This window comes from Phaethon aethereus (assembly GCF_964289735.1).
Source record: "Phaethon aethereus genome assembly, chromosome: 8".
Lineage (NCBI taxonomy): Eukaryota > Metazoa > Chordata > Aves > Phaethontiformes > Phaethontidae > Phaethon > Phaethon aethereus.
The window spans coordinates 3,548,689-3,659,099 of NC_138584.1; the positions used below are offsets into that span (position 1 = coordinate 3,548,689).

Here is a 110,411-nt window from a genome sequence, read left to right on the forward strand (position 1 = left end):
AGGTTTTCTTTGGGTTTTGGTGTTTGTTTGTAGGGTTTGTTATATCTTGGGGCATTTTTTGTTGTTGTTCAGCTTTTGTTATTGTGAAGTTCAGCTTGGTCTTGGTAGCTTCCAAGTGGCTTCTGTGGCTCATAACTTCTGTAGCTGTTTCTTGACACTACAAAGTACTTTGCCTTTCCACCCCAGGTTGCCCACTGCTCAGGGAGAACGGGGGTCAGGCTTGCTTTGCTCCTTGAGAAAATGACAGACCAAGTCCACGTTTCTGGGCAAAGGAAGAGGGTGATGACTGGCAATAGGCAGCACGCACTTGCAGAGTTAATTTATGCTTGACCAACCTGATTCTATTCTGAGGAGAGATGATTGAGTCTGTGGATGACGGAAAGCAGTGGATGTCACCTACCTTGACTTCAGCCAGGCTCTCGATGCAGTCTTCTCCAGCTTTCTTGTATCCAAGTTGGGATGTTACGATCTGGATGGGTGGACTACTGGATGTGTGGGAAAACTGGCCAGATCATTGGGTCAAAGTGTAGCAGTTAGTGGTTTGTCCTCCACCCGTCGGTAGAGGTTGGTTACAAGTGGGGTTACTCAGGAATCCCTCCTGTGACCTATCCTGCTTCTGCTTTGGGAAGAAGGTTGACTGGAGACCTCCAAAGGTCCCTTTTGACCTGAATATTTGTGTTAGTCAAACAAGCTGGTGACGACTAGATGTCAAGAGCACACAGAGAGGGCTGCCTATTAAAATTAGCTTTGTGTAGAGGTCTAGTTGTTTTTCAGCTGAAGGGATGGAGATCGACTTTGATTCTGCAGTCAGCTCCCTCGTTGTGAGGAGGATTGCAATGATGGAAGATGCACTGATGGACCATTTGTGTACTAGCAGCCTTGTTCATTCCTGAATTAAATTCATGCAAACTACATACACGCTTCACAGCACTTTTTCACTAAGCTGTAAGAGCAGAGTTGTGCAGCCGTATCTAGAGCCTGAGCAGGAGCAATAACCCTCTCAACAGATTTCCTCCCCTTGGTCACAGCTAAACACAGAAGAGCTTCTGCTTCAGTATCCATGGAAGGGATGAAGAAATTGCTTATGCCCATTGAGAAAAGCTTGGGGAGAGTTTGGATCAGCTCCGCAGAGGAGTTGCTGCTTTGAAGCAAATCGTTTAGAAGGGATGAGTAGTAAGCCCACAGCCATGTCATCTGGGACTTGCCTTAGCACTATTCCTTGATTTTTAGTCTCTACATAATTTTTTTTGCCCAGCTCCATGGTACCCAAATAGTGGCTCTGAGGTTTATTTCTTGAAGTGCTGGGTTATAATGCCTTATAATATAAGGTATTAAAAAACCAAAACAAACATTTCTTCAATTGCTTTACAGCTCTACAGGTACTTGCTGGTCACACTGGATACTTTGTCCACCTGCCTTAGCCAGTTCCCAGAAAAGGCCACCCTCATAAAGTGTTTTATCCCTAAAACATCCTTTCAAATAGGTTTCTTCCTTTTTTCTCCCCCTGCCCTCCTGAATGTAGTGGGGGTCTACAGTGTAATAAGCCAAATTAAAAAGATTGAACAAAGTTTACAACTTGTTGAAAAAATGATGAGAACTTGAGTTTTCTGGATTTTTAGTTGAACAAAAATTTGGAAGCTGAAGTATTAGCATGGGGGCTTTTCCTCATTCCTTTTCGTTACTCCCTCATTTGCTAAGGGTTATGAGATGGAGGGTGCTTTCTCCTGCCTTGCTTTCTTCCCCCTTGTCTTCCCAAATCCTCCCTAAAGATCTGGTAGGTGAAGATCTGGACTGAAGGAGCATGGCTCCTGCAAGTCTGAAAGGAGCAGTACCACCTCTCTTGCCGCACCTTCATCCTTGAACATCCAAGTACAGGAAAACTGGTCCTAGCCTTCTCAACAAAAACCCTGACCTGGAAGTACCAGACTTATTTAAACCCAAGCTGCTCTGAAGCTGGTTTATCAGCTCTGTCACAGGCCACAATTCCCCACTGAGCTCTCCTGCCAGCTGGAGCTTGTTTTGAGTTTCCCAGCAGATTTGTAAGTGTAGATTCCTGAAGTCAACATTACAGCTGGTCACAGGCTCTAACAGGAACCTTCTGGGCAATAAAGAAATTTTTTTTTTTTTTTTTCCCCTGCAGCAGTGATACCTTAGTTGATAAAAACACTTTTATCCATGTTTATCAGTCACAAAATGGATAAACGTGACACGGTGCGGTCTGCTGGGCTTAGGTAAAACAAGTCTATCAGTGCTTCAGTTCTGATTCTTTACAGCTTTCACCTCACTTAGACTTGCCTTAGATGGTTTACCTTCTGACTGCTTAATTTAAGATGTCTGAATGCTGACGTGGAGGTGTCCGATTCCCTCCGTCTGGGATCTCTGCGCTGGCAGCAGGGAGAATTTAAACCTCAACATCTGCCTTGGTTCTTCGGCTGAACGAAGCCTCCCTCACTTCCAGCCCTCGGGGAGATGGTGAAGCTTTATTTAACTGCAGTCTGCTGAAACCTGCCAGTGGAAGACGCTGAGAGGAAGGAAGCACTTGTGCTCGGGGAATGGTGTTTTTCACTACTGAAATAGCTTTTTTGGTTACAAATGCTAAAAATTAAGGAATACGGTTTCACTCACATCTTTCTGGACCGATTGCCAAAGCCAACTGGGAGTCTCCTCCCATCGCAAGCAGCAGTTCTTACTGAACAGAAGATTAATTCCATTTCCATTTGATCGCATTTGTACCCGCCCCTGCGGTACCGCATGGTACAAGGGGATTTCTAACCTACCGCTTTCTTAAGGTACTCGCACGAAAGCCAAAAAAGAGGTCTGGTTCACTGTTGCCTTAAGCAGGGAGAGGTGGTCTGTGTCCCCACGGGTCAGAAGGGGACATCTGCTTTGAGTAGCACCGAGGGGTGAATCTCTGTGTCCTCTCTCCAGGAGAATCGTCCTTGTGGCGTGAAGGATCGCAATGAGCAACTCGCCGCTTCTGCCACATGGCGCGAGGGAGGCGAGGTAGCAAACCTTCGTCCCGTGCCTGCCCGGCTGCCTGCGGTGCACCTGGGAGCTCGGGGATTTTGTTAATTGATAAAGCTGCACCGCGGCGCTAAAACTTGCCTAAATTTAAAATTTAACACTAGCAAGAATCCCTTCATTTCTGCCGGGGGCAGGGGGGAAGCCTGGGGTGATGTTGGAGAGCAGAGGAGGTGGCATCAAAATCCAATCAACTGTTACATCAAAGTTGATTTTTTTTTTTTTTTCTTGCATTACGTAGATGTTGAAGGCTTCACGTTAAACCCGGGGTATTATAACACTTTGCAGATACGTGTTCTTGTATATAACCTTAATAAATCCAGATTCGAGGCCAGTAGAACTTGGAAGAGTCCCCAGAACTTGAACAAAAGCAGGGTTTGAAAACAAATTTATCAGGCATTGGAAAGAAGAGGCTATGGGCTCGTGTGGGTCAGGACCTCGAGCCCTGTTCCTGCCTTGCAAGCTGGGCTCCTTCCCTTGCCCATGCTGAGATTTCCCAGCTGGGAAGAGAAGGCGACTTTTCATTTCTCTGGTATTTATCAAGTCCTTTTTTTTGCTGCCCAAAAATACATTTTTAAAAAAGTAAAAATGAGCAGGCAGCTACTTCAACACCTTAGTGAAAAAATGTAGAAATATTATAAGCTGATTTCACTGCTGTCTCCTTAAAGGGAAAGAAATAGCCTGTGGTATAAATATGCAATTAAAAATAGTAGCAATTAGAGAGTCTCAAGGAATGAAATAGGAGTTTGCTGTGAGGTAGAGATGGTTTCCCTTTTGTCTGTGCTTCTAATTTAAAACCCTCTGACATCAGATCTAATCTTAATAGTTGATGCTCAGCTTCTGGTTTTGTCACGCAAGTTAAATGTCATGGGCCAGGCTCTGGTGTGAACTCAAATCTGCTTCAGACCTTGGCCGCGTATCAGTGGTGCGAGGGTGTCCACGTCTGTAAGCCATGCTTTGGCATGGATTGGCTTCGTTTGGGCGTGATCGAAGGATAAAGGTGCCTCTTGTGCCTATGGGTGCCTGCCCGCATGCAAAGAAGAGATGTCAGCAGACTGGGAAGGTGCTTTCAAGCCCACCTCTTCCAGTTATGGGTATTTCAGTACCGCAGGATGCGATGGAGGGATATGCATCCATCTGCCCAAATCCATCCCTCTCGCAACTCGGCGCAAGCCAGCGGATTGGCGACGGCGCTCTGGGTGCAGCTCAGCATGGAGGGAAGAAACCGAAGGGACGGAAGACGCCCAGGGCAGCGCTCTGGAGAGCAAACCGCGCGCGGGGAGGACCATGTCTTTGACACTAATCTCTGCCCATCTCCAGCCCTGTAATGGGCCGTCGGCCTTGTTGGGAGGCGTGTAGTAGCCTTTTCCCAGCGTCGTAACCTGGAGCTCAGGGAAGTTTACACGGAAGCGTAAAAATGAATACCGTCTTATGTAGCCACAGTGGCTCTTTTTGGAAGTGGAGCCAAGCGCTGGGAAGCACGGATTTTTCTCATTTTATCAGGAAGATTTGTATTGAGTGGAGCTGGTGCGAGGCTGCATCTTGGCCAAGCCTGACCTACGCAGCTGTGTGCCTGCAGAAACCCGTTCTCCAGCCTTGGGGGGGGTCTGGCTGCACCCGTGCTGCTCAGCCACCCAGGCCAGGGCCTAGTGGCCCATCCTGAAACACAAGAGGTCTTGTGCGGGCTGCATCCGTAGGACTACGCTTTCCTTCCCTGCTGCGTTTCATGTCTGTCTTCCTCAGGACAGGGACACTTTGTTCCTGCTGCCTTCTGAGGTTAGTCCGGGGCTCGTGCTCTCGCAGTAACCAGGCGCTGCTTGGAAGAGTGCAAGCGGAGACCTCACCATCACTGAAGATCAAACGGCCCCCGCTGTGGCCCTATTTCATTAGAGCTATTTGCTCTAGTACGGCCCAGGAGCCTCTGGAGCTGCAGCTCCAATTCTGCAGCATCCTTAAGGCTGTTTTGAACTCTAAGGCACTTCAGAGAATGCAAACACTCTTAAAATGAACTCCCCAGTCCAGATGCCCAGCTGCACCCCAGTTGCTCAATGTTGGCAATCGTGGCTAAGCCAGTGCTTGCCCACCGCTACCTCTGTGCTGTGCTTTTCTGGCTGGTGTTTCAGAGCATGCCAAGGCAGAGGTCAGCACAAGGTATATATTTCCATTAATTCTCCCCATGCCATGCTACTTCTGCACCAGGCCACGTCCAAAGGTGCAGGCGTCTGGGATGGGCAGAAGTAACAGCAAATGGAGGTTTCAAGCCCCTGTGTTCCTCAACTAGATCAGCAGACATCCAGTTCCTTTGTGCCCACAGCCGGCTTCAGTCACAAAACCGGGGTGCTTTGAAACCAGTGCATTTTCTCCCTGCTCTCCATTATTTTTGACATATCCTAGTCATATTTCTAGACTATTTTTGACTTATTGTTAGTAAACCCGGAAGGTTAAGGGCTGGCTAGAGAGGCAGCAGCAGCAAGGCTCTGTCTAGAGGAATGCTTTCCATTTGAGGAGCAAAGATGGTTGCAATGCATGAAGGTGCCCAGACTTTTTAAGCACTCTCATAACTGCAGTAAGCCATTATGTAGGTACAAAGCAGGATCCTGTGCCTCCAACACGTCTCTTCCCCTCCACAGCACAGTCTTGAGGATGACTAAAGAATTGCTGTTATCAGACTTGTGTCTAGATGCTATCAGCTTTTTTGCATTAGTTGTCATATGCTCGGGTGCTTTCTAACAATAATAATGTTCACAGTGTGCTTCAGGTACTTGGCTGTGTACGGATGGCCCTGGACATGTGTATAACTTTGCACACAAGTGGTTGGATGAATAGGAACTGGACAGCCTGGATCCCTCTTCACCCAGGAGAACCCTGCGTGAATTTTACTTGCCTCAGAGCAGTGCGAATGAAGTTGAGTTTAAAAGGGATTAGGCGTTGGCGTGCAGTAGGCTTCTCAAACGGCTATTTCAGTGTACCCATCCCCTACGCTGCGGGCAAATGAATGCTGACGCAACCCTCTGAGCAACCCAGGTGTCCGTGCCTGTTATCATCATCCTCTTTTCTTAACTTTCGCTGTAACATCTGCGCTTGTCTCCTGATGAGATGGCAATCTCCCTGGGGAAGGGAGCGCAGTTCACCCAGAAGAGTTTAACTGCTCCAAACACCCTTCTCACTGCTCTCAAAGGGATTTTGACTTCCACAGCTCATGTTGGATGAAGCTGTGGCTCAGGGGAATGGCTCTACCAACAGCTATCATGTGTCTGGGTTGAAGACAGCACCTGCAGCAGTGCCGAGCTCCGGTGCTGCTCCTCACCAGCAATAGGACTGTAGATACTGTCCTGCACCCTCTTGGAAGGAAGAAGGGGGTCAGCGATGCTACGGTGGACGAGAGGATACGGCAGAGCAAGCCAACAGCAAACAGGTCACCACAATGCTCCTGGCTGCCCACACAGCAAAGGTGGGCTGCCAACGCTGTCTGGTCTGCGAGTCTTTTTGAGTATTGACAATGCAACGCGGAAGCTCCTTCTGTACACACAGAGTGGACATGGGAACAGAGCAACCTTACGTCTCCTGTTTTCTCTGGTTGTCCGTATTTTTACTTGTAGGGTGGCCGATCTTTCCAAACAAACGTAGGAGGCAGGCCCCCCAAGCTGCGTCACGCAGGGTAACCCCGAGCACGGGTAATGACCCTGTGGAGAGACGGCTGTCCGTCCTCGGCTCCCGCCGGGACCTGGGAACGAGCTCGTTCCCAGGGCTGCAGCCTGGGTGGGGGTGACGGAAGACACCGAGAACCCTCTGCCCTGAGCAAACCCCGAGGCAGCGCGCTGACTAATCTTGCTGGCACGCCGGGACAGACCCAGTTAAACCGGGATATCTCGCACGTCAGTGGTTCCTCCAGTCATGCTGTACTTGAGCTCTGTCCATTCTCTGATACTCCTGGGGACTTTGCTCACAGCCTTGGAGAAATTATGATCCAGGCTCTTGTTTAAAAGCTTAGAAGAAGTGTATATATCTCCTGATGTCTTGTTCTCTAGAGGGTTGTGTTCAAGTGGCCATACAGTGGGCTAGAAAGCTTGGGAGATTTTTCCTACTGTAGGCCAAAAGGCAATTGAGAAGAACTGACTTTTTATTTAAAGCTGTGACTTGCCTTCTGCGTGGCATCTGACCAGCAAGACAGGCCGAGGCATGAGAAATGCCTAGAAATGGGGGCCCAATCCTTGACACTACCACCTGTCTTTTTGCTAGAGGCCTCCACCGTCTCCACTTTGCAGCCTGTAAAGGGCAGAACTGCCCCAAGCGCTGCCTTTACCCATACTCACATGCTCTCTAACACCCCTCGCTCCAAGGGCACTTACAATTTTTCCTCAAACTCCTTGCAGTTCCCATGCCCCGTGTGCATCTCCTCCAGGCCTTTAGCTGAAGGCACAGCAACATCTCCTGGAACTGGGTGGCTATTGCAAGTTCAGTTGTCAAAGAGCCGTCCTTAAATCCCAATCAATTAATTCCATGCGAGAGACTCCAGATTCGTTCCTGTTGTGCAGGTACCAGGGGTGCCGCAGGGGTAGTGTGTGTCCAGCACCTCTCGCCCCTGTGAGGAGGAGGAAGGGACCAGCTGTCCCTCGGGAAGGTTTATCACACCTAATGAGACAGACCACCATGTTAGGTGATGCATTTAGAAGGAAACCAGGGAGAGAGAACTGGACTGGTGACACCACACCGAAGGAGACAGGAGGAATTTGCCTCACCAGCAAGTGTGTGAGCTGCCAAATGTCTGGATTCAATCAACAAGGAGCTGGTCTCCTGTAAAGGTAAGTGACTGATGACGTGGATCATGGGTATCCTTGAAATTGGAACGAGAAGGCACTAAAAGAGGTTCTCTGCTCACAAATAAGGCAAACTGCTGTCCTTGCTGACTCCCTTTGTGAGAGCAGACGGCACTGGAGAAAGAGGCAAATGCAGAAGGGCAACGACTGCCAACTCCGAAGAAATGAAAGAGACAGCAGCAGTGAGGCTGGGTAGGACTTGTCTCAACCACGTCTTCACTGTTGCCGGTGGCTGCACATCACGGTACACCACCTCGGTTCACACAGGCTCTGGGGGCAGAGCCAAGCTGCTCAGCAGCCCAAGCCCACCTGCAGGTTCCCTCCCTTCTTCTTACAGAAGAAGGCAGAAAATACTGGAAGGGAACTGTTGCTCACAAGGCTTGGGGGAAACTGGAAGTCCTGGTTGTCATATGAGGCCCACATATTAAAGTGGAGGACAGCGGACGAGGGAAGTGGGGCACTATGAGGTGGACTCTGGCTTAGGAGGAAGGATTTTCCCACGGGTGTAGTGCATCTGTCATTCTGCAGTGTCTCCGGTTGTCACGGTAAACCTCTTTCTCGCCTGGCCTGGCTGGTCAGTGCCTGAGACAAGCTGAAGACTTTTCGCTTGCTTCATGGTGTGGCTTCACCCATTGTACGTTTGGTGGTAAATGGTCCGACTAACCCGCTGACAATCCTCACTTTTTCCCCACCCTGACCTTATCAGAGAAGCTGTGCTGGCTGTGACAGCTCTTGTTGAAGACGTGTATACTTTAAGAAAACCTCACCAGAAACTGGAGATTTCCCCCATTGAATTAGACCAGCACTCCTCCTGTTCTAATATCCTTTCAGCTGCAATGACTAGGATGAGGTATCTCCAAAATAAAGGTGTCCAGCAGCAGCATCTGTGGGCAACATGTACAGAAGTTCCCACCAATCCCCAGTTAATTCCTGAAGCAGGAGGTGCCAAATCTTTACACCACCTTTGCCATTTTAGGGTTTTGTTGGACAGCTTGGCCAACCTAGGCGTTAGAGGGGCAGCACGTGGCCTTTTGGGAGACCACAGGCTGAGATGGTTCAGGTGGCTGATCCAATGGGGGTTTTGTGAACCGGTTGCAAAGTTGGTGTTCAGGCTGTGATTGGTCTGATGATGGGATTAATCACGCTGTGAATGAGCAAATCTTTCTTCCTATGTTGTGTCTGAAGGATGGGGAAAATCACCACTGCTTTCTACCTTTCTGGAGTCTCCTTTTTTTTTTTCCTCCTTCAAACGAAGGAAGGCAACGAAACCAAAATGTTGTGTGGAAACTTCTATTTTGCTTTTCTGCTGAAATTCCAAGAAATACATGTCATCATAAAGGCATTGACCCGGCCCACGTTGGGCAGCTCAAAGATCCTTGACCAAGATTTCATAGCTTGAGTTTCTTGCTGCTTCTGTGCCCGCTGTGCGCTGGGCAGGGGAAAGGAAGGGCTACATCTTATTTAAACATAGCTGTGCTTTTTTGGAGAGAGACATCTTTCCCCTTGTTCTAACAATTAACTGACAGGATCACGTTGCAGAAAAATGTAAGAACAGGGAAAGGGAGAGCAGGGATGGATGTGAATGTAGATTTCTTACCTGGTGCCATACAAAGACGCTGCTTGTACTACAGCAAGCCCAGCAGCATTAGCAGCCAAATTGTTTGTTTAATTTTAACTGCTGTCCTTGTTGCATCTTGACTTGGTAATTAGTATTTTAAGTGCTTGTAAAATAGTTTTGGATGTATTCCTTCAGCTTACACACACATCTCTTATCGTGACCGCTATTCCTTCCTCCCGCCCTGTGCCATCACCTAAATAACATCATTTCTGTTTCCAGATGGGTTGAATTCTCTAAAGCGGGAGGGAAACACAATCTTCTTTGCTCATTCATGCACAGAGCACTCTTATTTGCATGAGAAGAGATCAGGCTCTGGAGCAGCACTCCCTAAAGGCTGGGGAGAAGGGAACTCAAGCTCGCAGGCGGGGAATAATGAGGAGCAAACGTAGATAAGCCGGATTTTTTTTGTTCTGCAGCTACCCTGGGTTTTTATACCTCATTTGCAGCATTCAAACTACTCTGTGCAGCTGATATGTGGAAATCGTGGGCTGGGAACACCACTGGCAATCTCGGTTGGATTTCACCGGGCAATTGCCTTGGTGACGTATGCCGCAATCGGTACGATGCAGAGGAGGACGTCCTAAATAACCGGATTCAAAAAAATAGGCATGGATTTCTGAATGAACACAGTGACCGGTGTGTCGTTATGTGGCAGGCTGCTAAATCGGGTACCGTGGTAACGCTGGCAGACATGGACAAAGGTATGGCGGTGGGGGGGGATCTGTTGGATCTGAACGTTGGCCAAGGAATTTGTGGAGATGAACTTCGAACTACACTGACAGGGAACCTTAAAGGATGCTTTTGTTTGCAAGTAGTATCTGGCAGTTGTACAAAGGACCAAAAAAAACCCCCTTATTTCACAGATTTCTTTTTCGTTTTTTGAATGTACCTTTCTGTAAGTAACTACTAAAAGCCATTTTCAGCAGTGGTGGCAGTTTTCAAAGCACACGGTCACCCCAGTTGCTATTTATGAATGATGTTTGGCAGGTTCTGGAAGTGGAAGAACAAAATACATTTTTGTACGTGCACAGTTCTGGATATTTAGCACATGGGGGCACTTCCCAAGCGTTTTGTGAGAACAAAAAGCCCTTTCCTTGATGGTTTACAGATGACTTGCAAAGAATAAGTGAGAGGTCCGAGCGTGGCTGAACTGAGCAGCTGCTGAGCATTCAAATAAACGGTCTCAAACCCTGCTTTTTCCACAAGCTCTGCTTTGGAGGATGCAGAATCGCGACACGTTGCAGGCTAATGCTGTCCATCAAAGCAGTGGCGAGAAGGAAACCGTGTCTCGTTTCCACTCTCCCGACTTGCTCTTTGGAACTTCATTCTTTAAGCGTTATCATTGCTGAAAGCCTTTTAGTGTTTAGGTTCCAGCCGTGATCTCATGGGCTGTGATGAGCTCTTTTGAGCTGAAAGAAGCTCGTGCGAACAATGAAATGAAGATGATCACTTGCGTCTGTATGCCGTGTGCCCTGGGATGTGTCAACCCATATGATGAATAATGCACATACCAGCACCTTTTGATTTTCCCAGCGTTGATTTTCATCTCTTGCGTATCCTCAGTGGGACAAAGCCTGACCTTCCAAATTTTCAAGGCTCTCCAAATGTATTTTCTGTAGCGATAAAGTACCGTGATGAACAGTGCAGGGTTTCTTCCAAAGCCAGGCTGGCCCCAAATCCCTTTGTTGCCAACGTCTGCATTCAAAAGAGCCGAAAACAAAATCGGTGTCCTGTACATCCGCTGTCATCGGAGCTAGTAAGATAATGCCCCCATTAGGCCATTTAAGGCCACAAGAAGAGGTTTTAAATCACACAAACATTACGCTTCAATATAAGCAGTGTGTTTTTGTAAGCTTATTTTACTTTTCCTTGTTTGTTCATGAATTTGGAATCTCTGATGTCCTATTCAGAAGCTGTTTGGGATGTTTCTTTCCTTGCAGGTGGGGTTACTGAGCCCACAGGAATACTTGGCTCAGGTTTTACAACAGGCAAACCGAGTACTGAAATGCTACTTAAAACAAAACAAAATCAAAGTAAAAATGCACCCTTCTTATGGAGGTGTTTCTGCACAGCTGGTGTAGCATATGCGGAGGCCCTCAGTGATGGTACAAAGCTTTTACAGGACTCGTTAGACTTGACCTACCTCTCTGTTGTGTTTTCAACTTGTGGAGAGAAGCTCCTTCCAACTCACGCTAACACCGGCGTGGTGGGGATGGCTTCCCGATCCTGAAATCAGAAGGTTTTGGCCTGCTCCAGGCTCCAGCTTTGCCATAGTGGCCATGGCATCCTGAAGGGAGGGTGAATCAATGGTGACTGCTTTCTCTAACACGTAGTTGTGGATCGGTCTCTAACGTAAAATAAATATCTTTGCTGTCGGATGTAAGACATAATTTAATTTTATCACTGTAGCTTGCTCTGGGAGGCCAGAGTTCCCACTGAAACGTACTCTTGTCTACTGCCTTGACGTAACAAGGGAGTGGAATAATGAAAATCTTGAATTTGCATCCTTACTATAAGAGGCATTTTTTAAAACAACTTGATTCACTCTACATCAGCTCCTAGCTTCACCTGTTAACTTCTTAGGATACAGAAGTTGACTAAATTTGGTCTAACCTGATGCTACTTGGGTGGGAATGGGTGCCACAGCAATCTCTGTCCTGCACAGAACAGGGAAATCTTAGGGGCAGATCTGAAGTGGGCATTGCTCTGCCTTCTGTGGATGGCTTTGGGGATGTGTCTCTTTTTTTGGTCCCCAGGTACAGCAAATAACAAAGAAGTAGGTTGTTAGGAAAACCCTCAGAAGCTTTAGACAAGGTAAGCACCTTTCTACGCTGAAAGGTCAAGTGGTGGTGAAATAACCCCGGGGACAGGCTCATCAGGCCAACTTCAGCTTGCTTGTGGCTAGAATTAACGGAGCTGTGGGTAGATAAAACCTTTGGCGTTGGTTGCATTTTGGACTTTTCTGTAATTTGGTACCAGCGAAAGGAGAATTTCTGACCTGAAAACCTGCTAGGGCTCCTGTCCATTTTCTTGGAGCAGACCCAGTTTGTCCTACTGCCTCCAGGGAGCCTGCGCTTGCACGAACAACAGTTTGCATCTACCGCTTACGCGTGGTCACGGCTGTCACCAGACTCCCTCGGGAAGGGGCGCGCTAGTTGGTGCGCGATTTTTGAGCTGACAGAGGATGGCTGGGCGAGACTGATCTAAAACTGGCTCACGTGGTGTACGCTCATGTCGCCCGTTCTTTCGATCAAAAGACTGATGGTAAAAGTGCATAATAATGAATTAATTAATAGAGACCTAGGGGGACTCAGAAGTCAACTGTTTGGCAGCAGCTTGCCCGTTTTTCTGACAGTTTTCCTGTTAGGCCTTGTTACACAGTCACTTCCAAGTCTGAGGGATGACAAAATGGATTAGCGTATCCAAGCTAGACGACACTGAAAACAAATGTCTTTCATCTGCTAAATATCTCTTTTGGAGCCATTCTCATCCTGGTGACTGCAAGGGCCGGTTGGAGGCCACACGCTTTCTGCTGCTTCCTTCTGCAAAAGGACCAACATCCAGTAATGGCATCCCAGAGCTGAGACAGGTACGTGCCAGTTTGAGCTCTTATCCCGGGATTGTCATCTCTGCTGGGTTTCTGCTCCTGACCTTGCAGCCCACAAGCTGTGCAGTTGGAGATAAGCAGCTTGGAAGTGCTCTCGGGCTCACGCATTCCCAACCACGAAGACAGGAATAACTCATAACACACTACGGTGCGTTAATCGGCAAAGGATGTAACGGCTGTTGGAATCAGAGGGAAGGTGCTCTGTGGGCTTGTAATACTGTTGGATTGTATCCATGCTCCCTCTGAAGCCAACAGGAGCTGGCTTGTTATACTGTTAGACTTTTTCTTATGTTTGTCTCAGATGAACCCTAAAAAAATTGGGTTTAGGTCTCCAGGCTGAGAGCATCGGTTTTGACATGTGAAAACTTAGTCTTGGAAAACAGTCACATTCAGTGGCAGTGCCACTGATTTAGAAGATTTAGAAGATCTGAGCAGATCCACTGTATGTGCTGGTGGTGTCTCCCAGACCTGCCGTTTTTACGGATTTTGGGGTAAAACCTTGCAAGGCACTACAAAGTCAGCCAGCCAGGTTTAGAGAGGAGAATATTGAGGAGCATTGGAAACCATATATTTGCTATGAATATCAAGGAATTCCCGCCTTGTGCGGTTGTGCAAGCCCACCTGACTGACCCACCCTGTTCTGCTGTAACCTTGTCTCCATGCTTTCCTTGAGCCCATCTTTCCTTCTCACCTCTGTGAGGCTTCAAGAGCATGGCATGATCTGCGAGGTCTTTCTTGCCATTGCCCCTTCCACAATGTCAACTGCAATGGTATCAGTGCCCAGCAGCCTCTCCTTCTCGCCAGTACTCTCTTGTTCTTCTAGTCTTTTGCGTTTACATGTGTTCTCAGCTGGGATTACCATTTCTTCTGTTCAAACAGTTTGGGATTAAGGACCTCGGCTGAGCGCCTAAGAGGTGTGTGTCCATAGAAAGAGTGACCCTGCAAGCATTCATCTTTAGTCCCTGCAAAACACAGTTTGGAGAGTTGTGTTTCGTGGCCCATAGCATACAAGCCAAGTAATGGCACGTCTGCCAGTAAGCTTCCCCTTCGGTGGGACACTGTCTTTCCTAGCCCAGCCCTGGTTTTCAGGCCAGTCTTCCCCAAGATTTATGCTCAAGGGGTCACAAAGCACCAGGACCCTCATCCTGTTCCCTCTGTGCAGGTGGTGTTTTTGAAGAGATCCGGATTTAAACCAGGGAGCCTGCAGGCTGCTGGAGAGCACGTTTGCCCAAAGGGCTGTATCGGCACAGCTGGGCGCTGAGAGAGTGAGGGAGGGACCAGCACGAACTACAGTCTGCTGAGGGCTCATCAGGTAGAGGTTTCCCCACCCCAGGCTGGTGTATTGACTAGATTAGTCATGCTGGAACTTGAATTCATTCATTGCCAATCCACTTCTGTTAATAAACACAACCGTAAATGCAGCTGAAGACCCAAACCCACCTACAGAATCCAAAGGTGAGCCAGCAGTTAGAAGGCAAGTTTGTCTAAACTGAGATCAATTATCAGCTGAGGTGCCGTCTCTGCGTTCGCTGGCCATCCCCGGTTGACAAATGGGCCGAATCGGCTCCTTCGCAACACCTGCGCTAATAACCACTGTCACGCTCTCCATCCTCTGCAAAACACCCCAAGCAAACGAAGCTTAGGCCCCCACCCACAGTAAGTCCGGGTGGGTCGGCAAGAGCTCAGCACCCGCAGATCTGTGAAGAGAGGTTGGGAGCATGAGGCCGTAAGTGCGTTCATGTTTAACGCGATCTCTCCGCTGACTGTCGCCGCATCTCGTCTTTCCGCTGCGCCTTGACGTGTACTTGCAGGCTCGCGAGCTACACAGCGAGCCGTTCACTGCAGGGCGCTTGGGGCGTTTTTCCGACACCCGGCTCCGCGCGTGTCCTGCCGGGGTATCCCTGTGCGCCGGCAGCCGTCGGGGTGGAAACGCCACGCTTGTGAAAGGGCTGGATTTCGCTCTGGTGTCAAGGTCTCGCGTCCTCCCCCGCTGCCGGCGCAGCTATGCCAATACCGTGGTGTAAAGGCAAAGTCATCCAGATGACGTCTAACGTGATAGCGCTGCGCGATACCGCTGTCCACAGCGCCGCAGCGGGGAGCAAGCGTGGCAGAAGATGCATTTCAACCCGCTAGAACAACCAAGCTTGTTCTAGCATCGACAGTAACAGTCGTTTTTCCAGACAGAATTGACTTTATAAACGAGTTGTTGGTTAATTTGCTGCTTTCTTAACATCATTGATCCTGTAGCTATGTCCTCAAGCGGCAGTGCCTGAATGTAAACTACCTGGCAGTAAAATTATGGCTCCATGTGGATGCGGAGCACAGCTGCCTTCTCGCCAGGCTTTCCATCCCACCGGGAGTGTCAGGGTTACTCATGTGAAAATAGCTCGCTATTAATATATATATTAAAAAATATAATATAATAATAATATATAAAAAATAATAGTTACTGCGAAAATAGCTCGTCTGCCTGGGTGAGCGTACGAGGGCTGCTCGTCGGCGTCGTACGCAGAAGCGTAAGCGCTCGCCGGTGTGAGCTGGGGAGCAGATTCGGAAAAACCCGTCTTTTCGGAGCCGTACCCACCCACCTCGCAGGGAGCCCCTCGGGGAGCGCCGAGCGACGCGGGTAAGCCCAGGCGTGAGCTCAGGGCCCCGTCTCCCACCAGCAGCGCCGGCTCGGCTCGGCCAGACCCTCGCCCTGCTCCAGCGCGACAGAGCCGAAAGGCGTCTCCGTTTGCCGCTCTTGGTAAAGGCGTCCAGCAAATTTACAGCTAGTTTAGCATTTTGAGGAGGAGGTTAGGAAGAAGATTATTAAACTTGGCCACTCATATCCACTTGAGGAATAAAAAAAGAAACTTAAAAAAAAAAAAAACATTATGTAAGTAGGACAGTCCAACCTTTATTCTTTCCCAGGGGCTTGGTTAAAGAAATGCTTTTCTCTGGTGGAAAAAAGTTGCTTTTGCAGTAAAATCTGCCAGCCAGAAATCACTTCCAGTGGGCAAGCCACTGAGTGGCCATAGCGAAACATCCCCAGATACCCAGGTATACTTTTTTTTTCCTTATTAAAAGCCTGTTTTTGATATAAATAACCCTCTCTCTCATCTATGCCTATGTGTCTTTATGCACGCCCCCACAAAGATATACGAATATAGGGCTATTTCATATATATTTTTATATATATATATGAATATAGGACTATTCCTAAAACTTAAAACTAAATTCCTAAACCTAAAACATGAAAACACCTATGTGTTTTTATGCACACCCCCACAAAGATAGATAGACAGATAGATATATAAACATAGGACTAGTTCATATATATGTATATATAAATATAGGTCTATTCCTAAAACTTAAAGCAGCTTTTCAGGCATGTGATTAGATGCAAATGCTCATCTCACAGGCTGAAATACGAGGTCTGCTCCCACCGGTGTGGACGTGAATACGGAGATGAGCCTGGCTTGGAGCTGGCGCTGGACCTATCAGATGGCAGCCAAGGGACGTATAGATCTTGGCCCTATAGGTTTCCAAGTCGCTCAAGCTAAGTCATGTTTCTTTGGGAGCTGAGAAGTGGGAGAATAAGATTTCTGCTCCAGAGATATGTGCCCAGAGCACCAGGCCTTTAATTACGCAGAGAACCCGAGCCAGCTTCCTCCTGCCTCTTCAGATAAGTGGTTTCACCAAGAGATTACAACCAGCAGGATTTGGCACCTGGTGCCGTTGGCACGAAGGGGCTTTTTTTTTGCCCAGGCAGACCATGGAAATCTGTGCTTATCCGAGGACCCACCCGGGCGGATCCAGTTGCCACGTCAGCAGGTTGGTGCTTACAAAAGACCAGCAACCCTGGGCGGAAATTCAGCGTCTCTCCGAGCCTGGGAGCTGGATCGTAAGGATGCTTATTTGGCCTCTTCATCCCGTGTGGGAAAAGTTGGCTCAAGCCCCATTTCGCTCCAGTCCCTCCGGCCTCGGGAGCCGGAAAGGCAGGGAGCAAGCCCTCCTCCTCCTCAGCTGGGTTTACGGCTGCTTTATGGACGAACAGGTTGGCTTTGCGTGTGACTTCTGCCGCGGCAAATCACGGAAGCCGTCAGAAATTCATCCGGCTCTCTAGTACCGACTTGGCACCCTCAGAATAACTTTCACTGCCTGATAATTAGACAAAAATACAGCCTTGTTTCCCTCCTCTGCAGTCTTGTAGTGGCTGGTTGTACCAGGGCAGCCGGCAGCCAAGGCAAGGGCACCTCACCCAGGGAGAAGCAGGACCGGGTTTCCTCCAGACGCAGGCGGCTCCCGCTCCTGAGCAGTTTCGTACCCAGAGGGCTGAATTTAGCCGAAATCAGACCTATAAAAAGTATCTTTTAAGTCCCTGCGGATACAGTGAATCCCCGCGCTCACCGGAATGGGCAGAACGTGGCTGCGGCGCCTCTGGGAGACGTGAAACCTGGTGGTAGAAACTTGGGCGGAGGCTTTGGAAATTGCCTCCGTGTTGGGTTAATGCTGCTAATTGAAGTGAATGCTAAAGCTAATACAGACTTCAAGGGGAGCGGTTACCCCAAGGGTAAATCTTGAAGATAACTAGGATACTTTCCCTGTATTTCAATGTTTACGTGGAGGAAAGGCTTCATAGCTGCGTATTTACTGTGACTGTACGGGAGGGAGAGTGACATCTGAAGAAACACATGCAGGCTTTCTTCTCCAAACAGAGAATTGGATCGAGACAAAAATGACCTAAATAAACATTGGAAGATCATAGGAAACTATTCCTTAGAGGTAGAGAGGAAGAATATATACATGCAGATAAGGGTTGTGTGCGAAAGTTGAGTATTGTTCTTTGGGGAATATCAGTGCATCAAAGGAGCCTGATATTGGTCCTGGAAAGACATCAGAAGAAACGTTGTCTGGGGAGAAGTGGTGGATGGGGTTGAAAGAAACGTATCTGGGCAGGGGAAGGTACAATGGAGTCTCCAGTGTCAAATTCTGAGGTGGTTTCTGGCTTTTCCATGTTTTGCTCGCCAGGCTGAGGAGAGCATGACTTCTCCCTGCTTGGATGCTTTTGAGTGACGGAGAGACGGAGGAGTAGACTTTGTGCTGGGGCCAGGAAATTTGGCGATAATTTATTGGGTCTGCATGGGCTCAGTTTTCTATTACAAGCATAGACGGAGGTAACCGTGCTTGTATCTGCTCTACCCCTATGTCTGCGGCTCTCGGGCATGACGACAGCCCCCTTTCCACAAAAACCCAGCTTCGGGGAGAAACGAGGGTATCGGTGGGGCTTCTCCGGCCGGCATGACCTGCTAATTCCCCGGGGGAGAGGTGCGAGGCCCTGGGCTGTAAGCGCACCTTGCCGATCGGGATGCGTTCCGCCTTTCTGCGTGTGGTCTGGTTTACGTTTCCGCAGTAATGTTTTAGCTGTTTTGCGGCTGAAACATCAGGTTTTGTGGACACCTTTAAGCGCCAAGATACCAGGTGGTATCGGCAGGCTCTGTGTGATTCGCTTGAGGTGCCGGCTGGGAGAACAGCCCCGAGCCCGTGCACAGGAGTCCCAAACGGAGCCTCCCCGGACCAGGTCTGCCGCATGCAAGCTGCTGGTCGGGATACTGGGGAACACCGGACCCAAGGGCTGTTCATGCCATTACCGGTCTCTATATGTGCCCTGGGCCTGGCAAGGAACAGGAGGCGACTGAAACGTTCATAAACCCGGAGGATAATTTAGGAAGTAAAAGCCACTGACGCAAATAAGTGACGGAGTTTGAGTATACTTAAAGGGTATGTGCCCCACGGAGCACTGATCTCCGAGTGCCATGGAAAAGGGTACCATAACATGTCAGTTTTGGGGCAGAATTTAGGATTTATTGCAAAAAAGACAGACAAATCCAGGGCAGAATTTGCTTGCCGCTCCCCGCCGGCGTTTTTTCCCGCAGGTAAGCCAGACTGCGAGGGGGAAGGTGCAGCTTCTGAAATTATCGCAAACCCGGTGGAAGCTGGCGATCGGCTTACGGCTGAATCACGACAGAAAGAGGACAGCATCCTGAGCAAACTGCCGGTCCTCGTGAGCGCTTCCCCGTGTGAAAGCGGCGTGAGAACTAAACACGGCTTCAGGACAGTGCTGGCTTAAACACAGCGTCTTCGGAGACGCCAGCGTGCCTTCCGCGTGAACCAATTTACGCTGCAACTCACGAAGACCAAACTAGCTTTTAAGAAGAGACCGGTGCGCTTGGATTCGGCTCGGCTGCCTCTCCCCGTCGGCTCGGCTGGATGCTGACGGTGCGTCAGGCGGTGGCTCGTTCGCGTGTGCCGGCCCCGGCAGCCCAAGAGGGCTTGGGGTGATCGCTGAGCTGCATTTGTAGCTTCAGGTTCCTCCGGTTCTCGTGCCCGAGCCTGACGGCACCGTCTGTTCACGTACTTTGGGTGAGTCAGTCAGTCGTACAGGCTGAATTGCCCTGCCCTGGGCCAGCGGTTTGGCTTCAAAAAAATGGAGGCGGCAAACAAAATCTGCCCTGCGTGGGGTTTTCTTTCTCTGTGGCAATAACCACCCCCCTAAATTCTGTTCCCACGCCGATATGCTGCGGGACCCTCTCCAATGGCGGTCTGCGGGCAGGGCTCGCCGGCATACCTCCTCTTCAGAGAGTCAGAAAAAACACCTCCAGCCCAAAGGGTTTGGAGGGTCTGGGTGGTCCAAAGGGTTTGGATGGCCCTTTTTTGTGCAACTGCACCTCCTGCTTGGCTGACCCAAGTCACCGAGCATCTCTCTCAAAATCTCCATCTCTCTTCAATTCCACCACGTGCACCGGCATAGCTAATATTTAGGGATACTTAGGAATACCTCTGACAGTGGGAGAAAGCTGTCCCAGCCTGGAAGACTGCGTTCGGCCCCAAGATGCTCTTTCAGGCAGCTGCTGCCAATTGAACGCCGGGAAAGGGAAAACCCGGATTACCTCAAGCACAAAGTACTAGTGAGAAGATCTCCAGGACCCTCCGCTTCCCTGGCCAGAATCTCTTGGCCAAGGAGATGCTGCGGCAGAGAGAAGCCCTGCGAGGACCGGGTCAGACCCCAGAGGTGTGGTGGCATTTTAAGCACGACTTTGTTCCTTTTTCTCTCTCGGCTTCCTTTGCTGCAGCTGCTTGCGGGAGTCCCACGGGGCCCGGGTCCGCCAGGGCATTCCCCAATACCTCTCACAGCAAAGCTTTGGAAAGATGTGGAAAGAAATGGGAGGTTTAAATACCTTTTGCAGCCTGAAAGCCCAGCTGGGTGTGGTGCGACGCTCTGTGTCACAGGGTTGTATTAGGCCGACACGTCGCACGGTCATAAAAGGGCTCTTGGCGCTCAAGGAAACCCAGTAAAAGCCTGTTGCTGGAGTTACTACCCAGGGAGAAAGCTGCAAAACCGCCTTTGCTGCGAGGTGGGAAGGTGCCTGCAGGGAGGTGGGTGCCTCAGCACTTCCCTGGGGGAAATATTCCCAATCCCTCACACCGATGGTCCCAAGGGCTGTGGTAACCAGTCATCGTCTTTGTAGGGGACACTGCTGCCGGTGGATGGTTTGCCAAGACAAAAAATGATTTGCCAAGACAAAAAAAAAAACGAACATGGTCTGCTAAGACAAAAAAAAAAGAAAAACCATGTCAATTGTTTTTGTACAGCTATTCCCCTGCTGGATTTATTTGCTGCTGTTTCCCCATCGCCTTGTTGTGCTTTTTATATACTGCTCCGTGTTTATGTGCTACCTCCATCCAGCCCCACGTGGGCAGAAGGCGACCGCCGCAACGGAGCGCGACCCGCCTTACTGGAGCCTTACGGTGCCCCGGGCAGCCGGGGCAGGGATGGCAGCGGGGAGGACGCCAAGGAGGAGGAAAACCTTTCCGCGAGCGATTGCAACGGGGAGATGTAGGCAAGGAGGAGGAAAAGCCTTCCAGGTGCTATCGGGGTGACGTGGGGTGGGGGGAGAGGTGGCGGAGGCTTTGCCGGGGGGATGTCGGCTGCAAGCGTGAGATCTCCGAGCAAGGGAGCTGCTCGGAGAGGAAACCCTGGCTCGGTGCGAACAACGGACTACGCAATCTCCCCGCTGCCCGTTAAAACCTCGTTTTCTTCCCTAATGTTTTATACGGTGTGATCAGAAGCACTAGTTGTTGCTGGGTTTTCTTCCCCAAGACCGATATCTTTAGTAAAATATTAACCTTTTGCCAAGTTGGATTTTTTTTTTTTTTTTTTTTCCCTCTTTGCCAGCCCTGGTGCGGGGAAGCCACGCCGCGTGCCAGAGCAACAATTCCTCCGGCTCCACGCGGTAAATGCTGGCTGACGCTGGCGGGCGGGAGTGCGCCGGGATTTCCTGGGGCCAGGATGCTGCAGCCGGAGCTGCTTGCCGGGAAAACTGGGCACGCGCGCAGTTGGGCCGCTCTTCTACAGGGCTGATAACTTTGCCACCCTTGGAGATGCTTAGCATTCCCACCCCCAAAAACGTTACTACAGTTGTGTGTTTGCCAAACACCGCTTTTGGGGGCTAGGTCCCCAAAGGCACAGCAGCAGAGGCGGGTGGGTACGGTGTGACCCCCCAAAGACGCCAGTGGTGGGGCTGGGGCTGACCACATTTGCTGACCATTAGCAAGGAGCCATAACTTGGCTGTGGTGGCTGTAAGAGCAGCGACGTTTCCTTGAGCGAGGTCCACCTCGGGATCGGTAGCACGAGGGGGAATTTGGCTCTGCTCTAGGAAGTTTTAGGCTTGCAAAGTCTGGCACTAGGAGATCTGAGAATTCAGGCTGCCTGTGCATCCTGGGCTTGATCTTGTGGACAAGTGTTAAAACAGGCTTTTATTATAGGTTTCAATACTTTTTTTTTCAGTTCGGTAGATGGGGAGTCACTCAATAGTCTTTCTTATCCTTCTCACGGGCATGTTACTCCGTATGTTACTAATTGAAGACAGTCTGGACATGGCACTGACTACAGAGTCTTGCCTTTGGGGTGTTTCACCAGAATATCAAAATGATGCACAAGCATTAGTGAGCTCTAAGCATGGTAATCCTATATAATTAGATAAGGAAATTAGACAGGGGTGATGCTGCTGCCTTTTCCAGCTAAGAGATCTGAGGAACAGAGATTAAGGGCATGAGCATCTATTGCTTTCCAGTGCTCAGATTCAGATAACAAGAGCTCAACTTTTTAATTTAATTTAATTTAATTGCTCATGCCTAGCAATTCAACTGCACTTCGCTGGTTCAACCTGCTGCGGAAGCAATAGCTAAACCAAAAACTCTCCACACCTTGAAGTAAATCTCATTTTAGGGGGCTGAACTGGGATTTAAAGAGGAGAAGGGCTCTTTAGAATTCACGGCTCGTACATCCCACCACTTTGGGATGCAACATGCTACTTCTCCTGATGACTCAAGAGTCCTTAAGTCCACCTTGAAATAAATTCGTCACAACCATAAAGCCCTACACCTCTTTTTTTTTTTTTTTTTCCCCATCTGAGAGGCAAATCATGTGCATTAAGCAATGTAAAGACAGCTACAAGTCAAGGTCTCCAGGCCAGGCCTCGGCACAGCTCCCTGACACTTGGTGTTTCTGGGACGGAGTTGGGCTCCGGTTGAGTGTTGCCTCTCTCAGCACTTGGTATCTCAGCCCAGCAACCTGGTAAAAACTTTTTTTTTTTCTTCATAGGATTGTTTTTCTGCCATAGATTCAAATCTTGTTGGGTTTTTCAACACCTTGTTGGGTTTTTCAACACCTTTCCAGCTCTGAATTTTTTGTACCCTTCTCAGATGGCGGCCACTCGGGGATTTGCATGCACAGTTTTGCTTGGGTCTGTTACTGCTTCTGGTCCAAAAGATCCCCCATCCATGCCAAATCACTTTATACTGTCCCAGTGGGGTAAATGCTGCTTTTTTTCCCTTTCCTTCCATCAAACTTGCCCGATGTAATGACCGCGCGAGGGCGTGGGACACGCGCGACACGCAAGGTGACACGCGCGCTTTCTGCAGTAAGCCGGAGCAGAAGCCAAACAAAATATCCCAAACCCCAGCCTCCATCCAAATAAACTGTCACTTCAGCCATCTCCGACTGGATTCGACTTCTGAGCCTTAGAGTCCCCTCTGTTGGCGATGTGCACTGCTTTGATGTACATCCCCATACACCTATACGTGTATATATAAACCCTGCTCTTTAATACCTCCTACGGCAGCAAGCTGTTTCTCTTTTCCCAGAGTCTCCAGATGGTGCTGAAGTCTTCAGAGCTTTGGGGCTTTGTTTGTTTGTTTATTTTTAGATAACCTCCCACACTTGGGCCTTAATCAGCGTGTCTCAGCCTTTCCATTTACCAAACAATCTCGCTTTCAGCTCGGTTTTTGTCCTCGCTGCCGGCCCCCTTCCCAAGCAGGTCTGCGATGAATCGTTACAGTTTATTATGAGTGTTGGTGCTGAAGTTCATTTTCTAAATCTCTGTTGTTCTTCTCCTTCCCAAAATAATTTGCAATTTCCTCTGTGTTGCAATCTCAGTTATTTGCTTACCTCCACACTGGACCGAGACCGAGTTTTCCGAGGAGGCTTGGCTATTAAAAAATAAAAGAGAGAACCAGTGCTCTCAGGTGCTGCTGGAAGAGTACTGCATAAACACATCTATTTCTTGTTCTTTTTAGGGTCCTTATTTTTTGTTTGCTTGTGTACTTTCTCCAAAAAATCCCATAACCCCATATTGTTGAACCTTATTTTGGGTATCTAGAAATAAGCTGATCCCACTTCTGCACTTGGGGCAGGCTGGGATGGCTTTGAGTCCCAGCCCTGAGCCCTTGACCCCTTGATGCCTTGATCCCAGCCTTGCAGCTCCTCTGAGTGCAGCTGAGAAAAAAAGTTTTCCTCAAAACTTCCTTTTAGATCAGATGCCCTTTGTGTTTGCGATCTTACTTTTCCTTAGAGTTGTTAAAGAGTGTATTCTGGTTTGGCTGGCTGAAGCTAATATAGTAATTTTTTTCACGCTCACCACTGAAGTTTTTGTGATCTGACTGAAAGCACGACCTCCTTTGGGGTATAGCAATGATAATATAACGAGAAACACCTCTGTTGCATGTCATCCCCCAAATTTTCTCAAAGGTGGTTTCTGCAGAGGCAGCCTAGTAACCAGTTCCTCCTGCCAGCCTTACTTTTCCTTGCACAATTTTTGGCTTGCGAGCTGATCTTCAGTTGATACTGGTCCTACTTTAGTTTTATTCTTACCGATGCTGCTCGTTTTGGGGGGAAGCAAGCCACCTAGAGCCAGGGGCTGATTTGTGCTCCCCCTCTGCAATGCTCGCGGTGCACAGTCCAAACCACCGCACCAGGCTGATGAGAATCGGATGGTGATGGAACATCTGTCCCTCTGGGAGGTCTCGGATGACAACCAGCGCTTCAAGGCTGCTGGTTTGCTGGGGCTGTACCGAGCCTTCCTTGGGGCACCTGAGGACCCTGGCTCTGGGCTGGGTGATGCTGGGTGACTGAAGACACTCAAGCAGCGGCACAGTTTGCCCAGAGAGGTGGTGCCATCCTCGGTGTTTTTCCAGACCCAAGTGGTTCAAGACCTGGTCTGACCCCAGAGCTGCCCAGCTTTAAGCAGGAGGTAGGACAGGGACCTCCTGAGGTCCCCTCCAGCCCGAGTGGTTGTGTTATGCTGCAGATCTATTACCTGGCCGATCTGACAGGTCATGGACAGAAATGAAAGCCCTCACATTGAAAAGATTCAGAGGCAGTTTGACTTTTATGGTTCATGGGATGGTTCCTACCAAAGAGCTGCAACCTTCCCTGCAACCTCCAGCAACGCTCCCCTGCGCAAGCTGCGGCTCCCAGCCGTCCTTAGTGCTGGCTTCCTCCCAAACGAGGTGAAATCCCCTGTGGAATTAGTGAGGTTTTTCCCCAGTTTTTGTTCTTTAATGAGCATCCATGGTGCGAGAGCTGGATGGGTGCTGCAGATGAAGAGGAGCAGTAGCAGAGGAGGACTCCATCCGTCTTGTTCAAAGTTTCAGGTCTTCTCCCCAGGGCTTTTCCTAGGGTGCCCAAGCTGCCCTACGTTAGCATCAGGATTCTTCTCTCACATTCCTAAAAAACTGTGATTTTGCGGAATGGGAAAGAAAACTTTCTTTGATGCTTTTGACAAAATTCATCTCCCTGAAGCCAGCAAGAGAAGCTGCAACGCCTGCGCGGCACAATAGCAAACACCCTTCCTCCAGCCCAGTTCTGTCAGCCCACTAGAACGAAATGATTTAACCAAATAAGAAATGTTGAAAAGGCCGGTCCCTGCAGACTCACAACAAGGGCGAGAAAAATGCTCGCCTAATTATTATCTTCCTTTCCTTAACCGGGCCTTTCCGGGCGGCTCTAGCAATTAAAGACGGTGCTGGGGAACGAGCTAGACGGGAATTAGTCTGTCTCGGGGAAATTACCACCCGGAGGTTGTCAGGGGGGTTTTGTGCTGCTGTGTACATTCCCTTTGCTCAGCTTAAACTCTTTTAACCGAATGCATTATTTCGACAACACATTTTAATGGTTGGTTTTAAAGAAATACATTTTTTAAATGTTTCCAGCTAGCTCTGATCCTAGCCTGCGTTTCTCCCGGCAGTCTTGAAACCGCATTCCTGGACGCAGATACTCTCCTGACCCTCCTTCCCAGCAAACCCCCCTTGCCAGTCACGTCGAGCCCCAACCACGAGGGACAAGACAAGAGGGTGAACCTCTTGCCCGAGTGTTCACATACCCCAGTCGTTTCCCTTCCCGAGACAGCAAACCCGCAGCCCCGACGTAACGTCCGCGCTGTAGGAAGCAGCCTGCCTGCGGGAACTGTCTTCTCTCCCTCCCGCCACAGCGAGAAAAGTCCGTGCGTGCGTACTCCTCCGAGTAACCGTGTACTCCTCCAAGTAACCGCCACCTCCTCCGGTGCAGGAGGGGCCGGCCGCGCGTTGGCTGACCTGACGTTCCTTGTCACAGCGTTACCGACGCCCGCGCTTCCATTTCCACGGGGATTGGGCTTGACCGGATGGTGCAGAACCTCTGAGCACGTGCAGCCGCCCACCTAAGGACCCGCTTTGCGCTCCCTGATCCCGCTAGCAGCCTCTCTTCCAGGAGGGACCCAGCGTTACCCAGCCTGGCCAACGGAACCCGCTGCCCCCGGGGGGGTACCCGAGGCCTAGGGCAGGGGCCTCGTCCGGCGCCGGTACCCCCCGCCTCAGGCGCCTCTCCTGGAAACGTTTCGCTTGAGACGTCCTAGAAGTTGCGTTTCTCTCTGCACATCCATGTCATTTGGCGGCGTTTCGCCGGGCGCGGCGGACGCGTTCAAAGCCTGGTTTCCATCGGTCCTAAGCGGTAAGGCGAAGTTCACAGCACAAGATTTGCACCTGGGTGTGCGGCGCTGCAGGCGGGACAGAGGCATTTCCCCCCGGCTCCCAGTGTCGTTTCCACCGTCTCACGCGATCTTCCGTTCCTCTTTCGGCTTTTTTGCTGCCTTGACACCTGATTGACTTCGTGCTCGTGCTTAGTCTAGCACCATCAATTAAAATAGTGAACGGTACTAGACCCGAGATCAACCCTTGAACAAATTCATGAGTAACCTCCTTCCACCCTGATACTTCCCTTGATATGTACAACTCGTGATTTCTTTCCTGAACAGTTTCTCATCTATCGTACTATCTCATCTCCAAACCCATTTTGCCAGCAATTACGATCGCTCTCTGTTTTGATAATTTTGCTTTAGCAACAGCTTGGTCAGAGTATCAGCAGAGCCCGTCCCTTCCTAGCACAGTGATGATTATAAATGCCTAACTAGTAGCAACCTGGTTCTCGGGAAAACAAGCAACATGTTTTAAATGCTGGAGTTCAAGTGATTCAATACTTTCCTTCTACTTGCAAATTTGTTTTTTTCAGTAAATTAAATTTTCCTGGGAGAACAACTGCCTTCTCTTTTGCTTTACTGTTTTCTGCAGAATGTACCGTATTTTTAAAGCACACCAAGTATTTCTAGTCTCTCTCGGCCACTTCCTTCGTACGATACTATATCATTTATGTCCTCTTATGTTCTTTTATATTAAATATGATCTTTTATGGCTGGTTTCGAGCTGGGTTTTTCCCTCTGGGTATTTATTCTATGCTTGCAAAAGGTGCATGTACGAGTCTGGAAGGTAGCCTGCAAGGTTCTGCGCGGGCGGCTGGGATCACCGTCGTGCTGGGGTGAACTTCCGAACGCAGCGGATATAATTCTATATCGTATAAGGGGGAATTAAATGGGGGGGGGGGGGGGGGGGGGAAGAGCGAGGGCTGGGGCCGGTCTGGAGAAACCTGCCGCGCTGGCTGTTTGGTTAGAGGATACCGCAGTATCTAATGTATGCAGACAGCAGAAGCGAAGCGTGCTGGCCGGCTAAAAGGCTCTTTTGTGGTCTTTTTGCTGTAACGCTTGGCAAGGCTGCCCTTGCTTCACACCCGGCCTCCCTTGCTGAGGCATCCGGGTGGAAAAACCAGCTGTGGAGGATCCAGGCAGCAGGGAGGGATTTAAACTCCCCAAAGTCTGCTTCGTGTGGTTTCTAACAGCTGGAGAGGTGGGCAACAGTCGGTGTGCTGATCCCGTTCGGCCCGAGCCGCACAAAGCTCCTAATAAGCGGGGAGGCTTGGCTGAGCCTCCGGGGAATGCCAGAATCGTCTTCTCCTTCCTGCCGTTATTTACAAGTCCATCAGGATTGAAAAACCTCACCCGTCACCTTAGGGCTGCTGTCGTGAAAGGGTCAGATCGGAGCGGGCTGCGGAAGAGCCGCGCAGCTGGCACGGCGAAGGGGGCACCCGCGTGAGCGTCGCCCGCGCTGACCGTCCGTCCGAGGCCGGGCTGGCAGCGCGCTGGCGGGGAGGACGCGGCGGGCAGGGCGGCCTCGGGTCAGCGGAAGGATTCGGTACCCTCTGCCTGCGGAAATCTGTGGCAGGGACAGGCAAACGCCGTTGGATGCATTTATTTTCCACGATTTTCCATGCGTCCATCTGTGGGAATACACAATGACTATGGCAAAGTCACTTGCAGGTCGTTACGCTGACGAGAATAACCGAGTTATCGTGGCCGGTGTAGCTCAGGGCACGGAGTTTCACCTGGCGTCGTGGAAGGGACATAAACCCCGTCCCCCACCGAGGACCCAAGGACTTTGTGTCTGTGTGTCCCAGCTTCCAGGCAGGAGGGCGAGGGCAGCCCCGCTCCCCGCAGCCCTTTGGCCGGTTGTTTTGGCGGTTCCAAGACCAAACCTGCCAGAACCCGTGAGCCCAAGTCCGGCTTTCAGCCCAGAAACCCGTTTCGTCAGCCTCCCCACCCAGGCTAGCGCTTCCGTAGCATCATTTCAGCGTTCGAGAAGGGAGGATCGCCGCCGCGGGGGCTGCTGCTGCCAGGGTTTTGGGGGTTTTTTCCTCCTTTTGCCCGAGAGCTCCAGGCAGCCGAGCGCAAGGGGAGCTTTGCCAAGCCCTGGCTTTCCCGGCGGACAAAGGCTCCCGCTCCGCGGTCCGTAAGCGCCCTCTGGTGCGAACGCAACCGGCTGGCTCCTGCCAGCCCTGCCCTGCGGGTTCGTCCCCCCAACATCCACGGCGGGCCTTCCTCTGGGTGTTTCAGATGGCCGAAAGAGGGGTGACAGCCACCCCACCACCGCCGCTCACCCCTCCGAGGGAAGCGGCCTCTTCCACAGGTTGGGCACCGGCGCCGCGCACGTGAGACCTTCCTTCGGATCGTACCGCGGTTTTTTGGCGGTAAGTGGGATTGGTCTGGTGGAATTGAGATTAGGATTGTGTGACTGGCTGTGACTGTGGATTAGGACAGAGAAAGGCACAGGCGGCTCTCTGGAGACCATCTAGGCGCCCCAGCAGAAGCCCGGGTGGCAGCAGGAGGGTTGGTAAGAAAGGGGAGCTCCCAGACGGGGCAGATGGCATGAAGAGATAAATTTGAGGGTAATTAAGGAATGGGGTGCTACGTACGAAACACTGGCCAGCAGGGCAGCAAAGGACAGCAAAAAAATTGCTAGCAAGATGACTACAGCAGTGAAAAAGGGAGGAAAAAAGCCACGAAATGAGAAGAGCCGTTCAGGTTTGGCAAACTGGGCTTGATGGCCAGACAAGAAACACGGGCTTGTAGCTAGGTAGGAATGCAAAGAACAATTATTGAGATGACAAACCATCAGGGCAACAAATTATGTCAGTTGGGTGCAGAGAACACAACACACAGCGTGTAGCTAATCAGGAGCTGGAGCGCTCATTAATTTACCCACGCAAATGGGCTGTCAGTCAGGTTTGCTGAAGGTAGTGGCGCAGTCCAGGGTTCCTCGGGCTCACAGTGCTACCAAAGCAGCAATTAAAATGAAAGCAGAATAGGAATAAGGGGAGTAGAGGTGAAAGGCTATTTGGTTTGAAAATGTGGAGTCAGTAGGGTCTGGGTTTATCTCGGTTTATTTGCTTTGGCTAATGACTTAAGGAAGTTTTAAACTATTGGGCTATAATGGAGGACTGAAACATCCCTGGAGGACCAGAGGAGATTAAGAGTAAACCCATTTATATAAAGCAGGATTTACAGGCTAGTTGATGGAGTTTAGATTCCTGAAAACTACTGGGACAACATCTAATTCCTACAGACCTGCAATAGGAGTAGGATGATTAAGAAATCCATACAGACCACTTATTAGAAAAAAAAATGTTTTAAATTAAACAAAAAAAGCTTTGTTGGGTTGCTGATCCAGAAAAGAGAAAGATTAAATCGTTTGGCTTTAGTAATATTATTGATATTTCAATGTTGCATCCAAGCAAGAGATCCTGCGGGAAAGCTTGCCAGGCTTGAGAACGGGCTACAAGAGGCCGAGTCTTTCTCCCAGCCATTTCTGAAAAACAGAACTGTCTCGCAGGGACGCCGAGGGCCATTTCGTAGGGGACGGGACCCTGCTTTGGGTGCAGTCTGGAAGCAGGACACCTTCACCTCGCCGAGCAGTGCCGCCAGCGCAACCGCGCCACTGCCACCGTGCTCCAGCCAGCGGGGACAGGTCGTGAGCCGATGCTCCAGCGTCCTTCGCTCTCCTGGCCGCACCGCGCTGAGCTCACGTGCAGCACGCGCAGCCACCGAGGCACGGGGGGCTCCCGCGGGAGGACCCACTGCCCGGGCGGAGGGACCTGCTCCTTGCTCAGCGCAGAGCGGGGGAAAGCCGCGGGAGCAGCTGCCCGCTTTCGGCAGCTCCCCGCTGCAGCACGGGCTCGTCGGCCGCTTCTTGCAACCGCCGCTCCTCCTTATGCAGCTGACAAGGCTTCTGCTCCTTGGCTGGTGTTTTTAGCATAAAACGTCCTGCGCGCGTTGCAAAGAGTCGGGCTGCGTACCGGGCTGTTCGGGTGGCGGTGCCAGCAATGCCTCCAGGGGACACAGTTTGTGTAAACCAAAGCGGATGCTCACTTACGCAACCGGGCATCAAGTCTCGCCGTTAAACCCATGCCGAAACGTCACTTTGGTTTTCTATCGTTCTTTACTCGCTGGGGAGGCTTCAATGCAAATCTCTCTCCGAAGAGAGAGGAGACTCGGAACAACAACCTACTGCACAATGATACTCTTAAGATTTTAAAACATACCTTCTGTTGGTCGGGGGTGATCGGTAAAACAAGCTGTGCGTGGCAAATAAAACTTGGGGGGGGAATTAAAAAGGTGGCAAGATGTAGCCTGTAACTGAAAGACGAATTTGCAAAGGTGTTGAGGCCAGACATCGTGGCTCGCGCTTCCACAGACGTCTCTCAGACAGACACGGCAGAGGAATGTCTGAATACTTTAGGCGCAGCACCAAGACACTGTGGATTTAGGAATGCTAAGGCGCTACTGCTCAGAACCGACAGGCTCCTAAGGGAAGCCTCTTCCCATCTTTATTCAGCGCCTGCAAGACCAGAGGCTCTGGTCTCGACGCAGAGAAATACTTCAGCGGAATGGAAAGGAGTAGCTCGTCTTATTTAACTTATTTAACACCCCCGTGTTTACGTTGTAATACATATGGGACAAACAGCGCGGTGACAGTATTTATCCTTCTTTTTTCTTTTTCCCCTCAGAAATAAAGCAGCACCACAACCTCGGGAGGCTGGAAAAAGGCCTATATAATCATTTCTCAGCCGGACACACGGCAGAAATCAAAGCCTCCGGACACAGTTTCTCCAACTTGGCTTCGGAAGACCGGGTAAGCAGTTTTCAGTGTATAGAAAAGGAGGCTCAAGTTATGCCCCTCTTTCTGTGCGTAGAAATAACAACAGGAAGGATGAAGCCAAGCATCAGCCATGCGGCAAACTGCAAAATGGCAGTATTTCCCAGGAATTGAAGCAAATGCAAAAGAATTTGCTTTTGGGGTTAAGTGCGTGGCGTTTAAACGTAAATTCTCCAACGTGCAGCGTTTGCTACAGCCTTCTTCACACAAAACCAGCTCTTTTCTAGCACATGCTCACACTGGGGGTGAAGTATTTAACAGCTTATAACAAGGATAATTTACCTGCTGGTATGTAGCCTTGCAAAGTGTAAGATTTACTTTATGGAATAAGCAGTAGAGTACGTGAAATATGGACGTTAAGGTCAAACACAGCACGTCAGGAGTCAGCACACAGGTACCCTTTTAAGGCAGTATGGCATCGGACCAAAATAAAAGTACGTTTTTCTTCCATGAGGGGAGCAAGACCGAGAAAGAGAGAATTTTTCTTTGCCTTTCTCCATGACCGAAGCCCACAGGCCCACGGTCTCCCCTTGCTGTACAGGGAAAAAAAGCAACCATTTTGTTTCTGACTGCATCAGAACATACGCAGCCTCACATACGGCTTGTCCAACTACTCTAACAGGTCAGGGTACGCAGCCTTACGGTTGTAACCCACCCAAACTCTGCCTATGCAGGATCAGGTTAACCGCTGAAAACAAAAACTGCCAGAAGCAAACTTTTCTGAGCTGGCTGCGAGGGCTTCCTGCCCTGGACTCTCCCTGCTAGACCATCCTGCCACCCGGCGTATTTGGCCAAACCAGGTTCAAACTCCGCAACCATAAAAACATCCACTCTCGTGGATGGCCTTTCATTTCCAGCTTGGTTTTTTGGATTCTCTCCCATTCTTATACACATGCAAAAAAAAAAAAAAAAAGCGCTCTTGTGCTTCAAATTTTGAATGTGTGGTCCTTGGCCACACAAATGTCATGCAGACATTTTTGTACTCGAGAAGCTGCTTTTAGGATGCTATTTGATTGCCAAGAAACTCTTAAGTTTAACCCGAAGAAGTTTTCTGTGTGAAAGACATGGAAAATTCCTGTAGAAGAAACTCAAAGTCAGGTTTATTCCTCTTAATTTACTCCTAGCTGAAGCACCTCTTGGACACAGTTTAACTAGCAGAAGCTATGCCAAAAAAAAAAAAAAAAAAAAATCAATCCTAGAAATTACAATGGGTTTAGAGACCTGCTCACTGCACGAAGCAGGTAACAGCTAGTGTCCACTTGTAGCATAAAAGGTGACATACTTTGGTGACAGATAAAAACATGCCCCATTGTCGTGCTCCTCTTCAAGAGAGCTTTAAGCACTAACGTCATGGTGAAGCACCAAAACCACACTGAAGCTATCTCACAGACAGGAAACCCAAAGAGAGGACAGGTTACCATTTAGACAACTTCATCGCACTGGGATGCAAATACATGGCACCTTCGGTTCTTAGGCAGTTGTCCAACACTGTATGTGGAACAAGAGCCTGGTGGTGTTTCTGGATCATGACCTTCGGCATGGCATGCGTTCAGCTACACAGGTAACACTACCCTGGGTCAACACTTTCAGGTGTGGTTGATCCAGTCATAACCTACCTCCACATGAAGGGCTGGCCTCTGCTCGTAGATCAGGCAGATCCAGAGAGCCCTCTTTACTAGTCTACGCGTTGTTCTAGTAGCCTCTGATATTGCTATAGTCAGTTTTCCCTCTGTAGAAAACAATTTAAAATAAGGTATTTCTGTGGAAAAGTCTTCTCTCCAAAAGCAGGGAAAAGAAGGTAAGTGTTCAGAAATGTAACCTGGGAGGTAGCAGGAATGCTTCTGACAGTGTTCAGACAAAGATGCTCTGTAAACTACAAAGACCTTAACTTAGTATCTGTACTCCTGCCAGAAACCCTTAAGATGTACCTTTAATCAATATTTACAATATGGGCAAGGATGTGTTTATTCTGTTATGTACCTGAACAGATATAAAGGAGAGATTAGCTTTGGAAACATCTCACAAGCATATTTATTAATCAGGAGCAATCTGTCCCAAAAGCATGACCCGTTCCGTGCTTTAAATGGCATTTCATTGCAGTGCAGCTGCACAAGCCTCCATTCTCCCTGAACAGATGCTTGATATGCAGAAGGCAGACTTTAGCACACTACTTATTTACATACGTAAGTTCCTGGATTTGTTTAGGTTTGAGGACAGTAGTTCAAGAACAGTCTGTTTTGTCTTAATCATTTGAAAAGCTTCTTTCTTTTCTTTCTCCACTGTTTATTGTCCACATCTTCAGTATCGTCAGGAGGATCTGGTATTACAAAGCCATCAGTCACTTTATAGTAGACTACTGTGGAATCTGACTCAACTATGGCCAAGGTAACTGACAGCGGGATGTCAGGATCGTCTTGTGGAAGAGAGGCTTTCTTCATGATTTCTCTTATCCTAGAAGGGAAAACAATTGGTTAGAAAGGAACCCACAACCACCTACCAATGGCACAAAGGTAGAAGTGCACCATTGCTATTTTTATTCAGCCTGGTTTTATTCCACAAATTTGTCTTCACTAAAAAGCATATAAAATCTGTTCTAATAAAAATTCAAAGTTGCATAATCAAGGGACAAAATCAAATAACAAAGAATCTTATAAAAATATACTCGGTTACATACATCTCTGCTGGAAATGGCTCAACATATGCTTCTAAGCTTTGCTTAGGTGTACTACTGTGCACATGCCTCAACCATCCTTCCACTGCCACAATCACAGCATGGCAATCTCTAAAGGCCTTGTTTTCATTAGGTTTAAAAAAATAAAAATCTATCTAATTGAATAACATGTGGTGTTCAATTAGAGAATAAAATAATTAAGACTAGTTCCATTCGTAGAGTTAAGTCTTGAAGCCTCTTTGCTACAGTTCTCTGCCAGCCTGTGGAAGACCCAGGAACCGAAGCCAGGTTTCTCTACCTCCCCGTCTAGACTAGAAGCCACAAGACTAATGTTCTTCTTCAAGACAGTCAGCATAAATAATGTCTCCCTTAAAAACTCGAGACAAAGTTATGCAATTTTTCCTGTTCAGTTTACTTTAAGAATAACATGCCAGTTACTTTTCAGTTCAGAGCTGAGGACAACACTGATTCCTGGAGTCCTTGTATTACTGTTCCGACTGGGGAGCACATACGGAAGGCGTGCAGCGCCCAGGGGCAGAACAGTAACACTCACCATAGCAAGCATTTCCACAGGGAGCTTTCTCCTTCACTTTTCCTTAAAGGTGGGGTGCAAGAGGGCTCATCTGGGATTGCCAGGACAGGTTACGCTCTGGGGAGAGGTCAGCTATGCAGTGGGAAAAATCTCCCCTCGCTTCATGCGTCCCGACATCTCATTCACCAGAAAACATGCATTTCTGCAGCTGGGGACTGTAGTTGAAAATAAGGCTCTTTCTAAATAGCTTTCAAACTTTAATCATCATCTTCCTTCCAAACCTCTTTGATCCCTTAATAAAAGCCAAATGGGAAGTGGCAGAGAATAAGCAGCAGCCTGGAAAGCCTGTACTATTAAGCCCGTGACCCTCTTAAGTATCCATCTGTGTTCTGAACTGTTCATAATTCAACTTGGCTAAATGCAGCAGTGCCTTTTCTTTTGCTTCCACTGCTGGCCCATGTATAATGCAAGGCAAGGCAATACAATGTAATCAGTCATTTCATGCAACAGAGATACTGTGGCTGTGAAAAGCCATATTCTGGTCCTCCTACCATCAGCACATTTCCTAACAAGAGAACAAAACAAGAAAAGAGATACTGTATTCGCCACCGGCGGAAGAGGGACACCTATAAAAAGAATCATATTTCAAGCAATGTGACTTTAACTTCTCTGCTCCCTGCCACCTTGGCACTGGTTTTGTCTGCATATTTTCTTGGCAGGTGCCTCAGCTTCCGGGCCTTGCTGTGGGAATACTAAATGCACCGCGGGTATCAAGGAGAGCGTGAACACAAGCCTGCCTTCCAAAGCTGTAGCCAATTCATAGCTGGAGGTGCTCTGCAGCAAGAAAGAAATGCATCCCCATGTTTGAGCAACGCCTCAAATATGGCAAGGCCTTCCAGCAAAAGCACTACCGAGCGCAAGGGGCCACGTGCCTGCTGGAGTTGCACCAGTAAGTACCAAGTGAATCACAGGTGTACAAGCAGGCACCAGGACTGCAGTAAGCAAGGACAAACGAACTGAATGGCTAAGGCACAGCAGTGAAGCGCTGCACCTCTCTGCTGATGCTGGGCACCTTCTGCTCTTGTCACTTCCAGCCCCTCTTTAGGGGTGCCTCCAGCACCACCATGTCTTGCCATAGCTCTGGCGGGCGATGAGGGCCTGGGAAAGGATTCCAGATGTCCTTCCAGACATGCTACACACACACAGAGCAAGAGTCTGCTTGTCACATCTCAGTAGCTTGTGTCTGGAGGAAGCTCTGAATAAGTCGTCAATGGGGAGGCCAGGCTACTGGCAGAGACCCAGTGAGGAAAGAACTACCCATGGCTTTTACGAAGGTGTGGAGGTTAATCTCTCTCTCTCCCCTAGGAATGTGAAATAGAAAGAATAAAAAGCCAAAGGCACAACTACCTTGGAGAGATATTTTGGGACCCAAAGAAACCAAACTTGTGTTGAGCGTGGACAGTCCCATACCTGGAAGCAGACTCAGGCAGTGGCCTGTATCCACCTGTCAGCCAGGGCAGAAGCTGCTTCATATTTTCTTTAGTGAGTGTCACCATTTCTCTCCCTAGTCTGTTAGGGGGATGGATCTAACAGTGAGGCCTTATGTCTAGATTTCCCATCACTCATGATTTCTTCTTAGACTGTCAAGCACAGACATCTGAACCTTTATTTCCCCCCCACTTAGCACTTAGAAGGTGCACCACGATCCCAGAAGTGGCCAGGTCCTGACAGCAGATTAATGAAATTTCTTCGCATCCCTGACTTACTTTCCAGGAGACCGAGTTTCAGGCTTTATGTAAAGAGCACAAAGACATGCCATTGCCTCAGGATGATCTGCTAACACCTCTGTCCACAGAGCTTTCTACTGCACACGGGGAATCGGCTTCTATGGCCATAAAGAATTACAACTGCAAAGGTGAGAGTCTCCTCTTCCCCTTTTTCTCAACCCAGGCAGCCCCAAAACAAGAGCTCTCATTCATGCATACCACAACTAGTCATAATGCAATGCAGCACATCTGCAGATGAGTGAGAGGGTATCTTTTAAAAGAATAAGCTTCGGAATTCAGGAAGTCTGTATCAGACGCCTGTGTCTCCTCTCCTCCCCTGAAGGCATCACTGTTAGCCTCTGCATCCAGCATGTTCACAAAGTTTCTCTGCAGCAGCGGACGTTTCAAAGAAGGAGTCAGAGAACATCTGGGTTTGTGCAGATTTCACTGCACTTGCTACCTGCCACAAACAGAAAGATGAAATATTGCAGGGAAGGTATAGTTTTTTTAAATCCTTTTGATGAATCTAACACTGTCTATTGGCGGGGGGGGAAGCAAGAATTGTTCCTGGCCTTCTGAAATTCAAAGGAACGTGTGTTTGACCTGCTAAACAAGGCAAGAAACCTTTATTTCAAGAAATACAGCCCTGTAGGCTGCCCATCTCACACGACAGCTACATTCTACGACAAAAATGAAGTCCTAAACAAGAAGCCCGTATGTAACACCACCCCCCAACAGAGCTAGCCGACTTCATTTACTCAGTTAATGGCTACAGAGAAGCTCCATAATGACCAGTACATCTGCTACACCATACAAGTGATGCCAGTTACAAAAGATGGCTTTTCATCCAAGTAAAAATCAATTAATGTTTCTGCAAGTGTCAATTATTAGAAGCCTCTGGAACAGAGGAATTCAATACATCCAGTACTCTGGCATACTCTACCAACAGTCTTGATAACCTCCATTCACCAGCATCTGACCAGCCTTTTCCTCGTGAGTCACAACTGTGTTAGAACACACTCTGCAAAACGTTGTTCCCATTGATACCAAGGGGTCCACAATGACTCCAGTTTTGGTGCCCCAGTCTTTACAGGCCGTGCTCCAACAGAGTGAACCCCACAAAAGCTGTGGTGTCAAGCATTTGGCATGGACTGGCTCTACCTGGTTCCTCCTTTTCAACAGGCATTCAGGTATGTCCACACCACTGGCTAGGCATCAAGTTTTAAGCAGAATGCAGAGACTTAACATGAGAAAAGGTGCAGCTGAGAAACAGTCAATACTGTTCTACAGCATCTGAATAAAAGCTTAGCATGTTTTCACGTCTCAAGTAAAGCCTGTGTTGGAAGAATGCACCATTTTACTTTGTCGTCTCCTGAAGGACACTGTACAGCACAGCACTCAATCAACTCAGTACACGTTCATCTACAGGCCCAGCCTTGTTCATCGCCTCAGACGCGCTCATCCACAGGCTCAGCCTGGCTAGGAACGTCGGGGACAGTTAACCTTATACATGCTGCTGCTTGGGATTTATCCCAAATGACTACCTGGTAAAAAAAAAAAAAGAGGCATCTAGAGCCCCAAGGGAGCTCACAGAACTATCAAGCATACGTGCTGCTGCACACAGAGTGGGAAGTCTATGAGTTAAAATATCCTGCAACCACTCCTCTCCTTTCTCTCCCCCTCCCCATGAAAAGCCACTGAATGTTAAAAGAGGCAGCACTGAAGCTTTATGTTTCCCACACAAAAAAGTATGTCTCGAACAAAGGCACTGTGAAAGGAAAACAATATACGTAAGCTAGGGGAATACAGACACCACAAGAAACACTGGAAAGTTTTATTTAAGTCCCATCAATAGAATAAGACTAAATATATTTTTTAATAAGAATTCTCCTCTGTTGCAGATCATACAGTACAAAGTTTTCAGAATAGCTTGGAAACCATCTTTAAAAACTGATGGTGTCTGCATGTTCACTGCCAGCTAGGATCTGCTCCCATGAAGCTAAATGCAAGTAGGATGAAGCCTGCAGTTTCCACCTAGGAAGGAACCTCATGTTCACCTCACATTGCTGGAGATGAAAAGGATTTAATCTCAAACATCTGAAGGAGACACTGCTATACAAAAATAAGAGCTGGAATTTCTGAAGGCCTTTGCATCAGAAAACGGGCTTTAGAAAAGGCTTTCTAGATACCTACAAATGACAGGCAGCAGGGATTTCTTTTTTTCTACCAGAGAATTAGACATAAGAGCAGGTTTAACCAACGTAACATCACGCAAGGACCACTGCATCTAAGGTAACAGCACTATAAATGTCATCCTGCATCTGCCTTTACTGCTGCACTCAAACTGAACGGAGACAGTGAACTTACCTGGTTTTCTATTACTGTTGCAATTAACAGTTTAAAAGCAAAACCCAAGAACAAAACAAAGAGATCCATATAAATCCACCCAAAGAAAAGAGGGGAATTTTCCATCTTTCCCCCATCTGAATTTTTTAGTAACAAAAGACTTCCGTACTAGGTAGGCCTTCAACACACATCAGAAATCTGTACCGTATTTCCTAATGAACTGCTCCTAACAAAGTAAGATTGCCCTTTTCGCTCCAGAGAAAGAAACAGGTATATGGATGGTGAACGTCAGACAACTGTAGCTTGAGGTTTTAATTGACTGTCCAAAACCTAAAAAAGAACAGAACCATAAAGGAAAGATAACATGGGCAGACAGTTTTGTGATGAACAAAAGAGTATTTCAGTGATATATCCCAGGCAATTACCTCTGAGAAGCAGCGGAAACACTGCAAGCTCAGAGTAGTTTTCTGGAGGTTGCATAGTGCTCCATTGAGCTGAAATGGAACTACTGCCTTCCCTACCATAAAAGCCAAAGGCTTTCAATCTGCCCTTTATACTTGGATGAATAATTCATTGCAGGCTTGGCCAGCCTGAACAGCTCCCTCCCCTCCATGCAAGGCAGGGCTGGAAAGTCAACACAAGTTGGTCTCTGTAGCGCTACAGAGATACTACTCTGTGCAGCGGAGTGCGCCATTGTACCAGACTTGTTCAGATAAGCCCTGTGACAAGAGAACCAAGCCAGAGGAAACCTCCCATAAAGGACAACACCTTGAATTTAGCCAGCACTACAAAAACAGGGCAGCATGGCTCCCCATCAGGAGCGCTGCTCCAGACCTAGCTGCAGGGCAGGCAGCACTATTAACTTAGTGCCTTGAAATATATGGGAAGAAGCACATGGTGGTGGTGGGAGGTGTAAACAGACACCACTGTATCTTGGGATTTGTTTCCAAACTACAGGAACATGGGATGCTAGAAAAAACTCATGGTTTTGTAATGGGAAAAAGAAAAATAAAACCAAAGAAAACACCACCTGCCTCACTGGTCAGGAAAAGGAACTGAAAACCCAAGGAATATAAAGTCCTTTTTTCCTTGGAAGTTGAACAAAGAAAACAACAAATTATGCAAAAGGGAAGAATCAGAATTCAGCAAAGTTCTACACGATACACCAACTACAGGACATTCAATCACAGTACTGCACAACTAACTCAGTTGTATGAGCCACATCAATCACTTTTAAACCAGTAATAAAGTAAAAAAGTATTTAGAAGCCATTAATTACATTTTCAACGTGTGATTTACTGTATGAGTAAACTCAAATAATGCTAATAGCAAAAGAACTACTGACAAAACTGTGAAGAGGATGCAAGATAAAAAGCATGTCACACTTCCAGTGCATTTAAAATAACAGTGCTTCTTACAAGCAAAAACACTTCCAATTAGAAGACCTATTTCGCAAACAGACTATACATTTAGAAAAGCATACATTGCCTCCAGTCCTCAGATTTCCTTCTAAGGATGCCTATCAGCTTTAAAATGAAACATTTATGTATTTTTTTTCCAAAATTAAGTTACCATTTTAACAAAATAACCCTTTCCCTCAGCCTAAATCAAACTCTGCAGTCTCCATAACCTCAGGCAACTGACGTCATCCTTCATTTCCAACACTTGCATACAAAAACCAAAGAGGACAATGACATATCATTTAACCTGACAGTTTATTAGTAACATTTTGCTTAGACCATGTTATTTGTCTAGGACTGACAGTGCATAATTCCATTATTTCCAGCACCTAACTCCCTGGTCCTTGGAAGGATCAAGGCTTTCAACGCTATCTAGAAAATCCATCTGTCAACACTGTGAGCTCTCCTACGCTTGCTGAGCATAGTTTATGTAAGTCATTTCTGCCAGCTTTGAAGCAGGACTACCTGTATTTAACTGCTTCATCCCCTTTGGGGAGCCACAATTCTGGAATGCACTGACAATTATGTACTTGGTGTGCACCAAGACGTCTGCAGTAGTGAACAGCAAACACACCCCAGCCAATGGGCCAACGAATTCCTCCTGCAAGTATGAATCACTGCTAAATTCAAAGGAGTACAAACACAAGGTTCTCCTAACCTCAGCCAGCTCTGTGTGGTTGAGAGAGCAGTCTAAGACAGGCAGAAGTTGCGCTCATTCTCCAGGTCTTTACTCACAGAAGATTCAGCAATCTTCATTTTAAGAGCACGCACGCACAGCATGAGGCCATTTCTTAGACTGCATGGAACTACCATTTACACTGGTGGTCACTTTGCTCCAGACCCCATAACTTTGCGATTCAGTGAGTTACTGTGCAGCCTTACGCTGGCAGGGCGGGACGATCAGCTTCCATCAAGTTGCTTGTTGAAGGGGACGGTGAGCTTAATAAGCAGAACAGCTTTTGCCTTAAGCAGTTAACTGTCATCCATAAACTGAACATGATGAAATCTTGTAATAGGCTAAAAAACACTGAGCAGATTATTTTTTTATAGGGTATTCACGTTTATCGTTTGCTTAGGTGTCTTGCCGGTAATTTCCACAGTAACTTTACTACAGCCTTTTAAGGACACACTCCTCTGAGTGTTGGCTAAGTAGGAATCTTCACGAGACACCTGGGAAGGCAGAACTTGGCTGAAGCGGCTTTTGAGAGGAAAACCACCCCTGCAGCCCCTACGCAGGCCTTACTGGTTAAGCAAGGACATGCTGCCCATAAATGCTGCCATTTGCTAGCTGCTTTTGCAGTTAGCACACTTCAACCCCAGCAACGAGGACAGAACATTTTCACCTTCCCAACCCCCTCCAAGGGCTTATTTTCAACATTAAATGAGCTGCATTCACTTGTACTCATACCTCTTCCTTTACCTTTAGCAGGCAACCCAAAAACCCACAGCACTGCTTTGAATAAAATGTCAAAGGAGCAAAGTTCAAAAGCTTCCCTGTCTGCCTATAGTTTGCTAAGCCAAGTGAGAAAATACCACTTAAGACATCAGATACCTGACAAGCCTCTCGCTATCAACAATCACAATAATATTCATCACTGACAGAACAAAGAGGCAATAGTACTGTAATTCTGCTTCAAACTCCTTCTGTAGGATATCTTTTTAATGGCCTCCATCTACGCTACATAACTTTGAGCTACAGTTACTGTCTACACCCCCTGTTTTTTCCCTCCAGCAAAGGAGCCGAGGAGTTGATGCTGTCCTTTCTCTACGAAGACAGACCAGGCCTATCTGATCAATGGTGACCTGCTAATGAAATTCCAAGCATGCATGTGCACGTGCACATTCAATAACGCAAATACAAGCATATATGATCTTCTTGCCTAACAGCATCTATGGGTATCGAGCACATACAGGCTTTCATGGGCTCACCCAGCATTACAGCTCACTATTCAGTTCATTTTAGTGATAATACGCTCTATGTAGTTGCTCTGTAGCAAATCCTAGTCACAAACCATACTTTTAATCAATGTGACACATTCACTCTTTGCTTCTCTAACACACATCCTTCCAGAAATGGATTCCATCCGCACTGGTGCCAGAAGCAGAGCAAACAGTATCACCACAGTACAAACAAGTTCAGAGGCTCCAAATGAAAAGCCCCAATGAAACAGTAAAAGATAGGACATACATGCAGTGCAGCATCTCACCGTCATTAAAAGCCCATTAGAACATAGTTGCTGGCAGTGATCCAACACCAGGAATCAAAGTTTCCAACCTAGGTGGAAACCTACTACATTAAACAAGCATAACAACTCAGCACATAGGCATAATTTCTCAAAGATCCTATATCCTAATTTGCTGCCTTCTTTTCCCACCTAAAATCTAGTTTGAACTGTGAATAGCAGTGTGTCCCTTTCACACACACACACAGCGACCTGCTTCCTGCAGAGAGGCCAAATGACACTCAGCATTTCATCGTGCCAGACCTCTCAGCAGCTTTCCTCTGTTCTGGAGATCACACTGTATTTCTCTGTAAGACCAAGCCCACAAGAGTGATTGACCAATATTTTCAAATGGAAAGTTTTTCAGCAAGTAGATAGTACTCAAATCCACCAATATCTAGTAAGTGATTTTCTTCCCCCTCACAAATGAATTCCTTCTGAAGACATTCTCTTAGGAAAATACAAAAATACAAAGCAGAATTAAGATGGAAGTCTGTTTGCAAGAGACCTATCTGTCACTTGTAAAATCTAAAAAAAAGCAAAAACCATAGCATGTCTGAAATGTCATTCCTCGAGTGCAGGCACACACACATCTGCTAACTGCAATTCATTAGCTAGCTACTACTGTGTCAGGCTGCTGCCAACAGAGCCAGAGGAAACGGCAAACACCAGCAAGATCTGCAAAGCCAGCCCTGAGCACACACTTCGCCAGAGTAAGAACAGAAGAAATTGGAAAATGTACTGCTATATGATGCAGCTGAAATAGCTCAGGCATTCAGAGACATCATAGGAAAGAATGGCAAATATTCGTAAGAGAACGTGGCTGTTACCAGAGAGTAAATCACACTGTGCGGCTCAGGCTGCTCTAAGGGCCAGTTAAAATACACTGTCAAATTAGTTACATGGAATTTCTCTAGGCTGCAAATATCTGTAATATCACAAAGTCATAGCCGTGTTGTCCTCTGCTTGAGAATTACTTAGTCTTGCATGTGTAAGGAAAGTAAGTAAAAAAATCACAGCTCAAGGGATAGTCACACATTAGATTCTGGGTAAGAAAGAGGAATTTCTGGTTGAAAGTAGCCATATTATAATTTCAAAACAAAAAGTAAACACACCAGGCTTATCCATAAGATTCAACAATTTAAAAAAAGTTTCTTCTTAAGACAGGTCCAAGAGTATTTCTTTCCTGTTAGGTACTTTAAAACCCAGTGACGCAAAAAGCATTGCTAGATTTCCCAGACTACAAAAAAGCAGCACAAACAGCTGGCAAGCCAAACACTGACCACATCCTCACCTCTCATGGCTTAACGATATGTGCACAGGTACCGGCACCATCACTTGCAGACTGTCCTGTTCTCTTTCACGTGCGTGTAAACATACGAGCTGCAGTTCTGCTACTCCGACATGCTTCACTTCATGCCAGTTTCTCCCTAGAAAGGTTCATCATCGATGAGAAGGAACAGAACACAAAACACAAGTTTTAATCACTGAAATATCAAATTTGGTATTTAAGTTAATGTCCTACGTTCTGTTTTCCCTCCCTCTCCTCACAAGAGTTTTCCCATGAGAGACAACTACCCCATTCAACTGTCAAGCTCCCCTTCCTGAGAAACAATCCTGTTAAAAAAACCCTGCCGGGCACAGTACTAGTCTGCTGACTCCAGAGCTACAATGACTGATGGTGAATAGGGATCTGTCTGACAAAGCTTTGTTTCAAAAAGGCAAAAAGACGACAAAAAATATCTTTGTTATCTGCAGCATAGCAATCCAAATTTGAACTTCATCAATACCTCAAACTGTGCAGGAGCAGGTGCTAAAAGCATGATTATTAATGATACACAGTTCTTCCCTTCTGCTTGAGAGGATAAGGCTAAAAATTTTCGTTGCAGAACTACAAGAGCCTTCTCTTAAAACCTATTAAGGTATTTTCTTCAGAGGTATAATAACAACAGACACAGTGCTTTCTGGCCTGTAAATTCTCTCCCTTCCTTGACCTTGAGAACCACCAGCCTCCAAGGGAAAGTGAAGTCTTTTTATTAGGCTGTCTGCCTACCTACGCACAGTCCCCTTCCAATAAAGCCAGCTTGGGAGAATTGCAGGCAGAAGTTTCTATATTACATAACTCTGCTCCACTCAGAAGACAGCAGACTACATTGCATTTGTCGTAATTACTGCCACCAAACCTCCAAATTATCTTCTTTCCTTCAGCAATCCTGCCCTTTCCAGAAAACAGCATCCTAATCAGACTGGCACACATCAGCCATTTGCTAAATGGTAATCAGTAACTTTGACATAAATTTACAAACAAGGACTCTATTACCACCAAACCCACTGAACTTGTAACTTCACCCGTCTATGTTCCTTTTCCTTCCCCTTCTCCTCTCTTGCTTTTTTTCCATGCCAAGTGTCTTTGCCCTGGAACACCTGCACCTGTAACTGCAGGACAAAATGGGCCCTCATCTTTGTAAAGGCTCCAGGTAGGCACAGGATAGAAACCTCCAGTGCCAAAATACCATCTGTTTCTTAAGTAGCCATCACGGCATTAACTTTCAAAAAGAACACCAAGGACTTTGTAGGAAGGCACCTGCTAGTGCACAAACTTTAATAGCACCTAAAGGCAAATACATTTGTTGAGACATTTATCCAGTCACTTCACTGAATTACCTTCTAAGAGATCCAGGTAGACCACAAACGCAGCATAGATTTGAGCGCTGTCAGATATATCAAGAGACATCATTTCTGTGAACTGAAACCCAAAAAGTAACATTGGTGAAGGAAAGCAGATGTTATATTAAGAACACACAGGTTCTTAATATAACCCAGAATCTGTACAGAATCTGTACAGCTATCTAAGCCACTGAAGTCTGAAAGCAGTTTTAAGGACCAAGAGGCAATTAAAAAGCAGGATTTGTTTTCTGACGGTATCTTAAGAGCTCTTTTTTCCACATTCCCCCTATTCTGGAGCTTAAGAAAGCACGCCAAATAAACAAATAAATGAGGAATCACAACTATTTCTGGAACAGATCTAGCTTTGTGAAGAAGGGCTATGAATTTTACCTATTCTTGCTGCAGTACATCAACATAAGATGACGGCCAAATTAAATACCTCCGTGTTTTCAGTACACCAAAAATTAAGATGGACTCAAAAGTTTGGCGATTGCAGCATTTATAACCCCCTCCCCTGCTAAAGCCGGCATTCCCCAACCACCGCACCGGCTCTCGGGCCAGGAGACGAGCCCCCTCAGCAGATCCAAGATCAGGAAACACGTTATATGACGGTCTCCTCCTCCAGCACCCCTTCTCGGGGGGGACACCCGCCCCTCACCGGCCCCTCGGCCTCGGGGCGCCCGTGACCGCCTGCGTGGGCCCCGGCCCCGAGGTGCTCCTCAAAGCCACGGTGGAGGGAAATCCTGTCAGGGGCCGTAGCAACGGGCACAGGCGGGAAAGCGGGACACCCCCCGAGTGACTGAGGGCCTCAGCGGGGTGAGCCCTAACGGTGGGCCCCGCCGCCCCTCAGCGCCAGGGCAATGAAGGGCCGCGGAGCTCCGGGCCCGCCCGCCCCGCGCACAGGCCTACCGTAGGGTGAGTCGCCATCCAGTTGCCGCCAGCCCCCCCCGACCAGCCCCCCTGTCCCCCCGACTCCCGCCCGCCCGCGGAGGCGGCCCCCGCCGGGCCGCAGCCCCGCTCCGACGGGCCGGCCGCCGGCTCCATGCGCTCCCCGGTGTAACGCGACTTCGCTCCGGGCGGCGCTACGCAGCCGAACGCTCCCCCGGCAACTACGGCGCCGCTCCCGTTCCGCCTTCCCCCTGTTCCCCACCTCCACGGCCAGAAGCGCTGCACTAAACCCTCTTTACGGCCAGGATGATATCTGTTCCTATGGCAGTGGGTCCGTTTGCAGCCCGTTTTTCTAATTGCAAGGTCTTATTTCGCAAGGAGGCTTGAGGGTTTGAAAAAACTACCTGAAGCAGCAGGAGGAGGTAGCCTGGAAGGCAGGGCCAGCAGCTGCCCTGCCTAGTGTGGAGACCCGGCAGGCCAAAGGCAGCCATAAGAGAGATGTGGAACTTGGGGAATTTTTAGGGGAAGAAGGCAGCGTTTATAACCCAGGCACAAACTTCAGCCTGTTTGGGTTTAGAATATTTCCTAGGGGAGGCGAGGAGCACTTCAGAAATACTTCACCTATAGGTTTCTGCAGGGCACCTCCACGCTTAATTTTTTTCAGTACTACTCACAGGTGCCATTACAGACACCAAAGACTGTCCATAGTTCCCTCGAGCCACAGCTGGGTGCAGTGGCTTTGCCGTCCTTGCCACAAGGCCTTCCTGAGAACGGTGGGCCCGTGGAGACTGGAGGTGGGACGGAAACCTGGGGTGAGTGAGGCAGGCCGCGGGGGGGAAAAGCAGCCATGTCCGGAGGGTGTCTGTGTAAACGATGGACGTTGCTGACTGCAACAACACGTAACTGGGTCGCACCTTTAGGCTTTGCGTTGCACATAGGACAAAGACGTGGCTTTGCAGTCTCTGTCTCCCAGGTCTTCCTTTGTTTCTGTGGGGAAATAACCTCTGCTTGGCCCTGACCCTGCACTAACTGGGCCGTGCTGGCTCTGGGTTATGGGGGAAGGCTGACCCTGCATTCCCTCACTTGAGCGAGGGAGCCCTTGGTACGCAGCCTGTCCTGTTGCACCTGCATCCGCCGAGGAGGTATGGCAAAGAGGAGTTACAGGGGATTCATGTTCCTCCTGAAGCTGCCAAATTGCCTCCTAAAAATGGGATTGTGACCCAGCTTGAACATCCAGCGGATGGAACAAGCCGGCTGCTGGCCGTCCACGTCAAGCATAGCTGAGTAGCATTAGCCCTCACCCTGCAAAGGCGAGTGGTCCCGTGGATGACAGCGGCGTTACGTGCACGTGGATTTGGCTGGCTCCTGCAAAACCCTAATCACTTTGTACAGACTACAAAGCTGTTCCTTCTATTTGGTGAGTGAATCCAAGCATAAAAGCAACATGTGGCAAGCTGACCATGAAAGAAAAGCCTCATTAACGTATCGTTCTAGAAGGACAATTATAAAGGTGTCGTGAAGGGTGAACAGGAGGAATATATTTTCATTAATTGTTCAGGAAGATGCTTACAACTTGCAGAACCTTCTCAAATTTTATTGCAGATTCTGCAGCCTCTGGAGATAATTTATTGAAGTTTACTGTTTTCCTAGGGTGTTCCTTTTTGCGTTGTTTTTTTGGAGAGTCAGTCATCTGGTCAGGAAACTGAGACAATATAATTTGGTGTGGGTGATAAATTACGTTCTATAAACAAAGAACACTGCAGCCGTGAACTATCTATCTGCTACCTGGGCTGCAAACAATTCACAACAAGATTATGGGTAATTAATAAACAATTATTTGGTTGCTAAATGTTTCCTCCTATTTGAGTTTTGCAAGCACACGGGCAACAGTGCTGCCTGCTCAAAGTGGATCTGTTCATGTTGGAGGAACTACCTACCCACAGTAAAAACCAGATATGCCATGATAGGGCCCTTAGAATTAATTAGAGATTTCATCTTGAGAAGGGTCTAACATGCCGAAAGTCCTCTTAACTTCTATGAGAGCTGTGATTACTATGCCCCTTGTAAGATCATGACCCCATAATTTTAAATGCTGTAACCTGTTTTATTTATTTTGCTGTTAAATTGTTGTCGGTTCCATTCAAGGGAAGGTTTCTGTGGAGGGTGGGTCAGTGAAATACAGGGAATATCTTCACCTTCCAGCCATGCCAGCTGGAGCACTCGGCGCATCTTCCCGGTAGTGCGGGATGGGTGCTGCATGGGACGGGTGCTGCATGGGAGGCTGCTCCACTCTGCCGTCCCGGGGATGTTTGCAAGACACTTTTTGACATAAAAGCGCCAAGTAACCTTCGTTCCCCACGAGGTGGGAAGGATGAGGGCGAGATCGTCACATCGGTAGTGAACTAAGACACCTCTACGTCAGCGCTTGGTAGGCTGTGACGGGAGCTGCCAACCGGCTCTTTCCAGCCCCAGTCTCGGTTGATAAATGTAGGGTTTGTGCCTCTTTTTTTTTTTACCGGATTTTACCGGGTCCGAACCTGCGCGGGTGCGCACGGGCTGCGCAAACTGGCGCTATCCAGGTGATGGGGGGTCCCAGCCGGCTCGCCCCGCCTGCGCTGCCCACAAAGGCCGGGTTCGGGGCCGCTGGGCGGTGCTGCTCCTCCTCCTTCTCCTCCTTCTCCTCCCCCCCGCGGCGCCGGGCGCGCTGCAGCGGCCGCCCCGCACAGCCGGCGCGGCTCCCCGCGGCCGCCCCGCGCCCATCATGGCTGCGTGCGCCGGGCCCCGCGCCCCCCGTCCCCTCTTCCTCCTCCTCCTGTTGCTGGGCGGCTGCGGGGCCAGCCTGCCCCCAGAGCCTCCTCCGCCGCCGCCGAGCCCCGAGACCGAGCCCTTGCCCCTGCCCGAGTCGGCTCTGCAGCAGCCCACCGTGCTCCTGGCCATCACTGCCCGCAACGCGGCGCACGCGCTGCCCCACTTCCTCGGCTGCATCGAGAGGCTGCGCTACCCCAAGAGCAGGATCGCCCTCTGGTAAGGGCGGGGAGCGGGGGGGCGATGCCAGGCGGCCGGCACCCCGTTCCCGCAGGGCCCCGGCTGCCCTCGGTGTCCGCCCCGCTTGTGGCGGGTGGGCTCCCGCCGGGAGAGGGGGTCTTGGGGTGAGCTGGCGGCTCGGCCGTGCCCGGGAAGCGGGAAGGGGGGGCGTCTGGGCGCCTCCGGCCGCCCCTCCCCGCTCTCCGGCCGCCCCGCGCAGCGCCGGTAGCCGGGGGGAGGCGCGGAGGGAAAGCGGCGGTAAAGTGGGGGCCGCAGGTCCCGCCGCTGGAGCCGGAGAGCCAGCGTTCGGCACGCGTGGAAAGAGCTCGACCCCCGAGGGAGGCCTCACGGCACGCGTGTTCGGGGGGGGGGGGGGGAAAGGCTCCCACGGCACCGAGGGGGCTTTGCGGTAGCGCTAGGAGGTGTGGGGTGAAGAGATGAGTTTTCTCGAGCGAAGCTTGGCTTGGAGCTGGGGAATATTCACCGCCTTAGCGTTTTGTCCGCATCCACAGACGCGAAGAGCTCGGTGGGGAGAGCCGGGGGTGGGAGCGTGGTGTTGCGCTCCCTGGCCGGTAAATACCGGGCTTTGTGGGGAGATGGCCAGGGTTTGCCAGGGCTGGAGAGCAGGCGTGCTTGAGTAGGTGCTGGTGGGCATTGAAAAGGAGCATTGTTGAAAGGCTGTAGTCTGAAAGATGGATTCAAAGATGCATTCAGAAATCGCAGCATGGGGGCAGCTGTGGCAGGCAAGTGTGTGTGGGGATGGAGGAATTAGACCAATTTGGGAGCTGGTCAATCTGCCTTTATTTATAAGGGTGCAAAAAAAAAAACAAACCAAAAAAACTTCTCTGCCTGACATAAATGTTGGGAGGAACGGGATTTGTTTGGGAGGACCCAAAACGCATTTTATTTTTAAGTGCGGTAATCGTGTAAAATAAGAAACAATGCTGTAGGGCCTGATCCAAAGTTCACTGAAGTCCGTGGGGAGATTCCTGTTAGCTTAAAAAGTCAATAAAGTAAAGTTTTACTTGATATCAAGTGGTGTGGGGAGGACACCCCCCACCCCGGTCACATCACTGATACCAAGGTGTCACTAAGCAGGCAGCATTAGATGTTCCTGCGTGTGCTTCAGGAATGTGGCTGTTATTTGTACTCTGCAGGTCTCTGCAGAAAATCAGTGGCTGGCATAATCAGCGCGTGGCTCTCTTTTTGCCTTTTTTCCTTTTGAATTTAGAGTGCACGAAGCAGATCGTGATAGCAGCCCAAATGTGGCATGCCACACAAATGTGGCTGTGGAATTACAAGCTGGTGTATGGCAGTGGGTGAATGCCAGACCTGTGTGTGTAGGTCCATGACTCTGCTTTCATTTGTAGCAGTAGGGATTTTGCTGGTTTCGATGTCATTGTAGCAGATGTGTGTGCGAGTAGGTATTATCAGACCCTACATAAGGACTGTGATTCAGCTAAGCTTGGTGTTTATTAAATGTAGTGGGGGTTTTAAGTGCAGACCTCATCACTGGAGCAGTGTGGATCCTGAAACACATCTTGCTGTAGAAGTGCAGAATAAGTTTGGGGGTTTTTTGTGAAGTCCTGCAGAGCATTGGTTGGCTCTAGAACTTTTTAGTATATTGCTTCCATTATCCTTACTTTACTTAATGTCTCTGCAGACTTGTATGAAAGTATTTATGGGGATCGTTCATGAAATAACAATGTAAGATAACTTAAAATATGCTAAGATTCTTATAAGAATATCACTCTTTTTAAGAGGATTGCGCAGAGACACAAGGCATGGTTAAACTGGAAAATTTGCTGTTGAAAATGTCAAACTTTATAAAATGAGAATGACTGCAATGTCCTGGTAACTGAAAAGGAAGTTCTGTAGATGCTCTGAGTTGCCAGAGAGAGCACGCAATACCTGTGGGGAGGCAGTGATTCCTTGGAGAGGTTTAGTCCTGCTCACTTCAGCTCCCTGGTAAGATTTGAGCTTTTTCAGAGCTGAGGGTGTTCAGGATGCAAAGTACCCACCAAGAGGAGGCTCACAGATGGTCTCTATCAAGTCTCTTGAGAACAAACAAAATGATACAATCCATTTCTGGAAGTGTCTTGCATTCCAGACGTTGTGCCTGACAGAGTCGTTTCAACAGGTAGTTCCAGGATTTACCAGTGTCCATCTGCCATTGCATTAGTTTGGTGTGAAGGGCAGTGAAGCGGTGGTTGTCAAAGAGTTGCATTCCTTCATTGCCACTTATACCTCAACATTTCTTGAGTAAGTCAGCATTTTAAAATGTCTAAATGTGAGAATGAAAATTAAAACCACGTATCCTCTCTTAAAGTCCCGTATGCTCTCTGCATTGCTCAAGGGCATAAACTCAACACTGGAGTCCTTGGGCAGATTTCTAGGGTAAAAGTTTTATGAGTAACAGTAGAAATCGGTTAAGAGACAATGCATGAGTCTGAAACAGACACTAGATTTTCTGTTCATAGCCTATGTCAAGCGCTAGCTTTGTTAGCCTGATACTGAGCAAAAGGCGCATGCTGGACAGTCTCCTACTCCTTTCCTTTGGTCTTAATTCTGACTTCTTCAGCTTCTGTGGTTGTGAGCACCCTTGGAAGGGCTTGTTGGCTACATGCGTCCTAATGACTCGAGCAGGCCATTTGGTCTGAGGCCAACTGGCATGTTGTGACCTATGTCCTTTCAGTTAAAGGCTTCCTTCCCCCTCCAAGGAGCAGGAAGCTGCATCCAAACTGCCTCCTGGGGCTGGTCCCTGGCCTGTATTAACCCTGGTCATCCTTGTTGTGGTGGGTTGGCACTGGCTGGAGGCCGGGTGCCCACCAAAGCTGCTCTGTCACTCACCAGTTACAGTAACAGGCAAAACAGACTCATCTTGGGGATAAAAAAAATTAATTTATTGCCAATCAAATCAGAGCAGGGTAATGAGAAAAAAACCCAGATCTTCAAAACCCCTTTCCCCCCACCCTCCCTTCTTCCCAGGCTCAACTTCACTTCCAATTTCTCTCCCCCCTCCCCACGAGCGGCGCAGGGGGACGGGCAATGGGGGCTATGGTTAGTTCATCACACGCTGTCTCTGCCGCTCCTTCCTCCTTAGGGGAGGACTCCTCATACTCTGCCCTGCTCCAGCGTGGGGTCCCTCCCATGGGAGACCATCCTCCATGGACTTCTCCAACATGAGTCCTTCCCACAGGCTGCAGGTCTTCATGAACTGCTCCAGCCTGGGCCCCCACGGGTGCCGTCCTTCAGGAACGGGCTGCTCCAGCCCGGGTCCCCCACGGGTGCCGTCCTTCAGGAACGGGCTGCTCCAGCCCGGGTCCCCCACGGGTGCCGTCCTTCAGGAACGGGCTGCTCCAGCCCGGGTCCCCCACGGGTGCCGTCCTTCAGGAACGGGCTGCTCCAGCCCGGGTCCCCCACGGGTGCCGTCCTTCAGGAACGGGCTGCTCCAGCCCGGGTCCCCCACGGGTGCCGTCCTTCAGGAACGGGCTGCTCCAGCCCGGGTCCCCCACGGGTGCCGTCCTTCAGGAACGGGCTGCTCCAGCCCGGGTCCCCCACGGGTGCCGTCCTTCAGGAACGGGCTGCTCCAGCCCGGGTCCCCCCACGGCGCCGTCCTTCAGGAACGGGCTGCTCCAGCCCGGGTCCCCCCACGGGTGCCGTCCTTCAGGAACGGGCTGCTCCAGCCCGGGTCCCCCCACGGGTGCCGTCCTTCAGGAACGGGCTGCTCCAGCCTGGCCCCCGCGGGGTCCCAGGTCCTGCCAGCAAACCTGCTCCAGCCGGGGCTCCTCTCTGTCCCCACGAGGCCACAGGCCCTGCCAGGAGCCGGCCCCAGCGCGGGCTGCCCACGGGGTCACGGCCTCCTTTGGGCATCCCCCTGCTCCGGCGTGGGGCCCTCCCCGGGTGCGGGTGCTGATCTGCTCCCCCGTGGAGCTCCATGGCCGCAGGAGCACAGCCGGCCTCCCCGGGGGCTTCCCGGGGGCTGCCGGGGACCCTCTGCTCCGGCGCCTGGAGCCCTCCTGCCCCTCCTGCTCTGGGCTGGGGGCTGCAGGGCTGCTCCTCTCACACGTTCTCACTCCTCGCTCTGGCTGCTGTTGTGCAGGGTTTTTTTCCCCTTCTCAAATACGTTACCCCAGAGGTGTTACCACCATCGCTGATGGCCTTGGCCTTGGACAGCGGTGGGTCCGTCTCAGAGCCGGCTGGCACTGGCTCTGTCGGGCATGGGGGAAGCTTCTAGCAACTTCTCACAGAAGCCACCCCTGCAGCACTCCACTACCAAAACCTTGCCATGCAAACCCAATGCAGTTGTCTCAGAAAGCACTGGTGGGCATAGGTCAGCTCATCCCAGGATTGTACTAATGACTTAATGGTGGTGATTTCTGTGAAACAGTGCTCAGGTCTTTGTCCTGGCCCTGCTCAGGTTGCTGGGGTAGTCTTGGCTGTAAGGCAGTCTGTCTGCAAGCCTTTGGTGCTGGCCTCCGAGGTGGGAACGGCAAAGACTCCCTACCTTCGCAGCAGAAGCCAGCTTCCCTCTCTGCTCTTCAAGCTGGTGCTTGTGTAGCTGTGGCAGGGCAGTGCTGGAGGTGGCAGTTGTCCCTTCCTGCGCAGGGGAAGGGGTCACAGCCCTCCCCTCAGGTGCTTGTGGAAAGCCGAGCCAGCGTTTGGCTCAAACATAGGTAATACTGCGAGAAACAGGCTAGCCCCCAGCAACAGCAGCGAGCCTTAAGAAAACGTGGCTGTTAGGTCTAAGTCAACCTGGTTTTCAGCTGGGGAGTGCTCTTCTGATGCGCTCCTGGCGCGGCTGCGCTTGGCATGTTTGCTGGGGTGGGCTGCGTCGGTAACGCCATGCTGCAAGCCCAGCCTGGCTGAGCTGGGAAGTGGGCATGTTAGGCAGGCTTGCTGCTTTGCTTATGTTGGTCTTGGAGAACTGCAAAGGGAGGGGAAAATGGCCTCCTTTATCTTGGGTGCCTTTATCTCAGCATGCCCCAACCCTCTTTTGGGCGGTTTGGGGTTGTTTTTCCTTCTTTTGAACATTAGCAATGCTGACATTGTTTATTTGAGATCTATTCAATTGTAGGTAAGGACTGTGGGGTTTTTTTGTCAGACAGGTTCATCTTGGCTGTAGTGGACAAAATAAAAGTGTTTGTATTCAGCAGTTTATCACATTGGCTTACACTTTCCTCAGCCTCAGATTAAGTGACAGTATAGCAAACAAAGTTGTATGTAGTTTCGTCTTTAAATACATGCTAGTTCATAGCTGTGGGCTGTCTGCTCTCTTATCTTTTACTAACCTGTGGATTAAGTGTCTGCATAGATGAATCGGTTCTTGTGAGAAATAATTATGGTTTTTAATGCTTGAAAAAATCCGTGCCTGCTTTGCAGAGTAGAATATGCTTGTATTTCAGAAATGATAACATGAACTATAGGTGAGATTGGGGGAAAGCTGGAATAATTCCCAGATGAGAGTTCAGTGGATATACCGTACACTGGCTCCAGTGAGTGAAGGGTTTAAACTTAAAAGAATTAGTTGTAGCTGAAAATAGAAGCTGCTGAGATAAGTATAACAATTAACTTTGATAATTGTATAGTATTAGTCTGGAACTAGCTGATGATACTCTATCTGAGCATTTTCTTATTCTTCAACAGCTTACTTTTCAAATTTTGACTATTTCTGCATAGCAGATAATTTCTGGCAAGATGCAGGGATCATTTGAAACTTTAGTGGGCGTTATTACTCACTGGGAAGTGTTTGCTTTCAAATGCGCTGTGTTTTCTGTCCTTGTTTCCATTTGTGCAACAAGGTCACTTTAATCTTCATGGTCAGTATTAATCACTTAGGAATGCTGAAGTTCCAGTCTGCTGGTGCTGTCTCTGTTGCTTCTGTCCGCTGGTGTTTTGTATTTGTCTAAAATTTGCTTACCTGTGCTGTGACTTCCACGTGACCATATTAGAAGTGAAGTTTTAGAAATTAAATTGACTTTTCACTTGGCTTGTAGTTTAAACTTGTGGGGTTTAATTTCCTGTTCATATTTGTAGATACTTCTAATTCATTTATTATACAGCTTTAATAACATAGTCATAGACTAAGTGGGGCTGAGACAGGACCTGCACAGCCTTGGATTTATGATTAAGGTGATGTTTCTATTGTGCAAGATGTTGCATAGAGTCTTCCAAAGAACTTGCATTTAGATGACTCCATCAAAAGAAAGAATGGGAGTAAGATACTTCCATTTTTCTAGCTAGGGAAATTGGGGAAGAAAGGTTAAGTAACCTACACAAGATTCCTGAATTTATTAAGACCAGAGATGGTATTCATAACTGACATTTCTTGATTCCTCTTTCTTACTGAGGTCACTTTTACACTAAAGTGTGGTAAATTTATGTAAGAAATGGAAAACCAGGGAATGCTAAAGAAATTATCCCATCCCAATACCCACGATAAGTTTTTTTTTGTCCTTTGGGTCCGTCTCGCTCATCTAAATCTTGGCAAACTTAAGCAAATGACATCATTAAATTGTTAAGTAGAAACATTTGAAGGGAAGCCGAAAATTACTGCTGTTGCCTCACTGAGGTCTGTATGGCAACACTTAAAACTGCTCCCCGGCTAAATACTTTGCAGTTCTGCAGAGAAATGTTAAAAGAAGCATCAGCTGTGTGATGACAAACATTTGCTGGGTAGCAGTAGTTTCTTTCTTTTTCCTACTGTGTTCACCACTTGCCGGATTCTGATGCCTTTTTGGTGTCATTAAGGAGCATCTTGCCCCACACTTTATATTAGGGTCTACTAGACATGAATGTGAATCTTGGGATCTTTCATAAAATGAGTAAAGAGCCCTCCAGAGGTGAGATCTTGAAATGTGTAGGAATTCTGTAAGACTAGTGAGTATAATACACTGTGTGTGTTTGATTATTATTTTTTTGTCTGATTCTTGCATGCTATGTATCTCTGAAGATGCTGCTCTTTCGGCAACCATGTTTTGAGACAGGTCTACCCGGTTATCCATTTGTCTTATGTGAAATTGTCTACCTGGTGCCTTGTAGTGCAAGGTGGTGTGCTTAGAGGCTAGATGCCAATGAAATAATACGCTGTTACAAAGAAACAGTGGGACGGAGTTAGATATCAGAGGTTGTTGTTTGTTATAAGTCTTTGGATGTTGTCAGATGTCAGGGAGAATTCATTTTCAAGATCTTTTTTTTTTTTTTTTTTTTAAAATATGTAGAAAGTAGGGGTGAAAAGACCTCAAGGGGTTCATTCCTGCCCAGGGCAGCACCCTACTTCACCCCTAACTCGTCTGTCGCCCAGGGCTGGGATTGCGCATCCAGTCGAGGCTGCAGACTGTCAAGGTTGTGTAGTGTCAAGTCTTCTGAAGCTTGTTCGAGTGGGGGGGAAGTGGGAGGCAGCTGTGGGAGTGTGTCAAAGGACCAGCTGCAACCAATGTTGGCTGTAGTTAATTTGTCCTGTTAAAAAAAAGAAGGCGATTTCACTTGTACATTCCTGGCATACAAGTGATTTCAGCTTAACTTCTGGTGAATCTGGAAGCAGGGATCAGATAGGTCAGATCCAGGCGAAGTCTGTCCAGCTCCTGCTGTCATTCTCTCACTAAAAGGACAAACCCCTTCTCCCTTCTGCAGCACTCCTCCAGCCAGGGTATCCCAAGACTAATTGCCTAGGATGGTTAAAGTGGTCTGGAGACTGTCCAGTCCCAGCCCCTGCTCAGAGCAGGCTCAGCTGGAGCAGGCTGCACAGTACCTTTCAGCTCAAGTTTTGAGTACCGCCAGGGATGGAGACTCCACAATCTCTGGGCAACCTCTTCCAGTCAGAAGGTCACTGGCAAGGAGTGTCTTGGGAATTTGTATCAGCTGAGGGAGAGTCTAGCAGGGTGGCAGACCTTTAGGATGAAGACCAACTTATGTGAAGACTGCTGTTCCAATTGCTTTTTTCTTCCCCCCCGCCCTTTCCATTTTGTATGTTCTTTCTGCTAAATTAAGCATGCCTTCTTTTCAGAAAGCTGCCTGATCACTGCTAGTCAGCTCCTGAAGAAGAGACCCCAGATGTCTGAGCACAGCTGGAGCATGGTTCATTCTGGGGATGTATGGCATGGACCTGCCTTAGGAGAGGAGAACAAGGACCTTTTGCTTGAGGGACCAGAGAGGGGATAGCAGGGCAGCTGGCCCTGTTGCTTGTCAGAGCGTATGCTGAACCATAGATTGAAGGGTATTTTTGGTCTTTTATGTGAAAAGTATCACAACACCTGCGATTATTTGTCTGAGTTCCCTGGGACTGAAAAGTCTTCACATACTGGGTCAGGATTCTCTAAAAATAGATCTGCAATACACATGGTGTGCAGAACGTTGGGAGCTGCCCATCGCCAGTGCTCGCTGTCATTCTTTGGTCCTGGGGGACTCCCTGAAAGACCATATGGGCTACAGGGTAGCGGGAGGACCGAGATGATGCAGGGGGCTGTCTCAGAACCTGGAATTTCCTTCCTGTGGGAGGATGTCTTAGACTTAATATTATTTCAATATATTTATGTGCTTTTAATTTCCTTTAGTGAAGCACAGTGTACAATGATGCTCATTGCCAAGGGTGGATTATAGCTGAATGGGGCCCACATGCATCAAAATTTCAGGCTAAAGAAAGATAGAAATAACAAATTTGTTAGTGTTCTCTACCAAGTAGTTTTTTGGTCATCTTCTGCCAAAATGGCCAGCTCCTTCGGACAGGCACATGGCACTGCTAATAGGCTCATCAGTAAAGAAAAAAGGACTTTTTTTTTTTTTTAAATGGAACAGCACAATTTGCTTCATTCAGTGCCTGAATCCAGTTTTTAAGCATAGTCACCAAAGTTTTCTGAGAACCACTTTGATTGTGATAATGTTGTGTAATGTAACAAGTTGATCCTCTTCTTGACAAATGTGGCACTGTCAAATAAACGGCTTAATTTTGTACCAGAGGCTGAATAAGGAGTTTCACTGCAGAGGACTGGAATTACGTTCATGCAGTATTAATGTTTCTTTGGGAGAGCTGATTGCTTATTTGAGGTAACCTTAAGACATGCTGGGAAATGAGACCTCCTTATCCAGGAGTGAAGGCTGGTATATCTTCCGCTTTCATTCTGACCGATTATTTCCATAGTCAATATGTCTTCCCCACTTAGTAATATATAACTATACCATTAAGTGAAACAGCATGAAAAATCATAATGTTGTTTTGGGATGGGAATACATTTTTGCCAAAGTCTGTCCTTGCCCTTTTCCAGGGACTCTTAAAACACTGTCACTGGTGATAATGTCAGCTTCAGTGTTTTCCCTGATGCCCATGTGGTTATAATACATGGAAGTGAACAGGTTTCTAGCTGTTTCCCTTTCATTCTGTCTGTATGAACCGATAAGAATAACTTGCCTCTTCTAAACATAAGATCTTGATCTAGACCAGAAAATGCATTAAGTTTGAGGCTGTCGACCCTGGGGCTTATAAGGATCTAAATTCATGCTGAAGCAGAAGATAGTGGGAGTCCATGTAAACTTCAGTGCCATGGTAGGGCTCATGTAAGCTCTTCCACATTAGTTTTGGAAGGCTTAGGCTCCACCAGGGATTGATAGGGTTTTTTTTTTTTAGTTCTTATTTATTTTATTTTATAAATTGTTTTTCCTATAAAGAGGAAAAATATTATTTTTTTATTTATGCTTTGCTTCCTTTTTTTTTCCCCCAGACAGTGTACAGGCTTCCCTTGATTCCAAAAGGATTGTTTGCTTATTTTTGCTCTTTGATCCCTCTACAGAGGAAAGGTTATGCATGGCTGCACTCTGGTTTGAATTTTGCCCAGTGGCAAAAACTAGGTTGTGTTAACTGTGAAGTGTTAGTTTATATCCTGAAGCTGATAGCAGGTGGTTCTCTCTCTTGTTTTTGCTACTTGCTCAACAGCTGCTCTTAAAATGGATACTGCATTATACCTTTGAGGGTAGAATAGGAATTTAAGGCTGTTGTGGGAGTTGTTTCCTCAGTATTTTCAATCATTCTTGTCCTTATAAGGTGCTTAGGAAAATTGGAGGAAAAGGCTGTTTTCCAGCATTCATACTTTGAACTGCTAATGGTGACAATGAAGTTAAATGTTAAAACTCTGACAAATGCAAATGCTTTGATTTTTTTTCTTTTCTTTTTTCTTCTGTTTATTGGTTTGAATCCATGAATTATTCCCCACCAGACTTCAGCCAAGTGAACTTAAGCAAGTTTCTGTAGTTGGACTACTGTGCATGCTATGACATTAGGTAGTCAAAAGCCATCTTGTAGCAAGTTCTAGGAAGAGGTTGGAACTAGGAAGCGTGAGCATTAGACAACCAGGAAAAGCTATGGGAAACCTTTTCTGCTCCTGTGGCTTATGCCTAGGAGGCAGAGAAGAACATGGCCTGTAAAGCTTTGCAGCAAGACTCCTCTCTCTTTCTGTCATCAGCATTTACCAGTTTATGTGAGGATGCAGGAATGTTATATCATCTTTGCATTTAAAAAAAACCCAAACAAACAATGTGTTTAAGTGAGATTAAAAACTCATTGGAGAGGAGCCCCTGTGGTTTAGTGTTTGCTGCAGAGAGGAGAGCAGGTGCATAGCATTGACCTTGGCTGCACTGCCTCAGCCTGCGACAGCTAGTTAGCTATTTTCCCCGACGCGTGCTGGAGCGTGGTCCTTGGCCGCTTCATCTTGCTGCTTGCCAGTAGGGAAGTGACTTTTTGGGGTAGTTATGTCTCTCTGGATGAGAAGATAAGCAAATGATGCAAGAGTGACGCAGCCCATGGAGAGGAGTGATGGAGGGCGGGCTGGGGTACTGATTTTTGTAACGCCCCAGGGTGCCGGTGTTCAGTGCTGTCTTAGGTGTGAAATGCCAGGATCCTGAGATTTAGCTGCAGATTTGCTCCTCGGAGGAGTTTGAATGCTGGGTTGCATATTAATGCTATTAACTCCCCTTGAGGTTTGAGGGCTGTGTTTTTGCTCTTGAAAATTATTCTTAAATCAATAGTGTCTGTTCTTGTAGTCTAACCAGAATTGGTAATTGAAACGCATAAAGGCAGTGACAAAAAGATTTAAAGCTAAGTGAAAAGCACAGCAGCTACATGTACAAGTCACTATGTTAGAATAGCAAGAATCCTAACAAAAAAAAGGCATATTGAAAGATGAGAAATCAGAGTGGGAACCGTACAACTAGGGCAAAGGCTTTTTTTGTTTTATTTTGGAAAACAACAGAAGCCATGCTTTGTCTCACTTCTGCAAACTGAGGGGTTAAAAAGAGTTCTGGTGGCTTTGGGAACTGATGGCCTGCATTTTATTTCTCCTTAATTCTTGTCTAGGATTGGCTAGAATTACTGGTTAGGATTGGGAAAGGAGGGTTGAAGGGCCTGGTTTATTACTGGGTTCACCAAGACTGTTCAGTATTGCTGTGTTAGTGATATAGTATCATGTTGGTGTTGGTCTTGCATGGGGGAGGCATGCTCTTCTTTGAGTGCTGGGTACCTGAGTGAAAGAGCGGTGGGAGGAGGTGAGCCAGCTCTGTGCCATTGGGGAAGTTTGGATTTTCTGTAGGAATCTCTTTTGATGATGACCAGGGCGAGGAGCTTGTGCTCTCTGTTACTGTGAGAAGTGCTCCTGTGGCCGGCATGGGAGATGGTACCAGGGTTTGGAAATCCAATGCTTCAGAAGCCGTGTTTATCGCCCAGTTGTGTGGGGCCCACAGGTCTAGGGAGGAGGCTGTTGCCATTTGGGGATGATGCCTTATCCGCTGTTTCACTCTAGAGATTGCTCTGCTGTGTGCAAGTAGGATTACGAGTAGGTAAGGGGCTTGGGTATGTGATGGGAGAATTTAGAGTTTCAAGGTTGTTGAATTCAATAAGGCCTGCAGGCTTGGAAAGGAGTGTGTGGTCAGCAGGAGCGCAACACCTTATAATCTCTTACATGGTCCAGCTTCTCCATTATTTTTGATTACGGCTAGGAAATGTAACAGTCAGGCACTCGGGTCACTGCTGGATTCTGCTCCTGCAGAGGGAAGAGGTTTGCGGTCCAGTGGAGAACAAGGCCTTGTGCCCGCCCTTTACAGTTTGGAGAGGGTTTCTGTGTCTAGAATACTTTTATAAAAAACTCCAAACAAATCCCAGTTTGAGTCCAGTCTTGCTGCTGGATTCTATGAGCAATAGCCTTTCTACTTATTTTAGTTCTGCATTTGTCAATGCAGTTCTTTTTTTGAATGGGTCTACTAGTTAAAATTGAGGCTAGCACTGGAGACAATTACAAGTCCTGCAAAACCCAGCAATAAGAGATGGGAAGAGGGTTGGTGTCAGCAGGCAGCAGTGTATTCTGTGCTGATGTATACAAGGGACCTCAGTGTGGTTATAGCTGGGATGTTACCTTTCAGGTTTTGAAATCTAAATATTCAAGGACTGATGGGTTGTACAGGCTTAAAAAGTCAGCAGAAGGAGTAGTGTAGGGGCAGTGTAGGCAGTAGGGGCCAATGTCTTATGTTCTCTTTTATTGTGGAAATGATCCTTTACTTGGTGAGGGTCTGAATTGAAGTTATGTCTTGGGAGTGGAAGACATTGGGAACTCCAGTTACTTCTGACCTGTGCAGATCCTACAGATGTAGAAAAAGGGCTTATATTGGTGGAGCATATGTATCATGATCTGCTGTTGGTAGAGTGATCCCCCTGGATTGAACTGGGTTTTTTGGGGCATTGTGATTAGGGGTGAGATGTGGAAATGTGAATTTGCTGCTGGATTCTGTGTGGCTGGCAGAGTTGGGAAGAAGACTGGTGTTGATTTGGGTGTATTGCATTTTATTCTCTGTTAGGGTATGTATGGAGGTTCTGGTAATAATTTTACTAAGAGTTAATGCCTGGAACTCTTATCACTTTTATAGTTTGGCTTGGTTCTGTCATCTTCGGTGCCTTCAGATGGAGGTGGGATGTTCGCAGAGGTGGATTCCTTCTGTTCTATCTTGCTGTATGGAAAAACTTGTGTCAGGGTTGGGTTTTGGGAGTTTCAAGCTGCTACATACTGAGATAGGAACAGATTATTTGGGTCTTGGAGGTTTAGAAGAGGTCCGTTGCTGACAGGAGCCAAGTGCTGCATGCTCTTTTGTGCTGTTGGTGTGTACCCTGTTTGTATCTGTTTTAGGGACAAGGCTGGAGAGGGCAAAGGTTCCAGGCCCCGAAGTATTCTGTAGAGCTGACAAAGTGAGGAAGAGGCCAGGTGTTGGTATGGGTTTAGGCCCGATGTTCTCTTCACAAAGTAAAAAGCTTGACATTTCCTGGGGCCTCAAATGGAACGGGCAGTCCTGGTAACCCTTGGGAATAGGCACCACCATAACCAGCTCTTGTAACCAAGCAAGGAACAACAGAGTAGTGGACCAGCACTATGCTCGTTTTTCCCAGTCTTATTGCTATTAGATTTGACTTACTTGTATAAATCAGTTTCTGGATGCTGCCGGTGTTTGCTCCAGATGATACATGCTTCTTCAGAAGGAAGCTCTGGATGGAGTTTTCATATAGTTGTCTCTGGGGTGATTGGCTCCAGGGTTCTGGAGGAGCCTACCCAGACTCTTCTAAATAGGTTAGCAGAGAATAATAATAATAATTGCTTTTGGGTCTTTTGCCTCTTCAAATATTTTTTTTCCTCCAGCTCTGGCTGTCAGAGACTTTGGTTACACTCATTTTTCAAAGCCCTAATCTGAAGTAAGTTCAGTGTGTGTGACTGGAATATGAAAATTTCACTGCTGCTAAATACCTTGTCTTAATTTATGATTTTTTTTTTTCTACTTAAAGCAGGTTTTAAATGCAAATTACCATTGCTAAGTCATGGAGTGGACTTGTGATACACATTTTATCACTCCTAGCTCAGGCTCAACGCACCCCCCTGCCTTTATTTCTCACACAGACAAGTTAGTTGTTGCTCCCACAAAAACTCTTGTCAATGAGTTGTTATTTCAGACTAGTGAGCTCATAGCTGTCTGCTGGCAGAATTCTCCTCTGACTTCATAAAAACTAAGGCTGTTGCCAGGATTTTTTTTTGCCTAATACCTGAGCCTTGAAGGAAGCTCTGTTTTGCAGAACAAGAATCAAACTGCTATCAGTGGTGTGTCCAGCAGCTTTGGCTACAAACATCACATCTGTCTTTTTGGACCGGCCTGTCTTTATATATGTGATGCAAATTTAAGGGAGGAGGAGTACGTGTTCAGAGCTAGGGTGGGGCTAAGGAAAGCAGTAACTTCTTTTCTACGCTCAACAAATTGCAAAGCCAGTGCAATGGCGTTGGTTGATCCTGCTACCTGTGGAGAGCTTCAGACACCTTCAGGTTTGCTACAGTATCTGCTGCAAGGTGCATTGTTGTTTGCTGCGCTGAACTTTTGAATCTCTCTGTTCAAAAGAGATTGAAAAGCTCTGGCTACAGCCTGCACCCTTATTGGAATGCAGACTGCCCAAGCACTGCAAAGCAGGTGGATCTAAATCACAAGTGATAACGCGCATCAATTCAGTGTACCGCAGAGGAGATCTGAGTAGAATCGTGGTTCAAGTCTCAATCATTTTTCCCTCTCCAATAGAGTGAGATCTCAAAGGGAAAGCAAGTGCGTATTACATCTAACAGCAGTAATCACCCGCCTGACCAATCTGACCAGCTCCTGTTGCTGCTGCAGAATGTGTGGCCAAGTTGATTACTACACATACGCTTTTGGAATAGCCCACAGATAAAGGAAAACATCTGGTTATAACAGTTCGGGCACATAGCTGGTCCAAAACTCCAGCCTTTTCTTCCAGGTATTTCTTGAAGGTCTCTTGAACTGACAGCACAGATGGAGCTATAAAGCCGTGCTAACTCTGGCATATAAGTTAAGCATATACTTGGAAGAAACCATCTAGGGAGCCAAAGAAACAGAGATTTCAGCTTGTTAGATCTGGTATCTGGTTACGTGATCTGAATAGGTTCATCAAACACTTTAAAACAAAAGCCCTACCCAACTGTTATAGGGCGGAAGTAGTTTATGCAGAAATGGTCCTGTAAGGTGTCTGCTGCCAGTCTCGGTGGCTCCGTTTGGCAACGGGAGCTGGTAAGTGAAAACCTCCTCAGCGGCCGTGCTAGCCCAGAAACCCTCCGTTATCTGCTGCATCGGCTCTCCTGGGCAGCGACTGAGAAACGGGCAGATGTTTAAGAGAGAGCAGGATGATTTCTCAAATGAGATAGAACTAGTCTGTCAGTTTTTCCATGAGGAAATTAACTGATTACTTTTATTTCATTTCTTTAACAAATCCCTCTAGTGGCCTGTTACTTACATGACACATTGGCTGTTTGGTTGCAGCCGATACTGGACATCAGTTGCTGCTGTTGCATGGATTTCAAATGAAATTCTTGGTGGATTATTTGAAAAAAGCCTGAGACAATTTCAGATGAAAACCAGGGGAAAACAAAGAAAGTGTTTGGTTTTGGGTTGTTTTGGGGTTTTTTTTAGCGTCAATCAGGTGGTGCTAAAATATTTTAATTCCTTATGGGGACATTAAGTGATGCTTTGCCTGTGGTATATAGTAGGTCAGATTAAATGATCTTTTGGACACTTTTGAACATAACTTGTAAGACACTTCTTAGCTTCAGCAAAGAAATTGAAATAAGCAATTAGGTTTCAGTTTGTCTCCTTAACATCACATCTCTCTGTAAAACCCAGTCTCCAAAGACAGCCTATGTTATTTTATATGAAGCGAATACATATTTTGTGATATATAAAACAGTTGTCACAGATCATCTGCCATTCCCTGTTGGGTGCTGGGATCGTGGTTAGGATGGTGACAGAGGGAGAGCTTGGGTTCGGTTTTTGGCACGCTCAGCTGAGGAGCCATGGGTTCACTGAAGCTGGACTGTCTCTTTTTTCTCTGCTCTATCATCCCTACCACAGCAATGCCTTGTGATGCCTTTATCAGGTATTCCAAAAATCCAGTCTCCCAGCCTTTGAAATTGCCTCAAAGCCTTGGGGAGCTCAAACATCCAGGCATGGGAACGCTGCTGGACAAGTGTTGGGATGCATGCAAGGGCTCTTTGGGTTACAGCATGTCCCTGCTGGGACGGGCAAGTCTAATGCCTGCAGATGTGTGGGCGTCTCTCTGCTGAGGTTATAAACCTCTTTATCTTGATGCTTCATCCACTGGCCATGGCTATATCTAGGCTGTTAATATCTCCTGTTGGTGATGGCATAGTTGGGAACCATGCTCTGCAAAATAAAGACAAATACATATTTTATGGGGCTTCAAATTACCCAGTCAGTTTACTGGGAAGTGGCTACCGAGATGAAGTAAGTGCCCATTCCCTCTATTTACATCCAGGCAACGAAAGGGAAAAAATTAGCTCTCCTCAAACTGTGCATCTGTGGTCAGGATTAAATCTTAAGCAGTTAAAATAAATAGCGCACTTGCATTCTTCTCCACGTGCAGTTACCACACTTGCTGATGCAGCCTTCAGTGCTCAGCTCTCCCCAAAGCTTGCACCTCTCCGGTGACGCTTCTTGAAACCCGCACAAAGAGGACAGGCCAGCAGAAGTGAGAATTGCGACGTTGTGTACTGTAATGGAAGCAAAGGCATACTTTGTTCAAATGTCGCTTTGTTTCCATGATCCCTTTTCCCCAGTTGGGGATAAGAAATACATAGCATTACTTGTAGAAGGCTGCAGAGCTCTTCGCTTACAAGGTTAATGTTGAGAACTCCTTGTTGTTTTTTCCCCCTCTTCTCTTTAGAGTTAAGTCAGCCATCAGCATTACACCAATTTTCCATCAGTCTGAGTCCAGGGTCAATCTTTTCCAAGAGAAAATGTGTTCTGACTCTGGCATCCGTTGTATGTTCCGTGTGTTCACCCAACAGTAGCCGTGTGTCCCGCGCATGTGTGCCTGCACATCCCTCCATGAGAGAAGCTGTGTGGATCCCTGCGTGTGTGAATGAAACATGAGTTTGCAAATGAAAGGGATTTGGAGTTGGAAATTTTAGCTAGCCCAAGGTATTTGGATTAAAAGTAGAAATGCTTTGCTTACATATAGCTCCATTAAGATTGCGTAGTGTTAGTTCAGGTGACCGTGATACTCTGTGCTGTTGTCTGTATGAGATGAGAGAAGATGTTTTTTTTGCCACCCAAGTGCTGAGTTAACCAAGAAAACAGAAGTTTAGCTGCCCAGTTTGACAGCTTGCTTAGAAGCACACCCTTCAAAGTACAAAAAAGATGAAAGGCAGTTAATAACCAGCTCAGAATCACAGCCTGCTGCGATCCCCACCCCTCTGCCTGCGAGGCTGGAGCTGCAGAGCAATCACCAGGTCAGCAAAGGAAGCAGTCCGTTGAGCATGGAACTCCACAGATTTGACCCTAATTTGGAGACTGTACAACAGCACTAAGTTGTGTTTAGCACTGTGGAGGCTGGAGTCTGGAACTCAGCTCCTGGGTTGAGTTCATCTACTTGTTTCTCAACAGTGTGTGCAAAGTATTTCTAATCTTGGAGATGTTTTTCGTTTGCTGTTTTGTGGTTTGGTTTTTTTTTTTTTAGTAATAAGAGTGCTTCACTGCTTCAAAAAATAAATATAGAACCATATCTCCAAAAACTCGGGGGGGGGTTCAGTGATGAAGGCAAAATACTTGGGCAGGAACACAGGCTTTGCCTTTGAGCGTCTGAGAGTTCCTTAAAAGCAACAGGGAGGAAAAGTTGTTCATGAGATTGCCACGGCCACAAATTTACCACTGGTCTGACAAATACTCTATCATTGTGTTAAGTAAACTGCTCTACAAAAGCTGTATATCTGTAATATTTTGGTGTATATTTTGTAAGGAATGTAGTCTTGTTTTATCATTCACAGCCCTAACACCCACTCCTTTTTTTGTAACTTGTGAAAATCCATTAATCTCTTTGCTTTGGCTTCCCTCTTGGGGGGGGAATCTATAATACTGCCTCAATACAGTGCTCCGAGAGGTTGAGACCTTTGACGTGGATTTTGGGGGGCCTCAGGGCATGCCCTCTAACCTGTCTGATTCATATTGCCTAATTCCCAGAGGCACTTTGAAGATGAGTACACTTAGCCATTCAGAGCGAGAACACTGTAAAATCTGTCTCTGGTAGAAATTCGGGAAATTTTGATTGATGAGTTGTCTTTCATGCTTGCAAAGTGTCACCTCTGCAGCTGTTTCTTTGTCTGTAGTGTGATGGACACAATTACAGATGACAGCCAGAAAAATTCTCTGGATGTAAAGGTTGAATATTTTTTTTTCCTGCTTGGCAGTGGTTGTGTTTCTGATCTCTTAATTACATATAAAACATTTTCAGCCATTTGCCAGCAATTATGACATAATCCATTTATTTTGAAGCACTGTAACATTCCATGCAATTCAGAGATCCTCCATTTTCCAGTGTAACTGGCTGCTTGAGAAAGGTTAGGCCAAAATTACGAAATCTGAAGTTCCATGCTGGCTTCAGCGAAGTCTAACTCTAAAATAATTTACTGATGACTGTAACGTTTAGCTTAATGTTGGTGAAAGCAAAATTTGGCATTAACTCGTTTATGCTAAGTGAAACGTGTGCCAGTGAGAGGATAACGAAACCCACTGTGTGTTTTTGCTGCAAATTTCAGTAGATCGAGAGATGTACAGTCTGATGTCGTTAGATGCCACGTAATATTAACTTCATCTTGTGGGTTCACAGGGATAGTGCATTGCTTGGGCTATTAAACTGTGAGGGGGTTTGCTTATTTTAGGAGGGAAGGGCTGGTTTTATCTCCAGCATTAACACTTTGTCATAGGTTTTTTTGTTGCTGATTCCTTGATCCCGGAATACAGGAAGGCAAATAAATGACTTGCTTGTTTCTGGCTGTGTTCCTTTTCAAGGGCGCTTTCTGAAGCTCTGATAATCCCTGCAAAGTAAAAATCTTTTATTCCTGACCCTGTGACTAACTAGCGTGCTTTAGCCTTTGGCTGTTCCAAATTGCTTTGGCTATGCCAATCCATGGAGTGTTGGTGGAACAAACTGCATCCTGGTCATAGCCGTGGCTGGCCCCTTGTATAACCTCGGCATGCTTGGGTGGTGGTGGAGACCAAGCCTAGTGCAGGTGGTGAAGAGGAGGGTCTGCTAACAGTCCAGAAGATGACCATGAAGGGAAGGTCAGGCCTCAAATGTCAAATTTAGCTTAACGGTGAGTGAAGACATGATGTGGCAAAGACTCCGAGCTTCCTGGGAGTCACTGAAGTGCTTGGAAATGGACACTGGATTAATTAAGTCCATGAAGTAAGTCCCTAAAGCCTGGGTGGCGAGTGCAATGCAATGGAAGATGTAGGCCTGTCCACATGTGGGTACTGAACAATAGCTAAAGAGACAACCTGACTCCCAAAACCTTCACCTCCTATGGTTACCCTGCTGATTGGGTAAACCTCTTCTCTACTGCAGAGATGAAAGCTCTGGAGCCGTTTGCCATTTTACCATTTGGTGACAGTAACTAACCAGTCGGAGCTGTGTTGAATGTTTGATTGATTTATTTTTAATTTTCCTGCATTACCTTTTCTGCACGGTTCTTTATAATGTTAATGCAAACCATAAAGCCAGTGCACATGCCGTGCCTTGAAGACAGATTGTCCTGGCCTGCACCCATCATGTCCTTTCATTTCCTTACCATATGGCAGGCAGCAGCATCTTGGAATATATGTTTTGTAGCTGTGTGTTCTGCTCCCTCCATGTGGCTCTCGTCAACAGCAGCTGTTGTAAAACCTTGGATATCTTTGGAAGAACCTGGAAGATAGTGTTGGTTAGATTTCATGCCTTAGTCTTCCCAGGAGCATCTGATACACAGCTGATTTTTTGCTGCTGTGTTTTGAAGTATCTTTGCTTGTTTTTGATCCTGCGGCTCAGATTCAGACCTGTTGTAAAAAGTGGAAACTCTTTTCCTTTGGTGGAGAGTTGTTAGCCCTGTGACTTCTGGGAGGGCTGTGACATTTCTGTGCCCGAGTGGCTAAGAACATGCCTCAGCACGTGGCGATGTTAGACCCCTCTATATGATGGGGCAAATAATGCAAATTCTCTGTCAGCTGTGATGTGACTTGCCCGTGAGGTGGCATCCAAAGCTCTTGTCCTAGCTGTGGAGCTGTGCTGTCTCCAGTATTCATCTGGAGCTATGAGCTCTCAAACCAGATTTTCTCCTGGTGTCTACCAGTGCGATCGTGTTTGTGCTCTTGGTGTGTAGGCTGGCTTGGGGGTGCCCAGCAGTGCTGGGACATGTTGTGAGGAGGCAGGCTGTGATCTACTAGGCACAGCCTGGTGATGAAGAGATCAGTCCTTTTCCTTGCCTCACTTCATGCTGTGCTCTAGACAAAGCCTTTAATTGACACGTTATCCTCGCTTTTACAGCCAGAAGACATTTCCCTAGCCTGCAGACTCAAGACTGATCCTTCTTAAAGGCTGATCTTCCAGAAATATTGGAGTTGGTTGCCCCTTAGGACAGGTCTAAGGCTCCAGCGCCTGGATCCTTTGTGAAGTACAAGACAAAAGACATGGCAACTCTCCTTCTCCTGAGGAATTTGTTACAGATCCCTGGCTGATTTTTACTTGCTGTACTTCCTGGCCTGATTTTAAAAGCAGATTCTCTGTTAACACTTTCCATCCCAAAGGGTGCTCAGTTGCCAGTACAGCGGCTGTAGGAGAACCAGCTAAGAGATTTATTTCTGTTTCCACTCCTTTGTGTCTGTACTAAATGTTATAAGCGCCTGGGGTTTTATTGTCCTTATGCTCGCCTCGTTTGCCTGTGGGCACCCAGCAATTCACAGCCCTCCCAGGAAAGCAGGAGTGCTTATTCCAGCCTTGATCCTCTTGTCTTGCACCATAAGAATAAACTCAAGTTACTGCTAGTGTCAAAAGTAAGATGAGTTTCTGGGTGCACAGATGGCTGCTTGTGCTGCCTGCTGAGGCTGTGCTGGTGATCAGGCGGTGGAGTTTTAGATGGAGCATTGATTCTGTTGAGGGCATTGGTACTGATGCTTCTAGCACAAGTGAAAGGGGAAAGATGCTCTGCTGGCTGAGCGTAAACCCAACACATTTTTCCTGTGGGAATGCAGATGCCTGCTTAGTAAATTTTGACTTATGTCCGATAGGCTTTTTTTAAGTTACCTTTCACAAACACTAGAAATAATGACAGATGTCTGCTGATTGCCATTTGAAAACTGCTGGTTTTGAGCCATCCTGAAGTAGAATTCCTTTGAAAAAGTCTTGCTAACTTTTGTCTGCTTCTGTTTCTGTGTGATACCTGGTACAACACACCCACATCCCCAAGATTGATCCACTCCAGTCATTTGGAAGGAATTACCGTTCCTGGCCGGGTTTAGGTTTGTCTTTGTATTCTGTATCGTCCACTCCTGGTGGTAGCATTGCAGATCATCAGAATGGAAAGAGATTCATGTGTATAAGTGTGAAAATATATATATAAAATGAGGAAAAACTTGACTAAATTGTTGAAATTGCTTTTGCCTGTGTAAGGCAAGCCAAGCCTGGAGCTCTGTCTCTGGGTCTAAACCTTTAAACTGGCAAAATTCTCTGTGTGAGAGCGCAGAGAGCGCTTTGGGTTTGACAACAATACCCTCTGCGCTCTGACAGCAGTGCTGGGATTTCTCCATGTATCTCTAATGGTCTATTCATCTGGTGCATGCTCCTACCACAGCCCTCTCCATGCCCAGACAGTGATTCCTTTCATGAAGGAGAAGTGCAGAGTTGTATTTCTGAATGCACATTGGCCAGGGGATTTATTTGTAGTGTAGACTCAGCCAAGCTAATTTTTCTCAATGCTGCGAGTGAGCCACACCGAGCTGGAACAGGGAAGGTGTAAGCAAATATCAGCATGTTCATGGCCAGCAGACAGGGAGGCTGCGGGCTGTCCCTCCTCTGTTGGAGGACAGGTTATGCACATGGCCAAGAGTCCTTCAGCCAGATGATGACAGTCCTCCACTGTCTCAGTGTCTTTCATGATTAGACACTTCCACAGGATGGTCTGTGGTCAGAAATAGAATACTTTGCACTGAGCTCATCAGCCTGCATGCCCCAGGAGTGGTAAGAAGAGTCCCATCCCTCTGGAAGCTGATGGGATACTTCTCACCGTTGCTGGTATTGCCACTGGGAGACTCTTCGGTCAGTGCTGAACTTGGGATGATGACTGAGTCCAGCCTTTCTTCCTGCCTGTAGCTCTCCTTTTCTAAGCCTTTGTAGGCAAAACTGCCTTTTTACTTCTGGGGAGATGGATGTTTATCCACGGGTCATATGTATGTCTCAGCTTTTTCTAACTCCATGCAGGTGTTGCTCGAGGGAGCCTCCTGAGGAGGTGGGCACTAGGGTTGCAGAAAAACATGAGGTCCTCCATTAAGCTGTGCAGGTTTAGTAGAGAGCGCTGTAATACAACTGCTGTCCAAAAGCCTACACAGGTGGAATTTTGCAAGCTGTTGCTCAGTGAGTGTGTACCTGAATCATCAAAGTCTTCCAGACTTTGCTGAACTGGAAGATATCTCCTAGGATTTGTGCCGCATTTGTCACAAATCACCACATGTACAGGAAATGTTTCACGGTTGATGTTTTCTTTGTGATGTCTCTGCGCACCTGAGTACCTAGGCAGGTAGCAACTTGTTGGAGATTGGGTCTGGAGGGCTTCCCTGTTCTCCCATTGACAGTCCTGTTCATCCTGCAGCAACAGCAAAGGAACTCCCGGTCCACTGGCAAGGCGCAGGTTCTGGATGGAAATCTACCCTAAATGCAGAGCTAACTTCAACAGATACATGGGGGTGACAGCTTTACTGCCTGGCTGCACAGGGGTTTTGCTGAAAGACTGGTAACACAAAGTAGTGAGTTTGCTGGCAAGCAGCCCTTGGCTAGAGGCTGACCAAGTGGCAGGGGAGGTATGTCCTTGCAGTGCAGGGACATAGGGGACTCTCATCATTGTGTTTCACAGAATCATTAAGGTTGGAAAAGACCTTCAAGATCAAGTCCAGCTATCAACTCAACACCACCATGCCCCTAAACCATGTCCTGAAGCACTACATCCACACATTTTTTTAATAGCTCCAGTGATGATGACTCCACCACCTCCCTGTGCAGCCTGTTCCAATGTTTGACCACTCTCTCAGTGAAGAAATTTTTCCTAATATCCAATCTAAACCTCCCTTGGTGTAACTTGAGGCCGTTTCCTCTTGTCCTACTGCTAGTTACTTGGGAGGAGAGACCACCACCCACCTCACCACCCCCCCCTTCCAGGTAGTTGTAGAGAGTGATAAGGTCTCCTCTCAGCCTCCTCTTCTCCAGACTGAACAACCCCAGTTCCCTCAGCCGTTCCTTACAAGACTTGTTCTCCAGACCCCTCACCAGCTTCGTTGCCCTTCTCTGGACACGCTCCAGCACCTCAATGCCCTTCTTGTAGTGAGGGGCCCAACACTGAACACAGTGTTCGAGGTGCAGCCTCACCAGTGCCGAGTACAGGGGCACGATCACTTCCCTGCTCCTGATGGCCACACTATTGCTGATACAGCCCAGGACGCTGTTGGCCCTCTTGGCCACCTGGGCACACTGCTGGCTCATATTCAGCCGGCTGTCAACCAGCACCCCCAGGTTCCTTTCCGCCGGGCAGCTCTCCAGCCACTCCTCCCCAAGCCTGTAGCGTTGCATGGGGTTTTTGTGACCCAAGTGCAGGACCTGGCAGTTGGCCTTATTAAACCTCATACAGTTGACCTCGGCCCATCAGTCCAGCCTGTCCAAATCCCTCTGCAGGGCCCTCCTACCCTCCAGCAGATCAACACTCCCACCCAGCTTGGTGTCATCTGCAAACTTACTGAGGGTGAACTCGATACCCTCATCCAGATCATCAATAAAGATATTCAATAAGACCAGCCCCAGAACCGAGCCCGGGGGAACACCGCTTGTGACCGGCCGCCAGCCGGATTTAACACCATTCACCACAACTCTCTGAGCTCGACCATCCAGCCAGTTCTTTACCCAGCGAAGAGTAAACCCGTCCAAGCCACGAGCTGCCAGTTTCTCCAGGAGAATGCTGTGGGAGATGCTGTCAAAGGTGTTACTAAAGTCCAGGGAGACAAGTCCACAGCCTTTCCCTCATCCACTAGGCGGGTCACCTGGACATAGAAGGAGATCAAGTTGGTCAAGCAGGACCTGCCTTTCATGAACCCATGCTGGCTGGGCGTGATCCCTTGGTTGTACTTCACATGCCCTGTGAGCACCCTCAAGATGAACTGCTCCATAATCTTCCCCGGTACAGAGGTCAGACTGACAGGCCTGTAGTTCCCAGGATCCTCCTTCCAGCCTTTCTTGTAGATGGGTGTCACATTAGCAAGCCTCCAGGCATCTGAGACCTCCCCTGTTAACCAGGAGTTTGCCTGATGGCTCTTTCATTCTAGCTAAAAGAGGGTAGATTCAGACTATATCTAAGGAAGAAATGACAATGAGGGTGGTGGAGCACTGGCCCAGATTGCCCCAGAGAGGTGGTAGATGCCCCATCCCTGGGAACATTCCAGGTCAGGCTGGATGGGGCTCTGAGCAACCTGATCGAGTTGAAGATGTCCCTGTTCATGGCAGGTGGGTTGGACTAGATGGCCTTGAAAGGTCCCTTCCAACCCAAAGATTCTGTGACTCATTCTTGCTGGGGCGTATTCCTTGCCTTCTAACCATCAGTTTGGAAGCCTGCATGCTGCTCAAAGAAACTCTGTGGGATGCTGAGCATACTTAAGAGCACATATTATGTGCAGCACAGCTTGTTTTTGTCCAACCTGTTGGCACTGTTTCAGGTACTAGCAGGGATTCCCAGCAGTTTGGTTACATTGAGTTTATACCTGTGCTTTCAATAGGAGAAAGTCTGATTTGAGAAGGAATGCAGGCCAGGGACTTAGGTGTGACAGTGATGTGTCTTTATTACTTATGCTCTACCTGCATAGCTGCTTGAAGGGAAAGCTTACACTTCTGGAAAGATAAATGGAAATTGTAAACTACTGAATAGAGTGAATGGCTTTCCTTAAACATCGACAGGTCGGGGAGCTGTAATCTGAAGGTCGCTGCAGGTGAAGGAAACCTGTGTACTTCAGTGATGTTTGCATCAGGCTGTGTATAGAGGTTGGAAGTTCCAAGGAGTTTCCTACTGATGTGAAAATATCATTGATTTTCAGTGACTACTTAACTTTGAGCATCTCCTGCCCTTCTAAATGTAACCCTTTTTCTCCTTCCAGAAGCAAAATCATGTAGGATGGCCAGGCATCCTTTGCCACTTTGCTTGTAGGAAGAATAGTTTATGGCCTGTTCTTACATTTTTCTGATGGTTCTTCCCTACTTTGAAGCAGATCTCTTCTCCAAATGCTAAATTTGGGTTTCATCTCAAGAGAACACTGTTACTAGCACTCACTGAGTTCTTCCTCTGTCTTGTTCTGTAGAGTTTGAGATGCAAATAATTGTGTTCCTATTTTATATTTCCTATGGTCTCAGAGAAAAGCTGGCTGAAAACCTTTGAGTAAATTGTCTTTATTGTTGCATATCAGCAAAGTTTTCACACGAAAGGGTCAATTATTGTGTAAAACTCACTCTAGTGTCACACAAAACATCCTCCCAGTTTCCAGATTACAGAGTAGATTCTCAACTGGTAAATACCCTGAATTTTCCTTTGCCCCAGAATTAGCTTGGTGTGTTTCTTATTGCTGCTTGAACTCCTCCTAATTAGTGATATGATTTAAAATATTCTGTCTCCATTTCCTGTTTTCTTATGTTGTTTCTGTCAGCCTGCACTGGAGAAGTGATGAAAAATCACTTTTATTTGTAGCCATTTAGTTGTACAGTATTTGAATTATGATAAAGTGTTCCTATCTGTGTTAAAATTACTTTGATTAAATCTTATAGGATATGATTAGAATGAAAATCCATTCATAACGGAAAGGAATCACAGAATCACTAGGTTGGAAAGGACCTTCAAGATCATCAAGTCCAACCATTAATCCAGCGCCACCATGTTCCCTAAACCATGTCCTGAAGCGCCACATCCACACGTTTTTTGAACACTTCCAGAGATGGCGACTCCACCACCTCCCTGGGCGGCCTGTTCCAATGCCTGACCACCCTCTCAGTGAAGAAATTTTTCCTAATATCCAATCTAAACCTCCCCTGGCGCAACTTGAGGCCATTTCCTCTCGTCCTATCACTAGTTACTTGGGAGAAGAGACCAATACCCTCGTCGCCACAACCCCCTTTCAGGTAGTTGTAGAGAGTGATAAGGTCTCCTCTCAGTCTCCTCTTCTCCAGAATAAACAACCCCAGTTCCCTCAGCTGCTCCTCATAAGACTTGTTCTCCAGACCCCTTCCCAGCTTCGTTGCCCTTCTCTGGACACGCTCCAGCACTTCAACATACTTCTTGTAGTGAGGGGCCCAAAACTGAACACAGTATTCAAGGTGTGGCCTCACCAGTGCCCAGTACAGGGGCACAATCACTTCCCTGCTACTGATGGCCATACTATTGCTGATACAGGCCAGGACGCTGTTGGCCTTCTTGGCCACCTGGGCACACTGCTGGCTCATGTTCAGCCGACTGTCAACCAGCACCCCCAGGTCCCTTTCCGCCGGGCTGCTCTCCAGCCACTCCTCCCCAAGCCTGTAGCGTTGCATGGGGTTTTTTTAATAAGGCCTGGCAGTTGGCCTTATTAAACCTCATACAGTTGACCTCGGCCCATCGATCCAGCCTGTCCAGATCCCGCTGCAGAGCCCTCCTACCCTCCAGCAGATCAACACTCCCACCCAGCTTGGTGTCATCTGCAAACTTACTGAGGGAGCACTCAATTCCCTCATCCAGATCATCAATAAAGATATTGAACAAGACCGGCCCCAGAACCGAGCCCTGGGGAACACCGCTTGTGACCGGCCGCCAGCCGGATTTAACGCCATTCACCACAACTCTCTGAGCTCGGCCATCCAGCCAGTTCCTCACCCAGCGAAGAGTAAACCTGTCTAAGCCACAAGCCACCAGTTTCTCCAGGAGAATGCTGTGGGAGACGCTGTCAAAGGCTTTACTAAAGTCCAGGTAGACAACGTCCACAGCCTTTCCCTCATCCACTAGGCGGGTCACCTGGACATAGAAGGAGATCAAGTTGGTCAAGCAGGACCTGCCTTTCATGAACCCATGCTGGCTGGGCCTGATCGCTTGGTTGTCCTGCAGATGCCCTGTGAGCACTCTCAAGACCAACCGCTCCATAATCTTCCCCGGTACAGAGGTCAGGCTGACAGGCCTGTAGTTCCCAGGAAGTCATATTTCATCCTTTTAAGTCAAGATTTCCTAAAAATGTCTTGTCTGGAAAGGTACATTCTTAAACACTTTGGAAGAATGGAGCATACCTATCTCAACCACATAACTTGGTTATGTTCAGCTAATCCTGTTCTCTCCAGGTTGGTGTAATCCTGAAATAAGCATTCCATTACCCTTTGCCTGCTTCAACGGAAAAGGAGTCTGTTGATCCATACCAGCACTACAGTATGTCAGCGAAAGAGAGATCTTGGTTTGCGGTAGTAATGGCAAGCTTTTGACCTTTAATGTAAACTTGGAAAGAAGGTGAGGTGCAGGGAAGGTAAAGAAAGATGTCCAGAGGTGTTAATTTTTCTTTCCTGGCATGCTGCAAAACCTACTTTTACATTCGGAACGTCTTAATGTTGTATATGTAGAACTGGAAAGGGAGTCAGCCGTACCTCTGGACGAAAGCTCTTGCTGCTGTAGGGGCTGCGAGGCAGGCACTGTGTGCTTGCTGATACTTGTAGGGCATGGTTGTAACTTTTGTGGGGGGAAAGAAAAAAGAGAGAAGAAAAAACCCACAGAAAAACAAACAAACAAAACACTTTTTAAATTTAGGGGGTTTTTTTGTAAGCCACTGAGTGGAATGATATGAGTCCACCTTTCCCTTCAATACGGGGCATAATCTGAGTTGTCTTGCGGGAGGCGAGGCAGACTGTGGGAGCCTTGCACTCCTCCTTCTGCAAGCTTGGTACAAGAGTCTGAGAGCTTTTCAGATGTTTCTATTTTGGGCGACCCTTGGTAACATGGTATGGGCCCATATTCAATGTGCCCATTGAAAAAATCAGTGGTACTGAGCACCTAAATTTGAGCAGATTCTGTCCTTTAAAACCTATCCATTTTTGGTTACCAGAGCCAAAAATATTTCTAAATACCAGTGTTCTTTCCCAGTGGCTTTCATTAATCTTGAACAGCTGCATTAGCTGGTGTCTCAATTAGCATTGATGGGAACAAGCTATCCTTTCAAAAATTACAGAACTGTTGCAATTAATTCCTCGTTTGAGCAAATTGATTTCAGAGGCCAGTCACAGCCCTGATCCGGTGCATATGAGATTTCCTGGGCTTCTCGTATGGGAATTGTTCCCTTCAAGACAAGTCTGCTTGGAAATAGTCACAAGGCCAGCTGCAGATGGGCTTGGATTTTTTTGTTGTTTTGTTTCTTTTCAAGCTTTGTCTGCAGCACGGTGACCATGGGGAGGACTAAGGCAAGACGAAGAGAGGACTTGGGGTTGAAGCGGCAGAAACATCCTTTGCACTGCAAGAGAACTCCCCTTGCATGGATGCCAGAGAAGCTGTGGAAGATGGATTTTTGACTATTGGCACGAAGCAGCCATAAGCAGCCCCAGCCTGATGGCTTTTCTGGGGAGATGTTGATTCCCCCTTTGTGTCTTTACCTGCTGGCAGAGACATGTCATGGCAGTACCTGTCATGGCACTGTACTATCAGAGACAACCTGAGGACCTTCCGGGAGTGAGAGACAAGAGGAGATAGTGTGGAAAGAGCAAAGATCCTGGTGTGTACGAAAGTATGTACACACATACATCTGTGAATCATTCTCTCACTTGGGCTTGGAAGATCAGTGAAGGTTTTAAAATCGCTGCTGCTGCCAGCAAAATCCATTATCCACAAGCTGCTGAAGGGCACGGGGAACGAGTTAGGGAAGAGATTGTGTTTGCTGCATTCCTGCACTGTGAGGTCCCGTTCTTGTACGGCTGCCCAGCCTGGAGAGCGTCGCTGCTCTGGTTACCGGCTCCACGCTCCCACACAGCTCCCCGCCGCTGATCTGGCCTCAGACCGCCTCTCTGCTGGGAGCTGACATCTTGGGGTCCAAGTCAAAATAATTAAAAAACAAAAGAAGGTACTTCCAAAAGCCTGTCCTTAATTAAGGAAAACCCTAGAACAAATGCCAACTCCCTATGAAGCCAAAAAGTTTTACGCATACATTAAGATTTTAGCAACTTGTTTAAATGCTTAAACAGTTCTTTGAACTCACGCCTGGATGTTCAGGCCTTAGTAATGAAGTGTGTGAGCATAATTGTGCTAAAATATGTGGTGGTGAGGAAGGTTTAAATCTGTTCACAGCCTCTGAACAGCCTGCGAGCGAGCTCAGTGGCCTCTCGTGACGTGTTGTCCTCTGATCCCATTGATATCGGTGAGATTTGAGGTGTCAAGTCTCAGATTTTATAGATGCAAGGAGGGGCTGGCAATCCAGGGAGCAGCGCAAATATCCGCAAACCAACAGAATATTTCTAGTGAAAATTATTAACTGAGTCTCCTCAGGGAAGTGCTTGAAAACATACAGTGAGCCCTGCTTGGTTTGCTGCGTTTTTGGGAAGATCCTGAGCAGGAGAATGTAAAAGTCATCAATAGTAACAATTCCACTTGCCCCTCTGTGATGAAGAAGGATGTTTTCACAGCTGGAATGAACACTAGAGTTTGGGAGGTCGGGGTATACGGCCCAGCTGGGTGCTGAACAGCTCTCTACTCGCGCATCGAGCTGTGCTCGAGGCAGTGAAAGCCAGCTGCTTTGGGGTGGCTGGAGTGTGCTGTGGCCCTTGGGGAAGGTGATGGAGTCGTAGCCACGAAAGCTTTGTCTCGGGCCGCTGTAGCGGTGCAGCTCTTTCTGGTAGTTCTCCGCTGCCTCGGGAGCCTCCATCTCACTGGGTTTCAGAATTGGTTTGCCTCCGTCTTGTTTTGAATTTTTTTCTCCTCCCCTTTAGGATCCATACCTTCTCTTCCAGTCTCTCCCAGCTGCACTCTTTCTTAGTCAAGGTAATTCATCACTGGTTCACAGTGGAAACTGCCAGTTTGGTGGTTTCTGTGTTTTGAATCAGTTTTCCAAGTCTGGCAGCATTCGAACAAAAGGCAGGGAGAAATGACTTGTCTGTTACTTTATTTATGACTTGTTTTGGGAAATCTAAATCCAAATTTGTATTTGACTCATATTAGGACTCCATTGCTGGGTTTTATTTTTTGTTATTTTTGGCAGGGCTGAATTCACACCCAAAATAAGCACAGTCATCAGTCAGGGCAGCCTGTGTGACGCTGAGCTCAGTTCCCCACTCAGACCAGGGAGCTCTTTGAGCTGCCCAAAGTAACTGAAAGCTGAAGTGGGCTTTTGCTGCAGGGTCTAAACAATTCAGAGGCCTCTAGTGAGCATTGCAAAGCTAGAAGTACCTGGCTGTCTTACCTAGTTCTTCTTTCTCTTTAGTTCAGGTTAAGCTGTTAAAGTTCACGTATTGTGCTCCATTCATCACAGGTTATTACTGTTACGGTAAAAAACATTGGATCTTTGTAGCAGTTTGTTAGTAAAGGCTGATACTGGATGATGTAGCGTGGCTTTTCTAACGCTCTGGGGTTTGAAGTCCCTGGTGTTTCCCCAGAGCGTCAGGGGAGCTCCCTGTGCAATGCATTGCTGCTGCTAGCTTGGGGCAGAAGGTTGTCATGAACATGCTGAGTCCTGCTCTGAGGGCTGAGCTTTGAGCTCTTTGCTTCGAGTAACCCTCTCGAAGCATCTGGTGGGGCCAGCTTTGGCTATAACAGCCCTTATAGCAAGAGTGGGGGACGCAGCTCCACTGACCGAAAGACCGAGCCATTCACTGGCAGCACCTTCTGTCTCCAATACCTCTCCGGAGAGCCCAGACTAGCCAGATTCATGATGAGGGTTTATGCTTGTGGGAGGTATCTTCTTTTGGAACAACTGTAGAATTCAGCATTTCCTAATAAGCTGGAAGGTGGAAGGTCAAGTGGCCTTGTCAAACTTTAACAAACAATTCGAGAGCTGGGCCTGAACTGCCATATTCCCCATGAGTCTGTATTATCTCTAATAAAACAGAAAAGATAGGGCTCTGCAGGTGAACTCCTTCCAATTCTGTCTCACTACTTCAAACGTGTGAGTGCATGGAGAGGTTTCAAGGTCCAATCTGAGTATTTGGGCACCTGTGTTAGCACAAGTTGTGGAACACAGCCTGCAGAAATAGGTTTCGTCCATCGCTGTTTTGAGACATAACCTCTCTCTGAACGCTTTATTGCTGCTCTGCTTTGTGGAAGATAGCCAAGGTGAGCTACTGGTGCTTTTGTCACCAGTTTCTGTGCTACAGTTGTTAGGAGTGATCCGCTAACAGGCTTTCCCTTGACTTTGGGCTTTGCTTTGGACAACACCCTGTGGGTTTAGGGCATGTGGCCAACATATGACTCTTGTTTCAGTGGAACTTGATACTGGACTACATCCCATAGCAGGCCTTGTGGGTAAACTGAATCCCTGGCTGCAAGCGGAGAAAAAGCAAGAGAGACAGCTAAAATGGATGTCTCTGGGTTTTCCTAGGACTTGGTTACATGCCCAACTCAGCCCTGCAGAAGCAACAGGAGCAGCAGGAGCCCTGGAAAGCCACGGATGTCCCCGTCCTGTGAGCCATTCTCAGTGCAACCCCAACCATCAGCAGCATCCTGACCATTGTCATCCATGGCATGTGCTTGGCAGGGCCATGGGAAGGGCCCACTTGAACCTGGGCGTCCGGGTTTGGCTCTCGCGGCAGTGAAGGATTCGGGAGCAGTTGGCTGAAACAGTGCATGTCCATTCTCTTTGTAAAATTTTTTGCTGTCTTACTTTACACTGGGATGGAGGCAGAACCCAACACCCTCCTCAAGCCCTACAGTCTTCAAACACTGTCAGGAAGGGAAAGGCTCCTCCTTATAGCTTTAGGTTTTGAAAACTAGCTGCCGCTAGTTCTGGCTCTGCTTTGCAGTATATGCTGCTTAAACGTGAAGTGCTTACCCCTGTTCAAAGCCTTTCCTCCCTCCCTGTTTGCCAAAGGGAAGAGTTGGTAAATGTTAAATTCGGTAGGAAAATCACTGCAGGCTCCTGGCCATAGAATTTCCCACCGTTTGTGTTACAGCGTGACCCGGACTCTGACAAGCTGGAGGCATACAGCGTTGGTTTTGTCCTGTAGTACTTCTCCTATTTAGACGTCAAAGGTGAAAATTTTCTCCTCTGACTGAGCGCCTGAGGTAAATAAACTGTAAATAGCTTGGGAGAGCAGGCAGGGATGTGAAGAAGTGAAAAAGGGTGGTGTTTTTTGGGGTTTTTTTTAATAATAAAAATCCCAGGGCAGGTGGCAGAGGAAAAGAGGAGGAGAACCATCAAAGCCTGAATTAACCCCCTCTTGCAAACATAGTTTGAGCAGACATTATCAGGCCAAAAATATGAGCAGTCTGTAAAAGGAGCAGTTTTCCTCCTATGCTGCTACTCATGTGCTACTTAATTAAAACAGTAGGCGCTTAATGTTGCGCTTACTTTTCCACTGTTCATGGTATTTGTGTTTTTTTGGGAGTGGGTACTTTGCTGAGCATGGACAATGAGGGCTTGTGTCCATGGTAAGACTACTGGTTAAAGCCAAAGGAAATACTGAAGTGGTTATAGTTATGCCGACATAAGCCCCTATATGAACATTCTCATTCAAACTTTTCTAAAATTTAACTCTGTTTATTGGAAATGGGTTTAAATCTGACTGGAAAAAGCTGCCATGTTACTGGAATAGGAGTGTCCATCTGGAGGTCTGTTCCCATTTAATTTATTAAACTTTCTTTTCAGAAAAGAGTGGCAGGAATTTAATTTTTTTTTCCTTGTCGCTCCACCAGTCTTTCCTGGTTGTGTCGCACAGGCTTTAGGTTGCAAATCTCACAGGAGACCTTTTTTCTTTAATTAAATTCTAGACATTGTGAATCAGCTCTTGAATGGGAAGTTGCCTCCCTTTTAGTGCAAAGGTTGTTGATGTAACCCATCCCATTTGAGAGAAAGACGCTGTTTCTTCTTCCCCAATTACTAGTTGCAGGCAGAGTGTGCTGGCGTTGAGTTGAGAGTTGCCTGCAGGGAATCTCTTGAACTTCATCAGGTCCTGCACCTGGGAAGGAAGAGCCCTTTGCTGTGATGTAGGCTGGGGAGCAGCTCTGCTGATAAGTCCTCAGGGGTCCTGTGGACCTATGATGGACAGCAACCTGAACACGAGCCAGCAGTGTGCCTGGTAGTGAAGGTCAACTGTGTCCTGGGCAGCATGAACAGAAGCATAGCTGGGAGATCAAAGGGAAGGGTTATTCCCCTTTTGCTAGGCACTTGTTTGATCACGTCTGGCATTCCACATCTGGTTTTGAACCCCCTTGGTGAAGAAAGCTGTTAACAACCATGAGCAAGTCCAGCAGAGAGCCATGAAGATAATGAGACATTGAAGAATGACGGGTAAGGATTGTACTCCTTGCCAGCCAATGCACCTTTCCTCCTCCTGTGGCCTTGCACTTAGTGTATCTTCTTGTAGCTCCTGCATGGTCTTGACTGCACAAATGTTTCAAACTGATTCACTCGAAAATGTGGTTTGAACCTGACAACAGACCAAGAGCAATGCTGATGAACTCAGACTCAAATAAGTCTACTTTGTAGACCAGCCGGTGCTCACCAGCCTGCTTTCAAAAATATACCCCCAAAAAATCTAGGCACTGTCTTAGTCTAAGGGTCAGGTGGACTGCTAAGCTGTGTTCTTGGTGAGCGAAGTGGAGCTGGGTTAAGGTGGCCCACTGTCCTTGCCCTATCAAGTGCATACCATGGACAAGTGAGGATCAGAGGATATAGTAAAAACACTTCTCCAAGGAGAGGCAAGTGAGGAGGGATGATATCTCTTATATGGTGTGTGTTCACCATCAAACGCACTTGCAGGACGTGCAGAGAGCACCTGCTGGCCTGTGCTGTCTCTGTCCACTAGCACTGTCGTAGAAGGAATTTGTGCAGACTGAAATTGCTTTTCCATAGGGATTGAGGTACTGCTTTACCTCACCTGCTCTAAGCCTTTTCCAAGAAGAGTCAGCACAGGACACTGCTAGCATGGTGTCTTCCATGTGATGCTTTCTTACCCTGAATTTATCACACGAACAATCTCATCCCATGCCCTTGTCTGACTGTACCAGATGTGGCACAAGTGTTGGCTGCTCTGTCCTTGTATCTCAACCCTCCCTGATTGTCATCACCCAGGGAAAGGACAGTCAGTTTTCCAGAACTGGGGAGATGTGCACCATGGGCAGCAGACCACCGATGGTAGTGGTGAAGTCTGCAGCAGAGATGGCCTTAGCATCTTGAAAATGGATTAAGAGTGAACAGGGCCCAACTGGTCTGTCCATCTGAGTTAGAGCACTGAAGTTTTAACTGGGTACTTGGCTTCTTGAAGTCCTACAAACTGTCTTTTACGGAAGTGCTTATAATGGGGAATATCCTGATGTGCCTCTTAATGGCTTGAGGGGCTCTCGCTGCCAGTGGGAAGTCCTGCTCATATTTTTATTTGCCTGTTTTTCGTGTGCATGGGTTGTTATTTAAAAAACAAAAAAAGTAAGTGGCTGTTTTTCCATACAGTGGTATTGCAAACACCATAGCTGGTTTTTTTTGGGGGGGTGGGGGGGTAGGTGGACTGATTCAGATATTCCAATAGGAGTAAGTGCTGATTTTGTTTGATCTTAAATGTGAATTGTTCTGAAACCAATAGTGATAATTGCTTTTGGGAATGGCTTGGGCTGTTTGGGTTTTTTTTTTGGTTGGGTTTTTCTTGAGGCTCAAAGCTGGAAAAACAAAGGTTTGCCAAATTGCTAGTCATAGGGCCTGTTTCATCCAGGGTGTGACAAACTTTATTGCCCTTGAGAACTTTTGGGCTTAGAAATGCTGCTGGGTGGATAGTCCTGGAGACTTCAGTCCTTTATTTGTGCCAGAGCTTTGTCTCATCAATGTCTTTTTGTAAAGGTCTACTGGGATGTGAATTTACCTTCTACATGCCACCACCATTACAGCCTGGGCAGGCTGTAATGACATTTTACTGCCATTTTTCTTCTAGCAGTTTCCTTGTGGGTATGTTTAGAGATTCCTCCAGGCTCCTGTCTCACTTCTGTCTGGAGGTTGTTAGCTGTTGGGGTCTTCTGGGGTGAATTTCATCAAAGGCATGCTGCCCTACCAGCAGCAGCATGGAGAACCCTGGGTGTGGGAGGTCAGGTTGACTGTTGGAAAGCTCTTTCCCAGTGCAGACCTTGGTGTAGGGGAAGATCAGGTAGTAGCAGTCTTTGTTGTGCTATGTCTTTCTCTCAGGATGGTGGTGTCACCATGCACTAAAACTTGTGCTGTCTGACCTTAGAGGAACTGGAGGCAGAGACGTGATAGGAAGAGCATCCTTTCAGCCCCCTTGTCTTGCCTGGGGAAGCAAGAAGGGCTAGCTATTGAGGACAGCTAGCTTTTGAGGACAGAGCTGCAGTAACTCTGTCAACCACTGTCTTTCAACTTTAAGGTTTCTCCTGCTGGTCAAAGTTTTGGGCTTCATGAAGCAACTCCGAGCAATTGAGGAAACAGCATTCTCTCATGTTAATAATTTTCTCTGAGGTTGAATGGCTCAATTTTTACTTTTTTTTGTCATGGAAATTATGTTTCATTTTGTTAACTTTGGATTTCCATTGCACATCCCTGCAACCAGCTCCCCCACTAATAGATTTTGGGCTTGTGTGCACGTAGAGCTGGATGGAGAAATATCTCCTGGCTGAGACAAGGGAGCAGTCAGCATAACACTAAGACTAACTTGACATGCACAGAGCTGAAGCTTCCCCTTTCCCTCCCCAGACTGTAGCAAACCCCTCCACATCTTCCCACTGATCTTATGTGAGGTTAGAAGGACTGGGATGAGGCTTGCTGAGGAAAACAGGCACATGCACCTGACTCTCTGAGATTTGTGTGCTTGCTTTAAGGCTTTGCAGGATCCTTAAGACTAGCCTGGACCTGGGAAAGAGTATGGTGGTGAGAATGGAATCTGGTGTTCTTCAGGATGGCCACCGTCATCTTCACTTGGTTTGCATGATGCCTAATTGCAGTGCAGAAGCTTCTTGGTGCCACTGCAGCTCCAGTGATGACCATGAACAAAACCCCATTTTCACAGTTTTCTGGTATCTTAGGAACTTCGGAGCTGTTGTTCACTGACTGTGCAGCTGGAGTGTGGGAGGAAAGCAGAACAAGACTAGTGAAATGTGCAGTGGCTGTGGGAGGCTGGAGCAAGCATGCTAATACAGGGGCTTGAGTGGATGAGCTGCGATCCACAAAACACATGGAGCGAGTTTGACTTAGTCTATTCTACCAAGTCAGTGCTATGACTGTTTTAGTCCAGTTAAACGTCCTTGCAAGCTGGATTTGCAGTGCAGTCTGACCCAGGATCTTGGGTCAAAAGCAAACCCTGAAGTTCTGACTTGCTCTGGGAGTCGTAGGAGAGCAGTCAACAGCAAAGAATCCAGCCTCCATTCACTTGCTGAACATCCATTATTTATTGTTTTAATAGGCGGGAATAAATATTCGACTAATAGCCTTCCTGTTCTTAAGTGATTGTGTTCTTCCAATTATAAATAAAGTTAAAATGTGAATTCTTGATTCTCTTTTAATTTAAACCAGGCTAAACCCCGTGGGATTGATACCTTCTGGTTGCATGAACTAGAAAAGGTTCATGCCCTCATTCTCATCTGGAGGATCACATGATGGCTTAGGGTGGAGGTATTTTCCTGAAATAGCTTGGTATAGCTCTGGGGTTTGGGATGTGCCCCCTTCCTCCCTTCTGTGTGTCCTCCCCGAAATACAGGTATCTCTGGCTTCGAGTAGGGTGGAGGATGCTGTGGGAAGGGCCTTTGGGTCTCTGGGGCACAAAATAGGCAATTTATAGCAGTTGATGGGGGCTTAGCAGAGCCTTCCAGCACCCATCCCCTTAGAGATGTGATTCACACCATCTTCGCTATCTCTCCATGGGACCTTTTGGGAGTATTTATACTCCCAGAGGAATATTAAAGGGATTGTAAATTCTCAGTGGAGCTGTGGCTGCGCAGGCTGCATCCTGCCATGGGGCTGTGCTTCCCTACCTTCTGGCCAGGAAAAAAACCGAGCAGCCCTTTGGCTTACGGGAATTTGCTGTGGGATCTGCTGTGACCACGTGAGGGACCAGGTGCTGGGTGTGCAAAGCCCTGGTCCCAGGGAAGCGCGTGCTGGAAAGGAGCAGCTCGCGCGCCCGGAGGCTCGAGGATCCCAGACGGAGATGAGCTTGCGGCTCCTTTGGGAGCGTTTCCACGTGATTGCTGTCAGGGACGTGGATCTGTGCATCCTGTTCCAGTTTGTGCAGCTACACTACTCAACCCTGAGGAAAAAACATTCTTCAGATGCTGATTTCAGGGAGGATTGTGGAGGCCATAGAGGAAGCAGGCGGGTTTCTGGCACCTTGTTGTTTGGGACTGAGGGCTATTACAGCGTTTTAACAGAACACGGCACCTGCACAAAGCTTCTCCGTGTTTTTTCACAAACTTACAACCTCCGTGTCAGGAAACAGTAGGAGAGCAAGCCGCCTCTCTCCGAGCCTCAGCCTCGCCGCTTGCTGGCTATAGCAGGGTGGGGGCAGGAGGGTGATGCTGATGCTGGTGCACGTTGAGCATCCCTGACTGTCCCGCCACTGCCGTGCTCAGCGTGGCCATCCGCAGGGCAGCTGCGCGGGGCTGTGCTAATCGCAAGTGGGAAACAAGGGACTTTTGATACAGCGGAGCAAAATCCTGGTTCTTCTAAAGAACCGGACCGTTGCGGTTAGCTTACGCTGGGCCATTCGTGTTGCGATGGCCTGGCGTGTCTTTTCCGGGGGGTGAACTGGACAGATTTGAAGGGGTGCGATTGTGACAGTTGGCAAGGAGAATTCGGCACGTGGGCGTTAAGAACAGAGATCAGTCCCGTGGCCGCTTGATGCTAGAGCTGCTGTGATGCCTGCGAGGCGGGAGGAGATCGGCGAGAGGGGAGCGATGTGCAAGCTTGCCTGCGTGACGGGGGTGCTCTGTGGGGAAGTGGAGCTCTGCTGTGAGCCTTAGCAAGGGCTTGCACATCTGTGGAGTTGCCCTGAGTTCTGCCAGTAGCTGGATGTGCCTGTAAGAAATAGGTCCTGCCTCTGTTTGACTCATTTACCAGCTGGGAAAAGGCAAAAGGACCTAAATCATGTGTTAACAGGGCTCTCTGTGCTCTCATTTTGCCAGGGCGGCCACTGACCACAACGTTGATAACACCACAGCAATCCTTAGAGAGTGGCTGAAGAACGTGCAGAACCTCTACCACGATGTGGAGTGGAGGCCGATGGAAGACCCCCAGTGAGTACTGCAGGGAGGAGCTGACTAAAGTTGTTTGGTGTATATGTCAAATTTTCTAGGTTTTCTGTTTTCAAACCGGGAGATGTACTAAATGTCCAAAGCATTAAAATGTGGATTTGGTTTTGGGGTTTTTTTGTGGGGGGTCTGTCCCATTAAAATTGTGTTCTTATGGAGCCCATAAAAAAAGTCTCTGACTTCAGTGAAGCAACTCATGCAGCACTTTAGAGAAGAAAGCATTTTCCATTCAGTTATTTAGCATCTGCAGCTGCTCTCTTTGCTTGGTAAACAAATCACATTAAAAGCTACAGGGAATAAAAACTGTCATTCTTTATTTGCAAGGAAGCAGAGACGTCATAGCCCATTCCCATAGTGTCTATGAAAGCTCTGTCCGAGACATCAAATATTCAGTAAGTACTGAACCAGAGAGCTAGATTTAGTCCAGTGTATTGTGCCTTTGCATGACTTGCAGGATCATTGCTTTGAAATATGATGTTAGGTTTAAAGAGAATCCTATTTTAAGGAATTAAGGGCAACACCTATTTATACACAGAATTTCAAAGTGAAACAATTGTGTGTGTTGGGTTTTTATTGCCTTTTTTTTTTTTTTTTTTTTTTTTTTTTTAAGATTGGCTGTTCCTTGTTTTATTCTATTTTCTATTTCTTCCATCAGGGAAAAGTACATCACTTTCCCCTTTCTTTAGGCTTGCTTTTCTTTCAGGGTCCTCAGTGCAATGGTGGGGCATTTGTGGTACAAACTCACAGGGAATGTGTGTTTTATTGCCTTTTTTTAATACTTTCATTGGAATTGAGTTTTTTTAATCCTGTCAAACTTGGCTTTTTTTAAGTTCTGTAAAAAGTTTTTGAAGTTCTTAGCTCCTTCACTGGCTTATGCTGGCAGTGTTTCAAAGTCCTGAATTTTTATTCCATCTTTGTTACAAAGCATTTGCTTTTGGACCTGATCCTGAAAATGGAGCCATGCACATAACTGCTCATATGATGGGGCTCATGGGGTTGGGTGTTTGTAGATTTAAGAGCTGTTATCGGGATGTGTTAGCAGTTACTAATAATGCCCAGACCCTGAGGGAATGCAAATTGCCTTCATCTTCGCATCCTCAGCTCTGTTGCTTCTACTGGGTTTAAGGAAGCTGTATTTATAGTCTTCAACTTAAAGCCTAGCAAAGGACAGATGACTTTCTACCAGAGGGTCAGATAAGGTAAATCAGTTTCAGTTTATTTTGGTGGGGTAACCTCTGCTTATGTCAGGTGAGGACCTGCCTGCTGCAGAAGAAACTCCTGGTTTTGACAGTGCTATTTGGCTTGTGGCCGCTTGGTCGGCAGGAAATGCTGCAGCGCTGCTTGTTCCCCGGTGCCCTGGGTACACATGCCAGCACGAAACTTGGAATCGTTTTCCTCAAAACCTCTCCTAGGTTGCCTGAGGTGACTCTTAACACTGTTTGTCTTTTGGAAAAAGGCAGCAATGGAACTTTTTTTTTTAAACTAGTGTAATAGGGCCCAGACATGGGTTGCAGTCATTTTTTTGTTGTTGCTTATTTTGCTAGGTCCTACCCGGAAGAAATTGGGCCAAAACATTGGCCAAGCTCCCGATTCACTCACGTGATGAAACTCCGACAGGCTGCTCTGCGCGCCGCACGAGAGAAGTGGTCAGACTACATCCTGGTAAATACAAGGTTTGGTTTATTAACTGTCCTCGGGCAAAAGCTTTTCAGGTAGTCGCTCTGTCTTTAGATGGAGAGGAAACTTTTTGGTAGCCCCAATATCAAAGTTCTCTGCAGTGAGTTGCTGTGTGTCATTTTTTGGTCTGATGAGCAAGAGACTTTGCATCTAGGGGGATAAGTCCCTGAGTCAGCCCAAGGCTTTCTACATGCGGGTCAGGATTGACTATAGTCCTGGTGGTGGGTCCCCCAGATTGAAACCCCACCTATTTTTCATGAAACATAAGGAAAATAGTTCCACAGAACAGATGTGGAAAGATGCCACGTGCCTTTGGTCACTGCAGCAGCAGCTAATGGTGGTGTTCTGGTGTTCCCAGCCTCTGAACAAGCTGAGGGTATGAGGCCAACTTTTAAGAGTTCTTCTTGATGCTCTTCACCGGGTAAACGTGCCCTGAATTTTCAGCAATGTTATTTTCCCTCGCAGCTCCATTGCCCTAGTGCTGGAGTAACGTTCTGTGGAGTCAGAGGGAAGCTCTGCATCTTTCCGCATCTCATAGCTTCCCTATAAGAGAGATGTGTCCTATGGTATCAAAACCACCAGCTCGGTGCTTTTTGCTAACCTCATGCCTCTGGCTGCCTTGTTCCCAAGAAAGTGTCAGGAGAAGCATAGTGTTTCATCTGACAACAAATTTATTTTTCTCTTCCCCTCTTCCTTCTCTAGTTTATTGATGCAGATAACTTACTGACCAACCCACAAACCCTGAGCCTGCTGATAGCAGAAAACAAGACATTGGTGGCACCAATGCTCGAGTCTCGCTCTCTCTACTCTAACTTCTGGTGTGGCATCACCCCCCAGGCAAGTGACCGCGTGAACGGTGCTGGGTGACTGTGCAAGCTATGATTTCAAAGGCCTCCTGCCTTGTGTCTGTGAAGCAGTGGGCATCATTTCTGTGCTGTGGGCTTTCCCATCTGCTTTTGTAGTGTCCTTCTGAAAACAATTTCTGAGATGTGCAGAGGTGATGCTGGCATGTAGCGAGGGTGGTGGTGTCATGCAGTTGTCTCGGCTTGCGCATCTCAGTGACGGCATCCCAAAGCTTGGGTGGGTATCTTTGGGAAAATTCTGCACATTTATAAGTAATCTGGGAATAAGGGTAGAGAGGACATTGCAGTCTGATTTTTTCAGGCTTTGTTTTCGAACCAAGCTGTAGGTATGAGCAAAGCAATTTATGTTCTGCATTGGGTGTGCAGGCACATAACTGAAACTTGCTTCCTTATCTGGGATTCCTCTCTTGAAAAAGCTGAATCTGGAGGAAGTTGAGCTTGCTTAGCTAAAAGTCCTGGGAAGTGATACAATCCCACTAACTACATAAAAAATACTAATACGCACACCAGAATTTATTTGAGGTGATTCCATATGTTTGTGTAATGGCCTTAAAACTCTCAGTATGTAATTTCAGACTAGTTTTCGTAGATAGTGATGCTAATCTGAGAGGAATTTGCTTTTCTTTCTACAGCTCTCCATTGTGTATAGGTTATTTTTCTCACATACGAACGAGATTTATGTAGTGAGGCAACACCCTTTGCCTTGAAGGAATTGTGTGTGCATGTGTGCTGAAGTATGTATGTAAAGGGTATCGGTAGAAAGCACAGAAGGCCTGAGCCTAGAAATTAGAGTTTCATGTTACTTTCTCAAATCACATATACTGCAGAAAGTATCAGATACAAAGATATTGTCTAGTAGAAATAGCGTTATTTTTAGAGCCAGAATGAGGTTGAGCTATCACTTCACAGGTTGGTCCGCATCACTCTGCTGTGTTGACCCTGGGTGGTAGGTAAGCCGCCACTCAGTCACTGGCTTGCTCCCACCCAGAGGGACGGGGGAGAGAATTGGAAGGGCAAAAGCAGGGGGAAAACCAAACCAAACCAAACCCAAAAGCAACTGTTGTGGGTTGAGATAAAGGCAGTTTAATAAGCGAAGGGGGGGGGGAAACCCAAACACACAAGTGAGGCAAAAACAGTCACTCGTCACCAGGAGACCGATGCCCAGCCATTCCCTGAGCACTTTGGGGAAAAACTCCCCTGCAGTGTTACTGCTGAGCGAGCTGCGACCTGGCATGGAAAATCCCTTTGGTCAGTTGGGGTCAGTTGTCCCGGCTGTGTCCCCGCCCAACCCCTTGCTCACCCCAGCCTGTTTGCTGAGGGGAGCAGAGAAACAGGGAAGGCCTTTAGCAGCAGCTAAAATGTCGGCGTGTTATTAACAGTCTTCTGGTCACCAGTCTAAAACACAGCACCGTATGAGCTGCTGTGAAGAAAATTAACTGCATCCCAGCCAAACCCAGTACAATCACCGTGTCCATAAACGGATTTCGGTAAGAGAATCAAATGTATAGAAGGGCAGATCTATCGTTACAGTTGTTTTTTGCTGTTTTTCACTCTTTTCCTTGAAATATTCTTGACTAAGTGCTAGATGGACTGAGACATTCAAGCTGAGCTGAGGACTGTAGTTAATACTTTTTCTCCTAGCCCAGAGGTAAACCTCAATAATGAGATCAGGTTTTTGACCTGTTCTCTAGTCTGCTGCCAGCATGTGTTTTGTCATCCTTTGGGGAGGCAGGATCCTAAGCTGTATGTCTCCTAGAATAGGAACAGGGGTTCTGTTCTCTTGAAAACTTCCCTTTTTGCCCACATTTGCCCTGGAAAGTTTCAGGATTTCCATTTTCCTTCCATCCTTGAGTCTTGTCTTTCCTTCTTAAAGGTAAGCTTGCCCTGCTGCACAAATGTGTTTAAGCCTGAGCTTCCATGGGGCATGTGAATATGAGTACTTTAGAGAGGCTCTATGGTCCTGCCATTCCCTACCCTCTTGCTTTATTCCAGCAAGCTAACCAGATACTAATTGTTGTCATTATTGCTGGAGTGCTGAAACAAAGAGCAAACTCCATTCCCTCCCCTTCTTCTATTTACCTGATGTAAAACATCATTCTTCTCAGTGCTATTCAGGGCACAAGTAGGGACTACAGGCAAAGTGAAAACATAACAACTGCACCATGTGAGTTCAGAGGTATGTCTGATAGCTGCAGTTCCCAGCAGATGCCTAGGGAATAGTACAAGAACATGGCAAACAAACAAGCGAACGATATTTCCCCAAAATATTTTTTTCATCCTCTGGCAATATCCTTCTCTAGGAATTCTTGAGGAAGGTCTTTGTCTTTAAAGCTCTCGGTGATTCTTTTTTTTTCTTTTACAGAAATCACTATCTAAATCCTTTTCTTGGCACCCACACCATCTTATGGCAAGGAGTTCCACAGTTCAGACTAACTAATTGAATAGAAATAGCAGGAAAAGGTCCTGAACTTTCCAAATTCTTGTGAAGTAAATAGATAGATAAGAAAAGGGGTGTGTGTGTTTACTTGTTTCCATTTTTGTTTTAAAACGGAATATAAACTTCATAGCAAAGGCATTGTCCTTTAAGTTTTTAAGGTTAAGTCCTGAGACAGCCAGGTTTTCCACTGATGTAAATCAGCATTGCTCCACAGCCTGAAGTGGACCTCTGTCTGTGTGCACCAGCCTCAGCCGGGCCGCTAGCGTTACCTCTCCGGCAGTAAACTTCTGTCATTACCACCATTAGCTGAGAAAAGGAGAGGGGAAAAAACTACCAGCAAATGCATCTTGCAGAATTTGGTGAAAAAGGCTGCTCAAAAGAACAGGAAAGTTCCCACTTGATTTTTTTTCTTTTCTCTTAGTTGCTGCTTCTTGTTTTTGTGCTCATAGTCCTGCAGTTTCATGCTCTGAGCCGCCTTCTCCCTGGGGACTTGGGGAGGGAGTAGCAGCTGGAGCACACCCTGAAACACGGCCTCCGGCACAGAGCAATGGCAAGCCAACCCCAGCTCCAGACAGCTTGACATTTGGTTGTCACGAAGCTAACCTTAGGAGAGCACGGCAACAGTGCTGACAAGTTGGAGTCTTTCTTGACGGCACATGATTTATGAGTGGTGAAAAGCCCCAAAACCCTGTAGTGAGTGACTGGAGGAGGAAAAATTAGTTTCCAGCATCTTTTACCTGTGGGCATTCTCAGATGTCTGTTAAAGGTTGAATGTCTTAACCCTTCCTTCAGTGGGAATGCTAGTAAGGTCTCTACCCGCTTTCTTCTTTTTCCTGAAAATCAGACTGGCTGTGTTTGAGATACCTTCTGACCATACTGTGAGGACTAGATATCTGAAGGACAGAGGGGAGGATCGACAGATACATAAACAGATGCACCACACTATACTTCTACACAAAAGCAGAGTAAAGTGGTTCTGCAGTGATTTGCTCAGCTGTTGCTAGAATGCTCATGGAAAATATAACGTAAAAGTAACTTTAACTTATTTAGTGACTCATCGTTTCTGTAAAGACCAGAATCTACTCTGGATTCAACTGTCAGCTGTGTCCAGATGTCTAATTGGTATGTTAGGATTTTCTTTCTGGAGGAATTCAGTGCATTTATTTCCAAATCTGATGGCTTCAGACATATTGCACCTGCAAAACCAGCTGTGAGCCGCACAACGTGGGTGTTGCACCCACAGTGCTGGAGGGCTAGCAAAGCTCGTGGTTACAGAGAAGGGAGCTGCCTGAAGTGCCTCCCCCAGACAGACTCTCTGGAGAGAGCTCAGGAGTGAGTATTAAACCTGCTTGCCCTGGGGTGGAGGAAGCAGAGGTTCTCACACAGCTGATGGAGACTGAGATGATGTCTTTGCTGTAGTGAAGCAAATGTTTTTTGGTTTTTTGGGGGTTTTTTTAGTCATGGTCAGAAATAATTTGCAGGTCCTATTCTGTGAGACACTGAATGTCCTTTGTGACTGTTGAACATGGAGGATGTCATGGATGCTCCGCAGCTTCCAGGGTCAGACCTGAGAGTTTATGTGCAAAAAGGGTTTTTGAAGAGCCAGGAGAAAATAGTCTGAGGATTGAAGCTGTATTGGAAGGGAATTCTGCAATGGAATGGCTTGGATTTCCAATAGCTGCTAAAAAGGAGAGAGAAGATCAAGTTTTAACTTTTGGGATGGAGATCGTTTCTAAATACTTGACTGAGCCCTTTGCAAATGGGAGACACTTAAAAATCTGAGACTTGAGCACTGACCTATCTCTGCTGGGGAGGGCTAAGGGTGAGAGCTTTTGCTCAGGACCATCTATGAAACAGAAATCTCCTGTAACAAGCAGCTCCCTCCTTGTGATTGCAGGGCTATTACAAAAGGACCTTGGATTATCCCCTGATTCGGGAATGGAAGAGGACAGGCTGTTTTGCTGTCCCGATGATTCATTCCACCTTCCTTATTGACTTGAGGAAAGAGGCCTCCACCAAGCTGATGTTCTACCCCCCTCACCAGGACTACACGTGGAGCTTTGATGATATCATGGTCTTTGCCTTCTCCAGTCGCCAAGCAGGTATGTCTGGAGCCTTTGCTGGGGAGGATTCACTGGTAGAGACATGCAGACCTCTGCTTTGAGTTCACAGGCCAAAAGTCCTGTGTTAACTTCAGTGGTGAGTTAAGACCCTGTTCGCTTTCCTCTTTCGGATCTGGTCAGGAATAACCAGCAGCAAGTGCCTGGCAATGCAGTTTTGAATCACAGCTAGCTTCAAAAGACATGGGAGCCATTCTTGGGACTGGGGTAGTGTTTCAGAGACAAAATGTGTGGTGTCCACCCTTGATTTGTGTCACAGCAAGGCAGCAGTGAACGCAGGTGAATGCTGTGAGGGTGGAAGGTATTCTGAAGTCTGCAGGTAAGGTATATAAAGTTACCACTTCCAGGAGATCCGTGAGGAAGGGGGTGAGGGCAAGAGACTCTTTTTAAACGTAGCAGCCCTTATGGCAAACAAAACCCAAGTTGCTTACCCACAGTGCTGATGAGGCTTTGCTTTGTGGCAGCTCAGCAGGAATTGTCTATGAGGTAGCAGCTTTTTGTTTTGTCTTTTTTTTTTTTTTTTGAAAGCAAAATCAGTGCAGCTTTCAGGGGAATGATGTGGAGCCTGTGGGCTGGGCTGAGAGGAAATCTCTTGCAGGCAAGAGCAGGTTAGAGCTGATGTGCAAGCAGTAAAATCTCTGCATAGTTGACATTGTACTTTTGGAGAACCAGTTGAGCACTGAGATCCTTGGGGCACAGCGGAGAGAAAAGGAGTACCGCTCCAGCTGATGCTGGGATCAGTTCCTACCAGGCAGTGGGAGGACTTCAGTTAGACCTGAAATACAGGAGTCCTTTCAGGCTGAATCACCACCTCAGTGTCCTCTTCCTTTGCCTGGAATGGCTGTTGGTGTCTGCAGAGAGCTCTGCGTGTCTCGGAGAAATCACTGTCTCTTAAGTGCGTGCGGCTGCTGCTACTCCTGCTTGTAATTGTGGTGAGCATGTTTAGTTCCGTTTATTTTTGGAGACTGGATCTGGTGGGTATTCTGTCTCCACCAAAGCCCTGGGTGGCAAGACCTGTATGTAGCAGTGTCAGAGCTGAAAGGAGCTCCTGGGAAGGGTATGTTTTTAATGGCCATCTGTGGTGTTCTTTGCCCTGCTGTGTTGAAACGGGGAAAGTTTGGGGCCTTCTAAAGGAAAAAGGGAGTGATGAAACCTCAGCAGCACCAGTGAAATGCACTGCTGTTCAGAGCTTCATGACTGGTTTTGCTGGCTTACTGAGGTGAATTAGTAGGGAAATGTTGTTTGTGGGTCCTCTGAGTGATGTGCAGCTGGTGTTATCTGTCCTCTGTAAAAGAGGCAAAGTTAAAGGGCGAAGGAAGGGCTGTTCTTTGGGGACAGACAAGCAGAGAGAAAGTGGAGTGAAGAAGTATAGCTGCTTGTTGTTGTTGTTGGCAGTCTCTTCTGCAGAAGAGACAGGCTGAGAAGACTGCCTTTCTCACCATTTCCAGAGCAGCAGAGCAGCCACCAGCTTTCCTTTTAGTGACCTTTCTGGTTTGAAGTTCTTGACAGTGCTGAAAAAGATGGCGTTGTCTTGCCAGATTAAGCAGGGCTTTTTAAAACTCAGTTATGAGAGGATGAGGGGCATCAAATGAGACAGATGAATGGTAGAGGAGAGGCAGCAAGAGCTGAGGCCTTAGGAGGCAGAGGGGAGATGTGAATTTGCAGGGCACCTTTGGGGCCCTGATTTTCAGAGTCAGGACATTGGTATAATAGCTCCAGAGGAGAATTGAGGTTTAAGTCTGGATAGCAAAGTAGGCTCCTTCAGATCTACCTGCCCCACTTGTTCCCTCTGGCCTTCCCAGAAATACAGCATCCTGAGAGTGTGTTAACTGCATCTCATTAGTTCCAGCTGCCTAAGAAGTATTTCAAGAATTCAAACCCATCATTTTTTCCTTCCATCCTAGAACACTTTAGCTTTTTCCAGGACTGACCCATGACGTGAAAGGCTTTGCTTTAGCAAAGCCTGTCGATCTGCTCAGATTGTTGGCTTGTGTCCTGGGCTGAGTTTTGTCACCCAGGATAAAAGGATGACATCCAAATTCAGAAATATGAAAAATGTATGGACTTTGAGGTAATCTCCTTTTAGGAGTGATTTCAGTTACTTCCCTGAAGTCACAAATTATGTTGGCTTTTGTCTAGGCCAACTACTGCACTTAACACCTCAGATCAAACCATCAATTTTCAACAGTGAATCTACTGCTCAGAGCAACTGTTTTGTGATGCTCCAAAGAGACCATCACACTTCTGCTGAGAGGACGTGGCCTGTGATGGGAGTACTGACCCAGAACAAAACTTGATGTGATGTTTTATTGACAAAGGTGGACTCCGTAGAGCCCCTTGCACTCACAAGATAGCATTTAGCCAGCCAGATCTCCTGAGCTTCTTTTCAGCTGAGGCTCTGAAGACCTAGAGCCAGCCAGCAGGAAGGTCTGGCCACAGGGATGTGGGGGAAATTGAGGTTGCCTAAAATATGGCTGTGTGTTTAGAGCATGGCTCTGAATCCTGGTCACTGGCTTACAAAGGCTAATAATAATACAAGTATCTATAGCTTTTCTGTCCCCTGTAGCAATTGTTTATTTTATTATAAAAACAGAGCTGGAGAGCAAGTCCCCTTCCCCATTTTAAGGTAGCTTTACCACCTTAGAGTAGCTTTTATCCCAGAAGGAACAAAAATACTGGTGTGAATCTATGGAGATTAACTGTGTTTAAGCCAGCGGAAGATAAGAACGGAGATCAGTGAGGCAGATAAGATTAGTTGATTAGATCAGTGCCAAATCCATTAATGTCAGCAGGTAGTATTTTTCATTCTGCCATTTACCTAAATTACATCTGACAGCTGAATGTGTTTTGGCAAGTAGTGTAGCCAGCAATTTACTTGCAGAACTTAAAATGGTAGAAACACCAGAGTCATTAATGCAGACAATTCTGCTCTGCTAAAAATACCAGGGATTAGGGGGACTAAAACATGAAAGCATCAACGCACCAGGTAGTGCCGGCTTTTCATTTATTCTCTAGAGGGAGAGGGGTCGTTGTGCTTGTTTCATTAAAAAAAAAAAAAAAAAGGAAAGAAAAAGGCAGGTTTGCTTTTTTTTTCTAAATCTGCTTGGTCAGTTTTATGGGTTCTAACAGCTTTCAGATTGTGGTTAATTAATAAAGGATCTTACCAGAGCTCAATGAAAAACAACGGAAGTATTTTCCTTTGGCTTCTCTGGAGGTAGCTTTTGAGTGTGTTGCCTGATGTGACATCAGGCCCAGTGCTGCTGCAGTTACAGCTGATAGTGAGCAGATGCTTGGTCAGTCTGGGGAGAACAGCGTTTCACGGATCACATGTTGCTGGGACGTTCCCAGTGAAAAAGCTCAACAGTGGATGGGTCTCTCCCTTGCAAAGGCATCTGCTCCAAGGAGCAGCTTTGCATCTTCTTTTTGTTTCACACCTTCACATTCAGCTCCTTGAACAAACAGTTGCAAAAGCTTTTGAGTAGAAGGATGTTACATCATCACCTCTTTTTGAAAGCATTTTTTTCTCCTTGCTGGTGTCTCTCTCTAGGATTTTCTTTTAATCTTGAGGGCACACTAAAAACTAGTCCTGGAGAGGAAAGGACCATGTTTGGTGGTAGACTTGCCACTTCCAAGGTGGTTATCATATATATTCCTCAAAGTCCTTTGCAAGCACAGATGAAAATATGTTATCTTTATTTTCTAGCCAAAGCAAAGAAAAGCAGGAAGGTGCTTGACTGCAAACCCCAGACTGAATTCCATGCTAGACTAGTAACAGACGCTGCAGCCATACTGATGCCTTGGGCCTTGCAACTTCATCCCGTGTGATCCCAAGGGAGCTGAATTGCCTGGGCCTGCATTTGGCCAAGGGTGTGCTGTTGAAGCCAGGGGATCAGACTTGGCTCCTCCACGCTGGAAGAGTCATTCCGTATTCATTGCAGTCTGACAGACAATCCTTGCAAAGCTCAGACAAAAGCTTCCATCACCCCTAGTCACGCTGGCGTTTTTTCAGTTTTTCCCCCTCGAAGGCTGCCTGCTCTGGTAGACCCGCACCCCTCTTTGCCCAGAGGGTCCCTGGATCGCCACTGCCTCTCCCTCAGCCCAGCTGTAGGTGGGAACCCGTTTGGCTCCGTGCCAGCGATGGCATTGCTTGAGGCTGGCATAACTCGGAGGGTGAAAACCTGTTCCTGCTTTTGGCTCTGGGTCTGTGAAGGGATTCTGCGTCTGTGTCTGTGAAGGTGCCAGGTCTGAGCAGTGCAGGTGGGGTTTTAGGGGTTTCTGTGGTACTCCCCACTTACCCAGTAGACCTGCTGTGTGCATCATACACTGCTTTTCTAAAGGCCAGCTGTGCCCTCTGCTGTAGGATTGTTTTCATAGCGTAAAGGCAAAGGCCAAAAAAGACTCTTTCTCTGGGTTAAGAGGGGGTTTCCCAGTCTCTCCTGGGAGAAAACTGATTGCACTTAAAAATACCTGCTCTTAGGGAGCAAGTGGAAACAGATTTCACAGGAGAGGCCGCTTGCTGCCAGCCAAATAAAACAGAAAATGGCATTGTGATGGTTTTGAATTGTTTGCTCGTGAAACAGAACTTTTTGGGACTGAAGGTTGTGGCATAAGGTTGATTGTGGCTATGTAGCAACAGAGCAGCAAAATCCACTGGTAAAAGACCTGATTCTAATTTCTGGGTTTTTTTGCAACCCCCAGGAATCCAGATGTTCATCTGCAACCGTGAACACTATGGTTTCCTTCCCATGCCCTTGAAATCCCACCAGATGCTGCAAGAAGAAACTGAGAACTTTGTGCACACATTAATCGAGGCTATGAGTAAGTTCCTGTGCCCTCCCATGATGGACCCCCCCAGCCCCCCAAGTTAATGTTTGTAGAGCTCTCCTTCCAGCAGCCCAGCTCTCTTCCCCTTGGGAGCCTGCATCCTGATCTGACTGCTCTCATACTGTTTTGATAGGCAGTTTTCTGTCTTCCACTGCTTTTCTACCTAGCGATGTAATCACTTCATGGTCAGGTCAACCCCATTCACAAAAATCCCTCAACTTCCCCAGATCAAATGCAAAAATGCATCTTTAAAGTAGAAAGGATGCTGCAGAACTCTGTTTTTGTCATGAGGTCTGTCTGGCACATGGCTGCTGGCTTCTGCCTTGCAACGTGGATGCTTTCTGCTATACCCTCTCCTGCACTGACTTCACATCCCAGCTCCCTGGGGCTTTCAGCCCATTGATAAACACACGTGCAGATATGTTGTATCGATGCAGCTCGTACATGAAGGTGATGCTTGGCATCTCTCCTCTCTTTCAGTCGATCGCCCTCCCATTGAACCCTCTCAGTATGTCTCTGTTCCTCCGAAGCACCCTGACAAGATGGGATTTGATGAAGTAAGGAACCTATTTTGCTGTTACTGTCTTGTCTTCCCACGTAGAGGACCTGGTTCTCCCTGTAGCTGAGCTTCTAGCCGTTTCCCTTGGAGTAGAGTATCTTTTCACATAGTTAACTCTCTCCCAATCACTCATCTTTTGGACTTACAGCTTTTGCAAGGGGAAAATAGCCGTCCTTATTTGGGGAGAAATGGTGAGCTCAGGGAAGCAGAAGGGAAAGGGCTCAGGGAGCATTCTTTCCCTCTGGCATTTGCTGTGGAGAAACGAGGCCAGTCAGGTCTGTGACCCCTTAAGTACCTGCTACAAGACCCCTGATTAGAAGTGCAGGTTTGTGTGCTGGGGCAGTGCCCAGCAAATCTTTGGGCTTCCTGTCTTGGTGCTGTGGATGTTTTAATCCAGCTGGGAGGAGATGGCAGAAATGAGGCTGGAAAACAAGTTATTTAACTCTCCAGTTCTTGTGGTGTTTCCTCTACATCTGACTGCAGAGCAGCTTGGCAGTGCTTCCATTCTGTGATAAAAAAATGGTCTTTTGGGAAACCTCTCCAGCGTTCCAGTGACAGAGGGGGACGATTTCTTTCAGCTGGGTTCTAAGCCCAACCTGGGTACGTCCAGGAGTGATGAAAACCATGTCTCCTTACTGGGGCAGCTCTCCCGCTGCCTTGCTTGGTTGCCGCATTTTTCTGCTATGGCCTTAAGTGAACTAAAAAGATGGTTGCTGACACTGAAAGTGCCCCAAGACCCTGCAGAAATTCCTCTCCTGACTCTGCCTCATGTTGTGGAGAGAGCGGGCATTGAGGGGAGGAGGCTGGAGAGGGATCTGCTGTGCTTTAATTAACCCGTGTCCTTGTTATTCACAGAGCCAGCACCCCTGTGTGTGCAGCTGCCAGGGTGGCAGTGGCACCGTGACCGGGGGAGTTGCGGGGATCAGGGGAGCCTTTGTTTTCTTGGTGTATTCTGCTACATCTGTTTATGTGACTCGTAAAGTCTGAGCCCAATTTGGCTATGTGTGTTTGAGCGTCTGTGTTCAGGACACAGCTGGTGTAGGTTTTTTCCATGTTGTCCTTTGTGGCTGCACTTTATTTATCCAATTTATTATTTTTGCATTTGTACTGACCTGGAATTTGATCCGCTTCTTACTGGGATGAGGTTTTGCTCCACAGGCTACAAGGCTGCACTTGTACTTGTCTGCCTGGGACTGAAAAATACCCCTGACCCTCTGCAGTTTACCTACAAATGAGGGCTTCGGTCCTCTGCCTTCCACCAGAAAGTCTGTCTCCTCAGGGCTTGGCCTGAGCCCTGCCCAGGCGTCTCTGTTCCTGGTCTTGGCTCTCTGCTAGGCTTTCTGCTCTGGCAGGGGTAGCAGCGGGTTTTCAGTACCTGAAGTAATTACAAAAATCCTCTCTTTACCATGTCTTTGTACTTGGATGGTGGCCCCGCTGATAATCCTAAATACAGGCAGTGACAGCATTGTGGAGAAACTCGGTGTTCCTCTAGGGCTAAAGCTGGAGATGGCCATGTTACTCTGTGTTTAATATAAATCAAAACATCCTACATCTTTGGAAATTATAGACGTGGCTGTAAATTGTCTCCTCTCACCTTTCTTCATCCTTGAAGAGTGACTTTCCTCTGTGGACATCTATAAAAAGTAGTTGTTGGACAGAGAACAAGCCTCTAAGCTTTCAACTCAAAACCAACTCCCAATTTTTTGACAAATTCTAAGCAACCTGGAATGAAAACACACCTGGTATTTTCATAAGATCTGCTTTTCCACTGGGGCTGCTGGAGAAGAATGGAACAGGATTCCCTTTTCTTCCTCACTCCCAAGACAGGAGGCCGATGTCTTTCTCTTCTACCTAGATTTTCATGATCAATCTGAAGCGTCGGAAGGACAGGCGGGATCGGATGCTGCGGACTCTCTATGAGCAGGAGATTGCAGTCAAGATAGTGGAGGCTGTGGATGGCAAGTGAGTCTCGGCTGGGGTTGCTGATGTTTGCAAAGAACGGGTTGTGCATAACTGCTTAACACCATCTCTTTGGATGCCCTGAGCTCCCTTCTGGTGGGGAAGGGTGGGCCGACGGGGGAGGTGAATATCACTTTTATTTACCTAACAGTCTGTTTGGGGGCAGTTTTGCTTTGTTTGTGTCTTCTCTTGCAAGAGTGTGGTTCAGATTAAGATGAAAATGGGGTTAAAATCACACGGATTTCTGTGAACTCCAACGCTTACACACAATTAAAAGCAGTCAGCAGTGAAAGTGTTTGAGAGCAATTATCTCCTGGGAAGATCGTCCACCATACTACAAAGCTGGTATGCTACAGTGTTAACCCAGACATGGCCTTTCCCAAGCTTACTCTAAGGTGTGCTGAGACCTTTTTATAATGAGAAATCAAGGCAGAAATTTTTTGTCTGGTTGTTGCAAAAAGGCCTCAGGGAGATAGGAACCCACATTGCCATCTAGTGGACTTTGAGACTTGGGTACCCATCAAGACATCTTGGAAAAATAATTTAAGCCAAGCACCCGACAAGTTGATGGTCCCACAAGAAGTTGTTGGCAGAGTTAAAGATAGGATTGGTCAGCTTGATTTAGAAATGTAAATCAAGAAGTTATTTTTTCTCCAGGTTTTTGAGCGAAACAAGTGCAGAGTTTCTTGAGATACAGCTTTTCTTTGGAAGCAGCATCTCCCATGTTGTGTCTGTGTCTGATTTGAATTTACTTTTTTAAAAAATGGTGATAGATATTTTCTCTTTCTCAGAGCACTGAACACAAGTCAGCTCAAAGCTCTCAGCATCGATATGCTCCCAGGTTACCGGGACCCATATTCCTCCAGACCACTAACCAGGGGAGAGATCGGCTGCTTCCTTAGTCACTATTACATCTGGAAGGAGGTAAGGAGTTTGTGAGTGCCTTGGGGTTCCTGCGGGAAGGTGCTGTGGGCAGGTGCAACAGGAAGGCGCACAGCCAGTCGTAGGGCAGAGCATCAAATACAGTGCAGGTTTCTGGAAGCGTGGGATGGAACCATTTTCCTTGGTTTGTAAGGGATCAAGCACAGAGGTTTTCTTGAACGTAGTGTTCAGCTTTCTCATCTCTGCTTTCTCATCACAGCTCTGAGTGATTTTTATCAGAATATTTTCATTACTGTTTTTGCAAAGCATCCAATAGCCTGCTTGGAGCAAGTTTGCTTAGGAGAAAGGCAAGAAGGTTTTGAAGAACAAATGCCATTTTAAAAAAAAAAACCTCCTGGGTTTTCCCCTTGTTCTGCATCTGGACTGAAGCAAGTTCTGGTAACTCTGCTGATAGGCTTTTTTGAGTTGGCATTTCAGAAATATTCTTAACAGTAGGGACCTCTGTTACCTGAGCTAAGAGATCTTGCTTGAGTGGTAAAAGCTGTCATCTCTGACCAGCACAGCCCAGACCTTCTCAAGTGCAGTGACACTGGCGTTACACAGCCCGACATCAACAGGAGGGATTGTTTCGAGTGAGATGTGGTGGAGGCAGGGAGAAAGACTTGGTACTAAAAGACGACTGGGCAATGGCAGCGGTTGCCCAAATATGACAGTGAGGGTTGCACCTCCTGGTGCAGGGTCCTGTACAGATGTGTGAGAGAGCTCGCTGCTCTCAGAGGTGCTAGCTACAGGGCAGGTTACAGATCCAAACAGCCTAGAGCCAGCAGGAGTGACTGCAGTCACGAGAAGTCAGGCTTCAGATTTCTAAATGGCCAGCAGTCAGGTAACATGGGAACTCACATGCAGGATGCCTCTGCACGTGCGTTCCTTTAAGTCGTCAGAGCCAGACTTTGGATACGCTGGATTGTTTTCCTTCCCAGACTCGAGGAACACTTTCTTCCAACAAGGAGGTTTTTCTGAACAGAGGCTTTGGCATCAAAGGCTGCTGCACATTCCCCTGAGGAAGTGGTTGCTGTGGTCATGCTCATGGGTTCCAAATGGTGCAACATCAGATGAAGGGTTTTTCTAGGTTGCAGATGCTCAGCCACAGGGTGTTTTCAGGACTGTTCTCACTGGCTCTTGCAGTCTCTCCCAGCTGAGCTGTGAATCTGGAATTGGTTCTCCAGCCTCCCTACCTGCATGCTCTAGAAGGCAGTGCCAGGTTAGGAGGACCCCAACAATTTTGGGGTGCAGCGAGTGGCCCATGTGTGCCACTGTGATCATTTCTGAACCCTTTTGTTTCAGGTGGTGAACAGAGAACTGGAGAAGACACTTGTTATTGAAGACGATGTGCGCTTTGAACACCAGTTTAAAAGGAAGCTCATGAAGCTGATGGATGACATTGAACAGGCCCAGCTAGACTGGGAGCTTATGTAAGTTACTGGCCCTCAGCCATCTGGGAACTCCGGGGCACGCAGCGGAGGTCAGCAGCACCTGCTGTGTCATGATCGAGATGCAGGTTAATGCTGGAGTGCAGGGGAAGGTGGTAGCGGCTTCTCGGTGTCTCTTCCCATCATCAGGACAGCTCTGCCTCCTGGGGGAGGCTGATGCTGGAGTGCCCATTGGGTACCATTACCGCCCTTTGTGGGTGGCGTTGGTTGATCTCAAGAGTGTCTGGAGACGCTGCTGTGATAGAGGAACTGACATGGCTCAGTCCTGGGGCTTGGACCATGGCATTTTAGCTCCCTTATGAAGTCTTTCACAGCTATGCCACCCACTGGGTTAGGACATGGGTGTTGAGGAGTGGCACAGGATAGAAATCTGTGAGCCTGGTCAGGGATTACTTCTTGGATTGACCCTTTGCCCTTCTTTGGTTGATGTGAAGTCCTAACTGCTGCAGATTTGCTTTGGTTCCAATTCCCTTGGTCTTCTCATCCTTTAAGCTACATTGGCCGTAAAAGGATGCAGGTGCAGGAACCTGAGAAAGCAGTTCCCAATGTCATGAACCTGGTGGAAGCTGATTACTCGTACTGGACCCTGGGGTACGCAATCTCTTTCCAAGGGGCTCAGAAACTCATCGGAGCGGAGCCTTTCAGCAAGATGCTTCCAGTAGATGAATTTCTGCCAGTCATGTACAACAAGCACCCTGTGTAAGTAGGATGCCTTCCTTGCTCATGTTGACATGAGCTGGATCTTGCTGAATGCCCTTAAGCCAGATCATGTTGGTGTGTCTCACTTCTGTAGCCTGGCTGGTGAGGGACTGAGAGAGTTGGGGTTGTTCAGCCTGGAGAAGAGAAGGCTCTGGGGAGACCTTACTGCAGCCTGCCAGCACTTAAAGGGGGCTTAGAAGAAAGATGGGGACAGACTTCTTAGCAGGGCCTGTAGTGATGGCACAAGGGGTAATGGTTTTGAACTGAAAGAGGAAAGATTTTGACTAGATCTAAGGAAGAAATTTCTCACACTGAGGGGGGGGAAACCCTGGCCCGGGTTGCCCAAAGAGGTGATAGATGCCCTATCCCTGGAAACATTCCAGGTCAGGCTGGACGGGCCTCTGAGCAACCTGCTGTAGTTGAAGAGGTGCCTGCTCACTTCAGAGGGGCTGGACTAGATGGCCTTGAAAGATCCTTTCCAACCCAAACCGTTCTGTGATTCTACTTCCTGTGCTTTTTGGTTGTTTGCCACAGAGCTCCTGGCACAGGTCAAAGGAGGTGACAGACCTGCTGCAGAGGGGTGGTTGTCCCTGCTTGGTGCAGGGCTTGTGGGCTGTCTCTGGTAACAGAGGCTTTGGTTGTATAGACTGTGTGAGGCTGTAAGGCACGTGGTTCTGGCTGTAGAGAGTCAGCCTCCACCCCAGGAAGTGCCTCCACTCCCTGGGACCTCTTTGCGCGGTGGACTGGCTTGTATCTCGCAGTTATAGCCAGAGGCACTGGTGAACATTCACTCTATTACTGATAATTTTTCTCTCCTCTTTAGAGCGAAGTACATGGAGTACTACGAGTCCAGAGACTTGAAAGCCTTTTCAGCAGAACCCCTGCTTGTCTACCCCACCCACTACACAGGGCAGCCAGGCTACCTCAGCGACACAGAGACCTCTACGATCTGGGACAACGAGACCGTGTCAACTGACTGGGATAGAACACACTCCTGGAAATCCCGGCAGCAGGGCAAGATCCATAGCGACGCCCAGAACAAGGATGCCTTGCCTTCCCAGTCATCTCTCAACGCGCCGTCCTCCAGGGATGAGCTATGACTGCCTGCTTTCCCCGGGACTCTGCTGACAGCTGAACCTGCCTCACACTTTAGCTTTTCACCCTTGAAAGTTGTAGAGCAGCTCTTCATGCGGTCTCCTTCCCACTGCTTCGACGGCAAAGCACAGTGGTGGGACCTGACAACTAACCAAGCCGCTTAGGACTTGGATGGGAGATGAAGGACGAAAAAGAACAAGTGTTCCAGACTGGCAGAAAAAAGGCAGAGATCTGAACAAAAGCCCTGGCAAGCTTTTGTTTAAAAAAAAATAACCTTGAATGACGTCTTTCTACAGTTCCTCGTGTAGAATACTGTATTTATAAAGATTAATATATAGAGGTGTACAAGTGTTGATACCTTTCTGGATAGCTGTAACTGGGCTGCTGTGTAACTGTTACTCCTTGTAGGTTTGTAGGCTTTTATAACCCTGTTTGCTGTGAGAAACTGCAGGCAAGCATTTGGGTTATTTGGTTTTGTTTTTCAAAGGGATCCCTGTCAGAATCAAGATGGTTTCCAAAAATGTTCAGTGCACTGGAGCGGCGCTCCTCTGTAGTGTCTTCCCTCTCATCACACTGCTATAGAAAGCGATTGCTGGCTTCCCCTCTGCAAATTTCACCACTTGATAGATCCCATCCCGAACTGATGTCTTGGCATCTTGGAAGCTAGCGGAGAAAGCAGAGGTTGCTGGTTTTATTTGTCTCTGCACTGTCTGAAGGGAACGCAGGTGGAGTTAAGTCCATGTCATGCCTTCCTCCCCAATTTGCTCCTTCAGGAAAACAAAGCCTGACAACCTATTTGCAGGCCTGTTTAATTAGGCCTTAAAACCTAGTGTAGGACTTCTAGGAACTTTCAATTTTAAAAGTTTGGTTATGAACTGCTTGACACTATCTTTATAAAAACAAAACAACCTACAGAAATGTTAGTGTTGTCAACTGTTCTTGACAGCCTCGATAGAATTGCGCGTTACAGGACGGAAAGGCAATTTGTCTTGATATTTTTTTCATGTGAGGAGGAAACTCGTCTGGTTTTTTGGATGAGCTCTGATGTGCTTGCTGTTGGCTAACATGTCAGCAGAGAATAGCGTTTGTTTTTGTTTGGGGTTTTTTTTTTTTTTTTTTTTAAAAAACACTTGTCAGAGGCCAGGTGATCACGGACTACACTACTTAGGTTTCGCTGGCACAGACCTCAAGCTACAGGCTGCTGCTGCAGCGGGAGGAGGCCCTCCTGGACTTGCGAGCTAGAGACTCACCTGCTGGCAGATCTGTGCAGTTGAGGATGTGTGGCTGGTTTTCGTTTGGTTTGTTTGGGGTTTTTTTTTTAATTTTTGTTTGTTTTTAATAATTACTGATCAATGTTGTGCTTTCTGCTAAAGACATGTTATTACCTGTCAGCCGGTCTGATAATACATAGAACCTGGTGCAAGATGAGTAGCTGTGTGTATTCTTCATTGGGTGGGAGTAGCCCTGGCGGGGACAGGCCAGCTCAGGAGTTTTTCAGCTGTGTCACTCTACCGTGGAGTCATTGGCCGTATAAACGTGCCTGTTCTGCAGCTACCGCCTGGAAGCCATGTTCCTTCAGCTGTCCAGGCTGGAGCAGGTGCCCATGCGACATGGTGAGTATGGAGAGCAGGTCTGCCGTGGGCCACCACGCACTGCCTGGGTCACTCCTCTCTGACCAGCCCTCTCACTTCCTCCACAGGTCTCGCTGTAGGAGGAGCAGGTCGGACTTGTTTGAAGCGGTGTTGAGCGTGGCAATCCCTGAGATGCTGGTAAGAAGCTTGGTGTGGCCTTCAGAAGCAGGACATCTGTGAACTGGTGAGCATCCAGCATGTTGTCTTGTGTCACTGTGGGTATGAGTACCAGGTTACTAAGTTATTCCGTCACATCATGCTTCATAGAATCGCAGAATCGTTAAGGTTGGAAAAGACCTCTAAGATCATCAAGTCCAACCATCGACCCAACACCACCATGCCCACTAAACCATGCCCCAAATTCCAATCCCAGTTCCCTTGGGATTGGGGCTGATTTTGCAGTGTAGCTGTTTCTCCGGCCCTTTGGCACTGCTGTTTGAGGGCTGGGCAGCTGCTGGAGCTGTGGTGGGGAGGGTGCACCAGAGGAGCAGGGGTCCCAGCCTGGTGTAGGACCCGTGCGGGGCTTCCAGGCCCACTAGCATGCATGTGCATCAGAGCCTGGCAGAACAGCAGGGATGAGCCAGCGCCGGAGGGGTGAGTCCCTTTGGCCTGGTGTTTCTCTGATCTAGTACTGTGGCTGCCTCTACATGTAAAGGCTCGTTACGGTTATGCTGGTTCATATACATCACCACTGCATATGCCTTCCACCCTCATAGAGCTTTTCTGTGAAAGACCCACCTCTGTGTCTACAAGGGCAGCCTCTTTTCCCCAGCCGTGGGAGCTGATGTCCCTGTGCTCTGGTTTTCCCAGCCCTTCCTCTTCTGACCTCTCATGATCCTATAGAAGCAGTTTCTCCATGAATGTCTTGACTGAATCCGACCCTGGTGCTCCTCATGGTACGCCCGACTGTGTGCTGGGGGCTGGAGAGGGAAGGGGCTGACACCCTGGGAGTGAGTTGTGCCGTCCCAGCTCTCGGGGCCGCTCACAGTGCCCGGGTCCTGCTGGGCTCGCTGGTGGGGATGGGGTCTGTGGGTCTCTTCCTGGGGGAGGTCAGGAGCATCGCTGCGTCACACAGGAAATACAGCATGGATTTTTAAAAAAATGGGATTTGCATCCCCCTGCGTTTTTAACCTTCATGTAGCTCATTCAAATGATAAAAAAAGAGGTCTGTGCATCACCTGCACAGCCTTCGTGTTGCAGCCGCTGGGCTAGCCCGGCCGCACAGCGAGCCCCAGGGACGTGGCGAGTGCAGGCGGGACACAGCTGGCTCTGATCCCAGGTGAAGCTGCTGCGTGGAGGTGTCAGCCCGGTCGCCTCGCCTGGGCCGGAGCTGCTGGCTGCTGGAGTGCTCTCCGGAGGTGGTGCTGGTTTGGATGCTCAGGGAGGCCAAGTTTTATTTAACTTTGGTTTCCTTAAGTAGAGCAGTAGCAGTTTACAAAAAGCATTTTGACAACAGCCTTGGGGTTTTGGGTTGCTTTTTTTAATGTGTGTTTTTTCGTTGACTCTGGCAGCGAGTGGTACAAGGGGTTTGATGGCCGTTTCAGGGGAGGGGGGAAACAAATTAAGAATAAAAATGTAATGAATTAAATTAACGTGTCCATTTCAGAGCAGACATGGCCTCAGTCTAGCTGATGGTTCTCATACCTGTATATGTGTGTATATATATGTACACAATTTTCTGCTTCTTTTCATATGCAAGAGGTAGTGGATGGACGGTGCTTCTACCTGCTATGACAAGTGCTGGTTTTCTTCCCCTGTCTGTGTTTTCAGTTCCTTGGCAGGTGTTTCCCGGGCTTTGCCCTGCTCAGAATTAACTGTGTTTTGGAAAAGTAGGAGCCAGTTGAAACACTTCTGTGTTTTTTCTGATATTTTTCCACTTCCCATGTACTTAATTTTTCTTTGGCTCATCTAATGGGCTCCAAAATGAAGCGCAAGCAGGAGCACCAGCCTGAGCCAGCCGTGAGGGCCGTTGCTGGGCACGGGGCAGGGGCTGTGCCGCCCTGGGGTACGGAGCAGCTCGGGCAGGGAGGGGGTGTCCCCTGGAGCCTCCCCCCGGTTTAGCACCCGCAGCCCGAAGGTGGAGGTGCCCTGGGTCATGCACTCGGTCACACGGAGTTTCTGTTAGCAGAAGTTAGCAAGGGGTAATTAAGAATTTCCAGGCTCCTTCATGGACCAAGGAGGGCTGCTTCCCCCGCCCCCCTTTTTTTTTTTCCCCTTCTCCCTCCTTTTGGGACAGGGTGTTTGCTCTGCTGTGGAACATCTGAGCTGAGCCCCCAACTCATGGAAAAAACACCCCAGCGAGTCTGGTGAGGGACCAGTGGCAGCTAGGAACAGGTTTTACAAAGCCAGCTGAAAGAGCAGCTAGTTCACAAGAAAGGTGGTGATGATGACAGGCCCTAAAAATTATCATCATCTGCAATAAGACAGCTTGTAACCTAGAAAGGAGGTTTTCCTTGAGAAAGGAAAATGCTGTTGTATTCTCCCTATGGCACTACGAAATTCCTGCTTCGCCAATGGATTGTATATATCCTGAAGGAAAGCGAGTTGGTTTTGTTGTTGTGTTTTAGCTCCCTAGGTAGGTTAAGTGGAAAAAAATAAGCTCAGGGTAATCCTTCTTTGTTTTGCCTTTGCTGCTGTAACATGAGAGGCCCTTTGGTGACAAGGGCAGCTGCCAGGGTTCAGGGACTCACCGTGCGATTTTGGCAGTTGTCGGAGTCTCCCCCAGTGCCGAAGGGCCTTGTGAAATGGCAGGTCGGTGGCGGGAGAGCGCCTGGGGAAGAGGGGCTGTGCTAAAGGGTAGAAGAAGCTGCTGTGGTGTAAACTCTACCCATTTGTATTTTGTGCA

At 47.6% G+C, this 110,411-nt stretch overlaps 2 protein-coding genes across 2 annotated transcripts; one reads left to right on the top strand and one right to left on the bottom strand.

Annotated features, from left to right (window-relative positions):
• Window positions 1-33,487: 33,487 nt before the first annotated feature.
• Window positions 33,488-45,949, bottom strand: TSEN15 (tRNA splicing endonuclease subunit 15; the record flags this gene model as incomplete). The annotated part of the gene is made up of 4 exons (XM_082003189.1): window positions 33,488-33,692; window positions 43,533-43,668; window positions 44,903-44,984; window positions 45,815-45,949. The coding sequence occupies 4 exons, from the start codon at window positions 45,947-45,949 to the stop codon at window positions 33,488-33,490; spliced, it is 558 nt and encodes a 185-aa protein (XP_081859315.1).
• A 2,143-nt stretch (window positions 45,950-48,092) lies between these two features.
• COLGALT2 (collagen beta(1-O)galactosyltransferase 2) lies at window positions 48,093-105,940 on the top strand (the record flags this gene model as incomplete). The annotated part of the gene is made up of 12 exons (XM_082002900.1): window positions 48,093-48,817; window positions 87,205-87,315; window positions 88,875-88,992; window positions 89,710-89,844; window positions 94,205-94,409; window positions 99,126-99,245; window positions 99,732-99,808; window positions 101,666-101,772; window positions 102,561-102,693; window positions 103,996-104,123; window positions 104,634-104,840; window positions 105,664-105,940. Exons 1-12 carry the CDS (start codon window positions 48,555-48,557, stop codon window positions 105,938-105,940), a joined length of 1,881 nt encoding a protein of 626 aa, XP_081859026.1. The 5' UTR covers window positions 48,093-48,554.
• Window positions 105,941-110,411: the final 4,471 nt, after the last annotated feature.